Raw genomic sequence first — 144,179 nt, forward strand, 5'->3', positions numbered from 1 at the left:
TGTTCACCAGTTTTTTTCATGTTAAGAGTTTTAATGTGTAAATAGTCACTATAGATTATGCTGCAAAATTTAGACTTTTGTTAATTTGTTCTCTTACGTAAATTCAGTATTACTAGGTTAGTATTTCATAAAGTTGTTGTATTAAATGCTACTGGCATTTTTCTCTGTCTGTAAAGAGAGGTGAGAATGCTCCAGGGCTCCAGGTTAAATTTAACCAGAAATTTGGTCTTACAGTAAATCTTGGATATTTACTCGTAGCTAATTTTGCAATATCAAAATTTGTCTATCTTATTTTTGAGACTACTATTATTTACAGTTTTTGTGACATCTATACAGTGTGGAGTTTTTGCATCTAATGTATGTACTTGGCGTGCAGCCTGAATGATTGAAAGATGAAACAACAAATACTGCAATGGGGTGGAGTTGCAGAGATACCATTTTACCATTTAGAGTTGAAACTGTTAATAGTAGCACTTTCTTTATAGCGTATTTCATTTTTGTTTGCTAATAGCATGTCAGTATAAGCTGCATATATTCCAGGGGTTTGTGTTTTGAGAAGGTCTGTATTAAGGATGCAGCATAATTGCTGGGAAGAACTTCAGGGTTCCTTTTCCCATTTAGGGCAAATCAGTTATTCAGGCATCCATTATGAGCGATTTTGTCATCTTCCTTGTAAATACCTTGGGTTTTACTATATTTTTAAGAATGTTTCTGTACTTACATATTACTGTGTAAATAAGCACTACTATTTCCTTGTAGGAGAGAGTACCATCCGCTAACATTCAAAAAGAAGTCTAAGGGTTGATGGCATTGGTATGATAGACAGGAAAACTGATACAAGCTTCAGTAAACCATTTTTAAAATAATTATTTAAATATACACAATATTTAAATATAGCAAAAATACAAATGTTGCTTGCTTTCTTCTGTTTAGAGTTGATCTCTCCAGTGTCTTGGACCTGCATGCTTTTGACAGTTTATCTGGAGTAAGGTATGGTAATAATTTAGCTGTGCTGCCCTTTGTTAGAAATAATGTCTGTTGTTTATCTGGAGTAAGGTATGGTAATAATTTCGCTGTGCTGTCCTGTGTTGGAAATAATGTCTGTGGTATAAATACATGTATGAAATAGACACTCAAATCCTGGCTCAAATTTCCATCTGGGTTTCTTAGAAATTCTAGTTTTCTTGCTTGTTTAAAATTCTCCCTTTAAAAGTGGTAATCTGAGACTGAAGGTTTTTCCCACTTGTGTGCAAAAAGGCTTTTTGACCTTGTAAAGTTAGATGAGCCAGAGTGTGCGTGGGTGGTTGGCTTTTTCCCCAGTTAAAGTTTTGCTTTGATACTAGTATTAGAGTAGGTTTGTATGATCTCCACTGTTTCTCTTAAAGTACTTAAAAATTTTCTCAGTTCATGTCATGATGGACTTGAGGCCTCAGTAGTTTTTAGAGGAAAGAGTGAGGGACTGAGGTTCAACAGCAGACAAAGCCAGAACAAATTCTGGTTACTGTGTTCTACGTTCTTGTTTCTTTTTAATGCCTAATGTGTGCTTCAGCAATGCTAGAGGGAGGAAAAGTAAAATTGGAGGTGAGGGGAGAAGGGCTTTCTGTTTACTTTGTGTGCTGGAGTTGTTCAGCAAAGAGAGCAAGGATTACTGGAGAAGTCAATAAAGGAAGGAGGGAATATGCAACTGGGGGCAGCATCAGCTTTGGTTTTCTTCCGGGATGCACACTGTTCACTTCAGGTGAAGGAATGTAGCCATTTCCTTCTTCACAGAAGGAAGAAATTGCAGAAGATGCAAGCAATCTCTAGTAGATAGGGTGCGGTCATGAGATTTCCCAGTGAAGTGGTGCAGTACTATCCTTGCTCTCTGCTGCCCTTTCTGTTTGCTGGCACTGGCTTTTGAATGATTTGTGAAAAGTATTGTTTGAAGAAAGTTAAGGGAGGAGGAAGGCCAGTATATTCTTCATGGACAGTAGATAACTGTTAGGTCATAAACCAGATCATAAACGTCCTGAGTTCTTATGATGGATCAGCTAGCTAAACTGACTCATCCTGGAGCCACACAACATAGAGAAAGCGTTAAGAAGATGTGAACCAGAAAAGGATTATTCTTGATAATGGCAATTCACAGTTAGATGTGATTAGCTGTAATACTAGATGGCATTCTGCAAGGTTTACTAGAAGGTGCTATGCTATGCGAATCTCAGAAAGTCCTTAAAGAAAGGACATGGAGGAGGAGGGCAAGAAAGGCAAAAAGCCTGGAATAGTGTCTCCTTTCAAACGAGTCTTCCTGAAGGGTGAAAAAGGGTGAGATAACCAGAAAACACCACAACCTTTCTTGCTTTTCTCAGTCTATTCTTCTCACTTACCTCACTCATAGTTCCTTTAGAGGTTCTCAATATTTGGTATTAAAACAATGCAGCATTTAAAGACAAATTCTAAGAGCATCAAGAAGGTTGTGAACTGTTTAAGAGAAGTTCCATTTCTTTTGTTTTTATTGGACCTCTGTACAGTTAAATTGTTTACCCTGGTATTAGTTCATATACAGAAATCCCTACCTAAAATATTAAAGGTGTTTTCTGCCCTATCAAATGCAGCAGAAAAACTCTTTGAATCCAGCACCATTTGAGCACAAATAATATGCTAGTACGCTAACAAAATTGTCCTTTTAACTGCATGTTACAGTAAGGATTTCTGTCAGCTTAGCAGATACAATATCCTATTGGTGTGACTGTACTGGTAGAACCTAGTATATTGAACATGCCCTGAAGTCACAGGAAGCACATCAAGAGTTCTGGATTCTGTGGAATGTAGTATGAAAAGAAAGCAAAAAAAGCAAAGAAGATGCAAGAAGTAGGAGTGTGAAATGTTACTTCAGTAACAGTCATTACGTTTTCCACCATCACTGAAGGCTTCTTAAAATTTACAATCATCAAAGTAGGAAGAGATTTTTATGGGCAGTCTTTTCTGACAGCACCATAGTGACTTCTGCTGGGGTATTCTTTCTTCTGCATATTGGACGTAAGAGAGAAATGTTCTCCGGTACAGAAAACAGTATTTGAAGATATCTTGCACTGTCTTGCTTTAAAATAGATGTGGTTGTGCAATCTAAAGTTGCAGTAACTTTTTATGTTGTCACACAAAATGATACTGTAAGACCCTGGTTTACAAAAAAGTCCCCAGATTTGTTTATGAAGAGGACCAGTTTTATATTAGCAGGCACACTGCACAGTAGGAATGAGCTGTATGGCAAGAGCTGAAATGGAAGCTGATATACAGGATTCCCCTCACTGCTACAGCTTTGATATTTTTTTAGTTCTTTTCAGATCATTTTCCTAGAGTTGGTTATTTTCTTTTTGTGGTTTTTTTTTTTTTTTTTTAATCAACATCTAATAAATTGACAAATTCTTGCTTTCACGATATAGTTTGGCTGTTGTTCCTATACAAAGAAATATCGAGGCTGTTCTACTTCTGGAAGTGTATAAATTTAAAATCCCAAAGATACTGCAAGTTATTACTAAAAACTAATAGTATTTAAAAAAATAACATTTGAACACAAATAATCAACTACATCAAACCAATATAGCTAAACATCTATTTTGAGATTAAAATTGAATTAACAGTTGAGGCTTATTCTGAGTGTGCAGTCTAGCCTTGCTATTTTAGTTTTGCTTTTCAGTACTGCAGTGTTTAAATTTTGAAATGACATTTTGTCTATCTCACTCAAACACAACATTTAACTTCTTTTCAGTTTGCAGAAAAAGCTGGAGCATCTGAAGACAGCACATGCACATCTAGACAAGGTAATTAGCAAAAATACTGCTTCATCTTGTTGTTACAAAAACAAGTAATGGCAAGCATTGCATGCAAATCTTGTTACCATTTCAGAAGATTTCAGTTAGGAAGTAATGTGTTTTAAGATCTTCGGAAGGTTATACAGAATGCAGATAGGAATGTGCTTTGTTGTATATTTGTTTGCTTCTTTAATTTTGAAATCTGTTCCTACATACTCTATTTATAAAAAAGTTTTCTTGACATGAGTGGTGTCCCTCAGGGGTTGGTGTTGGGACTGGTCTTGTTTATCATCTTCGTCGCTGGCATGGACAATGGGATTGAGTGCACCCTCAGCAAGTCTGCCGATGACACCAAGCTGTGTGGTTTGGTTGATAACGCTGGAGGGAAGGGATGCCATCCAGAGGGACCTTGACACGCTTGTGAGGTGGGCTGATGCCAACCTTATGAAGTTCAACCACAACAAGTGCAAGGTCCTACACCTGGGTCGGAGCAATCCCAGGCACAGCTACAGGTTGGGCAGAGAAGAGATTCAGAGCAGCCCTGCAGAGAAAGACTTGAGGGTATTGGTCCATGAGAACCTTAACATGAGCCGGCTGCAGTGTGCTCTCACAGCCCAGAAAGCCAACCGTATCCTGGGCTGCATCAAAAGGAGCGTGACCAGCAGGTCGAAGGAGGTGATCCTGCCCCTCTACTCTGCTCTTGTGAGACCTCACCTGGAGTATTGTGTGCAGTTCTGGTGTCCTCAACATAAAAAGGACATGGAACTGCTGGAACAAGTCCAGAGGAGGGCCACGAGGATGATCAGGGGACTGGAGCACCTCCTGTATGAAGACAGGCTGAGAAAGTTGGGGCTGTTCAGCCTGGAGAAGAGAAGGCTGCGTGGAGACCTCATAGCAGCCTTCCAGTATCTGAAGGATGCTGGGGAGGGAATCTTCATCAGGGACTGTAGTGACAGGACAAGGGGTAATGGGTTAAAACTTAAACAGGGGAAATTTAGATTGGATATAAGGAGGAAATTCTTCCCAGTTAGGGTGGTAAGTCACTGGAATAGGTTGCCCGGGGAGATTGTGAATGCTTCATCCCCGGCAGTGTTCAAGGCCAGGCTGAAAGAAGTCTTGTGTGGCATGGTTTAGTGTGAGGTGTCCATGCAATGGCAGGGTGGTTGGAACTAGATGATCTGAAGGTCCTTTCCAACCCTAGCTATTCTATGATTCTATGATTCTATAGGCAAGTATGGATAGTAAAAAGGATGTGAATTATTTTCTGTCCGTTAGAATTGTGATGAAGATCAGAAATTGTGACAAAGATCAGTATCACAAGAAAATAAAATTCTTAAGCATATTTGAAAGACTGAACTTACTAGCTTATCAGAAATAAAATTCTTAGGCTTTCTTCGAGAACAAACATCAGCTACAGCAAAGAATTACATGATAAAAGCTAAAGGCATTAAACCATGCAAAGTAGTGTGTATGCCTCTTGAGTGCACACCCAAACAGAACCAGATAGTATTACATAATATAGCAATTTGGGGCAAGATGAAAGTGGATTGTTTTTTGGTTTTTTGTTTGTTTTTTTTTTTTAATTTCACATGAGCATATAGTTGCTTTTTTATTAGGCCAAGTTAGGAAATGTAATTAATTAATTAATGTAATGAAATATGTATTCAAGTTGGCAATAATAATCGGGCCTTTCCATTTGCAGGGTATAATTACAGTGACATTTGAAGTTCCAGGAAATATAAAAGAAGAAAACTTAAACCTCTTCATTCAGGTAAGTAATGCATCACTGTCAATGGAGAAATCATTGTGGCTGTTTATAAAAAATCATCCCATGCCATTCTGTTTATGAGAACATTTTTCCTTTTCATAGGATCTTCTGTGGGAGAAGAATATGAAAGATAAGACTGGGCACACCATGGACATCATAAGACTGAAGGTTAGTCAGAAATGGCCGATTTCTTTATGCTTTATCTCCGTTACACCTAAAAAAGTGTGGTGTGTTGTCAGTTACAGACTTATCAAAGGCATTACTGGATCACTGTAGTTGAGAAGATAAAATGGAGAACAGTAGTTTGTTGTTGTTACTTGTAGAAAGAGTTAGTTATCTGCTGGCTGGTAGAACAGCTCAAAAAGAGATAGCTGACAGGGAAGCAAACGTTGATCTTACTTGTTTCAAATTGAGAGGGAAGATACACAGTCCTAAACATCAGTGGCAGAGGTAATAATCAGGACATAGTTAAACTGGTTTTCTGTTTCCACCTGCATTGCTTTGAAAGGTTCCATCCATCTCACATAAATGTCTCCTTATCTAGGCATTAGATACTGTAGATTGGATGCCATATATTGCTATTCATAATTGTCATTGGCATAATATGCAGAAGTTGAATTTGGCATAACATAGCAGTGCAGTACTAGTTGCGGTCTACACTTACAACTTCTTGTAATTCAAGAAGTATTGTAATTCAGCGTATTGTCAGCCTGTAGTTCTAAAGGCGCAGCCTGTAAGTATTCATCTTCATGGGTGCTTCAAATGATTTTCAGTTGCATGGTTTTGAGAGGTGTACTTGTGACAGTTTAGGATATTTTTGTTTTCCCTACATCAAGTAGCCAAGTAAATCATAAAAAAAATAAGAATTGAGTTTGTCATTTAGTAGGCTGTAAGGAATCCAAGAAAATACACTCTGGTTTGTTTTCTGAGAACACGTGTGCATCATGGATAGTGACATAATTATTTTAATATCATTGGAAGAAAGGTTGTATTCTTGCTTTTTCACTACCAAAATGGGAATATCCTTGTCTTACCTTTCCTGACAAATAAAAGAAAATAGCCACTGATGAACTTAAGCCATCTGAAAACAGTACTGCTATGCATAATAACATTTTTTGTTATTTTATTGAGCATTGGAATCACAGTAATTCTTTAGGAGATCTGAAGCCTGTAATAATCAGTGTGCTTGCGCTCAGTCACATACAAATACACTAAAACAAATGAACCACACATAATTATGAGTGGGTTCCAAAGTTTTTTGCTTTTGTATTTATATCTTACCTGCAGTCATAATCCTTTTGGTGGTAATAGAAAATTTCAACTAATATGTCAAATGCAGACCTTTTTTTATGAAATATTTTGAACTTTTTTTTTTTAATTTTATAAGTATATGAGATACGTTTTATAGAATGTGTTCCGCTAAAATATTTTATGAAGTTGTACATGAAGTGATGAAAACTTTTTTTAATACAGCTTTTGGTATTTGGGTTAATGAGCTGACTCTTGACTGTATGCCTTTCTAATTCTGTTGCTAGTTGGTTTACTTCACAAATGTTTGTCCATTCTCCGATATTCAGGGATTCTGATACAGTATAGTGAATTTGCTGGCTATGACAGCTTATTCAGAATAATCTAAGTCAAACATTTTTGCTCATTTTATATCTTCTTTTGGCAGTCAATTTTTCAGGTACTCATATGTCAAACACCATATATATATATATATATATATATACACATATATAGATAGATATATATAGATAGATATATGCCAAATGGCACAGTAGCTGATAACATTTTATTTTTGCTCAGAAGTACAGGTACTGACCAAACAAGGAACAGGAGGCAGAGCATGGCAAAGAGTAATGATTAGTCTTTAACAAAATAAGGAGATGTGAGAATGGATGTTGCAGGTAGACATGATCATGCTACATGGTTATTTTGACTAACTGGTGCATAGTTGCCAGAAATAGTTTCCCCTGCTTGGCCTAGTTTCAAAGCTGGGCATTTTTTCCCCTCTTAAATATTTCCTTTTAAAGGTTTATTTATATATCCTAACAGTTATTTTTCTGATAAGGGACTGGTATCTATTCAAGGCAAATCTCATCAGGTGATAGTCCAAGGTGTCCATGAGCTCTATGATCTAGAAGAGACTGCAGTACCCTGGGAAGAAGGTGAAAAGAGAACAAATAGACTGGTCCTAATAGGTAGGAAGAAATTACATCTCTCTTCATTTGACTTTAAGAAGCTGTTCTTTTAGAAGGCAGTCCTGTGATTTGTCCAGTGAAAAGCAATTGGCCTAAACTGACCAGAATAATAGCAGTGAGTATGTTCAGCACAACCTCCAGTCAAAGTTTTATCCATCAAGACCTCCTGTTGTTTTGCATTGTAGCTGAGAGGAATCGACAGTATTCCATTTGGTGATATTAAAATAAAAATCCATCATCATATCTTTGGTGATGGGAATGGTTTGAATGTTTGATTGAATATTCAGTAGCTCTAAGGAAGGTGATTATAGCCATTAAAATGTATAAAATGTTGGTTTTGTTTTTTTTTTTCTGTGAAGCTTGTAATGCCAAGGCTGTACATTTCTATTTCCTGCTTACTACTCTATGCTTTGCAATGTGTTTTTATGACCAGAAAACTGCAGTTTTAACTCTTTTCCCTTACTTGCACAGCTTGAAGTCTGTTGTTGCCTGTAAAAGCTAAAGTTACCTTGTTACCTGCAGCTTAATTTTAATACTGCTGTTTTCACTCATTGGAATAATAAACATTTTGTTTGCTGAGAAGACTGGCAGATTGCTACTTGTATGCATTTTTTTTAATACATTTAACTTGTTTTAACTCTTTAACATTTAACTTTAATACATTTAACATTTAATTTTAATACAGTTAACATTAATACAAGTTAACTCATTTATTTCTCTTTACAGGCAGAAACTTGGATAAGGAGGCAATCAAAGAAGCTTTCATAGCCACTGTCATGGTTTAAGCCCAGTGGGTAATTCAGCACCCTGCAACCATTCGCTCTCCCCTCCTTCTCTCCCCTGCTCCGGGTGGGATGGGGAGGAGAATTGAAAGAATATAAACCCCACGGGTTGGGATAAGAACAAAATCTAGAGTATAATACAAAACCACTACTACTAGTAATAATGATAAGGGAAATTAACAAGGGGAGAGAATATAAAACTAAAAAAGGGAAAAAAAGGCAACCAACAGTAAACACAAGTGATGCACAATACAACTGCTTACCATCCACCAACCGATACCCAGCTCAACTCAAGCAGCAATCTTATCTTCCGAGTGACTCCCCACAGTTTGTATACTGGGCATGACATGCTGTGGTATGACATGCTGTGGTAGCATGCTGTGATACCTTTTTGGCTAGTTTGGGTCTCATGTCTCTCCTCCCTCCAGGCTTCTCATGCCCCTTCTCACTGGCAGAGCACGGGAGACTGAAAAGTCTCAGGTAACATCAGGGTTAAGCGTAGCTGAGCAGCAGCTAAAACATCAGTGTGTTATCAACACTGTTCTCAGACTAAAGCTGAAACTCAGCACTGCAGCAGCTACTAGGAAGGAAAAAACTGTTACAGCTGAACCCAGGACTGTCACAGTGAGAGAGAAACAAGGAAATGGTTGACATCAAATTACAAAAAAGATGAAATGTGTGTACTTAACCCTGCAAGCTTTTTATGACGAAAAGACCGAGTGAAATGCAATATAGTGGTTTCTTTTTCCTCTTTCGGTTTACCCAACAGTTAAACCCTGAAGTCCTTCTAAGAATCTCAGGTGACCTGCTGTAGGACCTCTTATAGTCTATGATCAAACACAATTCAACATTTTGGATCTGGCTTAAAGTTCATGGAATCACAGAATACTTGGGTTGGAAGCAACCTTCAAAGGTCATCTGGTTCAATCCCCAAGTTATATCAGTAGCATCACATACCTGTGCAGAAATGCAAATAGGAAAAAGGCTGTTGACTGTGCTGTGCATCAAATGTTACATAGAAATACGGTAAACATGTTTGAAGCCTAGTGCCTTCTTCCAGCTAACTCTCTTGCTGCTGGAAATGAAGCAAGAGTGGTTATTGCAAGTGATGTAATCACTGTAAAAAGTGTTTAGAGTTTACTATTAAACTGTCTTCCACCTCTTTTAACTTATTTTGTGATTTTTTTTTTTTTAATGTGTACATCCATCTCAGATACCGCTGAACCAGCAGAGTTACTATACCTGTTGTATAAATGAAACTAAAAATTCTTAATACCAGAGACAACATGGAATATGTACTGTCTGTATAATATCTGTGGGTGCAGTGTTCACTCCCGTAGCCAAGTGTTGAAAGATGTAGCTGAACTCATAGATCTTCTAGGCCATGACGCTGCCGGTTCTGGATTTTGGGGCCTGGCAGCACTACATTTTCACTGTGTTTAGGCTGCACTGTGTGATTTGTTAATGGGGTTCTCTGACACTGCTTCTGGATGCTGTTTTGAAAATTTAGTTTGAAGCTTCTATCTCTGCTCGTTACTTCTACAGTTTAGAGCTGAGCTTCCTGCCCTGTACCTTCTCTGACAGCCACTATTCACCTCTAAGCTTTAGAGAGATTTGTTGACTACAGCTGAGTTAATGCAAAGCGAGTGAATGTAAAAGGATAAAATGGAATAAAAAATATTTCAAAACAGTTCTAGGGCATGCAGCAGATTTAAAAATGGACTTTTAGCTACGGTGCCACGTGGATGCTGCTGTGTCTGGATAAGTAGGAATTTGTTTCAGTACTTGAGTTGTCACATACCTGACGTTTGCTTCAGTAAAAGAGGTGCATCAAACTGAAAAAAAAAAGGAGACAAAGGAGGGCCATTCCCTTATCAGCAGTCCTAAAAATCCTTTTTGCTCTTGCTATCATAAATGAGTTTGGAGTTTGTTTCCAAAGAGGAGAGGGAGGAAACGTTGCTAATCTTTCACTGCCGGTGTCTCATTTGATTAAGATGGGTGTATTGTTGAGCGATGTTGTGACTGTTCCCCTTAGCAATTGCATCTCTTCATTTTTTTTTTTGAAAGCTAGTACATGTTCTAATGATACATGTTTTGGATTGCATAAATGACATTTAGTCCTGCATGAAAATTAGTCAAGTAATTGCTTTCCGTGTTAGGGATTGAGTTACAAATGTTATGTAAATGCAAAATTATGGATAATACATTTTCATTTGTTGCTGCTTATATTTCCATTTGTCTTAGAGAAAGCAATCAAATACCTTCTATCTTATAAATGCCTCATATAATTGAAGAACTGTTTAGAAACACTAGTGTCTGAAGTGCCCAACTGATCATTCATTTTCCATTTGAAAAAGAAGTTCAAAGATTTAATAAGAGCTTCAGCCATGAGTCATGAGGCAGCAAGCCACAGATGGCTAAACATTCTCTGTTTGTCATAGCTTAGGTGCTTATTTTCTATATTTTCTCACCAACCGCATACTCCAAAATTCCCATGAGAACCACTGGTAGACTGGGGTTTCTTTGTTGCTGTAATGGGGCACCTGCAGCTGGGCATCGTCTATATAGCTCCTGTTGCTATTATTCTTCCTCTGTAGGACTTCCCCTACACTGCTCGCACCAGGAGCATCAGAGAAGCTTCAGTCAGTGTGCACAGCTGTTTCTTGTCTCCTGTAAACCGTGTATTTCCAGGGATCCCAGAGACAGAGTGCGAGCATTTCCGTCCTTGCTGGCTCTCAAGATATCTCCTTTGCCTTGTCTTCTTCCATTCTGTTTGCCAAACTGTTTTCAGGTACTTTATGGGCAGAAGGGTGGAAAACTGCCAGGAGCTATTACAGCAGGTACACAACACATTCTGGCTCTTTCAGATAAGAGAAAAAAGTGGTGTGGACTTTGCCTGGATCTATGTGGTTTAGACTCATGTGTACCGGGTGTTCATATTCCTGTGAGTGTGATTTGCTGAAGAAAAACATTGTGTGGAATTGGGAACAAGACTGCTGTGAAGCATCCAGTGTTTTAGAAGATGGAATTTATACTTGCCAGTCTACAGGCTGTCCTCTCTACACACCCCTTTATGGTACTGGGTATCAACAGAGATCATGGCAACTGGAAGGGCAAAATAAACAGGATTGCCCAACTATTCCTGGGTGTAAATCCTCACAAGGCTTCCTGTGGCAAAGTGCTGCTGGCAGTATGAGCGGGGGTGCTGTGCTGGGGCTGTTGCTCAGAGGGGATTCAAGCTCTTTACCCATTGCTGGTGATTTTAGCTGATGAAACATTATCCCTGAGGCAGCACAAAAACCTACAGTGCAGCTGTATGGGTGAAAACGTGGGCAGGATTTGTGCTACAGTGCAATATAGGAACATATCCATAGGGTATGTATGTGTCCACAGGGAGGAAAGGCAGGGGGAGGAGTATCTTGGAGGAAGGTGATATCAGATAATTGGCAGCTTGGGTAGGAAGGGGCTACCTGGATGCCAGTCTGCTGCTGCTTCTGCACCTCAAGAAACACCCTCTGTCATCAGGTCATAGTTTAAAGGAGTACAAGCCTGGTGTGACTGGGATGGAGTGCATGGATTTGCCACTTGTGGTGGAAGGGGGACAACAGTGGGAGGAACTCTAGACTCACTTCCCATTGGGGATCACACCATGGGAGTCATATGCCAACTAAACCCGTGACAAACCCCTGTGAGAAGTCCTATACAAGGGTTTCATGTCAGTAGGACTACGAATTCCTGTTAAAGCTGAGGTAAGACCCCAACTCTCCGGAGCCCTGGAGCTGAAGTGGTTGAATGCAACCTGGGGGCCACTGCGTGACCCACGTTTCACCGCAGCAAAGTGCAGGATTCTGCTGACATCAAAGGCAGTAAGTAGGTCAGCTATAACTTAGGCTTGCATTATGTGGAAGACGTCCAAGCCTTGTGTCTATCCATGTCATGCTGCAGTATGACACTGCCATGGGCAGTTTTGTACTGAGTGTGCAGGGCCTCAGGGCTGAGGTTTGACATGCCTGGTCTGGCTGATCTTTGGTTTGTGTTACTTGGTTTACCTGTGACAGCAGTTTCTCTAACTGATCAGGTGTCTATTGCTAATTTGTTTTACTTTTTTATCCTTGTATGTTACTACCATGTTTTTTTAGAGCTAGCAGCAACAAGCCACCATTCTGTGTAGAATGAGGTATTTATGGCTGTAATGTAACGATTCAGCATGGAGATGCTTGATACAACATATGTGGCCTTGAAAAGTGGAGACAACAAGGTGGTGTAAAGGAGTACAGGTGTAGGGTGATAAGAGATGGGGCACAGGCTTAGCACTGGGATCCCACTGCTATAAACAATTGACTCACGGTGAATTGAAACAATGCAGACCTGGATAAAACTGGGTTTAAGGGTAAAAAATGAGAACAGATTCCTGGTATCTAGGATTTGTAAATGTATATACTTCCTTATCTGGACCTCTAATTAATATATCAGCTGTATATTGAGGTGGGAGGATGGTAGATTCTGCCTGTTTAGCTAACATGGTAAAGGCAATGGTGGGGCTGTGTTTAACACGTTGGGACAGGCAGGTAAAGGTCTATTATATTGCACCATGGGTAAAAGCAAACTTTGGTTTGTCTTGCTCTTGTATCAGGAGCATGTGTTTTATAACTGGCACTCCCATACACAGAAAAGTACTTCAGTTTATCGTGCTGACTGTACCTATGATGCAACAGAGGCAGTGGAAAGGCTGGTGTTTTTATATCAACCCTGATAACCAGTGTTTTTCTAAACTATTTTTTATTAAATATTATTATATAACATTATTAACAATAATATATTATTATTAAATTGTTTTTAAACTATGGGCTGTTATACAGCAAATTTTTTTTTTTTCTTCTTCGCTAGTCCTTGAGGGTTCAAACTTCATTTCACTTACACCTTTCTGTATTTTCCTTTATAATATTTTCCAGGAAAGTCACATACATTATACAGTACCTTTTAAAGTTACCTACATGTTAATATGCGTAAGTTCCTTATTTTAGCTGTTGTCAGTCTGATTAGTTAACAGGGCTGAGGTGTGGCTAGCTTCATATATGACAGCAGACTTTGGGGAGGCGGGTGGAATCTGAATTTAAAGACTTTTAAAATACCCATTTTTATTTAAGTTTTATTAGGAAACTATTCTTCAGAAATCAAACTGTGGGGCAAACTTGCTTGGGTTAATTTGCTCTGCTTTCCTCAGAATGAACTTTCCTAGTTTCTAAATTGCCTCATGGGCTGCCTTCCCTCTGCTAGGGACATCATCTCCGTTTTTGCAGAAGGCAAGTAGAGAAGGCTGCATCTTTGTGTCTGGTTCTTCTGGTTGCCAGAACCGTGTCTACCTCACAAGAAGCTGCCCTTCCTTACACTGGTATGGCTACCATCAGTGTATCGGAGGCTATTGAAACAAAGGCCGCGTTGACATTACATTAAAACTGTATTTTCCAGGAGGACAGTTACAGAGTCATAGAATTATAGAATCATAGTTTGGGTTGGAAGGGACCCTTAAAGGTCGCCTGTAGCCCCCCTCCTCTCACTCTTCCCCCCCACCCCCGCACTGAGCACATATTCGACTATATCAGTGCTCATAAATAATAGACTGAATAAACAACGTTTCTTAATTGTAACATTTGTTTTGCTTCTGTATAAAAATTCTGCTACTTTTTCCTGAAAACATCCCTGTGGGATCAGCGTCTGCCCCAGATGAACTGAAGGAAGATGAGTAAAAACCAAGCCTCTCGGCTTCTGGGGTTCTGGTTTGCCGGCAAGAACATCAGAAAGCCTGATGTCACGAAGGACAGCTCTTCCAAGTTAGCACTATAAAGCAGCATTCTGCTTCGGCTGCAACAAAGAATTCACAACCCAGTAACTGAATTTCACTCCATGAAGAGCCCTGCTGTTGTCTCCAGAGGAGCAGAATTTGTCTCCGACTGGGGATTTATCCCAGCTCAGTCCTTAACGCGTGGTTTCTTTGCCTGCATCTGTTGGTAATTGAGCCTCTCATAGGAGAGCAAACGTCACAAAAACGGGTATTTGCTGTCATCTAGTGGTAACATTTATTTTAGCGACTATTAGCTCTGCAACATTGCGATTTTCGTTTTCTCCTAGGAAATTCTGTATCTGATCATGTTTTTACGCTCTTTTCTATGTAGTAAAGGAGAGGATTTAGGAATACTAAAAACCTATATTCTTTTTCTGTGGTTCAGTCTAAAATCATAGTCGGATTTTTTCCTGCTGTATGCTTTCCTCTTTCTTTTAAACTTAAGAGAATTCTGACACTAAGAAGAAATTGTGTGGGCTCCACAAAGACACACTTCCAAGTTTCTGTGCACCTCATTTTAACTATCATCTGTATTAGAACAATGTGCATTAAAAAGGAGAAAATTACATTGTCATATGTTTTCCAAGTATGCTTCCATCCCTTTCCATTTGACTGTGATCTTAGGAGGGCTGAAAGACGAGCTTGTAAGCTTTGAACCAAGATCACTCCAGAAGAATTACCTAAGTGTTAAGGCAGGCTTAGCTTCCACACTGGAGAAAAGCTAAAAATAAAGGTTCAGAAACATCAGGAAACCACCACTTTGGTGGGGTGTTTGCTGGCTAATAATAAGCCATGGGAGAGGCTGGAAGCGAAATAGCATCACTGACAAAAACTGATTCAAAGTAAAACCTGACAGGCAAAGGACCAATAACAGCCAGTCAAACCAGCACCCTCAGTAAAAGTGGTAGGCAGAAACAGCCCTCTGCTTCCGTGCAAGGGGAGCCATCTCTGATAAGGAACTTGTAATTCTAGAGTAAAGAAATAAAGTTGCACATTACTTCTCCACAAGCACTGTGGTCTAAAAGAGCCATTTTTCCAAGCCAGTGCCATGACAGAGTAATTTTTTAAAGCAAAGACCTCAACCAAGGCATAGAATAGAATAGTTAGGGTTGGAAACGACCTCAAGATCATCTAGTTCCAGCCCCCCTGCCATGGACAGGGACACCTCTCACTAAACCATCCCACACAAGGCTTCGACTGGAGGTATAAAAAGATCCATTAACTCAGTGTCTCTGAGTTGCCCTACTCAGGGGAAATGCCCCACTTAACGCCTGCAATTGATACTTCATTTTATTTTAGATGATTTTCTACGGCAACTGCCAAGTACAGCTACACTGGTTTTCCAGAGTGCCTCGAATCTTTGTTCCGCTTACACTTACACAGGATCTAGGGAGGAAATGCTGAAATTGCCCTGCATTTACCTCAGGCCAGAGAGGAAGGTCAGGCAACACCGCGAGCAGAAGGCACACCAAAGCTGAAAGGCAAGTGTGTCTAACTTACAAGTGCCCAGAGACATCCATCCAGGCTTATATCCCTAATTAAGCACCCTTTCCGGCTTGCAGGTCGTGCGAACAGGGAGCGAGGTTGTCAGAGATGAGCCAGAGGATACGGTAGGTCACAGAAGGGAAAAATAAACCAGACTTCTGCGGCCGGACGCTCGAAGGCCAGGCTTTAACACAGACCAGACGTGCAGCAGCAGGAGGCGCTGCTCGACCGCTTTCCGCACTGCGGGTGGCATCGGCCGCTGCCGGCGGTTCTGGCCGCAAATCAGGGCTCACGCACGGACGGCTGGAGGCATCCTGACATTACGCCTTCGACTCATTTTGTGTGATGTTTTCTGAACCTTAAAGTCAGTGGTTCTTTCCGGATTGCTTGTCTCAATTTGAAATACTGCTTTTCTGTCTATCGTCTGACCTCAGTGGTGGCCAAACAACCAGAGCCGCTTGAATATGGGTATGCTTTTCAGCAGACACAGTATATTTCTGTAAGATTTTTATGTCTTTTCCTCAGCTATAGTCGAAAGATAAAATGAGTTTCCTGGAACTCAAATTTTCAGCTAGAATTTGAAGTACGTGTGCTGAAAAATTACCTGACCCTTGAGATGAGGGGGGGACTCGAGCAAAATCGCAAGTGCTTTGCCCAGTAGTATTCCCCCAAATGGCAGGGCCAGAAACAGCAGGCAGAGAAGTGTGAAGTTAACGATGAGTTTTTCAATGGGAGCAAAAACTAACACAGGAAATCTTTAAGCAATTATGCAAAATGATCAAAACCATGATATTGACACTTAGAAAGGAATCACTGGAATTCTGTGTGGGACCCCTTCTAAAAACAGGGCTTTTTAATCCCAAGGTCTAAAAGGCCAGTGAACCTTTTCCATTGAAATGGTGGACTTCAATATATTGTGATTTCCCTAAAAACTCAGAGGGAAAACTGCTATTAAAATTCCCTCACCTTTGCTCTCCTCTCTCCTCTTCCCCCCCCCCCCCCCCCATTTGAAGGGGCTGTTTTTTCATGCCACTGCCTTCTTGTATTCTATTGTATTCCTGAATAGTTTTTGTCTTGGGTCCTTGTCAGAGACACTGTGACTCAAAGCAGGGGTGATGACATTTTGCTTTTTCCACCATGATATATTGTTGTAGAGGCCAGTATATATATAAGACAAGGAATCCCTGTACCACACAATCATTATGTTGAGCGTGGATCTTCATTCAGATGCGTTTATTACCAGAAGGGGCATCAGGGGAACATTTCCTGCTCTGTTTTTAAACTTTGTGTATGTTTTGACTTAATGTTAAAAAATCCCGGACTTTTTAAGTGAATGGTTGGTGGATCTGCACTATAAATTCAGCCTCTGCTTCATGTACCAATCTGTTGGTATGGCAGGAAGCCCATCATTCTCTGTTACTTTCACTACCTAGCATCTCTGGGTCTGGCAGATAGTTAGCCAGGGGACATTTGAGAGTGTATTACTTCTGTATTATCACTGCCAAGCTCCCAGGATCAAACCATCATGCTTCAGCTGAGATTTTCATTTTATTTAGTAATTCCACCACTGGAAAGCATGAACATACATAGAGAATGTTCTAGCCTGTAAGCAGTGGACTTTAGACCATGAGGTAATTTTTGTGCCAGGCTTCTGCAGTGAACTAGTGGGTGACCACACGGAAAAGGCCACTCGTTTGGCAGTATCTGTCAAAAGGCATATTTTGTCATGTTTATAGAACATGATGTCACTTGAGCATTACAGCCCAGAGGGCCTAGTTTTGTGTCACTCTCACTGGGTGCAGTAGTAGTACCTATTGCTAGCACCTCTCAAAATCAGACCTGAAATTTGCAGGTCTGTGGAAGTAGGACTGGTTTGTGTTTTATTCCTGCATATTACGTGCCAGCGTGTCAATCACATGGATAAAGCTTCCACTCTTAACCAGTGACATAACTGGTAAACAGCCATAAATGGAAATGTAAGGCTTCCACAGGGTATTTGGAGTAAGCTCCCACTAAATCAGGCCCTGATGACATGGTGCTTACTTGGCAGTACAAACAGCTTCTTGAACAGGATGTATCTATCTCCACCACACAGTCTAGCAAGTCTGTGCTGACTGCACACTTCATTTTACATATAGTAAGATAAATTAAATTACTTATTTGCAGTTACAAAAAAGTATGAAGCTCTTGACAGTGGGCAAAACTAAGGATGTGAAGCATCCTTCTATGTTCAGCACTTCCACGTGGAGTTTGTATAGGACTCAGAGGATCTGTCACTTCCTGAGCAGGAATTTAAGCAGCTAATTAAAAAATGTTATTATTTGATAATGTCAATATTTTAGATGGGTGGAAAATGCACACGGGATACATGTCAGACATCTTTGGGTTTTTGGGATTGCATCTCTCCTTCATTCATTCTGGGCATTAACTGTGTTGAAGCATATTTATGGGATAGTAGGAGGGACTTGTACTGCCGAGGGTCCTCTCCAACTGCCTTATCCTCCCACGAGAGAGAACTCTGTAGCTCTTTCCTGACCCTAGCCTTTCCCATTCATTCCCCTCGTAGCTCTTTTCCACCCCTGAATCATGTTACGTCCCCATCTGTACTTAATTAAATGACAGCAACAAACATTGCGTGTGCTGAGGTTTCATTGTTCTACCCTGAACTTTCTGGTATCAATTTATTTTTAATTCCCACTCAGAAAAAAAAAATAATACGAGAGATCACATCTGTATATAAATCCCAACGCGAACTCAAGTGAAAAATGCAGACTTCCTTACCAGAAGATGCCCCCTGCAGATGTCCTAACTCCTAATATTGGTTTCCAAAGAACTGTACAAATTTTACAGCTGATTTCAATGATTGAATCTAGCAGCTGGTTAACAAAGGTTACTGAACAATACTGACAAGAACTCAAATAATGTACTACTTTAGGCATTTTTATCAATGCAGCGTTTACTACACCCTGTGTTCCCCCTGTGCTAGTCTAGACAGGCTGCCTAATGAGAAGCTGTAATTCTTGCAGGAGCATATCCACTGTACTCTGGATTTCAGACATCCAGCAAAAGCTGCTGCATAGCAGTGCCCGTTTCAGTCTACATGGCCATTTAACAAACCTTGCATGCGGAGTAAGACTTTAAACAGCTGTTATTATTTCCCTTAATCTACAAGGAGTGCATAACAGGTGACATGTCTAAGAAAGCTGTGTGAATAAGAATGGTGCTCTTGGTAGTGAGGCAACATATTCAGAGGAGAAGCACTGCAATACCCCCTTACAGGACTGGAGAGAAGGCTGGCTTAGACTCCCAGGAATCGCATTTTGTTTGCTCTCCCGTGCTGGTGAGTCACATTCCAAGCTGCTGTTAAGGCGATAGGAGAATTAAAGTGTCAGCTGCTTCCTTCCCTTGCTCGTTCCAGTCCTGGCAGCAGAGGCTAAACCAGCAATGGAGCTGCTGAACTAAATGTGATGGGACTAGAGAGGGGACAAAGACGCTTGTGTCCATGTTCAGATTCTGCTTCCTCCCCACGCTGGCAAGAACCACCACATGAGGGACATGTTGTTCATACCATTGCTAACACCTCTTGGCCTAGCATTCAATGCACCTGCCTGAGTATTTGTAGGGAATTACTTGCCAAAAACAAGAACAATGGGACTGGTCTGCCAGTAATGGTGGAAAATGAAAAACTGCTATTAATTCTAAGCTATTCAAAGCACTAATCTGAGTAGATATATTGTTAGAGTTTTGAGACGGATAGTTATCTTGATTTCCACTGCTATGCACAGAACTGCATGAATAAACTTTTCACAACTGTGTCTGTGGGCATCTTGAGGAATGCTCTTTCTAAAAAGGTAGCTTTCTCTGCTAGGCTAAAGATTGGCAAACTTCCTTCCTCTCTTCCTCAGTCCCTTCCTTCCTTGTTTCTTCCTGATTTGCAGGTTGCAACAGGCAGTTTTGTCAGTCAGACCGAACTTACGCATCATGAGCTGCTGGCACAACAGTAAAGCAGTTGTCAAACATGAGAATTAGGTTTTCATGGAATTTTTCCTCTTTGGGCTTTGTAAATCAATTTGCATGTAAGTTTGTAGGAAAATATTTCTTAGAACAATTGCCCTGTTTCACAGTAATTGGAGACATACATATGTAGTGAAATATAATATTTTCTGGTGATTAATTTCCAGAACCTAACTGAATTGTGGTATCCACCAGGTCACAAATACTACTTCTCAATAAAGCTCTACTGCAAGGGAATTAATGTTTTTATAAGAGTATAAAATACACTTTCTCTCCCTTTTCTAAACATTATAGCAAGGCTTACAAAGAAAACCTTTCATTTGTGAACTGAAAGACAAGACAGCTCAAATCAGTCAAAATACTGAAAAAGGTTCAATTTCATTTTCTCTTTTCACTTTTTTTAACAACTCCCAAGTAATTTACATTTTGAAACAAAGTCATTGCAAGTCAAAGAAAACAAAATATTCACAAGTAGGAAATACCTCAAGCACTGAGTTTTAAAAACATTTTTGCTTTTATTAGCAAAACAATATATTAACTGAAATTAGCCATTTTATTCATGTGTTTTTGACAGGCCAACATTGTATTTTAGAGCTTGTCTGAAAAACTCTTTTTTTCAGCAGCTGAGGTAAACATTCCTCGTCTCATAATAACACTACTGGTATGCTGTTCTTCAACCGATAACTGCACTACAAGTAGTAATTGGAAGAGCAATTACAAGAGTAATTGGAAAATGCAGTTCAGTGTCAGAATGAGAGTTTGAACTGCAAAATATGGCACCATGGGGAATGGCTGAATTAATTCCGAGTACCCACATTTCTATCACAAACACATATTGGATGAAACAGATGTAAAAATGTGTTTCTGTCTAAAATTAGGGGTTTATACTAGCGCTGAATGGTGAACTTGGTAGTATGATAGTAAAGGAGCAATACTTGCTTAGGTAGTGGTGCTGGTATAGTTCTGCTGCAAAGTTTGCAAGACAATACAAAAGATTTTTCCTTAACAGAAAGTAAGTTTTGGGTCTACAGCAATTTCTTGCATATGAGCATTAAATCAGAGCTGGGATGAACTTCGATAATCTACCTTTTAGAAGATTCATTAGTAGTTCCTGCATCTTGCAGATGGGATACTTCTGGTCACCAGGTCAACTGAATTAGAGTAACTGTGGCTAGAGGGATTCTGTTGCTGTGGGACTAACATCTTCCCTTTGAGTCAACACAGACAACAACCCAGTGCCCAGCTCAGAGTATGAAAAAAATGACTGACAGGGACACAGAAAGGCACCAGTACAATGCTGGTAAAAAAAAATGCTGAGGAAACACAAAAAATTATAGCTCTTAATGTAATTAATATTGCTTCAGTCAACTGCATGAGACAAATTATGGTAAACACCTTAAGGCTCAGGAATTAAAAAGCTTTAAGAATCAAAGTAAGGGTTGAAAACGTTCCTGACCTAGATAGTGTATGTCAAACCCAGCTTGCAAAATTGGCAGTCAGACAGCTAATCGCTTTACTTGGAAATGGAACAACTTTAACATGTATCCTACCACTCCATTAAGCTGTTTTTTATTTCAACAGCCTTTCAAAATCTAACTCACAACACACTATAGTAATACTACAAATATATTTAGCTGTTGTTTTCCAAGAAGGCGTTCCAGGCTTTTAATATCATCCCATATTGATAGTTATTCCTTCGTCAGAGATACATAGCAGTAACCACTTGATGTACTACAGTGTTGGCCATTTGCAGGGACCTCTGCTTTCCAAAGAGACCTGCTGAAAGAAGAACTGTTTGTGGGACTTGCATTGCTATAAAAGAGAATTCGAAAACCTTCAGAAATTAGAAAACTGAAGCATTTATTTTAAAAAGTAAAAAATTGTCCTTTTCTTCAGCTTTTGCATTAGAATGTTCAGGCTCTCTACATTAACTTTTTCAGGCTTTGCACTGCTACTGTGAAGGCTGGTCGTTTTTGTTTTTTATATTGTTTTTTATTTGTAATAAAACGTGACATAGCATGGCTTTGGGAAAATGAGTTTTCCAATGTATTAGAGGAAAACAGGGGTCACATAAACTTTTGCTTGGATTTATGTCAAGCAGAGCCTAGAGTGAACTAGAAAATGTACAGTGCTCTTTACAACCCATTACATTCCTGGTAGGGTCAGTCAAGGTGATGCTCAAATGGACAGTGAAACTCTTTTTTTTGTGTTCTTCAGCACCGTTTGTGTAAAGGATACAGGTGAAGACAAACACTTCTGGAAAATTGCTGCTGCTTGTCCCTCTTAAATATGCGTTTTGGGAATGTCAGCGTTTGCAGAGTTTTTAAAACTGATTCAGACTTAGTATTTTCTTCCAAATGCTGAACACATTTTCCCTATCCAGTTCTCTATTCTGAATACCCTTACTTTGTTTCTTACTTTGGTCATTATGTTTTCCTTTATTTGGCACTTGGAACTTACCATCTGCTCTTCCTAATGCTTTTGACCTTTGTTGCTGTTTCCTTGTTGAGTACTTGCTGTGGTAGATAGCAGTTATCTGATTCCATTTCAGCTCTCACTAATGCAGACTATATGTTGTGGCTTCCTTACTGACAGTGCCCAAAACTAAGGCGTAACAACCTCATCTGCAGTTGCGCTTTGTTTACATTACAGATGTGAGAACTGGCATTTCCATACTGCAGAATTTTCCTTTTGCTGTTTAAAAAAAGCATTCTGAATCCGTACAGGAAGCCACAAATGTGGCTACAGACTAGGACATCTAACAAAAGAGAAAGCTGAGATTACTGATTCCCCGTATTTGCTCTGGCCCTCTTGTCAGAGTATATGGCAGCATACAGAGTATACAGAATTCCTGTATAGGCTTCAGTGGATTAGTCTATTTAGATTAAACTGTTGGGCCTTGCTTGCCACAGCATGTATAGCGTTCTACTGCGAAGGCAGCGGTCACTGCCAAAGGGATGTGTGAGTAGCTAACAGTCATGTTGCTCTATCTGCTACAAGCCACTAAAGAGTCTGTAGAGACAGGGCTCAAAACCATGACTGAGTTCCTCTGGTTACCATTCATCAGGTGACTTGCACTGGCTCTTAATGAACTCTTAGTCTATGAAACAAACAAAGCCATTTCACCCCATGTTTGCCTGGCCACCCGCTGTTACACAGCTGATGCGTCATCTTGTTGAGCCACGGCACTCCATCGTGCTGCTGAGCAGTTCATGAGCAGACTCCTTCACAGAGACTTGAAGAATGCCTTACAAAACTACTTCTGTCTGCTCAGGTGCAGGTCAACACCAGGGGTTTCTTAAGCACCATAATGATGTCTAGGTTACATGACTACTTTTTCCATCACTCCAGCCAGCGGAGTTGTCCTGGTAGAAAATACTGCTGTGTGGGCCCAGTGTGAAACAAGCATTTGGGTGGAAAATTTCAGCTGATGTTTGACAGCCATAAGCATCTGTAAACACAACCTTTATACTGGAAAATGTCAGGCATCCTCGCAATTGCCAGTGCCACCATCTCTGCATTTAATCTAAGCAGAGTGAATATGAACGTCAATGAACTTGGCCTCACCGCATCCATATTAAATACCTTACAGTTTTTTCAGAGGGAAAAACACCTTCACAGGGTTGCTCAGCCTGACCGCGCCTGACCCTTCCCGTAGTACTTGTAGTACTGATGTGAAAAAGCAAACCCACCCGTAAGTTTGCTCCCTACACAAAAAACTTGCTTTAGAGCGGTATAGTAAAAAATCATGAAGAAAGTTAAAAATCCCTAACCCTTGCATAAGGTTTAGTAGTGGAAGAGCTTGTTCACGCTTTTATTGCCTGCTGCGGGTTCTCACACGGGACGGTCCCAGCCCCGGCGCTGCCCAGCCTGGGGCCCGACCGACTGCGGCTGCGGCCGGCGCTGCCCCTGCCTTCACCCGGAGGCGGCAGCGCGGGGAGAGGCGGCGGGGTGCTCCGCGCTGCTCCCGAGCCCGGCGGGGGCCGGTGGGGTCGGCGCGGCGCTGACAGACCGTGATCCCGCCGAGCAAGTGTGCCGCGCCGGCTCGCCCTGCCCGCCCGCCGGCCGGGCTGCCTCCGGTTACAGCCCTGGCAGGGGACCGCGATTCCCGGCCTCGCTTTCCAGGGTTATTTTTGTCCGGGGCCGCCGCTGGCCGCGCGCTGCCGACACGCGGCCCTTCTCGCGGGCGGCGAGGCGCCGGCGGGGCCCCGCGGGGCGGTGCGGAGGCGGCGCGCACCCCGCACCCACCCCGCTCCCCCGCGGCGCCGGGGGCCCGCCGGCGGGCCCGCCTCCGGCAGCGAGCGCGGCCCCGCGCCGGGACGCTCCTGCCCGCAGCTTGCCTGAGGGCTGCCGCTGCCCAGCGGGGCCGCAGCGGGCGGGTGGCGCGCCGCCATGGAGCGGACCCCCATCCCCGTGCTCACCGTGCAGACGGCGCCCTACGAGGACCAGCGGCCGACGGGCGGCGGGGGGCTGCGGCGGCCCACAGCGCTCTTCGAGAGCCAGCGCAACTACCTGCCCAACTTCGTGCAGAGCCTCCTCTCCTCCGTCGACCTCCGCGACCGCCAGGGCTGCACCATGGTGGTGGGCAGCGACGGCAGGTACTTCAGCAAGACGGCCATCGAGATCGTCGTACAGATGGCCGCGGCCAACGGGGTAAGCCGGCCGCGCGCGCTCCCGCCGCCCCCTCGGGGCCGCCTGCCCTGCCCTGCTCGCGGTGGGGCAGCGCGGAGCCGTCCAGCGGGAGCGGGGCAGGAGGTTTTAATGTCGTAGCCCGGGCAGCGCGGAGCACGCAGATCGGGCCGATGCCACCGTCGGGGGTGTGCGCGCCCGCTGTGTCTGTGCGCATCGCCCCGGCGGGCTGCGGCACGCGCCGTGCCCGGCTGGTTTAGGCTGGGGCAGGAGCGGGAGTTGCAAACCCGGTTGGCTGTGCAGGAGCTGATGTAGCAGAATTAAAAATGCGGGAGGCGAAGGAATCAGATGTAAATACCTACTGCTCAGGGTCTTTAAAAAGTGCTCAGGGAAAACGGCGTTGTTGAAGCAACAGGAATTCAGCGTTTTGGCTGCATCTTAAGGACAAATTATGAAATGCAAGAAAACAACCGTGGCAAATACCTCTGCGATCAAACGGGCTATAGCTTTTCTTGTGCAGTATTGAAAATAGGAGCGAGCTCAGGAAGGAAAGGGACGTCTTTGGTAAATGCATGCACATTCAGGTGTCAGTGTGTATATATATACAGAAAGCTGGAAATGCCAGATGATGCAGACTTTAAGTCTCTCCTTCAAAGCAGAGTTGAAGCTGCTGTGTTTCGTGATGGCTAAATCGATTCTTCAGATCTGGTGATAGAAGTGATGCATACATACAAACACATATATACAGACATGTATATTTTGTTGGTTTTTTTTTTTTTTTAGTGAATTTACTTTTTCTTAATTGTTTTGAAAAGCTTAATTCTTTAAATGCAGGCCTGTTTTATAACCAGGAGCTCTTTGAAATGAATCTCTGTATGTGTCTAAATTTCCGCTACTTATTTATTGTCACCTACAAGCTGTGAGGATTAGCCAGTCTGGTATAAATAATGAGTATTTTAAATTTATTTCTAAAGCACGTTTTCACTGGTACAATCAAGCAGACACTGGGTGATACCCGAGATTTCAGAGAGGCTGGCGGTGTTACATACTGGGTAGCTTTTGCAAACTTGCTGCTCACATGGGGGTTTGGTATAGTCTGGGGCTTACGTGGCCTTGGGTGCGAGGAGGGCTGTTGGGGGGCACACTGGTGAAGGTGGGGACACTGGCCAGGGCAGCGTGGTGGTGGTGGTTTGTCCACAGTGGTGGGGAGCGAGCATGCAGGGGGGGAGTGCAAAGCAGGGGGACCCGACTGGTGTGAGGGGCATTGCGAGGGAGGTGGGGTGTGTCTGGAGAAGTGCTGCTCCCTACCCCCTTCCCTCGTGTAGCTCAGTCGAGCGGGTGGAATTGTACCTGTTGACCAGGTGGGATAAAGTGCAGCAACAGCTAAGTGAGGCCCTGCATCAAGAGCTGCGCTGCTGAGGCTGAGGTCCTTGCCTGCCCTTGCACACCGGTAGGAGCTGCGAAGTAGGTTACAGTCACAAGGTGACCACAAGGACTGAGGTGCTGTAGAGGACAAGAAGTTTAGGGTTTAGGAGACCAGGGACTTGTCAGCCAGGTTAGGTTGTATTCCAGACTCCTTTCTGATTAATTTTTCCTGTCACCTTGCCTCCTTATTGCTGCTTGTTCTGTTCCCTATTTTGCTCTGTTTCAGGTCTTAGCAGATCTGTAGTAGTGCTGTCATGGTGCTTCCCCTTTCTTAAGTTACTGCAAGTTTCTTGGAAACACAGTTTCTTTTTGGTATTTTCTGAAGCCGTGACCCAAGCTTTTCTGCGCGCAGTTCCCACAAATATCTGAATTCAAGCATAATACTCTTAAAAATGTCACAGTGCTCACAGTTTCAGCAGGCCAGCTGGTGGGGTGCTATTGACACTGCAAAGGCTTCCCACTTCCATATGATAGTGATCCATCCCCTCTTTACCATCCTTACCCTGCCCACTCTCACCCCTCTTTCAATCAAGCACACTGCAAATGCATAAGCCTCATGTTTACTTACTGAATACTGTTTGTATGTTTTATTCTTTGGCTGTTAAAATACATCTGCTGGGAAAATACCTAAACCTGTGTGAAGGCATTGTTTAGTGCTATGCTATGTAAGTGGAGGGAAAGGAGGGGAATACTCCTGAGGGCAAAGATCTCTCCGTTTGGATGAGGTTGATGTCATTAGAAGACATGTAGCCAGTATCACAAGGAAAGAAGTGAGCTGGTGTAGGCAGGATCTAGTGAAATGTGTGGAAGCTTTGAAGCTGCATTTAAAACCTATAGCCACCTCAGAGTGCCAGGATTTGGATAGCCACATAGTGCTGATAAAGTGAACTTGAATCTCCTTCCTGGAAAACACATACCAAGTGTTATGGTTAATTGTGCCTGCTGAGTACAAAAATAAAAGGGATTTTCTATTATCAACTGTAAATGTATTGCCCTTTAGAGTTGCTAGGTTCCCCTTGTTCTAATTTGGTGACTCACCCCACATTCCCCCTGTGTTAACAGCCTAGCACAGTTGGCATAGGCCCCGGTACAAGGAATGAGTTGAGGCCCCCTGCCCAGTCAGCTGATGGTGCTTGGGCTGCCTTCTTCTCATCTTCAGTCCTTCGGGCTTGTGCCCTGCAGTTTGGGGCTGCAGGTACACACCCCACAGCTATAGCCTGTATTGGCTTCCTCTGATGGCAACAGCTATGGGTTGGTCTGTGATGAGCAACCATAACCAGCACATGCTCCACCACATCTTTCTGTTCAGAGCTGGAGGTGGCTAACCAGGGTCACCCTCCAATGGGTCACACCGCTGGGGCTATAGCAAGCACATTTGGGCAAGTGATTGCCTGTCACGGGAGGATGCAGGAGCATGAGGAAAGCCAGACAGAGGTCCTGTACCATTCCTGGTTGCAACAAGCAGTTTGGCAAAGTGGGGTGTTAGGAGGGTATCTGAGGCTCTGTTTCCCTTTTCACCTGAGTCCTGTCATGAGTAGCGTGACCTTAATGTCTGGAAGAATTGGGTAAAAGGTTCCATGTTTATAACACAATTATGCTACAAATTAAATGCAAGTATTCCATTAGACCCATCAACTGGATGTGGTGTCTCATTCTTTGATACAAAGTTTAGGATAGGTTTAAATGAGAAGCTGTTGTGTTTGTGTCTCGGTGACGGATGGGAAGATGCTGATCATATTCTAAATATTGAAAGTCATAGCAACATACTAGAGAGATCACGGAGTATTGCTAGTAATGCTGTAAAAGCCTGAGATGGCAAAGAGTTTTCCAGTTGTCTTCTTTATAATAGCATGTTGGTTTTATTTCCATGTTCTTCCATGCAAATCTTGCCCTCCTTACCTGGACCTGTATGATAAATCTGTTTATTTCTGCACTGAGTGTGGCACTCAGTCATCTTTGGGTTACAACAGCAAAAGATGGGAAGGCACAGCCCTGTGCTGTCCAGGATATAATCTGCTTGCTTCACGTTCTTTCAAGTTTAATTGACTGAGGCATGTGAGAGATTACTGGGGAAAATAATTAAAAAAAGCATTAAGTGACTCCATGATAATCAACTGAATTGTCTGAAAATGCACAGCTGCAAGTGGTAATATTGCATAAAAATGTCCTTGTAAAGCACCAGTGAGGGTGACTATTCCTCCAGCTGTAACAGTTTGCTGGGGATCATAGTCTTTGTTTCTGCTTGTAGCTGCTAAAAGCAGAGTGATAAAATAGAACATGGCGTAGGGGCACAGTATTAGAAGAGATGTTACATGCCTGTGATCTCTTAGCCATGCAAGTTTTTGAATTCCAAAGATAATCTTTCCATGCTATGAGACTGTCCAAGATTTTCAGAAGGATATTACTGGAACTTTAATTGTGAGACAGTACATGGACTTACTCTTTTAGCCCAGATTGCTAGAAGTCTGTAAATCTGAGTGTTCCTTACTTACAATTAATTGTCAGTATAGTATTTGGTTCAGAGACAAAATGAACAGCTTCTGGGCCAAGAGAGAATGAGGTTGTGCGCTCTTGCCACTGAAATAAAGAGAGCAGAGAAAGACAGGTAACGTGTACGTTTCTAAGGTCTGCACAGCCCTCAGGGAGTTCTGGCACATAAGGTGAAGCTCTTTGCAGTGATCACTGCATGTGTATCATGCACGTAATTTCACTTTCAGCATCCTTAATATGCTAAATATCGCACTATTGCTATAGCATGGAAATTAGTATAATAACTGATAGTTGTAAGTAGTATAGAAATAATAGCCTGGTGAAAAATGCAGAAGGCAAAGCAGGTTACTCCTGTGCATATTAATATTGGCACTGAAAAAAATGGGAGACTGGTTTGTGCAACACATGTTGAACAGGAAAAAAAAAGAAAATGTGGTGAAGAGGTAGTGCCAGGTAATTTGTGCGTTCTGAATAATCTAAGTATTCTTGCTTTGAAAGAACATTTAGGTGTTCATGGGGGCAAAAGTCTAAACCTCACTAGTTTAGATTAAGAAGTACAGAGAACACGAGCTCATGATAAACCTGTATGCAAGTTTAAGGTGTTTATACTTGAGTACTTCTAGACAGATTCAGTGATGTTTTTGTGAGGCATTTTGCAAAATGTAATTCCTGTCATCTTCCTTTTGCTTACCCATATACAATACTGTTTTAAGAGCTGGCACCCGTTTCTGACAGCTGTATTTGGAAGATTGAGTCACTGCTCTAGCTTTCTGCATGCTTCATAGTTTAAAAAAGGGAGAGATAATATTCAAAACACATCTTTTCAGCAGTTATTTTCATCATGCTTTTCTTTCTATAATAAAGGTACATGAGTACTGTTGTACAGGCTGAAACTGAGTTTGTTAAAAGTCCATTTCCCAACATTCTATGTTTTTTCTAGTGCTTCAGAACAATTGGCAGTGGTTAAATCATAGCATAAACACAACGGTCTTACGAGCCATGGTATGAATAGGAAACAGAATTGTTTAATACCACTGATTTGAGCAGAAATCAGGTTCAGCTGTGTGGTATTACGTGTTAACTGTACATATGCTCCTCTCGCACCGACTGATACGTCAGTGGAAGCACTGCTTTAAAAGAGTATGTTGAAACAGACACGTGGATTTTGTGGAACAGAAAATGTGGATTTTGCTGATTTACTTTTTTTTTCTCCTGAAAAGGATATTGTTTTCCCTGGAAAATGTTTTCATTATAATAGAACAAAATTATTTGTTTCTTAACTTTTTTTTCTTTTTCTCCGTTCATTTTCTTTCATTTCCTTAAGAATTGCTCTAATCTGGGAGAAAAAAAGACAGTGAAACATAATGTTTTCCAGTCAGTAACAAGAGCAAGTAAAATGGACCTCGGAAGCTTTTCCATGAACTGTACTTCCAATTTTGATAGCTTTCCTGGTTTCTAGTAATACATAGGCTTCAAAATTATCTGCAAAAGCTGTGAAAAGTAAACAAGGTGGACAAACATTTGTCCTATCGTCAGATCTTGAGGTAGAAATCTCAGCTAATGGAGTATGTTGTTCTGTGCATTATTTTTAATTTCAAAGCAGAAAAGCAGATCTTGTAATTCTGAGTAAAAGAGAAATGTCTAATCTTAGTTTGTGCTTTGTGAGGGTTAGCAAGAAAGTAACTTGTGCTTACTTTAGAAATTGATAATTTCAATGTAGATTTTTTTTTTATTAAAATAGTTTTCGAAACCAGGCTAAATAAGTTATGTATTAATCCCTTGCTTTTCTGAAATTATTTGAAACATTTAAATAGTTTCATAGAAATAATAAATAATTTCATAGACCCAGAAGAAGTTAGTCTATGTATGAAGAAACAGCTTTTTATAGAAAATTGGCAGGTAGCAACACCTCCTGAACTGTTGCTTTGCCACACATACGATAGATCTATCAAATCTTTCTCAAACTAGATAAGGAAATCTGAGGTTGAATTCCAGTCTGCTTTTAGATGAGTGAGAAGGATTCAGTATTCTGCACCACCACCCTAAACTATTACTTAATTGTGTGTGCATGTTTGTTGTTGTTGTTTTTTTTTTTTAAGTGAGGATATAAATCCCCCTTCCCCCCAGCTTTGTCAGTATCCTTTTAAGCTCCGTATGCAGCTGCCTCAGTTCTGATCCATGACACTAACTTCCCCTTCTCCCTTCTTTTTTTTTTTTTTCGTATCTGCCTGTATCCCAGGATCTGGGACTCTTCTGTGTTTCTTTGTAAATACATTTCTGGCTGGCTCCTAGATTATTTATGTTGAGGTGAAACTGTAGTATCTGTGTAGGGGATGAAGGCAAGGTTTTGAAATTGGAACCTTGCAGCATAATGCCAAACGCATTGAGTCAGTGTTTAATAACGTCACCTGAAAACATTTGTTCCCTTTAAGAATGGTGGGAGCTTCCCCTGCTCAGTTGTGACCTGGGAAACACACCCTTTTCATCTGGAGTGGCCAAGCAGTCACTGGTGGCTAAAGGAGGAGCAGTAGTTTCCTTAGGGAAGGACATCCAAGGATGTCTTGGTAGTAGAGATGTAATTTACAGAGACTACAGGTTCTAGTATGTAGTGAAATTTGTGTTTGGACTGAAAGGCTGCTCCATGAAAGGCAATTTGTTTGGTGTTCTCTTTTATGCTAGTTAAAGCCCTGCAAACTGTAGCCACGCAGTCAGGCCTAAACTCTATTGGTATGTGAGGGGATTTCCCGTTTCGGGATTCCCCGTATGCGGGGATACATGAAAGGGTTGCATAGCAAGATCATAGCCCAGTGCTATGCCGGGGAGCTTTGCAAATCACTGCCATGGCTGTGCTCTTGCTTTACTGTACGCTAGTATACCATACTACACTAGTATACTATACTATATATATATACACTATACTATATATATACTATACTAGTATACTATGCTAGTGTACTATACTATGCTATTTACTGTGGCTATGCAAGTCACAGTCCACTGGAATTAAATGTGCCAGGATACAGTATTTTTTTGTCAGTGCTCCAGATTAGCATGAAACCAACTCATGTATGTGTATTTCTCTGCAAAAGAATAACTTCCATACTAGGACTTTACAATTTCTATCCTATTCATGTATACCTATGTATGTACGTGTCTGTGTTTACTTACTAGTTTTCAAAAGTCTAGTACCATTCACAGTCCTTTGACTTCCTTTTCCACCTAGATCGGCAGATTGGTTATTGGACAGAACGGTATCTTATCCACACCTGCTGTTTCATGTATCATCCGAAAGATCAAAGCAGCTGGTGGAATTATTTTAACAGCTAGCCACAGTCCTGGGGGACCCGGAGGAGAGTTTGGAGTCAAGTTCGAGGTTGCCAATGGAGGTAGGGTTGTTTGGTTTTTAATAACACATTGTTACACTGAATCTTGGTATGATGATGTCGTGGTTTAAACAAGGACAGATGAAAATATGCTGACAAGGATAACTGCTGACTTCAACTGTGTGTTTTTCATTTGTTCTGGTAAAACAATGAAGAATGTATGCATATAATTTTTTATATTCAGTAATAGGAGTGTATTTTTTTACATGGGTCTGTACAATAAGAATTCAATGTTCATTGGAATCCTCATGGTAGTTGTAAGATTTCTATAAACAAGAGGTTCACCATCCCATTTTTATAGCATTTCTTGTAGCGTGCCAGGTCATTGTAACAGCCTGATCCTTTTATAAAGATGCCTTTGAGGGAGCTCTTTTGCTAGTATTTCTGTGTTGCTTTTGTTGGCGTTTACTTTAAAGCTTGTGATTTCAGAAGTGCTGTAAGCAATATAACTCATTGTCTTGTATGGAAGAAAGCATTTCTCATGTTTACCCAGGAAATAACTGCTCTTATTGAGGGAGAAGGTTGTTCCATTTTAGCTATTGCAATTACACTGTTGAATAATGGGAGTTTATATACAGCTAATGTCTTGTTTTCCAAAACTGGCAAACTAACACATGTAGCTATGTTATACATTAAGCATGTTTTATGTTACAGATCTGTGTACACCCGTAAAACATCTTGTATACCTCATACATGTAGAGTGGTTTCCATCTCAAAAAACTGAAAGTGCTTCTAAAATAGTGCTTCCTTTCCCATTTTGAAGGTGGGAGAACTTGAGAAGGGGATGCTCTCTTGTGTTCCTTGTTTAATTGAAAAACATGCATGGTTAAACCAGTATGATTTTATAAACTGAATAGGCTTGAATCCCAGAGAGATTAAAGGGACTGTGTAAGGTCAGACAGTGAGAAAGCCAGGGTCACAGCACTGTCATACCAGAGCCAAACTGTTAGATGCATTAGCACTCTATAAACTTCAAAATACCATATACACCTAGAATCTCTTTGATTAATGGTTAACAGTTGGTGGGGCATTCTTTTTAGTGTGCTTTACCTTTTTAAAGAAAATTCAAACAGGCTAATAAGCTTTAAATATGAAACACTCCTCAAGCACAGGTTACAATGTTCAGTTATGTATGATAATCAGGAGGGATGTAATGAAAAGTAGTTGGTTTAAGTTGCAGCTGAGAAAAATGAAAGTTCATTATTAAGCAAGGTTTTTGAGAGAATGTTTAGGCATCATGACAAGCTCCTAAGCAGGGCTTTTTTGCTGTGCTCAGTCTATTTTGCAGATCTAGTCCAGGCAGAAGCAGTTTGTTTCTATAGATGTAGGAGATAATGTGGAGCAACGCTGTGGGATCTCTTTATCTGGCAGTATTAGTAGACAGTACATCTATCTATCAAGAATGATCTGGAACTAATGAAATCCACCACTTTCATGGGTTTGGATTAGAAGAGTAAGAAGTCATTTTCTAAGCCAAATGAAGAGCTGAGTGAGCTGTGGACCATCTGGTATAATGTATCCGAGATGAAACACACTAATAGACATAGCAAAACTGCATTGATTATAGTAGCACTATAGAGGAGTGGGAAGTTGACCCTGGAAAGACAGACAGAGGCTTTGGAATAGGGGAGAGATCATGTAAAAGATAAAGATATATTTCATTAAGTTATTGGAGGAAAGCTGCAATAGAACACCACTGTCAAAATGCTAAGACTTTTGAAAGTGATAATTATATCTAATGAAATAACATGAAACACAAAGCTGTCTCGCCTTCACAAGTGCGCATTTGGCATTTGCAGGAAGCCCTGTGAAACACCAGGAACTGCTGCTGAGGACAGGCTTTCCTTTAATAAGTATGCTGAGATCCCATGTAGAATAAAAAATGGTAGTCTTTGAGCAGTAAACCCAAAGAAGGATGGATGTGGGGTTTTTGGTTCCCTTACTGTCCTGCTCTGAATAGTTAAATACTCTTTGTGAATCAAAACGTTCCAAGTAACACACTGGATTTCCATGTTACGTTTTTCCAACGAATGTTTTAAACCTGTGTTACACTGAAAGAACAGACCTTTCTTTGGGTTTATTCCTGAAATATATTTCAGAATATATTTCTGAAATAACATTAAGAAATCTGTTTATTATAGCACTCACTTTTTGAGTAGGGAACCTTCGTTTAATAAAAATGACCCACCACATTTTTGGCTTCTTTTACAGGACCTGCTCCAGATATAGTCTCAGATAAAATCTATCAAATCAGCAAAACCTTGGAGGAATATGCCATTTGTCCTGATCTCAGAGTTGATTTATCACGCCTAGGAAGACAAGAATTTGATCTGGAGAACAAATTCAAACCTTTCCGAGGTATCAACACATGCTTTTATGCATGCTCTATGCATTGATTCTGATGCAAAATGATAATGGGTAATTACTTAAACATAACTTTACTTCTTCAAGATGCCTTACTACAAGTTATCAAAATATTAGGCACATGGGTAAGTGTTGCATTTGTTTTGCACATAAAGAAGCTGAGTTACAGACTTACAAGTGCCTGAGTCCTCATCATTTAACCAGTTCCCACCGTTCTTTTGCCATTCATTTTTGCCAAATAGTTGTGCTTAGGCTTGCTGGTAGTTAAACACCAAACACAAACATTTTTGGACTAGGAGTGGCTTGCTCATGGAAGTCTAATTGACAAAAGTGTTTGCGAGAGTCTCAGTTTATTCATTCTTTGCTCACACTTCCTGAAAAGTTGTGGGATGTGTAAGGTAATGTACATCTAATGACTCCAAGTGTAAAGGGAGTGCTTAAACATATGTTTCATTTTAAAGATGTGAATACTTTTATGCCTACACTTCAGTTGAAATGAGCTAACACAGCCATTTTTTCTGAAGGAGTCAAAAGCAAAGGAAGGGGTCCAGACAGTATTTCACATACTATAAATCTCCATGTGGTTTGAAGAACTCTTCTTCATTCCTGATATCCTGGAATTAAGGCTAGTTTGTTTTCCACCAAAACTTTATAGTTTGAGATGCAGTACATTCTAATAATTAATGTTTTTGATTAAAACCCCCTTAAATTATGATTTTTTTTCCCAATTGTTATTGCAAATAATATGATTGGCTTTTTAGGCAAACAAAAAGGAAAGAAAATTCAGCTCCAGCACCACTCTGAAACTGTATGATTGCCACGGTTTAAAATTTTGCTTTTCAACTTTTCAATCTCTGCAAATGATATTTTTCTAAATGAAACTGGAGTACACCCTCTAAAGTACTACCTCTTAAAGGTAGTATGAAAACAGACTTAAAACAATTGCAATTTGTGTGAACATTTTTCAAGGAAAAATCATTTCCCAATCATCTCTTCCCAGAATACATCATCCTGGCACAGTAGAGCTGCCAGGGATCCATACTGAAGCAGTGTGATAGGCTTATAAGTACATGAATGATTATACTTTACACAGGTCTGAATGCAGAACGGAAGTGCAGAAATAATGAAAATAATTTTGATGTATTTAAAACGTCTACTTTTTCAGTTGTATGAACTAACAATCAATTTTTCAGTTGTATGAATCAAGGCTACAGAAGTATTGAAGCAACTGAGACTAAACCAGTTGGGTATGGCAGGACCTAAAATAAGTTTCAGACTTTAATCTTACATGCAGTTTATCTTAACATGTGTGAGCAGCTTCACTGAAGTTGAGGCGCTTGTTCATATGTGTAAAGCTTATAGCCTACTTAAACATCGTTGGGAACAAGGCATAGAAGATATATAGTAGTGTAATTTTAGTGAATCCTTGACACTTCCAGCATATAACATACAATTAACTGATTTCCAAATAGGTTTTGCAGGTTGCTTTTCAGCCTTGAGAACCATTTTTTTGTTTGTTTATTTGTCCAGTCAAGTGTATCATTGTGATCTATTCTAAGTGTTCTTCTCAGGCCCAAAAAATGCCTGTGTCATTTTGTCCTGGGTTCAGCAGTAGCAGTTATTTTTCTCCTTCTTAGTAGCTAGTGCAGTGCTATGTTTTCATTTTTTGGCCTGGGAGCAGTGCTGATAACGCCAATGTTCTTAGTTGCTGCTCAAATGTTTGGTCTGACCAAGGACTTTCTGAGCCTCATGCTCTGCCAGGGAGGAGGGGAAGCTGGGAGGAAGCAAAGACAGGACACCTGACCCAAACTGTCCAAAGAGGTATTCCATACCACAGCATGTCATGCCCAGGATGTAATGGAGAGTTACCCGGAAGGGTTAGGACTGCAGGGTTGGACGAGGTATCAGTCGGTGCTCGGCTGGGGTTAGTGGGGCAAGTTATTGGTCGGCTGGTGTTGAGGTGTTGTATACTTTCCCCTTGTTATTTCCTTTATCATTACTATTATTGGTGGTAGCAGCAGTGATTTGTGTTATACCTTAGTTACTAGACTGTTTTTATGTCAACCCGTGGGAGTTGCATTCTTTTCGATCCTCCTCTCCATCCCTCCAGGAGCAGGGGGAGGGCAAGAAGGTGGGGAGTGAGGGGACGGGCTGTGTGGTTTATGGCTGACTTTGTTTAAACCACAACACATTTTCATGTTATCCTGAAGAACAGCATTAGCATGAAGTCACTGTTTCTGAGCAAAACTGGCTGATTTTCTAAGTTACAATTTAACTTGTAACTGTAATTTTTCAAGATACTTGTTTAACCAGATAAAAAGACAATTGTATAACATATGCTTTTTAATTTAATCAGGAAAAATCATACATTCCAAGGTGATTGAGGAGCATGGCTTTTAACAGTTATTTGTAATATTATGACAGACTTACTTTCATTTTAATATAAGGTTTTACATTCAAGACAACTGAAAAGATTGTAGCTCTCTGCTTTTATGAATTTAAAATTCAAATTATTAAGACCTTAGCAAAAACCAGATGTTGTATCTGAGCCTAACTTTTCTAAACCAATGACATATAAAATGCAGAAGTATAATGATAGATTGACAACAAACTGGAGACAGATATTCCTGCTGCCAGCACTGTAAGGAGTAGGCTGTATGTTTCTGCTGATGGATTAGTGCCGATACATACTGCTGTCAGGTGGAAGAATAGAACATATGGCTTCAACTTTGCATAGACATCTTTCATCCTTTGAGAATACTTTTTTTTAGCTTGAAAAGATGTTCAGTGACTTAATGAATGACAAATAGAGTTTACTTTGATATATTGTATTCTCATGAATGTTTTCAGTGAAATAGAAAGTGTCAACTTACATTATCGCTGCATTCCTTTAGCAGGCAAAACTGTTGATCGTTGCAAAGCTTAAAGTTTGATGGTAGTCACACTGAAACCAGTAAAAGTCTTTGACTTTGCCTCTATGGGCTCCATGTTATGTGAAGGTCACGTGCTCCAATTTTAATTGAGTTGCGTGGCTGGTAGAAGTGTGCTAAGAGGGGTATTTTCCCATGTGCAAACTGTACTGATTTTTTCCTATCTGATTTTTCTAGTGGAAATTGTGGATTCTGTGGATATCTACCTCAATCTCCTTCGAAATATCTTTGACTTCAATGCTATCAGAAATTTGCTGACCGGACCCAACCAGATCAAAATAAGGATTGACGCCATGAATGGAGGTATGAAGTTAAGCTGTTATCAGGACAGAATTGTAGGTACACTGCAATAGCTTCCCAATAAAGACTGTACACCATAATAGTTGCCCGATAAAAGTACAGGGTATTAAAGTCAGAGTTTTTAGTAAGGTTAAGAGTAATAAGAAAGGATTTGAACATATGCTAATAACAAGAGCAAACTTAACAACTGGTTAGGTCCCTTATTAGGCAAAGAGGTTTATCTTTCTTGGTAAAGAAGTGAAGGCCTATGGGTAACTGTGAATAACCACTGGAGCAATCTATCAAAGATAGCTGGGGCTTGTCCTTTGTTGTGGCATCATATCTAAAGGCTTTCTGGATGAGATGTAGTGAACACTAAAGAGGACCACCTGTATGTGGACAAACTGTCTTACAAAGTTGGTTTTAGCTCTGCATCTCTGGAATATGCTTATATGCCTGTAGGTGTTGATAGTTTAACACTGACATAGAAAAGAGTGATTTGTAAGAAGTGTACTTTTGGTAAGAACCTGACTTATTTTTTACTGTAATTTTACAGAATTAGCACCTACATTTTCTTGAACACATTTCTTGTATAGTTTTACCTCACATTATAGTTGCTCCAGTTAGCCAGATTTTGGAGTAAGGCAGGAGAAAGAGAGAACACCAGGGTGTGATTCTTTTTCCCTCTGAATGACCTGTTCACACCTGCCTCAGGGATGCAGAGAACTCAGTCAGTTGTTAACAGTCCCTTCAGCCACCAAATGCAAATCCTAGTTATGCTATATAACAGCATGAGCTGGGGTCTTGGTTGCCCATATCTTTAACAAAATAAAGAAGTTATTTTGAAGTTAGTCTTGAGGAAGTTTTTATTTAGTATCTACATGGTAGTAACTAAAATGTGGTGAAATTCTTTGGTGGACAAACCTGTTGCAATTTTAACATGAATTGGAATGTTGAGGTAAGTGTATTTCCCATTTGTATTTCCTTACTGTTTACTTTCCTTGCTATTATGTGTTAAACTGTGGTTTGCATTCTGGGGCACATAGAATAGCATCTTATTTTTATTCTAGTGAGAAAAACCCTCTATGTGTATGATAACATCTTTACTTAGTAATGGGTGAATAAAACTTGCATCTTTCACCACGCAGTGATTACTTTTTTTGCAGTTCCACTAGTGGGGAACTGGGTTTTCAATGCTGAATTGCCAATTGATGTTTACTGGGGGGACAATCACACACTCCTCTGTGAAATGGTAGTTTGGGTTTTGTCGCTAGGACAGATGTATAGAATTGCTCCAAGTACATTTCGTATCAAGTCTCCATGGTGCTGTGAAAAATTTGAGTGTCAAGCATACGCTTTCGTGACTGCATGGCAGATTTCTGATTTTGCAGTTATGGGACCTTATGTGAGAAGAATCCTGTGTGATGAACTGGGAGCCCCTGCAAATTCTGCCATAAACTGTATTCCTCTGGAGGACTTTGGTGGACAGCCTCCTGATCCCAATTTAACATATGCAACTGCCTTGCTAGAGGCTATGAGAGGTGGCGAGTATGGATTTGGAGCTGCTTTTGATGCTGATGGAGTAAGTATTTTGAGCTGTCTGGAGGTTTCACCGTAGCTGTTTTGTCTGGGGTCAGATGTGGGACATGTAGGTATAATTTATTTGCTTTTCAGTAAGCCCTTGAAGCTGAAAATGGTATTACTTTCAGGTACAGATGATAGTGTTTGCAACCCATAAATCAGACACATATGTTGTAATTTGTCTCTGCAGATGACTGCAAATCAAGCAGGATTTGAATGACGAATGATAATTCTTTAAATATTAGGCTGGTTTTATCTTGTACTGTTGTAATACTTTTATTTCCTGGTTAGGAAGAGACAGGATATATAAGTAATACAGACTTGTCGCAGTAAGTAATAACTAAGTTAAGTCCTTTCTGGTTGACATTATAAATTGAAGGATTTTTTAGCTAAATAAAGCACTGAATCATAATCACTGTTTGGCTTAGAGGTTTTGTTGTTTTTTTTTTTTTTTTGTATTATTAGCATTATAAATAGCAAAGTGTTACAGAAATAACTTTTTGTCCTGACAGGGTGGGAGAAAGATGAAAAGGTTCTGAAGAACAGAAGTGTTTTCTGTTGTCAGTAAACACAAAACACCCTCCTACTCCCTATATAGTGCTTGTCATTGGCAAAAATATTCTCCTACATAAGCATTCCCTGGCAGGAACAGACCTACTGAAGTGTCATGTAGGAGGCTGAAGCTAGGGACTGATCTGGAGCTTTGATTTGCAAGGCTGGAGGGAGTGGTGGTGTGACAGTGAGATTGTAAGCCTGCCAGGATGATGCCAGTAAATTAACCTGCTTGAAGAGGGATGCGAGTAACCCAAAGACTGTTCTTTATTCCGCTGCCTACAGTGGATCTAGTAAAAGAAATTACCACTCTACAAAACATGGAATTTAAGATGCTAATTTGAATTTGTTTTCTTCTCCAGGACCGCTACATGATCCTTGGCCAAAATGGTTTCTTTGTTAATGCGTCAGATTCATTGGCTATAATTGCTGCCCATCTGTCTTGCATTCCATACTTTTGTCATATGGGTGTCCGAGGATTTGGCAGGAGCATGCCTACCAGTACAGCCCTGGACAAGTAAGATGAAACCCTTATTTGTATCACCTTGGTCATTATATTAGATATCTCTCTGTTTTGTACTATGTAGCATTTCCAGAATTGTGAAGTCTTTTGATAAGAGCTTCTAATTTTCACATCTTTATGTGCTTTATTGTTTTAACAAGTTCTGACCATATTTTGGTCTTACCTAAACTAATTTTACCAACCTTTTCTTAGATGAAAATAGGTTACTACAGCCTGGAAAAGAAATAAATAGGATAAATCTTTCTGATCTTTCAAATACTTGACTTGAAATTCCTTTTCCAAATAACTTTACTCTTTTTCTTAGTAAATAATTGTTTACAGCCTGATGTAGCAGCTCTTGAAATTCATGGAAGTTTTAAACAGATAAAGTACTAATTCAGTACTAAACAAGCTTTAAAAAAACCAAACAAGCCAACACCAAAACAAAACCAAACAACCCTCTCTCCCCTTCCCCCTCCCTTTATTTTAAACCATTGAAATATGTCATCTATTATAATACAAAATGTCCCACAAGAGACTGCAGGCAGTCATAAAATCCATTCCCAGTTTCAGGGCAGGTTAAAAGTATCCCTAAAGCTATTTCCGACAAGTCCAATCTGCTCTTGAAAGATTTGCTGGATATACGTCTTGTGTTGGCAGATGAATTATGAGCAAGTCTCATCCAGGCCTCCATTTCCTCTAAAGATTGGCATAAGAGGATTAAGCTGAGTACTATTGTTGTACATATTCTGTGTGGAAGAACATTCACTGCGTCAGTTGTGTTCAAGTGTTGATCTGATTGCATAGCTTAACTAAAACAAGAATGACCTATTGCCCTGTTAAATGTGTTTAATCAGGAAACAGTAATTTCAAAGTGAAATTTAGCTTGTATGAAAAGGATGATTGCTCTTGGAAAACCAAGGTTATTAGGGTGCTTCCCTAATTAGGAAATTTCTGAAAGTTACTAAGTTCAGAGGTAGCAGCTTCCTTTAATACTGGACAGAGTATTCAGAGAACTATTACTTACTTGTAGGTAGATGGTCTAGTTTAAGATTAGGCCAGGGTTTCCAGTAATGTATTTATTCTGTTCAGAGATCCAAAAATCTCAGTTTTTAAGTGAGAGCTACCATTATACTGAAATACTGTATAAAAACGTAGAGGCTAATGTTTGGATATAAACTCTAGGATATCTGCATTCCTGTATGACTTGAAGAAACCATGACGTTGAATATATTTGCCTGTCTTTTTTTCTTAAAGTTCAGTAAGTATTTCTGAATGTATGAATGTTTTTCAATAACGCTGTGACTGAATTATGTTCTTGACAATGTTTGCTTGACCTTCTGAAGCACAGATCATCTCATGGTGACGACTGCCTTATTTAGTTCTGTGGAGCTAAGTCTGATTGTTAAATAAAACCAAGCAATTGATAATGACGGAAGGATATAAATATTTTCCCAGCCATTCTTACAAATATTTATTATTATGAACTTTGCAGACTGTATCCAGGACACTTAATTTTTTTTTTTCTTCTATTTCGTAGTTGTATTTTTTTTTCCTAAAGATTTAGAAGTTAGATGTTTTCAAAGTTGGTCACTTTTGTGACTCATTTACACACACAGCAGTCCAAAATACCCAAATTATGCTTTTCTGTAAAAATGCCATAATGTTGTCCAGCTGTTTTCAGGCTTTTGTGGCCAAAATCACATAATCTGCTTAATTTATAAGTGCCAGTGCTGAACTCACTCATCGAAGAGCCCATCTTAGTTCTGAAATCACAGTTAGTAGTTCTTAAGCAAGCGCTTTTAATCATCGAATAATAGAATGGTTTGGGTTGGGAAGGACCTTAGAGATCATCCAGTTCCAACCACCTGCCATGGGCAGGGACACCTTCCACTAGACCACATTGCTAAAAATCCCGTCCAGCCTGGCCTTGAACACTGCCAGGGAAGGGGCAACCACAGCTTCTCTGGGCAACCTGTGCCAGTGCCTCACCACCCTCTCAGTGAAGAATTTTTTCCTTATAGCTAATCTAAATCTCCCTTTTTTCAGTTAAAGCCACTCCCCCTTTGATACATACATATCAAAGTTAGAGGCTCTGTGGAGACCTCATAGCAGCCTTCCAGTATCTGAAGGGAGCCTGTAGGGATGCTGGGGAGGGACTCTTCATGAGGGACTGTAGTGACAGGACAAGGGGTAATGGGTTAAAACTTAAACAGGGGAAGTTTAGATTGGATATAAGGAAGAAGTTCTTTCCTGTTAGGGTGGTGAGGCACTGGAATGGGTTGCCCAGGGAAGCTGTGAATGCTCCATCCCTGGCAGTGTTCAAGGCCAGGTTGGAGAGAGCCCTGAGTGACATAGTTGACTGTGAGGTGTCCCTGCCCATGGCAGGGGGGGTTGGAACTGTATAATCTTAAGATCCTTTACAACTCAAACCGTTCTATGGTTCTCTAGATTTCTTGTAGGCCCCTTTAGGTACCGGGAAGCTGCTGTAAGGCCTCCCCTGAGCCTTCTCTTCTCCATGCTGAACAGGCCCAACTCTCTCAGCCTGTCTCCATAGCAGAGGTGCTCCAGCCCTCTGATCATCTTCTTGGCCTCCTCTGGACTTACTTGAACAGGTCCATGTCCCTCTCGTGTTGGGGGCCCCATAGCTGGCTGCAGAGCTGCAGGTGAGGTCTCACCAGGGGAGAGTAGAGGGGTAGGATCTCCTCCCTTGACCTGCTAGTCACGCTCCTTTTGATGCAGCCCAGGATATGGTTGGCTTTCTGGGCTGTGAGTGTACCCTGCTGGGTCATGTTGAGCTTTCCGTCAGTCAACACCCCCAAAGTGCTTCTCAGGGCTGCTCTCAACCCATTCTCCTCCCAGCCTGTAGCTGTGCTTGGGATTGCTCTGACCCAGGTGCTGTTGAGTGACAATATTCCTTATTTCTGTATTTTGTTGTTCTAACACTAGAACTAGAGAAATCATGTTAGAATAAAGATGACTGAAAAAGACGTGCAGACATTTGTAATAGTAGGTGCAGTAGGATAGCAAAAATAGTGCCTAGGAAAAGAAACTTAGGCTCTATTCATTAGTCTTCCTGAAGTCTAATGTCTCTGGAGGTCATGGGCCTCTCTCCTGAAGTCTGTGTTAGAGAGCAAATGAAAAACACCTCTTCTTATGGTCTGTCTGTATTGTGTGGCCACAGTTTAGCCTGAATCATTGAACCAGAGCTTTTCCTTAGCTGTATAAATAAACTCATACATAGTACTTGAGAGAAAGGATTTTAAAAATCTGATGCTTTTTCCTTTGAGTGCATGATGATGTGTTGTTTAATAGCTCTTCAGAGAGCATTACTGAATTTAAACAGGGGGAAACAATAATCCATAGGACTCTAAATGTTGCTTAGGAATACAGCACTAACAAACAGAGCAGTGGATTACAAGCGAATTTACTCAAGATCCTTAACATTTACACATGTTTGCTTGAAGTGGCTGGTGGAATATACTAGTATGTACTGTAGGGAGAGGTAACACTTGACAGGAAACATCTGCTTTAATACGCTCCAACATCAACAGGATTGTGGCAGTACGTCTCTAGATTTCAATTCTTTAGTGATATGTACTCTTAGGTTGGTGTTCTTTTTCTTTAGGGGAATGTGAAGCTATGTACCCTGTTCAACAAACTATTCTTTTTTTCATATCATTGTATTCTGATTTATCTGATGTCTGCATAACAGGAAAGGAAATTAAATGCTGAGATGTTAGCTAATGTTCTACAAAATGAGAATCACAAGGGTGAGCAGAATTTATTTCTGTAGGAATTACAAAGCTGGGTGGGTGTGGAAACAAGTAGTCAAGTTTGTATGGGAAGAGAGTTGTTGAGAGAATACCATGGTGTCTAGCGTTTTCTGGTACCTCGTTTCTGTGGCCAGGCCATTTCAACAGCATGTAGGTGCTTTGATTATACTCGAGAAAAATCTAAGAACCCTACCCTGCAGCACCCTGCCAATTTACTTCTGGTAGCCCATCTTTTTGTGCAACTTCAACACATCAGTGTTCTGTCTCTGTCCATTTACTATATGGTCAGCTAGACTCAGGTTTTAGGGAAGACTCCAGGGGCAGTGACTCTTCTGACTTAAAGAAGTGTCTTCATGCGGAAGGCCAGAGATGTGATGAGCTCTAAACAAGCTGCCTTGAGTGCAGGAAAGAGGCTGAACCTTGGAACAAGAAACTGATAAAATCATTGTGCTAGTTATAGTGGTGTCCATTTTGTTTGAAGCACAGCAAGAAGCTTTTCTTAAATTATAGAACCATAGAATCATTTAGGTTGGAAAAGACCCCTGAGATCATCGAGTACAACTACTTCTCCTAGTCTTCCTGTTCTTCTTCCACCTGTTCCTTCTGCTACTCCTTTTCCCCCTTTTTCTCCTCTTTTTCTTCCAGCTTTTATTTCTTCTATTCTATTGCTAAACACTTCCTCCTGATTTTGTTCATCTTCATTCTTTTGATCTATCACCTTCCTGTGTTCTTCCTTCTCTTCCTCTTTTCTAATCTCTCACCGATCCAGTTCCTGCTCCTTTTCTTCAAACTCTTCTTCCTCTTGCCTCCAGATGCCTTCTCATCTTGCTTGCCTCCTGTTGGCTTCTATTGCTGTCTTCTCCTCCTCCTTCCTTTTCCCTCCTGTTGCCTCCCCCTCTACTTTTGCTTCCCATTTTCTGCTGTCTCACCCTTCTCCCCCGCTGCCCCCCCCCCTTCTCCCCTGCTGCCCCCTCCCGGTTCCTTCCTTTTGCCTCCTCTTCAGCTTCCTGTCCATTCCTATTGCCTGCTCCTTCTTTACCTTCTATGTGCTTCTGTAAGCTTGTTTCTTTAATACAGGAGCCTCAAATATAACAAGAATCAATGAATGTCACAAAGACAGGCTGAAAAATATTAATTCAAGTAACTGTCTTCTTACAAGTGTTTTGTCCAAGGTACCTAACAAAGTTTGCCCAGTTATGGCAAAGGCAAAGGGTACAGTTCTGCTTACTCATTATTAGTAGGTGGGTTGCTCTCTCTTACTGCTTACAGAGGAGCAGCACTGCTCCAGTTTTTACTTCACTGTAAGAAATAGGAAATAAAGAGCTGGCTGTTTAGTAGAGATTGTCAGAAGAGGTCCTTTCTTCATCCTCAGCTTAGGTCAGTTTGCTTTTGTCTCTCACTCCTACCTGGAAGAACTAGAGAAGCAAATTAAGGAATTTTTCCAACATAAAAGCTTCTCCAAGTTATAAATACATCTTTCTACATGGAGGATACTGCATTCACTCTGTGACTGTGATTTGTTTCAAGTTATGCCAATTGTGACCTCAGTGTTTTTATCTTTCTTCAGTAAGATAAGTCAGTCTCACTTTCTCTTATCTGGAATAGGCTTGCTGTGGATTTTTTAAGACACCTCTGTCAAACTGAGTCCCTGTCACATACAAGCAGTTTTTAAATTAGATGGAGCCCGAAGGACAAGTGCTGTTCTGGAATGCTGCAGAAAGACAACTGCATAAAACCTTCATTAGTGTCATTTAAGATGTCTGAAGCATAATATAAGGTTTTTGAGAACTGCAATGGGAAATTTGGTCAGGATTTGTAACTTTAAAGATAACATTGCAATATTAAAAATAGCCATGTATGTCCTCCATGTACCTGTACATCTAATGAAGAACAGCTGTTTTTTACAGAGAGGTGTATTGAAAGCTCTCTTCATTCAAGAGTTGAAAACTATGCAGTGCTCCGTTTCTAGCTTAACTTTTGGCTGTGAGGGCAGTTTATCTATCAAAGTTAGAGAGCAAGATGTGGTGCTTTGTGGGACATAAATATATCCTGTAAACTTGATTGCTCTTGTTAAGAAACATGTTTAATCATAGTTCTCACAAACAGACTTTTGTCCAGGCTTAATATGCCAAACATGAAAAAACACCTGAGAAAAATAAACATTTTCAAAACATCGTGAGCAGGCCTTGCACTATGCAATAGATATTGGGTAACAGAAAGTCCACAGTTTTCTTAGTGTTGCATCTGTCTTATGTCTCAAAAAGTGTACAGCTATTAATAAACAACAACAGGAGTTCCTAGAATGTCCTGAAAAAAAAGCTAAAAAGCATTTTAATTCAATCAATCTGAGGATTCCCACGTGGATTAGTGTGTCTGAACGTGCTTGTATCGGCCCAAGAGCAACCTCTCCCATCACAGGATTTTATTTAAATGGGTGACCCTCCTGAAGAAGGCTTCCCACCGATTTCAAAGAAAACTTATGGCACAGAATTTCAAAACAGTGTGTTTAAAATTCTACTTCTTATGTGTATTAGAAGATAATCTTTGCTAAGTTACTGTGATTGTTTACAGATTAGGAAGACAGGAAATTCTGGGTGTTTGAAAATCTCTGTAAGCCTCTGACAGAGCCAGGGTCACATTGTTTGAAGATGTTTGAAAGTCAATCTTATTTGAAGTTCTAGTAATTTTCTCTGCTTCTATGAATATTATCATAAAGTTGTGAAGCTGCTTTCTTCCTTACCCTCCCCAGCCAAATATCACAACCACACATAGAGCTTGCCAGTTTTCACTCTCTAAAATCCACAGAACAGTTTGCAAAAGAGAAAAAGCAGAACTAGTGTAAGGAAGAAAATCTGAATCTAAATGACATTGTTAGGGAGCTGCTAGAATAAATCATGTTTAACCAACCTGATTGCCTGGGTGATAAAACAATTATCGATAAGGTTAGGGCAGGAGATGTCTTCTACTGCCATTTTAACAAAGGTTTTGATACTGTGTCCCACTTTATTCTTGTATCCAACACAGGAAATTATTTAGATGAGTGGACAACTAGATAGGTAAAAATCTATTTTGGTGATCAGGCTCAAGGACTGTTGATTAATGAGCTGGTAAAAAGTGGGGTATTGTAGGGGTCTGTTCTGTGACCTGTTCTGTTTAACATCTTTATCAGTGGTCTGGAGGAGCGGATGAAGGGCAGATGAAATTTGCAGATGACAACCCAGACTGGGAGGGGTACCAGCTGATATGCTGGAGGGCAGAGCTGGCAGTCCGGGGAACCTGGACAGCTGGATGGACTTCACAGATATACATGGCGGAAGGACAAGAGACAATGATAATAACTTGAAACAAGGAAGTTGTTCAGTGTCCAGGTGGATACAGTCGTATGCAACTTTGACTTACCTCATAGCTGACTCTTCTTTGATGAGGAGCTTGGACTAGAGGCCTGCCATGGCCACTTCCAATCTGAATTGGAATAATGCTGGAATAATGCTGTGGCCCTACAAAGAGACCTTTGTTGGGAAGTCCTTGTGGTACCAAGATTAAGACTGCCTGTATTCTTGCAGTTCAGTAGTCACCATGATTAACAGCAAGCTGATGTACAGAAAACCTTACCAGATGTTGCCTTAAATTTTTTACTTCATTTTCTTCTAAACCAAGGAATTATCCAACAGGAGAAATTACACTTCTGATATGTACCTAAAGCTATTTTTTCTCTAATATTGAGACAATTCAGAGTACTGAAACCCCAGTTTGAATCACAGTCAGTACAGTTTTGTACCACATGTTGTGGTTATATTCACGTCTGTTTTGCATCTTTGTCAATGAGCATAGGCACAGTACCTTCTGAACCAGCTGACCTCATTGTAATAAGCCTAAAAAGGCTAATGATTATGGGCCACCTGTACTCCTGAGTTAATGGAGGGTCTTTTCCTTGTGGTTAGTTCATGGGATTATTGAATTTCCTGTAACAGACCACAGGTCTTGCCAGTCATTAGTGATGACATTACTGACGATCATCACTTCAGTAAGTTGCTGTAGAGGGATGTAAGGATAATACCATTCCCTTTTCTCCATTTATGACATCCCTTCTATTTTTTGGTATAATTGCATCTTCCTGACATTTTCTGCAGAATAAAAGAACTTACTCTCTCTTGCGTTCACAGACCATTTTTACTGCTGGAAAACTCATTTTTTGTAAGCAGCAGTGATCATGCAAGACCTGGGACTAGATCAGAAAATGTCCCTGTTTGAGAGTGGGGAAGTGTGGAAGCTTTGAGTGTTGGTAGTTCCTGGTTCAAGCTTTGTTTTCTTTCCTCGTAGTTACAGAGGAACATGACCTTACAGACCTTTCTGACATTCCATTGTTGCACTAAATAGAAAGTTTTTTCTAAATCCTTAATGGGACAAAGCCTGCTACTGAAATTAATTTGTGTCATTTTGTGCTCAGTTGTGTGTTCTATTGGTGGGTGAATTTCCTCTTCCAGGGGTAGGCTTGCTTTAAGCAGTCTGAGTCTTTTTTTTTGTTTCTGTTCTTTCCATGCATTAAAAAGGTTGTCCTCACATCTGCATTACTCAGGAAGCCAGTAACAAGGCAGGCTGTTGACACGGCATACTGCAGCATAGCAGTGACAGCTGTTTTTATGGATGTATATACCAAAACCCCTGCCTTTGCTTGAAAAGCTTAACTAGTCACAGGCCATAGTCTTGGGAGTGGAACAGACACTCCTTATACAGCTGCCTTATACAGTCAGCTGCAGTCATAGAATGAAGTGGACAGTATCTTTCCTAGGACAAGGCATCATCTTTCTGCTATTGAGCCATGGCAGAATTTGGAGGCTAAAATAAGCTTGGGATCTTTAAAGGAATTACATTTGTTACACAAAAGTTAACTGAAAATGCTAGAAGTCAGCATACTGTATTGCCATCCATTCACTTCGTCCTTTACCAACAAGGAGGAGTTAACTTACTCTATAGGCATATGAATGCTGAAATAGTAATGAAAATTGATTCTTGTGTCTTAGGCAGGAAGGGCATGAATAACCTTGGGGATTACTGCAGTACATCTGGAGAGCGTGGCCACATGCTTGCCATATAGTTGGACTTTTCTTCATTAGTACTATGAACTCTGCAGTCAAACCTCAGGTTCTGTGTGGATCTACAGTACATGTGTGTGTAATCTGTCACTGTGACAAGATCGCCAGGGAAGTGGTCATGGAATCCCATCAGGATTCAAGGACTGCCTGGGTGATGTTCTTAGTCATACGGTTTAGTTTTAGGTAGTCGTGCGGGGAGCAGAGGGTGGGATGCGATGATCCTTTTGGGTCCCTTCCATCTTGAGGTATCCTATGATTCTAATTTCACCTCACAGGGACTCTGAGCATTGTAGCACCTGGTTTTATTACGTGAAAGACAAAATTCTTTTGGGGTATGTTGCTGCCAAAGGACATCTCTCCCTCATTGTATACTCATAGAAACACTTGTGTTTATTAGTTTTCTTTAGGAAAGCAGCTTTTGTCTCTTGCTTTTAGCACAGCCGTATCTAGATATTTTATATGTCAACAGCTGTTTCTAGTCATTCTATTAGAGCATGTGTGGAGGGGACAATGAAGTTTTCATAAGGCAGGGAGTTAGAGGGGCTCTGTCCTGAAGGTTATACTTCCTTTGAGAGCTGACTTTTGAAACATTTACAAAAGTGGGTGCAAGGTTATGCCTTTTGGATTTGAATCTCGAACTGCTGACTAAAGCAACAAGAGAACAGCATTTGGTGTGGAACATCATGATAAGTACACCTGTTAGCATCCCACACACTGAAGAGAACAATCCCATAATAAGAAAGAGTTAACATAGGCTGCATCTTGTGCAAGCTTTCCAATACATTTGTAACCAGGAGAAACAGTTGAAAACAACATCAGTTACTGTAATATTTTTTGTTGGAAGCTTTCAAACATGTGAGTTTGAGTTCCTGGAAATGCGCAGTTCAAAAGGCAGTGGTGGCATTTTCATAATCATGCATGTTACACGCAGGATGTGTCTGTGTTATTTATATTAAAAAGAACAGTAATTTCCCATATATATAGCTTGTGACTGTAATGCAGAAGTATTTTTTCATCCTAGCTGATTTGACTGGGAGACCTGTGAGAATTTTCATGGTTTTATCACTCATTTGAGTTTCTGAGAAGTATGGGCTTTGCTGTTCTTGAAACTCATTAGGGTTTTGCTGTTAAAGTATACTACTAAAATAACATCATGAGGTTGCCAAAATGTTACAGTGTGGACTTAGCCACAGCCTGTAAACTTCTTTAAAGGATTGTTCTTTTTCATTTATTTCATTTGGTAGTACAGATCTCATGTGTGATGTATGTAGGACTGCTACAACACCAGGGGAACCTGTGCTCTATGTTTTTATTTCCATCACTAACTACCAAGGTTCAGCAATACCATACATGAGTATGTCCTTTTATTTAAATCTCATAAACATTACTAATCATTATAGGTAGTATAGGTTAAAAGACATCCATAGTCATTGTAATTTGTATTGTTTAAGGGATTTTCAGTGGCCTGACTGTTGTTTGCTCCTTGTTGAGGCTTTTTAATTTTCTCCTTTAATTTTTACTGCGTACTTTCCATCTAGGAAAAGTGAAAGAGGAACGACACATTTGGCTATTTTCTACATCTAAACACCACAGTACTGTGGCAGAATTTGCTTTCCCCCTGCTTGAGGCTGACAGAACTCTATGGAAGAACTTGCAGGTGTCATGCTGAAGGTGCCTCTCCCTATCTCTTTTTCCACAGTCACTCTTACTGTTCTTCTGATGGGTAGACTCACAGCATTCTATGATTCTCCTGTAGTATGCTAGGGAGCTTTCTTAACTTAACGTCACTGTGCAGGCATTACAGGCGGTTTGACTGGCCTGCAGAATATTTCTGTGATTTCAGAGAGGTGTTGAAAATGTCTCTGTACACTGAATGCTTGGGTTGTTAGAAAATTAGCTTAGTCATAGATCTATTTGTAAATTGGAGAATTAAGTTCTTTAGCAGCTGCTCCTGAGTGGCTGATGTCTCAGTGCTGGGGTAGTCTGCTAGATTGTTTGACCTCTGCAGTCATCCAGTGTCATATTTTTCTTGGTATATTTCTGCCCCTGTGGAGATTGATTTCTCAGGGAAGGCCGGGCATGATGTGATTATAAGAAAAGCTCCTTTGTGGGCCAGGGAGAGCTGGTTGTCAGCCCTTCTGCAGTTGTCCAACCATCTCTTGGTTCTTGAATCTTCCAGAATCAACAGCTAATTTTACACCCCTCCTAGTTACCTGAATCTTGCTGAGATAGTTCTTCAGAAACATAAGAAATAGTTCTTCAGAAACTTCAGAAACTTTAGGTTCTTGTACCTCACTAGAACGAAGTGTTAGTTGAATGTCCTGCTGAGTTTATTGTAATAGTATGTAAGTACAGCTTAAACTAACCCATCAGACACTTGCTTTTCTATCATTATAGACACCCATCAAATGCAGAATGAATCAAGCTTCACATGCCATATGTTTTTAGAGCACTTTGTTATTTGTACCAGATAAGTATATTCTTTGTTTCACTAGAAAGCCTGGCAGTATCTTTTTGGAAATTCTTCAAACTGATCATTCAGCACATTAAAATTTGTTACTAATGAATGGATGAGAGTCTTGGCAATGCTTTAGCATGCCTGAAAGTACTTCCATACCTGAGATAAAATGGGCAAAGTGTCTACTGAGTTCCTCCTGCCTGTTGCTCATGCCCCAATTTAAGGAGAGCAGTTTTACATGCTCCTTACTTAACCAGCTATCTTTAGGATCTTTTAAACATCACTATGTGACTTGAGAGATAGCTGGGAAGTCACCATAAGTTACTTGAATACATATGGGCAGAGATTCAGAAAAGAAAAATACCTTTTTAACATGCAGTAAGTGTTCATTCTAGGTTTTCTTCTCCCATGTGCATCTGACAGACTGGCCTCCCTCCCACAAGCTTTGGAGTCCATCTCAGCTACAATTCATTGATTTGAATGATACCTGGCCAATCTATTTGATGAGCCTCAAGTACAAGGTTAAATAAAGTCATATAAGGGACAGAATTTTCCTACTGGTACTTCTGGTTAAAGGCAAATCAGGGGTCTGCAATAGCTAGGCAGGAGGAACCGATGCCATCTATAGTCTCAGCACAAGCATTTCATCAGTTCACTAAAGAATCATTGGACTTCCTTATGCTGTGCGTCTGCAGCATCCTGGTTTTCTGTATAGATATACACAATGAGGAGAAACCACAAGCAAGAGTATGAACATACTCATTTTTGCACATTGAAATTACTTCTTCCCTCCCTTTGAAACAATAAACCTTTCATCTTATCTATATTTACACAGACCTATCCACCTTGGCATCATTTTTTGTCTCTTCCTAAGGGCACTATTTCTGCTTGCAAGGTACTAGATTTGTTAGCAGATTTCTTAGAAACGGGTCTTAGAGTACACATAACCAGTCTTGCTTTATAATGGGGGTGCTTAATACAATAAAGCAAAGTAGTTGACTTTTGCTTCTTGGCACCAAGTCAGCAAAAAACTCAAGCACACTTAACTTTTAGGCTCATGAGAACCCCAGAGATTTGACTGGAAATATGAAAGCCTTTGTAGAAGTTTATTAAAAAAAAAAAAAAAAGAATGTTGAATGTAGAAAAGAGAAATTTAGCACAGTTTTTTTCCATGTTTTTCCATGACTTTGATGTTTTCTCTTTTCCCCCATTTTATTATGTACTATCCTCATTACTTTTTGGCAGTGATCCCTTGTATAAAACACTTGTCCTGTAAAGGAGAAATTGAAGTTGTGCTGTGACTGAGTCAGCATCCCTTAGCATGAACCTCCTAGGCTGCTTCTCTTCATAAATCTCAGCGTGGGTAGCATGCTGGAGCAGGGCTGAAAAGACATAAGAAGACATGGAAGTGGAAGGGGTAGGAAGAACACAACTCAGAAGACTGGTTTGCGTGTCCACAGACAGTGCTGCAGTTTGAATTTGTATAAAACTTGTGAACATTCTGAACACTGCTCTAGCTATGGAAAATACAGGGCAATAACACAGTAAAGCCTGCATCATGCCTGTTTCACTTGGTACAGTGTTTTTCATAGAAGCATGGATAAGCCCACATGTCTACGTGGTACAATGCACAGCAGTGCAGAGATAATATTTACAGTCCCACTGCCTGTGTGTTGGCAAAGCATCAAACCTGGCTTGTGAAAGAGACCAACTATGGGGAGCACAGTGCCACGCTGATGGGACCAGACTGCTTCCTGCTTAACAGATAGCTTTTTTTCTGTGAGGCTGTAGATGCCTGAACCGTACTCAGTTGCACAGTATTGATGAATGCTTTACTGTCATTTGGACCTTCAGAGCTGACGAAGGTTGGTGAGCATCCAGCAGGACTTATCCTAGTCGTTTCCTCACACAAAACTTTGGGATATGAATTTTGTGGAGCTGCACCTGAGAAGTCCTGCAGATTTGTGCCTGGTCTCTTATTGTTTCTTTTTATCCCATCATGTCTGTGTTTTTCCTCACACACAGCAGAAAAGGACACTAGTATAAATACTGTACTTAGAATAAAACCTTGCTCTTTGCAAACTCAGTCCAGATACAAGCATTCAGTTTGTCAATCTAGGTTAGTTTTGAACAGTGAATTAATTCTGATTTGTATCATTCAATGGGAGAGAAAAAGAAGGGACATCATGGCCATGTGAAGAGTTCAAAAGGGTAAAATTATTAATAGCTTGGAAACAGAATTTTACACGCAACTAATTCCTGGTGGAAAGAGCTGAGAATAATTTCTAGCAGTTAGTAGTGAATTCATGTAAGACCTGGTTCCACTGCCAGTAATAAAAGCACAATGTTTCTCGTGGAATTAAAGGTTTCTCATAATGATTAAATTAATTTTTAAAAAAGATGGGAAGAATTACTTTTCTCTTGAGCTAGTAATGTACTTTATTACAGGTGAATTCCCACACTGGAAGCAATTTCAAGACAGTATGTTAATACCCCTGCTCATAGCAAACACCAAGTCAGTGTTTCTTCAATTTAATTACTTTATTATTGTGCAAAAGTCTATCTTCTAGCTGTTGTGCCCATTTCTGATTCTTTTCTGAACATCTGCTCTATGCTAAACTCTATCAAAGTGCTGAGGTTTTTTAAAAGCTCACAGAGGGGATTTTCTTTTCTTTTGGTGGTGACTGCAAAGAATTTTGTGTTTTATAGTCTGAGCTACAGTGCTTTTCATGCTGACAGCACTGTCCATATCATAATAGTCTGGCTGAGCAGAAACAGATGTTGTAGGCTCAATGGCTGGTTTCCTGCCTAAAGCAGAGGCTTCTGATAAAGTCCAGTTTTCCATGGCAGGAATTCTTTAATGCTGTATTTCCTTGAAAAGAAAGAAAAATCTTAGTTTCCATGTGCACAAACTTCAATTAAATTGAGTTAAGCACTTAGCTCTTCAGAGAGCTTTTTTCTCCCATGGAATCTCATTACTAGGACTCTGTGTTATCATCCAGAATTCAGAGAGGAACTTACAAGCCACAGCTGTAGTCAAGGCCTTAAAACCTAAGCGTGTATATGAGGTTGCTTCCAATGCAAATTCTTAAAAGTAATTTAACTTCTTTAATGCCTCAAATTGGGGATGGTAACAATCTGACTGTGATAATACATATGTAACTTGCATGCTATTGATAGTTTTAACATTTGCAGTAATTTTATATCTTGGTCACTATGATGGTAACTTACTTGCAAATACGGGGTGAAGAATTCCAGCTTTGCATTGCCATCCACTTAAATGTGCATTTACTGTTGCTGTTAGCTGGTGAATTCTGCATCAGTGGCAGTTCACTCCACAGCAAATTAAGGAACTAGGCTAAAGCACGATATCCATAAAAAGTATCCTTGCACCTCCTTCCCATAGTGGACAGGATTATCACATTAGTTTTGAAGGCAAAGGCAGATTCAGCAAGGAGCTGTGCTGGCTATTTTTACTTTGACCGCTTAATCCCTGAAGAGCAACGAAGAGGCAGAGGGATTCTGCAGCCCTTTCTCAGAGATCTGAAGCAGAACGAGCAGCTGTTGGCCTAGTTACAAGTGCATTTCAGTTCTGTAGTGCTCCCATGGCTCCGTAGCTGGCAATGAAGTTAAGCATGTGAATTTACTTTTTTACCCCCTGGGACTGAATCAGAAAGTTGCCTGTTGGGACTAGGTCAGAAATTACCTTACCATTATTTTGTAAAGTGTCTCAAGTACTTTAAAAACTACTGTCTTTTTGGTGTGGTGCACAAGATGCTGTAACATTCGATTGAGGTATTACAGAGTCTGTGTGAAGGAAAGCTTAATGCTATGAAGGACTGAGCTGTGTGTTCACACCATGACCTATAGGTGGCAGCGAGGAGTGTAAATAACTGCTGGGCCCCAGTGTGTGCGTGTTTGAGTTCCCTGGTAAGTGTTTGCACCATCCTTGTGATTGTGTAGCCTTTTCGAGCCTACTCCACCCGGAGACAAAGTCCGGTGACCTTGAATGACCCAAAGGGAGATACTAAGTTTCGTTTAGAAAGTTAAAGGCCAGGCGCTCATCTTCCCCACAACAGTTCATGTCCTTGGAGTATTGTGGTTGTTCTGAACATTAATGTGTTCCGTGTAGCTCAAATAAGTTTCTAGTATGGTTGCTGTGTGTTGCAAGGCATGAGCAAGGTAGGTTGCATTTATAGGACCTTAGCTTTCTGCTGGGGTAATTTTCAAGTTTTGGTGTTGAAATCTTTTAAAGATGAGGGAAGGCTGATGTGAGACTGAGAGGCAGAAGAGAATATCAGAACAGTTACCTGGCACCACAGTTATGTAGCATTAATGCAGAGGAGGCTGCATTGATTGAAAGGGAATTAAAATTGTCCTGATTAGAATTGAACCAGGCGATGATTTCTGCAGTTGTTAGAATCTGTAACTGTCCTCAGAACTATAGTCAGACAAAAAAAAAAATCCACCTGAAGTTAGCAGTTTTCAAGACTAAAACTGCCCCTGAGCAGCAGACCTTGATTCATTGTACTTTTAGTCCCCTTGCAGAAGGATTTTAGACTTAAAAACTAGGGAGGAAGGAAAAAAAAAAAAAAAAAAATAAATGTTTTTTTGGGTTTAGGTCCTTTGCAGCTTAAAGTGTCTTCAGATGTTTTTTGTGTATTGATTTCTGTTACTATGGTATTTCTCAGTGAGATGTAGCATACTAGAAAACAGAAGGACAAGGAGCTTGCCTACTGTTCTTTTTTTGTGCCTCGTGCTCCTGATAGCCTGTCTGCCAGCCATGGCAGTTTACATCTTATCTTGGTGATATGTCCTAGTTATCTGTGTTGTGTATGAGGCCTTAGCATTCCACTGCATTTTGCTTAATAAATTGAAGACTGGGAAGAAGTAACACTGTTAATACTTGACCATATAAGGGGGGTGACTCTTGTTTTAGTTCTGCTGCTTGCACAACATGCAGTTGAAACCTTTTAAGGGAAGGCGGTGCAGAGAGAGTGAAAACATCCAGGAGCAGAACATCCATTTCACATAATGTTGCCAGTGCTGGTGCTGTCATTGCTACTGGTGTGAATTTCGCACAGGTTGTTGAAGCTGCATTGTTAAAAAGGAGAGACCTACAGGTGGGGCTGAAGAAAAAAGGTAAAACCATTTAGTTCATGGCTCCTGCAACTTGAGAGACAGTAAGAATGAAGAGGGAACTGTCCAAAGATGAGCTGAATTAGACTTCCAAAGTTGAGAAGTGGAGTAGCAAAGATGTCTTCAACATCAACAAGAAGACACCACAGGAAGAACAAGTGGAAACATCATACAGTGGGAATGGAATAGGGACCTTGTGACTTAAAAGGCAATGAATATTGTGCCTAAATTTTCAATGAAGTTTTTAAAATAATTTCTTTCAAATAAATTTGGTTGATGTAAAGGGAATGAGATAACTGTAAATTATTGGATGGAAAAGAAACTGTGGAAGCATGATAGGAGTTCAATCCTAGACCTCATCTTGCTACTCTGAAAGAAGGAACCCATGGAATCTTAGAATTGGCTGCAGGTATGCTGAAGTCAAGGCTGTCAAGGCAAAGACTGTACAATATGGTTAGGGAATGGCAAAGACAACATTTCTAATAAAGGGATGGAAAATGGATGTAGGCAAACACAATTCAGTTATTTTGATCTCAGAAGTGTTCAGAGTGTTATATCATTCAGTCCTTATGTACCTTTTTAAGTGGAGACCCAGTGTGAAACCTTTCTTCTTCTATAGCTAGTAACTCTGAAAGTTCAGGTTGATCTCTTGTGAAACTCTGGTACCACATGCAAGTCCTTCAGTGGCCCACATGTCTGTCCCACAGGTTGCCCCAGTTTTAATAAAGATTGGTTGGTCAGTACAGGTAGTGCGGGGTTAGCTTTTCAAAATAAAAACATGAGTGGAATTGTACAGTAGGAGGATAAGCTTAAGTATATAACATTACAAGAATTTATCTTCTTATTGTGACTCACTAATATCTCCCCATTTAAAAACAGCTGCTCTTGCTTTTTTTTTAAATTTATGGTATGTGGTTTTAAATAATGTGTGTGATTGCAAAAGGTACAGTCCACTCTTCTTTGATTTTTATTTTTTTTTCTCCTAAACTGGTGTTTTGGCATACTGGAAACAGAAATACTCTTAGCTCTGGTACGGACAGAATAACTAAGGTGATTGTCCTTCAGTTTAGGTCCAAGCGTAAATACTCCATTTCCCAGTCTAGCAAGAGCTTATTAGTGCTACACACAGACAGAAGAAACTTCATTGTGTAAGCTCATTGATGTAGTGAGCACTTACGCTGAAAGAAGGCAAGCAAGAATATTATTTGAAGTCAATCCCATTAAACGTCTGAGGTGACAAGAACCAGAATGTCCATGGTTTTGTTGTATTCCTTCTACGTAGTTCATACTCAGGGAACATATAAGCACTGGTATATCAGCTATGTGGTTAAACATAAATAGAATGCCTTTACTTCAAACAGACTAGCAAAATGAATGTATCATATGGCTTTTTTTTTTTTTTTTTTAATTTCCAATTTTTATTTTGAATTGTCCTGGAAGCATGTTCCATTCACCAAGTTGGGCCTTTTGACAACTAATACCTCCACCTAGAGAACTCAGAGACTGAAGTATTGCCCTGACAGGAACACTGCTGCATCAGTGTCTTGATGGTGATGTGGTTTTTGCATATATGTATATACGCACACACATAAAAATATAAATATATATAAATATACATATAGGACATATAAAATTTACTTTGATGAGACCTCTGCAAGATACAAACTGTTTGCATCACCAGTTCCAAAACACACTTTCTGAGAGAAGTAGTATCCTGTCTGACCAAAAGGTTTCATATAGATAACACAATCTTTATGGTAACCATTTTCCATTTTTACTGCTCCAAATGTAGGAACACCAGTGTAAACATACAGAGAGAAAAGAAACTTAAAGAGCTGTATATATATAGACTTGTTTGAACTGTCCTGTGAAGATACATTGCTAAACACATCATAGCTTGTAATTAATGAATCTGTGATTTGTTAGTGATAATAACCTTTACTGTGACCCACCAAGCAATTGTTCTGGCAGAATTACAAGTTCCAGAAACCCTGATCCCGAGCATTTAGTTGCCTAGCAAAATAAAATATTTCCTTAGCAACTTTCAGGCTTGTCACAAAGTCATATGCTGCATTGGGTAGTGCTGGAAATCTTCAGTGGTACATAGAAACTAATTTCCAAACTTTGGTCCATGAGGGATGCTACCCTTTTGTCTCAGATTTTTTTAAAATCTGGCTACTTAGTGTAGCAGTGGCTGAAAGCTCTGATTTTGTCATTTTGTCTGCAAGAAAGCAGATTGGTGAATGTAAAGTGAAAAGAAAAGAAGTTTTGTAAATGAAGTTTGGGGGGTTGTTTTTTACCAAAAACCTGTTGTTTAGAAAGATGTGAATGTAGAAGCATTGAAAGTCCCTCCCCCTTCCTGCATTTAATGTCTGTTTTCCCTGGCTTTGAAGACCTAGTAGTTTGCCAGTTACAGATTATTAGTTTCCTTCCTTTGCAGGTATTTTCCTGTAGTTTGCATTGTTATTTCTTTGATCTGTTGCAGCACATAATCTCTCTTATCCTGCAGCTTTGAGAATTTTTTCTCAAAGAGAAAGCATCTTCTTGTGGGAACCCCTGTCATGTTTCTGGGGATAATCATTTGCCTTAAATGTCTATAGGCTGCTGAAAGGCACATTGTGAATTTACTGAGTCTTCCAGTGATGATTCTTTATTTCGGTAAAATGGCAATTAAAAGGAGTATGATTGCTTTTCAGTTTTCTCCTATTTACTCTGTTAAAGTCTTAAGAATCAAGAACAAAAAAAAAAAAAAAAAAAAAGCAAGGAACAATCTGTCATATTTCACTGTAAACTTTGTATATATTTATATGTCTATGTTTATTTGTTTGAAAGGCTTAGTTTAAAGTAGGCCCAGTGCCAACAGAGTTAATACCTATATTTATATCTAGTATCTAGTGCTAGCCTAGTGCATAGAAATCTTTGGAAACCATTACAGACCCTGAAAGCATTTGGTGCTGGTCACAGCAGATCCCTCCAAGGCTGTTTGTCCCCAGACCAGAGTATTACAGGAAAGTGAAAGGGAAAGGATTTCCTTCTCCAAAACCAGTACCAGGATATAGGAACATTTCTGCAAGCAGATATATTCCTGCTGTGTTGTTAGGCTATCTCAAGAGAATTGGTTTTGCTCTCCCAGCATGTTAGCCATTGTTTTTCTGGTTGATTGTTTTCTACTTTTTGGCAGTAGGGTTGTGTTCCCAGCCTGTAGCTACTGTCACACAGAGATTAAGTCCTTTTATGTTCTTGACTTTTGCAGAGCCAGGCAGAAACCTCTTCAGCTGTGCACTGCATAACCTCCCTTACGCAGCAACATTTCTGAGGGCCAGTAATATAGCTAGCACTAGCTAACACTAAGAGGTATACACTTGCCTCTACCTCTAACTAGAGACATGAAAACAAAGTTCAGGATTAAGCATTTTGATATTTTTTTCTCCGTGTACCTCTTTAGCATTTTTTAAATAACAATCAGCAATTTTTACTCTGTCATTTACATCCCACTCTTTTTAGATGTAACATATAAGTACAAAAATGAAGACCTAACCTGAATAAGAGCAATGAATTATATAGCAATGAAAATCTATCACATAAAAAAGGGGGGCTTTGGAGCCTTAATGCCAATGCTGATTAACAATTTGAGGATTTCATAGAGAATACTTAAGGGCTAAATTGTCATTTAGGTTCGTTTATGTACCAGATTTTGAAAGGTTCAGTATGTGAATACTTGCCCAGTTTGTCCCCTACGCCTTATGCACCTTTTAAGACAGAGGGGTGGACCATCTGAAAACAGATGTCTGTCTGCTAATCAGGAAGGTGACTGGTTTCACCGTAATGAGTAACTTCTAGGTTGTTTGTGCTAAACATGTTGAATCCCATGTTAATTGGTCTGCTTTGCCTGGGCTTGGCTGCAGTTAAAATTATGTAAATCATCTCACACCAGGTATTCTTCTGTAGAGGTGGAATTTAGGAAATGTTTATTAGTTGTGATTGTTGCAGCAGTCCTAGGTAGATTATAAGACCCTTTTTACTCAGTCATATTGCTGGACGGTATCTCAAGTCTTATTTTTCATATTAAAAATAAACAGCTGGCTCCAAAAATCCTAGGCACACAATGAAAAGAAGCAAATGGAATTAGAAACAAGAATGGTAATGTTCCTTCTGTGTAAACCCCAACTCAGTAGTGGGTTCCTTTGAGGATTTTTTCTGTCTTCTTTCTCATTTTTTAGTCTGAGAAAGGATTTTTACACTATGGCGTATAACAGGAATAATTACCAGTTCACAACCTGGGAAAGAAAAAGCACATCTGGCTTATACAGCAGTTTATTTTGCTTCTTGCAAATACTGACAGGTCAGCTAGTGGGAGCATGTCATCTAGGTGCATCAGAGGAGACAGGAAAACTAAGTCCAGACTCAGGCTGAGACCGGGAAAGCTTTTTTAGAGGAGATGTCGCATCTTGGAAACATTCCTGTCTTGTCTTGCCTTTGAACACATGAACATAAGCCAAAGTGTCTTTCAAGCATATCAGAGTTGGCCACCCTGTATTTTGTAAAGGAAGGTACTTCAACATGATGCTTTGTCACTAGAATATTAGTATAACAGAACTGTGTATCTCTAGATAGAACTGTTTCTTGCTCACTAAGAAGGGAAAGATACTGGTAAAGCCTATTGAGCTGACTACTTTCCAAAATACTAGTTAATATATAAACTACCTGGGTTCCTGTTGAAGTCAGGTGCTGAGACAAGGATCAGGTACTGTTGATCTGTTCTGTTTTTTTATTTTTGTGTATTTTATTTCTAGCCCAGCTGTAAGGAGATGCAGAAGACCTCGAATATTCCTCAACTGATCTCAGGCCGTATTTTAAAAACAGCACCATCTTAATCGTGTGATGTTTTGTTGCATATTTTCCAGAGTGGCAAAAGTAATGAAGGTTCCTGTGTATGAGACACCAACAGGATGGAGATATTTTTCCAATCTCATGGACTCTGGACGTTGCTCGCTTTGTGGTGAGGAAAGCTTTGGCACTGGTGAGTGATGCATAATCAAAAACTTCCACAGACTTTTAATGACAATTTTTAATTTTCCTGGGTGCTCAAGTCAAAGCCAAAAGAATCAGCAAAGTAACTGCCCTGTGCTGCAACAGTGAACTGTTAATTGTTCACACCTTGACAGTCTTCTTGCAGGTGCGGTCCAGTACCTTGAGGTATGAAAAATGTGGAGGATGAACATTCAGAAGCCATAGGCAATCCTGTGACTGTACAGACAGTTTTTGGAGTTGCCTGGCACTCTTTTTTGCTTTGAACATAATCCAGAAAGGTCTCACTAGTTCCACTGTAATAGTCTTTTCACAGTCTGCAACTGCATTTGGAGGGATTTTTGCCTGTATGGAAAAAACACATGGTTTTTCCTAAGGGGGTGCAGTGTACAAAGTATCAGGATTGTTATGTCTAATTATATGTCTAATCAAACTCAGATAAAATAATCATTATAAGAAATCCAATTGCATGTCAGCGTCTGTGGTTTCCCTATGCATTCTTTTCTTGCCTATCCCAAGAACCAGTCAAACAATAGAATGCAGAATGAAAGACACATCTGAGCTCTCATGAATTCAGTACTGACAGGAAGCATTAGAGCAAACAATTGAAGTATGTAGTCTATTTATCTGCACAAGTGTGGTCTTGCTTCATGAGAAAAACTGAATAAATTTCACAGTGTTTCTTTTTTTTTTGTTTCCTGCATTTTGGCACAGAAATTAGTTCTTCTTTGTATTTCTTAGTAGGATTATATTACAAGTATTTTTGAATTAGCACATATCAGAATAACTTAAGCATTTGCCTGGCTAATAGTTTACTCTATATTTTAGTGTGTGTTCTATGGAATTCTTTATTTTGGTGTAGAGTTCTTTAGCTACAGCTTTTCATAGAAAATAAGATATCATGCATTGAAACTTGGTTATAAATTTCATTTTGCTTTGGTTGAGTTAAGTCTAGTATTAAGTTTGCTGGTTGAGGTAAATTAGAGCAGAATACTGTTTATTTTAAAATGGGGATATCTTTAAGCCATAGACATGCCACTTTATTTGTTAGCCTGTCATTGCCTGAATGGACTAAGAAGGAAGAGCCAAAATTGTGTTAGATTTCTTCAGATATCTATCTGTATAAAGTAGGAGAATTTAAATTAATAAGGAAAGTTTATTTTCTCTTTGTTGTGAATGGGAACCAGTGTCCCATGATTAGCATGCCTTCGCTTAATTATGACTGGCACAGATTTGTATTGCCTTGAATGTATATTTTAAATATGTATTTTCAAAGCTTATTGTAAGGTTATTGAGCGAGTTGTAACTTGGAGAGAGGGACAGGAACATCTTGTACCTTTCAGAATGCCCTGATATTTATTGTGGTGTGTTAGACAGCATCTCCATTTGCCCATAAGAGGTCTGGAACAGGGAGTTTCCAGCTTTAACGGCTTTTTACTGCTTTTTCACCAGGCCAGTTCCTTAACCCTTCACTCTGAATATTGCAGCTCCTGCTCATCTAAATGCAGATATTTCCATGAAACTTGGGTGGTCTTGGGACATCAGTATGACCTCATTAGCTCCCAAATTATTTGGAAAAATCTCCTACCTTTATTGTCATGCTGAAGAAAGGGAAGTGTGGGTTTTGACTGGAAGGACCTTGTAAAAGGTCGATGGTGAGTTCCTATTGGCTGAAGTACATCTGGGCACCTTAGCCCACAGAGTGCAGCATCACCTGCTGCATGCAGTTTTATCTGTTGAGGTATGTAAAGTGAGGAGAGGTGTCCTCTATTTGCCACTTCCTCAGGCCTGTTTCTGCTTGGGAAGAAGCAAGTAAGGCTTCTAGACCATATTGCTCTGGTAATATGAATACAACTCTTCCAGATGCTTTCTGTCTCAGAGAGAAGGGAGTAATCTTTGGTTGCTTAATAGAAGCCTTGTCTCCTTTGAGGAGACTTGCTATTAAAACTTTACGGTTCAGTTATAAAAAAAGCCAAATATCAAATTTCACGTGCACAAATTCCCATGCACAGTGAAAAGGCATATTCAGGTCTTGCTAAGCAGGTTGTCCCAAGCATTGGTGAACTTTAGCCCTGCAGATCAGGAATCAAAAGAGGTGGTTTCAGGGACTGATCTACTGAAACACTTAGAACATTGTGGTCTGCGTTGGCCTAACTTTATTACCCTGAGTATTGATCGGGTGGTTGCTGAAGTTGGAAAAGAGGGACAAGTGTCTCATAAACTTCAAGCAAAGGACTCTGGAGTTTATCTGTTCTTCTAGGTAGGTACGATAATTTCCCTAATGTTCATTATTTCTTTCTTTTGCTGGTGTCCTTCTGTAGGGCCCTAAAACAATTGCATTTTGTACTATAGCATCTGTTCTGATTTTTTGAGGTCTCCTGACCTCAGACAAGTCTCTGCATTCTTAGCGATCTCTGTGTTTCTGTCTTAATCTGGTTCTCCTAGCCTATCATTAATTCTCCAGAGTCCTAATAAATGCTAAGGGTGCTTGAACAACATATTGCTGGCCAGCATGGAGAGCAGCTCTACACCAATACCTGATCTGTGCATCCTGGTACTTTCTGGTCAGATAGCTTTGTTGCATGCACTTAAGTGAAGAAAGCCTCCTGACCTCCCATTTAAACTAGTGCCATTTAAAGGCTAATCTGAGCCCTAAAGATTCGATACCATGGCATCCAGACAACTTGAACACTTCTTTAAACTGGATCCTCAGTGCATGTGTAGTTGCTATGTAGATGAATCATGACGGTGCCTACAGGGCAGTTATGTAACCATTATGATGCCTAAAGTTTGCTTCTCTTCCTGCCTTAGTTTCCTTATCATCTTTCAATTCAATGCAGCTGTCTGAAAATATCTCATATACCAGGAGGTTTATTTGTAAAATGCAGTCTGGTCTGTAAATGACCAATACTTTAGCAATGTGAGCTGGTTTTAGCAATAAATATCTACCGTATTGCAAATCTTTTAGTAATGTCCTCAGCTGTGTGACACCTCACAAGTTTCTGCCAGTATTGGGCATTTGAATCAATTTTACAGCTTTACCCTTACTAATATCTATTTAGGGAACTGAAACTTGGCAATTCTTTATATTTCAGCATGGAATATTTAAATAAATGTACTACATAGCTGATCAGAGTTGGAAACCTGCTGTTCTGTGCAAGAGGAGAGGGCTTTACAGATCCATAGTCTATCATCAAACTAACGAAACAGCACTGCAGACCAATTGCCTGTGTACCCAGGTAATCCAGGCCAGCTGGAATTTCCAAATAATACATAGCCCTGGTTTTGTAGCATAAGGGATTTTGCTCTAGCAAGTAAATAAATCAAATTTTCTGCTATAAAAGGACAAAAGATTTTGAAAACATCCCGTACGGCTGTGTTTCCCAGACTTGTTTTCTGGCAGCTGATCTTGGAGCTCAACCAATACTTTAAAAACTTCTTCCATTTTTGTAGCAGTGTGGGGAGCTTGTCAGATGAGGTTAGTAGCTTTCTGATTCTATGACTAATGTCCAGGACACAGTTCAGGGAAGGGCGTCAGCAACAGCAGTTAGTTTTTAAATTTCATCAGCAAACTATTAATCAGGATTAGGAGAGTTGTGTGGCTGATTTATCTTTCTGCAGTTTAAGCCACTTCAGTAATTGCTACATATTTCATAATTTGCATGCTTCATCTCCAAATTTCCTGATTCTATTAACATTAGATGCCTTCTCCTGCAAGATTATGTGAAAGAAGGATCAGTGGAGACTACAGAAATGTGCTGCTGCTGAAATGAATGTAAGCCTTAAAAGAGCTGTTTGCTGCTATCTATTACAGTAACACAAATCTAAAATAATGTCATTAACTTGAATAAAGGGACAAAGCAGATTGCCTGTAAATCTCCATTTGCCTCAAGTATCATCAAGTTTTAGATTGCTGGATGATAATTTTGTAAGACTCAAATTGCATGCAAACAAAATGATTTACCATGAGTTTATATCTTCTTTTCAGTAAGGTTTTTATTCTAAAATAACACTTACAAAATGCAGTATGCTAGACAGAGATGACTAATGTAGGTAAAAACGATTACCTTTTCTTCATGCATATGAACCTTAGGGTTCATTGTCTCTATCAGGATTGGAAATATCAGATACAGAAGAAGTGAGACATATAAAAACCAGCCTGCATGTCCAACATCTTTCCAGTATTAGAAAAACCATAATAAGAACATTTTTTGCATGATCTTACTTTGTTTCTCAGGCTACTGCCTCACAAGACTTCAAGCCTGTTTAAGCTGAGTACTTCTTTATGAACAGGAACATACTCAGAGTTTTTCCCAGATTGTTATTCTGAGTCTGGCCATAGCAATTGACTATCACAGTATTAAAATGTAACTTTTGCTACTGTTATATGGAAGAGTGTGTGACAGTTAACTTAAAAATAAGTTGTTGAAGAAGTTGCATTTACTATAATTTTCCTTACTGATGGCAAACTAAATATAATGGAATAATTGGAAAAATATTTGTTGACTTCTGCTCTGTTGTCTCTTCTAGCTTCAGCTGCTTAAACAGAGTCCAGAATTCATTATTGCCTTGGGTGGTTCAATTAAATGTATCACAGAATTATCCTGAGATTGCTGAGAGCCCTAAGAAAGCTGGGAGGACTCTTAGTATTGCAGTCTTAGGAATACATAGTTTCAAGGCATGTTTACTTGATCCCTCTGCACAAGAGAGCTCCGCCTTTGCAGATCCACAGCAGCAGATGCTGGATCAGCTGGGAAGAAGCATCCCTCAGGAGAAGGACTTTGGGGGTGTTGGTTGATGAGAAGCTCAGCATGACCCAGCAGTGTGCACTCAGCCCAGAAAGCCAACCGTATCCTGGGCTGCATCGAAAGGAGCCTGACCAGCAGGTCCAAGGAGGTGATCCTGCCCCTCTGCTCTGCTCTCACGAGACCCCACCTACAGTGCTGTATCCAGCTCTGGGGCCCCAACACAAGAGGGACATGGATGTGCTTGAAGGACTCCAGAGGAGGTGACAAATATGATCTGAGTGCTGGAGCACCTCTGCTCCGGAGACAGGCTGAGAGAGTTGGGCCTGTTCAGCATGGAGACAAGAAGGCTTCAGGGTTACCTTCTAACAGTCTTCCAATACCTAAGGGAGGCCTACAAGAAATCTGGAGAGGGACTTTTTACAAAGACTTGCAGTGACAGGACAAGAGGGAATGGATTTAAACTGGAAGAGGGGACATTTAGGTTTGACATTAGGAAAAATTCTTTTCTGTGAGGGTGGTGAAACGCTGGCACAGGTTGCCCAGAGAAGCTGTGGCTGCCTGATCCCTGGAAGTATCCAAGGCCAGACCGGGCTTTGGGCAGCCTGGTCTAGTGAGAGAAATCCCTGCCCATGGCAAGGGTTGGAACTGGATGATCTTTAAGGTCCCTTCCAACCCAAACCATTCTATGATTCTATGATTCTGTGATCTATAAAGCAAAGCAGAATGGTGTTAGTGAGGCAGCAAAATGAGCTCCTTCCCTCATGTGTGAGCTGGGCAGTAGGAGTGAGAGAGAGAGCAAAGACATCTACAGATGACAGTACATGAGGTGAAAACAAGAGCTGACTAACAGAGTTCCAGTTACAGACTTTAATTTTCCAAAAGAAAGATGGGCAATAAAGAGAACAACTTATGTGCGTGCAGTAACCCAGTTGACCAGTGTGCTGTTGGAATAGAAGAGGGTGAATAAACAATTTTTGAGAAATCCCAGTTGTCAATTTTCCTCCTCCTAAGAATAAGGAACTGAGACACTTCTTAGGCACACATGATTATTGTTCTGTACTCACATCAGACGAGTGTTTTTAATCTGTGACTTTTGATTCTGGAACAGTTATGTTGTTTCCAGCTTTTCCGTACAGATTTTTAACTCTGAATTGGTTTCTTCCAATGCTTTCTCTTTTCAAAGAAGCAGCAATCTGTATGTCCTCCTGAAAGACACACAAGGACACAGCACATGCCAAAGCTGCTAAATGGATCAGAAGAATGATACGTGTATGCAGTTATCCCTCTTCATACAGGTTTATGAGCTTAAGCCATGCCAGAACAAGGCTCAGTGCACAACAAAAAGCTTTACAAAAAAATTTTCCTTCCATGTTTCGCTGCACCATTTTGGTTCAATAAAACATGCTCAAAGTGCTTGCTAAAACACATCTCTTCTTTGCTGTTCAGTTCAGACCATCCTACAGTTGTCATGATGTATAGACCATTTTGCTGAATGAATGTTGTGCTTTTCACTGCATAATTTGTTGGCCTGCAGTCTGCAGAGTGTTACACAACAGGAGAATAAACAATCATTTTACACTGGCACAAATTGTCCCACATCCTGGCCTGGCCTCCGCCCATCCCTGTCCCCAGGGAGGTGCCCAGTGCCCAGGGCTGGGCTGCCCTTGGGCTGCCCGCTGCCCTGCTCCTGGCTGGAGCAGTGGGGTGGGCCTGGCTGCTGGACAATGCCCTGCCACCCCAGGTGAGCCCCAGTGCTACCAGTCCCAGGGGCTCCACAGATGCTGTGGTGACCTGGGAACTTTTCCTGCTGCTACCAGGGGAACGATGAACACTGGTTGGAAGGGACAGCTCTATTCTAGGTCTCTCTTTTGGCGACAGTGGCAGAAACCTGCATCATTATCTGGGAACAGAATCTTGGCTGCAGTAAAAATTACTGTGACCATGCTGTCTGCTTTGCCTATGAGTAAGCTGACTTTATTATCTGTATGACATACTGCTGGTGTTTCTGTAGAAGACATCCTTCAGTTCATTTAACATGTTATCACAATGAGGGAGCAGAAAAGGTGAAGGCCTGATTGTTCAAAGGACTGACTTCCTGTGGAGGGGCATTTGTTTTCCTTCCTTATCTGAAGCTATTAAGAAAGCTATGAGAGCTCATAAATAACGCTGCCCTTTTTCCTCTGATTAGTTGGCACTTCATGCTTCTACAGCTCCCAGGGCTCTGGAGCAGGGAATAGAGTGAGCTGTTGCTCTTCCTACAGCAGCCCCTTACAGACCAGCCCATAGCTGTAGCAGTTGTAGTAGGAGACTGCCCTTGTTGCAGAAAGCTCAGAGATCAAGGCAGATAAAAAGGGGCAGAAAGTCCCTCCAAGAAGAGGGACTGCTAAGTCCAAGGTAGCAGCAGTGACCGGAGGGTGGACATCAAGACTGAACTTCAAGAGTCACCGTGTCTCTCTGCATATCTTGCAGTTTTCCTTATATGTCTTTAGTTTTCTGTTGACAGTTTTTCACATGATTAACAGCTTCAGTGCATCAATTTTATTATGAGAACTGTGTCTTCTGCCAGTAGCAAAACACAGGTGACTGTAGACCGTGCAGGCTATTATGTAAACTCACAGCACTGTGAAGCAGTCTTGCTGCCACAAGAGTTTTGTGTTTGAGGAAGGAGGGTATTTTGTAAGACAGGTTTTCAAACAAAGACTTTTCAGATTCCTCTGAGTATCTTCTAACAGCACGGGCAGTTCTATTACCTGATCAGTACGTAATTCATGGAGGAAACAGAACTTCTGAGTTACTGCACTTCCTTTGTACTCAGGGTTTTAATAACATGTGACTAGACAGAAAATTGTAAGGTTGCAGCTAACTTTAAAAAAATCTAGTGTTATTATGCCAGAGCAATGACCACATATTTATTGTCTCTTCAAGTCTTTTGACTCTATTAGCTCATGTAGTCATCATCGGTATCAGAGTGTCAGGTTTCTTGCATTTTACTTTATGTTAATTCTCATGTGTGCTTCCTCTTGATTTTTTGGTAATCTGTTTTAGATATATATTGCCACAAAGCTTGTTCAAAATTACCCCAAAACAGAGGGCACTTGCTGAGCTGACCAGGAGCCTTTCCATGAAGGTCTTCTGTTAGAGGATACTGATTTTATTGAAAGTTTTTGCTGATTAATACATTTCAGTTTTAACATGCACAGCTTAGCTTCATAGAAATATATCTGGTTAAAATACGTTACATGCCTATTTCAGAACAGCCTATTATTCTGAGTTGAGATTTTGGCTTTGGGCATGGAAAGTGCAAGATCACGTCTGTGCCCCTTTGAATTCAGATAGTAGACCTGACTTTGTGCCTCCCATATCTTAGACTATGTGCTAAATAAATCCTGTGGGGTATTCCAAAATTGTTTCTAGTCTCCATTTTTGGATCAGTTTCTCTCTTCCTAAATATAAACCCAGGAAGGTATTTATATCTGAGCATGCAAACAACAAACAGAAAAGTATGGAGAAATATAGAAAGGAGAAAAATGTGGTTTGGTTTTGTTTTTTGTTGTGTTTTTGTTTGGGTTTTTTTGTGTTTTTTTGTTGTTGTTGTTTGGTTTGTTTTGTTTTTTTGTTTGTTTGTTTTGGGGGTAGGTGGGGGGGTTGTTGCTTGGGGTTTTTTTGGTGTGTGTTTTGTGTTGAGGATTTGTTCCTGTGTCTGCTCCCTCCCTCCCTCCCCCCCCACCAAAACCACTTTTTCAGGCTCTTGTTTTTTCTTCTGATGGGAGACCATCAACATTCTGGAAATGTTCATTTTTAATGAAATGGGAAAATTCTTTCTGTGCAGCTTGACAGATGAACATCTGCGGAGATAGGAAGATGCTGTTGAACTTGACTCACATAATTCAGAACATTCTGGTTCATGGGCAGGGGTTTTCATATCTAGCCCAGTTCTGGGAAACAGTACTAGAGGTGTGAAAACACACTGTATGTCAATGAATGGGAATCATGACTGAAAATGTTCTCCTACTAATGCCATTTCTATTCAAGCACTTGTACATTTTTTATTTAACTTTAGGAGCATGGACTTTGTCATATACAAATAAATTACATTTCAAACATTAGTTCTGATTTTCCATCTGGAAGGTATCAGAGTTCCTGATACGGTACTGCTGATTATTATTATATGACATAAAAAGTTAAATGAGACATTTTCCCTTACCTTTTGTTCCATCTTGCAGTGATACCAAATAACATGCTTTGTGTGTGTCTCTTTAGGGTCTGATCACCTTCGAGAGAAAGATGGACTATGGGCTGTGCTAGTTTGGCTTTCAATCCTAGCAGCTCGAAAGCAGAGTGTGGAGGAGATTGTCAGGGATCACTGGGCAAAATTTGGCCGACACTACTACTGCAGGTGAGCAAAGTGAGGAAAAGGCACAGGAACTTACATGCTCGATAGGACAATTCTGCTACAACTGTGACTTGTTTAGCTGTGGTTAGCTGCATTTAGGTGTGTGTTTGATGTATGCACAGAATGAAAATCTGACACAGATTACCACTCTTCTCTAGGCAGGTTGTTTCTGATGAGTAAGTGTCAGCAGAAGGTATTCACTTACATATACATCACTCTTACTATATGAGTAATAGAATTTTCTGATATCAAATGGCAGAAAGATTTGAAGAATTTACTTGTGCAATCTGTAGACATAGTTTATTACATGGTGTTGAAAAAAATCAAAATCTCAGGAAGATTTAATTCTGCATTTGTTTCTGTATGTGCTTCTGTGTGACAGTGGTTTAGTGAGAACTGGAAATATGCCTACTTCTAATTCAGAAGAACTCCTCCAAAGATCTGAATATTTACTCATTTTTATTAAGTTCTCAAAAGGGTGAATTCTAACTGTAATTTATATCTTATGCATCTCCCTTTCTCTCAGAATAAATTTAATCCAGAGGAGTTTACATATCTGTAAGGTCTTTTTGACACAGCTGTTCCTCAAACTTGTAATAACGTTTTCTTTATTTGCCTTGGCTGTTGAGTACTGTACTGATTGTGTCCTTAATCTTTGAGAGCTTCTTGTGTATCATTTTCTATTCTACTTTAGAAACTGTGGATTTTCTAAATTTGTGTTGACTGAGAGTCAGGTGCCCAGTGTAGAGCTGTAGTACACATGCATGATGGTCAGGTTGCACAGGACGTGCATGTGTTGCTTGTTTAATTTGCAATCAGTACTTCAATGGTCCACATCTGATTTTTGAAGCAGTAACTTGCTGATTGTGAGTATATTGAGTTCTCAGTTTTCTCAGCTGTAGGGGACTTACTTCTTGGTTCTACTTTTTTTATTTACATGCAAGGTTTGATTATGAAGCACTGGAACCCAGAACAGCATATTTCATAATGAGAGACCTGGAAGCTTTAATCACTGACAAATCATTCAGCCATCAGCAGTTTGCTGTGGGTAACAATATCTACAGTGTGGAAAGAACGGACAGCTTTGAGTATGTAGATCCTGTGGATGGCACTGTGACCAAAAGACAGGTATGGCTGTACTGATGGAGTAGCAAAGTTTTGCAACTGTCATTTTCTGTAACAGTGTTGTTTCTAACATTCAGCTGACAGGCCTCATATTTATAGGATAATGTTTCCTTTGCTTTGATAAATACCATGTTTCCTACTTAAGATTAACTCAGTCTGGGTATGATAATTCACCTCTGGTTTAGCTCGCTCTTGCTGTGCGTAACTGGAGGCAGTAGTGCCACAGAGAGTATAGAAGGGGACATCAATGTACATATATGGAGGGTTCCCTTTCCTGAACAATGCAAAATGTCATGTAGAAAGATGGTCTTCTATTTTCTGTCTGAAATCTCTTCTTGCTACAAAAGAAATCTCTTCTTACTGTTGGTGACCTACAGGATATTTAAGGCACAATGTCTGTTGCAGCTAATAGCATGCAGAAGGCTTTAGTAGATTGTACCATATGTGGGCACATTTGACTTCTCTAGCTCAAACGACCAATTCTTCCTTCCTATTGCTCCTTCTGGGCTATGTCCATGATGAGTCAGTTATCAAGAACTGCAGTTCAGACTGAGCCTTCAGTGTTCTGAAATTCACAATGTGCTCAAAACTAACTATGTATTTTTTTTGCCATGTATAAGTATATATCCAGACATCTTTAGTAAGAGCTAAAACTCATTGTGTTCTGATTTTATGCTGTTTATTTTTACTGTCCTAGTTTCCCTGGTTTGTGAATTACTTGACCTGACCAGACTTTAGCAAGTGATATTACAAGACATTAAAACTGCCGTCATGCCATTCTGGTCAGAGTCTTTATAGTTTCCATTCATCATTGCATCCAGAAAATATAAGCAGCCGGCCTGACACTGAACTATTCTCTTAGTGCATATTAGTGCTGGAACAAAATACAAGGGTATTACAGGCACGGCAGACTTGTGGCTCTTTTATAAAACAGCTTGTGAATTTTCAGTGCACTTTTGCTTCCTTAATTTTCATCCAAAGTCCTTGCCCTAAATTGGAATATAATTGCTAATCATATCACCGCTTAACACAAACGGAGAAACATGACTTGGACTGTTTTCAGGTGGACTCTGAAGGTGAATCCAGAAAACCAGAAACCATGTCTTTTTATAGGGACAAGCACATATTTATTGAGTACAGTTCAACCAGTTTGTCTTTCAGCAACCAGTTTGTCTTTCAGCAACAATAACTCCATGTCTCTACAGCCCTAGTAGGATTCTGTAAACACAATAAAATAAGAGAGGACATTGATCCATGCAAATGAAACAACAGTTCATTGCTGCCATTTTCCTCAGCTAGCTTGCTCTTTATTTAAACGGAGATGCCTCTTTCTGTCATGAGCTTCATGCATATTTTCCAGCTATGTTTTAGGAACCTGTTCAAGGTTTTTCTCCCCAGCAGGTAGTGGGGAGTGAGCTTTATATTCAGGGTAGCTGCACTGTATGTCATGAATGAGAAGCTGGCTACATGAAAATTAACCATCAGGTTCAGAAAACAGACACAACATCAGCAAAATAGGCAGCAAACAATACACCCAGACTGTAGCTTCCAATTAATTCTGAGTATTGAAACCCATGAATATTGTTTATCATAGTGCAATAATAAGGCATAAAATTAAATGAAATGTTCTGCTCTTCATGAAGACTGTTTTCATTTTTGAAGCCCTATTGTGCTAGCCTTTGCGCACATGAGTATGTAACAATGCTGCTCCTGAGGATCCTCCAAGACAGGAATGGGACCAGTTGCATTTTTGTGTGAAATTTGAAGTGGAAGGATGAGAAGTACAAGTTGCCCATTATAGTGGTTAACTTCGATCTCTTTAATGAAGCATTCTTACATTCCGAGATTCACAGAATAAATCTCTGGAGCTTTTTTATTAGAAGTTAATTAATATTTTCTCATTCCTTTGATAGATTTGGGATGCAAAGGGCTCTGCATGTGGTCTTAGTGTGGTTTTTTTTTTTTTATTTCAGTTTGAGCAATGGTCAGGAAACAGGCATTGGAGAAGTTGGAAAAAAGTTATTTCAGATAGTATCTCCAGAGATAAGGCAAAATTCTTCTGTTTAGAATATTCCAATTGTGTATTAGCAATAAGGTATTTCCTGTCATAGTAGTGACTGGGGCCTGCAATGCCTAGGGGGACCCTCAAGAGCCCGTAGAGAGCCAAATAAAAATTGTGATAATCACTATATTTTGAGGTGAAAGTATAGCCATTTGATGTGCTCCTAATTTATATATACGTTTCTGTGTCTGATATATTGCTGCTAGGTTAGATTTTCTACTGGTGTTGCTCCCTGGCATTATATTTCAAAAATGTCTTTCAGAATCCTAAGGTATTTTGCTTGAAGTTTGCTGCTTGGTCTTGTTCATTCTAACATGTTATATGAATTGAATATTATATATTTAATAATGAAATTGGTAATTAAAAAAATAAACCAAAGCAAACTACTGGAAAACAAACCATATTGTACCATACAGTACAATATGCAGTAGGTTTAGTTTTCTGAGTGCTTCATAGATACATCAGTAGGCTGTTTAACTTAATTGTAATGTGAAAGAGAAATCCCTGTGAAGCTCATCTTCATCATCAGCTTCAAAGTCAGTGGGTTAATCATGGAACATAACTTTGGTTCAGAGTTTCCATGATTACTCATTCGCAGGCCCAGTTTGCCTAAAATCATAGAATCATAGGATAGTTAGGGTCGGAAAGGACCTAAAGATCAGATCATCTAGTTCCAACCCCCTGCCATGGGCAGGGACACCTCCCACTAAGCCCCTAAACCATGTCACCCAAGGCCCTGTCCAACCTGGCCTTGAACACCACCAGGGATGGAGCATTCACAACTACCTTGGGCAACCCATTCCAGTGCCTCACCACCGTTACAGTAAAGAACTTCTTCCTTATATCCAATCTAAACTTCCCCTGTTTAAGTTTTAACCCGTTACTCCTTGTCTTATCACTGCAGTCCCTAATGAATAGTCCCTCCCCAGTAAATATCTGCAGATGTTCAGAGCTGTACTGAGCCTTTCGATTTGCTTCCTCCCAGGAAAAAAAAAAAGTCTGTTCCCATGAGAAAACAATATTCTTGTTAGTGACAAATAGTGTGTCCTGTTTTATTAAAACTGGAAATTATTCTATCCGGTAGGCTTTTCAGTGTTTTACTCTTCTTTTCTTTCCTCTTGTTTTGTTTGCAAGTTCTGCATATAAAATTTTATGTTTCATGGAGCTAACGTCTTCGATACAGCAAATAGCAAATATATGACTTTAAATTAGTGGAACTTATGTCAGGTGAAAAAATACTGTCATGACAAACAGTAAGTAGGCTGCTTGCAATTTTGACAGCGTGCTTTGACCTTGATGATGTCAAAACCTCAAAAGTGTTAAAAAGGGAAGTGTCTGTATGTTAGAGTTTTTGCAGCAAGCAGGCAAAACCTGTTTGCTTTAGTCTTCGCACAAGAGCTGAGTCACAGGTTATTCTCCAGGCAGTGCTTTCTCATATTTATTTGGTGACAGTGGGTATTTTTGGCTGGGTTTTTGACTTTAAAAATGTTTGCAACTCACAGTTTTTAGATACAGTCTCCAGAAAACAGTGAGGAATAAAAAAAATTAATAACTCTTATTACTTTCTGTGATGTTCTTGAGTGAAAAGCTTTGCTAGTGCTTAAATGCTGTTTCCAAGGAAGAGTTGAAAGTCAGCTTTTTTGCTGTATGCTCTCTTAAAAATGAGTTAAATCTCTAAGTGAAATATCATGATTTTAAAAGTTGACTTTCACAGTCCATCTCTAAAGGCCATTGTTTTCCTAGCATATGATTTCTTCCTGGCACATAGGATTGTTTTTTTTAATATAATATATTATTATGTATTTTAAGGAGTACAGCCACTGTGTCTCTGTAATTCCTTTTTACAGAGTATTTTCAGCTGTATGTCAGGAATTCTAGTCTGAGACAAACATTAATTGTCATCATGCATGTGTAAAAATAGGTACTGTCAGTTGTATGTCCCTGAGAAATGCAAAATGAATAAAATAATAAGGTCAGAAATAGTAGAGTGAACTGTCTGAATACTGGTCATGTGTATGTATACATTACATAAACATTCCAAGCGAAAATAACTGTGACATCAAACTGGCTACAGATTCTTGTGGTTTCATGGAGCATTTTGTGACAAGTTATGGGAGAGTTATGGGGAGTGTTTGTAAATTCTTTTTATTTTGAAGCCTGTAATTTAATGGGTGGTGGAACTTCAGGTGTGCTAAACCAAGTAACAATGTCTTATTGTTATTATTGACAGATAAACATTGAGTATGTGAAAGGATATTCGAGTGGTCTTGCTATTCATGTCATTGTGGGAATTGCTAGGCCTGGCAGGAGCATTTTAAATGGCAGTGTAGTCTTTGGAGAGGAAGATACTCACATGCTCTGATGTTCATGCTTTCATTTTGTGCAGCCTCCCTTCTGTCTTAAAGCTGATTGACATTAGTGTTCTGTACTTTGACCGGCTGGTCCTGGTTTTGACAACCATTTGAAACAAACTGTACCCAGAACTACGAAACTCTTCAGTTTATCTTTTTCCATTTCACTGTCATAAAATGTAATGAGCAATCAGCAGTAGACAGCCCCTTGCTCACTAGATCAGATCTTAGTAAACTGCCTGTAAAACTGTAGTCATCAAAGATGAAATCCTGATTCCAATGAAATCAGTGGCAAAGCTCCCATCAGCATCAATTGAACCATCTCATTATAAAGTTGGTTTAATAGAAAATATTAGAAAAACAGGCTCTACAGCTCAGTCTTCTGAATGTAAACTATTTCTGTTTGTCACTTTTGCTGTACGTGTTGAGTTTACTAGATAAATTTATTTATCTAGTGGCATACATATCTAGTGGCAACATCGATAAATATGTGCATGTTAAAATTATACTAGCAGCTTAAAAAAGTTTCATGATATCACCAAAATTAGAGATGGAAAATACCTCTTAGGCCATCTAATCCAGCCCTTTGTCCATGTGGGATATTTTCTTGGTTTATACTTTCTAGTGTTAATTGACATTACACGGGAAAGACATGGACCTGTTGGAGTGGGTGCAGAAGGGGGCCACAAAAATTATCAGAAGGCTGAAGCACCTCTCTTGTGGGGAAAGATAGAGAGTTTCAGTTCAGCCTGTACAAGAGAGGACCCCAGGGAGACCTTTCTGTGGCCTTTCAATACTTAAAGGGGGGGGTTGATAAGAAAGATGAGTACAGATTTTGTAGTAGGACCTGTTGTGATAGGACAAGTAATAATGGTTTTAAACTAAAAAAGGGTAGATTCTGACTAGATGCAAGGAAGAAATTTTTTACAATTAGGGTGGTGAAACACTAGAACAGGTTGCCCAGAGAGGTCATAGATGGAAATATTCAAGGTCAGGTTGGACTGGGCTTTGAGCAACCTGATCTGGTTGAAGTAGAATGTCCCTTCTCATCAATAGATGACCTTTAAAGGTCCCCTCCAACCCGAACTATTTTATGATTCTGTGATTACCAAGCAAACAATGCTTTACATGGTGCTGGAGATGTTTTGGTATATAGCAGAGGAAACAGAGTTTTCTACTTATTAGAATATTGGGGCACTGTGTTGCTAACAGCAGTGTCTTCTTCAGCAGCTGATAAAAATGGAAGAAAATCATAGAATCATAGAATCATAAAATAGTTAGGATTGGAAAGGACCTCAAGATCATCTAGTTCCAACCCCCCTGCCATGGGCAGGGACACCTCACACTAAACCATCCACACAGGCTTCATCCAACCTGGCCTTGAACACTGCCAGGGATGGAGCACTCACAACCTCCCTGGGCAACCGATTCCAGTGTCTCACCACCCTAACAGGAAAGAATTTCCTCCTTATATCCAATTTAAACTTCCCCTGTTTAAGTTTTAACCCATTACCCCTTGTCTTGTCACTACAGTCCCTGACGAAGAGCCCCTCCCCAGCACCCCTATAGGCCCCCTTCAGGTACTGGAAGGCTGCTATGAGGTCCCCACGCAGCCTTCTCTTCTCCAGGCTGAACAGACCCAACTTCCTCAGCCTGTCTTCATACGGGAGGTGCTCCAGTCCCCTGATCATCCTCGTGGCCCTCCTCTGGACTTGTTCCAGCAGTTCCATGTCCTTTTTATGTTGAGGACACCAGAACTGCACACGATACTCCAGGTGAGGTCTCACAAGAGCAGAGTAGAGGGGCAGGATCACCTCCTTCAACCTGCTGGTCACGCTCCTTTTGATAAAGCTTCTCTTTTAATTCTCTTCTCTTATTTTTTCATGGTCCCTTAAAAGCAGCAAGGACTTCAGTTTATGCGCTAGGCATTTAACAACAGCATGTCTAAAAGGGGAAATAAGGTTCAGTGGCATGTGAGAGGTGGCGCCTAGTCTAAGGGTACTTATTACAGAAAGGGAACTAGTCTGCGTGTTAGTGCAGAATTGGCAAAGTATTAAAATACTGCAACTATTTAATAGTGCAATATAGTCGTTTGGACTTAATGGCCTTCCTGAACAGAAAGTCTGTTGACTGTGGATCCAAGTATATTGTCTGTGGTCTTTAGAAGAGTGTGTTCATATATACAGTATAAAAGCGGAGAGGAGGAAAGAAAATAAGAGGAGAAAAGGGGAGCAAAGAGCAACTTCACAGTTAATAATATAATTTTTTTTTTATTCTACACACAGTTAACGTGCATTAATTAGTGTACTTGAAATTAATTAACAGTTCATGTTAAGTTTCCCAAGTTTACTACAAGCTGTTGTTGAAACTCTTTGTAATCTGATATTGATGCATGATCTTTGAGGGGTAGCAACTGATCCTGTCTTTTTTATTCACTATTGACAACTGATTTTTGATCCTGAGATTCTGTAGCTGTGTTTTAGTCCACTGAGCCTTGCTGATCTTATTAGAGTTTCTCAGGCCATTAATTTTTTGCTCTGCCATACAGAACAAGAACAAAGCAGCTGAAGAAAAAAAAACCAACAAAAAAAAAAACAGCACTAAGAGAGTTCTTGTTATGAGGAGCAGGAGGAAATACACAAGATCATTTCTAGACTTCAGAGGGGGGAAAAAATATAATGAGTGAGTTGTCCAAAGTTACAGGGAAAGAGGAATTGTATCCAAATGACTCTTCCTTTTGTTCTTTATTTTAAATGGTGAACTGTGATTTGTAAAGGTATACTGCTACCTTATGTACATGCTGCTCCTTCTTCTCCCGTAGGGGCTGAGGATTATTTTTTCAGATGCTTCCAGGCTTATCTTCAGAATGAGTGCTTCCAGCCATGTGAGAGCTACTCTCCGGATCTATGCAGAGAGTTATGAGAAGGATCCTAGCCAGCACAATAAGGAACCACAGGTAATGCAGTAGTATTATGAGTCAATAAGTAATGCACTTCCTCTGTATTAGCAATGGCTACAGGTTTTCCCCTTTAATCAGAAGGAACACTCAGCACCTTGACCCCTGTTTGTTGTGTTTGTAGATGATTTTCCTAATCATGTGACTGTACATGTTTTGAAGCAGGACCAACAGTTTCAATATATGTGTAGTATCTAGCACAACAGGAATGTCAGGGGCTGAGATGCCTGGTGATAAATGCTGAGCAATGACTTTTAGTCTAGTAAGAGAAACCATGCTCATTTTATTTTTTTCACTCATTATTTTGGAAGTGTTATAGAACAAATCAGAGTTATTGAACAATATAAAAAAAAATATTTTTCAAGCAGGTTATCTGGGGATCACTTAATTATTGCACCCCAGGAATGCCTCATGATGAAAGTACACTTAGGAAATGTGGCTGCCAGAGTCTAAATGATGTAGGGATTCCTTATTAAGGGAAAGACTTGTAGCTGTCTAAAGAATTATCTCATAGCATAACCAGACTCTTTTCTAGGAAGAGTGAATGTTGAGAGCAAGTTGCAGCGTAATCCATCAGATGCCTAAAATAATTCATAATATAAACCACATTTTGAGCTCTCAGATTTTTCTTAGTAAAACAATTTCATGCTGTGATATACAACGAGAGGACTAAGGATGTTTCATGGGAGAGGATAAGCAGTTACTTTGTAGTAAATCAAAACCCTATAGTTTGAAGTCCCATGTAGTTGCTTATTCATGTGAGGTGCAAATGCATAAAAGATGTCAAATGATGGGTAAAAACCACTGTGCAGCAGTAGCAGAGAGGGCAGGGTGAGAATATGTGGGAGAAACAGACACCAAGGTCAGTGAGGAATGAAGGAAGTGATAGAGCAGCATGGTGGGCACCTGGTGGGCAGCCAAGGTCAATGCAACACAGCCATGTAAAATTTTATTACAGCACGAATTGTTTATCAGTTGGAGTTAAGATGATAATTTCAAATGTGGTTCTTTGTGCTATACAGGCAAGGCATAGATGAAATGATAACAAGTAATGGAAAGAGACTAAGAGTTCATTTTAGAGGTTTGCAGTGGACTTACAGTAACATTATATCTGACACAAAATGTGTGATCTGAACATGTTTCCTGCCTAACAAATCCCAACAAAAAATTATAGAAAACAATAAAGCATATACTTGTAGCATTCATCTAGCTAAACTTTTGACTATTTAATTACAAATGAGAACATGCCTTTTGAAATTGAATCCTTTTTGGGTCAGCAGACTGCTCTATTTTACTTTTTACAAGGTATGCAATGTGAGAGAAGTAACATGCTGGCAGAGCGTAGGCTTCTATGTCTCCTAAAGTAAGCTACAATCAGTGCGCAGGATTTAACATTTGTGTTGTTTTGTATATTAATGAGTGGAAAATAGCAAATGTTCCCAGTAAATTTTCCACTTGTAAAGAGACTAGATTGAGGGAACAGAGTTATCTTCAGAAAATGAGGAATATCCTGCATATGCTTTTCATCTCTGTTCTGCATGGATGTGCTTGAGAGAGGTGCGTAACGTCCTCTAGAAGGTCTAGTCATGTCACCAGCAACACAGAGTGTGCCTGGGGAGCAGCAAAAATGGGACTGCTGCAAAAGGTGGTAGGAGCACCAAGCTATTCTTCAGGGAGAGAAGCTAGCTATAGCACAGGTCTGAGGTTCACCCATGCAGCAGAGCCAGAGATGAGTCTGGAGACACACACTCCTATGACATAGCTCAGAGAGAGACTAACACCCCTAGGATGGGTTGAAATGAGCTGTGGTGAACCCGTGGACAGGGTGCAGTGAGGGCGAGTCCTCATGGGAGACTTGGCAGGACCAGTAGGGCTTATCACTGCTCTCAGAGCTTTCATAGTCTGGTCTCATACTCCTAGGGTCAGAAAAATGACTGGAAGGGTTTAGGGTTCTTTTTCTATTTATGTACTGTGCCTGTCAGATTATGACACTTTTGGCTGTTTATTCAGGATATTCACTAGTGAACAGATAATTCCAAGGGCAGAAATATCATTCATTGCCTTGAAACTTGTTGCAGGGACTTTCCTGCATTTATGCCGTGCAGGCAGATATTTTAACATCCAGACTGACTCAGGAAACACATGACAAACAGCAGTTTCATTTCATTTAATGCAGTAAATTCTTTCTCTGATTTCTTGTTGTATAGCATTGTACAGTCCTACTGCTCTTCTTTCCTTGCCCTGGCTGGATACATTGCCAACAGCATGAGAGCATGTTGTATCCAACAGGAAGATAGTGGATTTCAAGGCAGTGCATAAAACCGATTTCAGGAGATCCTCATGTTAGTACAAAAATAACTAAAAATTTGTCAGGAAATCATTTGATAATCTTCAGTGGAATATGTGGAACAGAGTGAATAGCAAAGAGCATAAACAGCATTGCTGGGGAGGGGTGGCATAGTTTTCCTGATAATTGTAATTCCTTTATTGTTTAGTTTGCTTTGAGATTCATACTGACATGTAGGTACCTAGACAAGTGATAGATTTGAAGTTTTAAGTACTTTGTTTCCTATTTGCCTTCAGTAATAGAGGCATAGCCAACATATTCCTAAGTGACAAGTTACTCAAAGAACACTGATGTAAAGGGTATGTAAAGTATATACCTTATATGTAGTACTTACAGAAGTTACTACATTTGTGATAAATGCTTGTTTTTCTTCAAGTGTAGTTGATGTTTGCAGTTCGGTAGGTAACTACACGTGGTTTCTGTATCATTGCACTCTGCCTGGAACATCTGATTGTGAAAAAGTCTCTTCCATTCTTTTTATATCATAAACCAAGACATAAAATTATTTGATGATCGTCTGCTTAAGTAAATACTTGGTTGCTTCTCCTTACTGGACCACCTCCTTCCAGTACCTTCTTTCCACTGGTTATATAGACAAGTTGAAGATGAATGCTTTGCATTGGTGACAGTTCCAGTCAATACCAGCACTGAAAGGCAAAAATGCCTTTTTGGCTCTTTTTCACAAGAAATAAATTACTGTCTCAATAGGCAACTCAATTATATTGGAAGTTACATGCCATTTTGTGGAAACATTGTGGTTACTGGCTTGAGTTTGCTTCATGTCAGCATCCTGTTTTTCCACCTTCCTTTCAAACAAAGTCATATCTAAAACTGGTGAACCAACTTTTTGGTAGTTTTCAGGTTTTTCTAGTTTGCTTCTGTTGTCTTTGACAGTGTAACTGCTGATAGAGAATTTTCTACAGATAAGCAGAAATCTAAACCACTCCTTCCAGTATGCATGCTGAGACATGCATATTGTCCTGAAACACCAGTATGAAATCACAGCACTTTCTGAGTGAAGTGTTAACTAAGACATATTGTAAAGGTAATATATACAAATATATTTCTTTCAAACCAACAGTTCAATTGAGGGGGACAGAATTAATCATTCACATTAGAGGTGCTGTATGTCTCTGGATGGCCATAACTCCTTTCCCACAACAGGCTGGACCTGATGATCTTTCAAGGTCCTTTCAACCTGAGTTCCTTCTATGATGAAGTCTTGCCCAGAATGAAATTTGGACAAGTATCTGTAACAGTGCTCAATATCACTCAGGTTCAACTGACTGTCAGTGCTAGCTGCTGGCCCTACTTTGGTTCAATACCCAACAGAAAGCCTAGCATTCTTTGAAATGTGACTGGGGCGGCTCAAACCTGTGCCTTCTGATTTTCGTCTCAGGGAGCCATGCAAGTGAGTGGTCCTCGAGTAAAGCTCTCTTCATGCTTTGTTGTGCCTCAGTACTGTGTAACTCTCTACGAGTCTCACAGAAGAGCTGATTTTCAGGCTGTATTGCCTTTAAGTGTATCTTTTCCTTTAGAAAAATTAGAGGTTCCATAACAGCATTCTTGTAACCATAGCAAAGCAAGGCTCATAGGGACCTCTTGTTCCAATTTATATGTAGGCTAAACAGTAGCCATTAATGATTGTAAGGGTCACCCAAATCTTCTTTTAGTAACATCTTTCATACAATTAATTGTTAATACTTTCCACATAGAATTAAGCATAGCCATCTGCCTGATTAACAAAGTAAGAGTCCAAGGTAAAGCAGTAAAATATGCTAAAGCAGTAAAACATGCTAATAATTACAAGTCTGAGGTCACAGATAAATGTGAATAGGAGAGGCTTCTGGCTGTTGAACAACCCGTTAAAGGAATTGAAGGGTATCGGTCGGCGGGTGGTGAGCGGTTGTGTTCTCTTCCCTTGTTATTTCCCTTGTCATTATTGTTATTGGTGGAAGCAGTAGTGGTTTGTGTTATACCTTAGTTACTGGACTGTTCTCGTCTCAACCCATGGGTTCTTTCGATTCTCCTCCCCATCCTTCCAGGAGTAGAGGGAGGAAGGGGCGGGGGGAGTGAGCTAACGGCTGCGTGGTTCTGTGTTGCCAGCTGGGCTTAAACCATGACAAATGTCCAAAGCTTTTCTAAAATGTTCCCCTAGAATGGAAGAGCACTCTGTTGATGCTCCTTGTCACTGGTCATGCCCCTCATTGCTGCACATTACTGAGAAAGTTGCTTTCCAGCTACCTGGAAGATTTCCTTAAAAAGATGATTTCTTGGGTTTAACTAGTCAAATAGGCATACGAATAGCAATTTCAGGAAGTTCAGTTCATTATAACGAACAACAGCTCTGTCTGAAGCATTGAACCTTTATGCATTGGCATTTATCTTTTTCTAAAGTTAAGAGAGTTATTAGCTGTGCTAAGTTTAATGCAGATGGAAAATCTAGAGATACATTCAATGGGCATGAAATATTGAAGCAAGGGTTTATTGACCTTTAGGCTCATTTATAGCTTTATTTTATGGATCAACTCATTATTCATTATTTGCAGATCCTAACACATGGTTAATATCTTCTTGTCCTTTGTCTAGCCACCTGGATATATTATTGAATTGGGATAAGATTCAAACAGGAAGTTTCATATACGAAGACCAAGAAAGGAATGACCCATTATGCAGAGTTGTTTTGAGTTGTTTGCCCTGGGAACAGTGTAGTGAATAATCTGAGTTGTTCTGAATATGGATTAACCAGCTCTGTTTGCAGTATTTTATTATTCATTATGTGAATTGCAACAGCAGTAAATAAGTGTTGTCACAGACCTATGCAGACTGTATCAGTTACTCTTTAAACAGGGCGCAGTAAATAACAAATGCTGCAGTTACTTTTGCCAAAAACTAGTGAAATATGTGCTAATTAGCTTCAGAATCATTAGATTAGCAGCAGCCAAGAAAAGGTTTTCGGGCAGGAGTTGTTTCTTTGAATTTTTCTCCAAAGAGGCAAGCCAAGTAAAAGAAAGATAATTGGGATGAAAAGTGTCTCAATCAAAAGACTGTCATCAAAGACTGAATTTTTGAGACAATTTTTTAATGGCAAGTAACACAGGAAAAACCAAACTGATACTCAGGTCAGCATGTGAAAGGATTATGATTTATATATGATTGTATATATATATGATATATATATATGATTATATATGTATATATATATATGATTGTCTGTGTGTGTGTATATATATATATATAATGATTATATAAAGCAGTTGTTTATGGTGTGAAGTTTGTCCAGGAGCAGGGCAAACTTCAGAAATCAGTAACCTAGAAGTCCTTGCATCCAGTATCTTATCCCTAATTTTATTAGGGATAAAATGAAAGGTGTCTGCATGGTTCTGTCATGACACTCTTGCAACCCTAAGCACAAGTGTAGTTTGCTAGAGAATTATTACCTCTTTTAATCATTGGGTCTTTTAGCATGGTTCTGGTTGACTGTTAAAACATACAGTACTGTCCAGAGAAACCATATGAAGTTTTGCCTTACTATTAAAATTTGTAACATTTTCTTTGAGGGGGACATAGGATATGGAGATTTCCATCTGTTTGATCACACTCAAGTTACACAGCATGTTTGTGTGATTCAGGTAATTCAGCTTCTGATTCTGCCAAAAGCCATACAGTGGACAAATTTAACGTCAGCTGGAAATGGAAAGGAATGTAAGAAAAATTAATTTATGTGACAGTGATTATAAAATACCTCATGAATCAAGGAAATTAATCAATTAAACCTAATCTTCACTTAAAGCTCATTGGGTATACTAGAAAAGAACTAATCTGTTACAAACAGAGATGTTTCTGTGCAGCACAGCGTTTACATTTTCCTTCTGTTTCAGATCTCATGCCTGCCCTCCTCTGTTGTGAGGTGCAGAACAGCTGGCCTCCTGACCTTTATTGTAATTTGATTTGAGTTAGCAGGCAGACTATGCGCAAGAGTAGAGAGGTCAGTTCCCTTTGGTGAGTGTGCTGCTTCATCATAATAAACACCACCAGTGCCGTAGATGTTACAGAGCTGGTCCAGTTTGTTCCATGATGAACCAAGGCTATCCACATTGCATAGAACTTGTAGGGTGGATGGCTGTAGCACAAACCTTTCTAAAGACATCTGTTCCTTGGAATACAAAACCTAGTATTTTTAAATCTTAAAGATCTCTTTGAGATACAGAAGTATTTCTAGAGTCATGTAAATTATAAATGATTGCTGGCTGGGATTTATCGTTTGCAGTGAAAATATAAGCGCTGTATGTAAGCTCTGTAAATGTAAACCATTGCAGAGATAAAGGAGTTTTTAAAAGGCATATACAGCTCTAGTTCCTTGTTGTTCTGACCCACTCTTACCATTCTGAAGAGAATCCACTTTTGGTTTTTTTTTTTCATCTGAGGGAGCAAGAAAGTGTATTATGAAAGATAAATTGAAGTGTGAGAAGACAGAACTAAAACAGGACTTTCTGTGTTGAGAAGTGTGATTGTAAGCAGCAGAGTATTTAGTAGTAATTGGAATGACTTGGTGAAAGAGCAGCAGCTAAGTTGTTTATGTAAATGGGTGTCATATAAGCTCGTTTGATTTTGTGTCATATTCAGAGCATTGTGTAGAGTTTTATTTGGTTTTGGGTTTATTTGCTACTTTCTTTTTTTTAGAGTGCATTCTTTCTGAAGAAAGTAGGGTCCAGTAAAGCTGGTCAGTAGGGTGGCTTTTTAGATTTGCCTGTACTTTTTAGATTGCATAAGGAAGAGGTTTCTTATGGGAGTGCTGGAGAGACTTCAGAAGCTTTGGTCTTCTTTCAGTTCTCCTTAATCCATTTTGCTGGAGGGGACAAGTGATATGGTCCAGACCTATTAAATTGGCACATTTCAATATTTACTTTTGCAGTATTTGCCCACAGATGCGAATTTGTGCTTCATACATTAATCTTCTCTAAGCATGTTTGACTTTAATGGACTTGTATTCTGCTTCAGTGATTATTCAGTAGATAAATATCTGCAGATATGGAGGGTTTTGAACAAAACAGCATGTCAGACTGCTCACACTTGTGCATAACCAAGTTTGATCATAAACTCATTCAGCACCAGTGGCATTCATGGTGTTATTCCTTGACTCTGCTTGCTCAGTTAGTCTCCTCACTCTTGTTTTAACTGTCTGACCATTTGTATATATAAATCAAACACCTCATACTGTCAGAAATTCTTAGGTGGCTGAAACAGATTCAAAGTATTCATTAAGCTTATAAAAAAGATTCCTGTAAATTTAAGCTCTCCAGAATTACTAGTTTGTTTGATTTTATTTTTAAACCTGACAGGCTTAAAGTCAGGATGTAGTTCATTGGAAAGAGGCCGCAGTGGGAAACCTTTGAGGGAATTACCTAGTTTAGTAATCAATACGCGATTCTTGGAAAGTAAGGTTTTCATTGAAAGCTCAGCTCTGCATATTTATCTTTGCATATCATTTAATTAACTAAGAGAAGATTCAGTTGACATATGAAAAAATGCATTTCACTTGGTTTTCATATACTATTATAGTCATTATATGCACTCACCTATCTGGGCAGTCTTATACCTATGGCCAGTAACTAAGTCTGTAGCCTGAAACTTGAGAGTTCATGATGCTAATAATTGTATTATTTAATACAATTACAGATATTACTCAGCACACACTTTTATGATTTCTGTTAAGGTAATTGTTATATTACCTTCTGACTCTAAACTTCACAGAAAAAAAAATCTCATCTACATTGCTTCCACTCATCAGAATAGAAATAATACTACTTTTTTGATTTCTAGGTTGCTTTGTACAGCAGATTTCAAAAGAGCTACACAGTTCTTGTTACATAGAGAATTTATCAATGTAGTGTATTTACTGTTTTTTCTGCATAGCTTAGGTATACTCAGTATAACATTTCATAAAACACATGGTCAGCATGATACTCATTGTATCAAGTATGACAATACAGACACTCTGGCTGTGTTAGTGCTGCTTGTTACTAAATTATTTTTAAATTATTTATAATACTACAACTAAACAGAGAATTTATAAATATGTCTGTTGATATTTCTGTTTTATCTAATTCAATGTATTTGTTTTCTTTAGGCTGTGCTGAGTCCTCTTATAGCAATCGCACTGAAAATATCTCAGATTCATGAGAGGACAGGGCGAAAGGGACCCACTGTCATCACCTGAAGCCACAGAAGATTGTTAAACCAGGGCCAAAAGAGAAGCAGCAAGGAAGAGAGAGACAGGATCTTGCTGAAACATGTTAGCCATTTGTGCCTTGTATGATTATAAGTTTTCTTGGGGATTGAGGTAGGGAGGGAAGAAAAATTCAATATAATATTGAGCATATTCATTTGCATTGATCTCCAAATACAGTAGTGTATTGATTTTGTTTTACCTGCAATATCTTAATTTCAGATAACAATATAACCAAAGAAAGAGGCCTTAACCTTCAGCTGTTCTCAGCAATGTGACAGAAAAGGAAAACTGCTTGATTTTGAATGCTGTGATAAAAGTTGGGGAGATTTCAGTTAGGAAGAGGGGGGAGAAGTTACAAAACAAAGACATGCTTGGTAAATATTGTTTGGGATCCTTGTCAACTTGTTGCTGGTTTACAAATTGGTATACAGAGCATGTCGGAGGCATAAGGGCTGTATACTACGCTTTGCAAAAGGTGTATTTCCTCACCTGACACCACTCTTCCTCTCCTGTCTCTCCCATTGCTCACACATGCACGCTGGCAGCAGTGTTGTATACACACTTACACAGGCTCCCAAAGAAGGGGGTATCCCACACTTTTTTTTACCCCCACTTTTAAAGCGTATCAATGCGACTTATGTATTTAGATTTTCCTGATTTTTTGACTGCATTTTTTTTTTTTCTCCAAAGAAAGGCATTTGTGCTATAGAAGCTGATTGTGACCTTCCAGTAATATGTCGGGTGTGGAATCTGGCTGGCTTTTGCATATTCTCCATGTCAGGAGGTGATATTGGTGCTTACTGTGTTTGAGAGGTAATCACTGCAAGTTCAGCAATTTTTCATGGAAGAGTTACTATGAAAGTTCTGTAAGTCTTTGGAATACTTATGCTCCACTTACCTCAAAGTGGTAAGTGAAGTGTGTAGTGAAGAGGAAATGAAAACAAATGGTGATGAATTAAATAGAGATACTTGTCTGATTCACCAGCTGGACACAGTTTGTGTTAGATTCTTCTTAACAGTGGATCATGGAAAAAAATCTGGGGAGTGCAAAGGGAGAATAGACATCCTGGCATAGATCTGAGGGGGATAATGGGGATATGGACATCAGCATTTTTCTGCTTGTGAAATGATACTTCAGTTCTAGCTACAATACTGTGCTCTGAAGAAGAAACACTTTATGCATGTGACTTGTTTGAAAGCTTTGCTTCCTTGGGAACTGTGTGGTCACTTGTATCATTCATCAAGGTGGCAAGGTACAACTTGCCTCTTTGCAGTGTGTTTCGATCCATTGTGGTTGTCAAAGTTTAGTGCAATTTATATAATATTTCAGCAAAACAATGTTTTGATTCAACACTTCTGTCAAAAAATTGCTACGGCACTTAGTACACAATAAAGAGTAATGCTGTATTTCTGTCTTAATACATAATTGTGGACAAGACACTGCACTTTCAAACATCCTAATAAAAATGCCTTTAATACAATTACATTATGTACTTAACTGACTCTAAACAAATCAGGTACAAATGTTGTCACATAGTATTCTACCTTACCACTGGTAGTCACATAAAGCAAAGGAGATTTGAAGTTGTTTGGTTTTTATAAAGATTTTTGTGGAGACCTCCAGGGCATTCTTACACAGCCTGGACATCTACTTTTGACTGTAAAAATACTCATCTTTATAGAAATCTTGTTTAACTAATCTTTCATTTTTCTTATGGATCAACTTCCTCTAGGTGCAGGATAGTAAGGTATTCACTACTGGATCAGGCATGGTCAAACATACTCTGGATTATGACACTAAGTTCAAATTACTGGGCCACAGGAAAGAACATTCTGAAAGGCAGTCCAAGAACTTCTAAAATCTTTTACACATTCTCTGACAATGAAATAATTTCTGATCACATGATGAACTAGCTATACTGGAAAGTGTCCCATTTGCCAAACTTCTGGGACTACAACTTGCACTTTGAAAAGGAAGATACTGAAGCCAGGTGTCTTTCAAGATGCAGTGGGGAGACTCATGAGGAATAAATCAGGACTGTGAAGAAGCATACTGGTATTTTTTATCAGAAAGTCACTAGAGCACCAGCTGCAGTAGGTGGCAGTTTGCTTACATGAAGACAGTCTTTGTGAACAAAGGATGTTTTAAGATCTCAGTACTGACCTTCGTCCTGGGCTTCAGAAACAATAGTTGTGCCTCTGCACTGAAATGTAAAAAATGGCTGTTTGTGTGCAGTTTTGAATAGCTGTCAAACAGAACTAGCCTAACCCCGCATCCATTCACCATCCCTTTTTAATGAATGGATATTGATAATATGTAACAACTCGTATTTTGCACCAGTTGATTGCTTTTCTATACGAGAAGACAAATAAAACTTTGTAAGGCTGAAGCACAGTGTATATCTTTATATCTGGTATATTTGGGGATGGACTGTAGCCATAATCTCATAAAGCATACAGCTTTTCCTGAGGTCTTTTACTTATTAACATGAGAAATGAATGCTTGGGAAAGAGCAACACAGGTAAGCTTATGCAAAGATGCAAGGCTCCTAAAACCAGATGATACATCTAGCAAAGCGAAAACCATTACTAATACTGTTTGTATTAATATCACAGTATCTGGGTGCTATGACAGAAACCCAGACCCTTCTGTGGCTATTGTTGTGTTAGCAGTTTCATGAAGTCTGGAAATTGCAAGATGGATGCATTGTTCAGCTATGATTGCACTAACATTTATTTGGACAGTATTTCTGTTTCCCAAAACCTCAGCTTTTTCTGTACCCAGCGATACAAAGATACACTCCCAGCATGCTGGAGGAAGAGGAAAAAAGGAATTCAGAAATACTAGTGAGAGTGAGAGCTATCTCAAGGTACATTAGTAGAGGGCTGACCCAGGACAGATAAAGAGGCAGCAAGTGGTGAAGAGGATTAGGAGAGGGCAAATTGCTGGATTCAGCTGGAAAGAGATAGATTTGATAAAAGAATACTAATAACACAACAATGGGATTTAGAGAGTGGAACAGGGAAAAAGGAAGTAAAGGTGAGAAGGGAACATAGTCTAAAAATTGTTTTATAATATTCAATATCACCATCATGGCTTACATTTCTAATGTGTATGTAGCCATAATTCTAAAGTTGTTGCCTTGGTGTATGTAGGCATCTGGAAACCATAGTAATTTTTATGTCTCACTCATTCTGCAACAAAGACAGGAAGAGGTGGCCCAGAGAGGTAGTATGTGTTCTGTTCCTGGAAACATTCAAGGTCAGCCTGGACAGGCCTCTGAGCAACCTGCTCCAGTTGAAGATGTCCCTGCTCATTTCAGGGGGATTGGACTAGATGACCTTTAAAAGTCCCTTCCGACCCAAACCATGATAGGGTTCTAAGAAAAAACAAAACAACTATAGTCAGTGTTGTAGGTCCAAATCTGAATGAACTTCCATCAAATTTTTATTGTCATCTGCAATTATAGATGCCAGTGACCTGGATGCAAATTTGGCTCAGTGATTTTGTGGAAGAAAGGAAGGAAACCTGTAACAGAAAAAGGCTGAGTCTAAGCCTGTCCTCTTTTTAGTACTTGCTGTCTAACCACAATGCCACTTGTGTCAGAAACGGGACACAGGAGCCCTTTTCTAGTTCCCAAAATCTCCAATAGGCTGCAGTGGAAACAAGTGACAGCTTGTTGAGCTCAGACACAGCTCAGAGGACTCAGAGAAGGTTTTTCCTCCTGCAGTTAGTAATTCCCTCCTAGGAGCTATAAGTATGACAAGGGTTGTCTCTTTGGTAGCCAGGAAACGTACTAAATATGTTGTATTGTGTGCTTATAATGAATCATGGACACATCGTCTCATACAAGCAAAAGCAAGGCATGTTTTAAGTACAAAATTTATTCATGAATTCAGTGGTAAAATACCGGCTATTATTACTCCAAAATAAAGCAGGTAACTTGGAAGGCATATGATACAAAAATAATCAGTGAAAAAATATAATTTACAATTTCCAAAGAAAAGCTGAGTTAATAGGTTTCCCAATTCAGCTAATGTTACAAAACCACAAAGATTTTCAGACAAAACTCCATTTGAGGCACAAAGACATTGAAGATCAATTACAGCATGATGCTTTTATCTTGCAGCATAGGAAATTCCTATTGCCAGTGATGTTGACTGTTACAAGATGCAGCCTGATCATTTCTATCTTTATGGAGATTCATTCTGCTTGGAAATACTGAACACATTTATATATATCCCCTCCACCTCCGCTCAAACACACAAATAGTCAATGGTTTTCCTGCGCAATTTTAGCCTATGTGGTGCACTGTTTGGGGATCACTGACACATCTTCTTCCAGTTTTCTTTGCTTCACAACTGCAGGACTTTGACCGCTGCCTGTCTCAAGTGTTTTGACAGGCATTGCTCTTTCTGAGGTCAGCTGTCTGTCTGCATCCTGTTGGTGACTGTTTTCTTGTGTGAATGGATGAGTATTTGACTCCCCTTTGCTGTTTGGCTTTTGGTCAGCTGTTTGCTGCTGCTGTAGCTGCTGCGCAAGCAATTCATATGATGGTGGCTGTTCGTGCTCATTGGTTTCACTGATGAACTCCGCTCTGCTTTCACTATACAGAGGCGGAGGGATACTGAAGACTCCTTGCTGTTTTAATGCAGAGGCAACTGGCAATGGGCTGGTCTGTTTTTCAGGATCTGTGCTGTATTCATAGGAGGGTGGATAGAAGTCAGGCCTGAGAAAAAACGAACCAAAAAGCAGCACATGGTGAAATGTGATTTATCTCAGAGAGCTAGGTTGGATGCTTTGTCTGTTATGTTTCCAAAGTTTCAGTGAGTCTTAAACTGTAAATAAAAACCTAAGTAGGTTTAGATCAATGGAATAAATTACTATAAAACAGCGGCATAGTTGTGTCTTTCCAGAAAATGTGGTATTAAACCGCAGAATTCTAAAAAAGCCACCCTTCCCCACAAACAGCTCCCACCCATGGCATACAGACATTCATGTTTGTGTGTATTTCAACAAGTGGCCAAGAAAAGTTTGATTTGAAGAAGAAAGAGATCATTGTCCAAAGCAGGTTAAATTAGTGATTTTTCGATTGTTACAATAATCATGGTTTTCCAGTTTCAAAATTCATATTGCATGTTTCTGCTTATCTAACCAAAATTTGCTGGATGCCATTTCTGTAGTGTTTTTAGAGCACCCGTTGTCAGTATTTCTGGTGCAAATTCCACAGCAGTCCAGGAAAAATTATGCATCCAGTGAGCATGTTAAAGACTTTTGTCAGGTCTAGCGCCAACCAGTTTAAGAAACTCTTTCTCAAAGTATCCGTCTTTTCACAAGAGCACTTTGGTAAAAAGCATGTAGAGAGCTGAAGCTCCCTGCATACCTCATTGTTCATATGTAATATGAGCACCTATCCCACAGCAGCACATCTGGGATTGTCTGCTGAGATGGAGCTAAGGATGCTCCTGCAGAAGCCCAGTCAAGTCAGCGTAGCTGCACCTGCTGCCTCTACGCATGGCTTTGGACCATGCTGTGCAACCTGCTAGGTTTCCTGTAGAATACCTTACCTTATGTCTTGCTTGCACAAATTGCTGTTTGTTCACATTGCTGCTTTCTATAGCAAATCAAATTTCAGACTACAGCTGTCTCTAGAGAAATATGATAAAATGGCTATTCATTATTTAATAAACACCTTGTATTGCTTCATCCACCTCACAGTATGTTTACAAAACAGCATATCTTCCAGTTCAGCAGCAGCAGTTTGCAACACATACCTGTCTATGGTGCTGACACGTAGCTCTCTAGGGCTGGTATTTAGTATGAAGATGCTGCTGAGGCCCCTGTATTTCAAGACTTCATGGAAGGTGCTCCAGAAAATGCCAGCCACAAGGAGAAAGAGCCCCAAAGCCAACAGGCAATAAAACACCAGCTCATTATTTCCACATCTGCAGGTAGAGGAACTCGTTGAAATGCACAAGACCCCCAGACACATAGTGGAGAAACTGAGTAAGAACACTAAAAGACGAACAAAGGTAAAAGCAACTTTTGGCATCTTTCCCAGCAGACACAGCATTTGATTCCTGCCTGCTGTTTGCTTGCTGGCTGTCTCAGCTGTGCTTCTCATCTTCATGCGTTGGTATTTTATACGCTTCAGGATCAACTGGCCTTTGGACTATTAAGAGAAGCATGAGTATCTTTTAAGATACTCATTAACTCTTTGAGGTACTCATAAGCTCTTTGAGATTCATTTGCAATCTTAAACCTACTTTAAGGAAGGAAACAGAAACATCTTGCACCATCCCTTTGCTTCTGTGAATTTCTGGAGTGCATACTGAGCGGCTGCATTCATTGCATGTAACAATTTGCAATGGTGTACACACATAGCTGGTTTATGAATGAGACCTATATTTATTTTGAACAATCCCCCTTCTCCAAAAAACCCCGACAACAAAGGCAGTGTTCATAATTCCCTGTTTAAAGTTGGAAGGGAAAATATACTCTTTTCTTAATCACGTTTTCATCTACTGAAGCGAATTTTGGTCTCTGTCTTTAACACATTATTCAACTGCCTTGATGCTTTTAACTGTTCTTTGAAAAAGGATAAATTCTACCTTACAATGTGATATAATCAATGACTTTAGTAAATAAAACGAAAGAAATCAGCATTGCATAATGTCAAAAAAAGTTTACAGGCATACAAGACAGACATCTTCTTGTATGCAGGTTCAATTGTACCCCAATTCCTTTAGCATCGTTCTCTTTTCTCTTCCAGCAACTTGTATTGAGTGATTTTCAAAAGGATCAGAGCTCAAAGCTACACAGGAACACCTATACCGCGTTTCCAGTTTTTCTTACTTCTGGTTTACTTTTGATGTTTCAGGTCATACAGATTGCACACACACATAAATAGAAATACAGAGTTATTCATGACTGGTATCCAGAGTTCAAGGAGTTACTGTAATTCACATCTTCTTTAGTACTTGTCCTTCTGCTACCACATAGTACGTACTGAAATAATTGTTTTAATGGAAACATATTTTTGTTCCTCTTTTCTGTTTATTGTGCTCTACTCTTCTGCATGCTTTGATTTTATAGCTGGAACATGGCAGCATCATGTCTATGGTGATGTAGGCTAAGTAAATTGTCACTGAAAAAAATAGGCAGGAAGTTATATCATGGCTATGTGAAAACATTTAAGAATTCAGATACATTCCCTTTCTATTCTAGGAAAAGAGATAAAAAGAAATATTAGGAAAAATCATTAATGAAGAAGTTACAAAAATAAAATGACTCTTAGAAGAATCAAAAGCTAATGAGGCTACGTGTCACATGGTGGGAAGAATGGTTTGTATTATAAACTTCAGCTTCAGAAAAACAAATTAATTTTCTATCCAGCCAGTTCCCTTTAACTCTACAAAATTCAAGAGAAGAAAGCGAGACCTGTCAGTGGCAGCTGCTGGCTCCGCAGCATTGTGAAGGCAGAATCAGCCCACCACAGGAGGACTGGTCTTGCAGTGCAATTGCAAGGTGCAGTGAACTGGGGACTGCTCAACAGTGACCCCAGCTGTAGATGGAGGGGTGGCCAGGGAATGAGGTAGTCCCTTGTGGTGCTCTGGGACAAGAAGAAATAAAGGGCCTTCTTTTACGGGGAGGCTGTATGTCTGCCAGTTGTTTCACATTTGCACATCTTCCTATTTTTGCAAGCTGCTGAAGATCAATACTCTCTGCAAGAGGCCAGTTAAGTCCGTGACAACAGCCTATGGGTATCTTGTCCTTGAAGAAAACACTTGATTTCAAATTACTGAATCTCACACAGGATGTATTTGATAAAAAGGATGACAAACTGAGGAGCTGAAATAGCCCCATAATGCTGTTTAATTTTCAGTATTCCATTATTTTTCCTATTTTCTGTCAGTTAAGATTTTCTGTAATGTTGTTCTTGGCCTTTTTCAACTACCCTAACATTTTGCAGCTTGACAATTTTACTGGCGGCGAGTGCCTCGGACTGCATCAGGCTGGATGAGCAGGTTTCCAATTTCTCATAGAAAACAGGAAGAAAGTTGCGTCTAATAAGGGTCAGGTGGGAAAAGGGAATGTCTAACATGGTGTAAAGATTGCTGAGTAGAACTGGCTGCAGACCAAGGTCAAAAGGTAGCTGTCCAGACGCACAAAAAGCACTTCTTAGGAAGTGTGATTGAAAATTAACTTAACGGATGTTCCACTGGACGATTTGACAACTGCGACTGTTTTGCAATTTGTATGTCACTTGGAAAGGTCATTGCTTATCCTGTATCCTGTTGAAACCTGTAAGGCAGTTTTCTCACAAACCAGTTGCTGGAGTTATCAAACTCAAAAAGAAATTAGTGATATCAGACACATTTTAATGAAATTTTCCAAACAAATACACATTTTTAAAAATGCTAATAAAATGGGAAACATTAAACTCCGAAAATGTAAAAATAGATAAAAGAGATATTTTAATGGAAATACGTGGGATATAGCAGTACCAGCTGCATATCATATTATAGCACATGATACAAGATAATATAGTATTACAGGTCCCTTTTGCTACTGCCATTAAAAGATTGTATTTTACCAGAAATTTCAAGATTATATGTTTTGCTCTAGTCTGGAATGTATTCTTTTTAATGAGCTGAAAACCAGTCTTCTTTTTCTCTTCTGTTTGCACCCTAAATGATTCAAAGGGTATTTTACATTCCTGTCAATAATTCAGTGCAGTTTTACCAATGGGTCTCTCTTTAGTAGTTCTAGGATTCGTTAAAAATTTGCACTTGAGAGCATGTAAAATGATTTTAAGCTCTGCAGACATAGTCTTTTCTCTGTATCATACCTGAATTAATCACAATGATTTTGAAAGCATTGTAGTCTTTGGGAATGAGTAAGAGTAGAAGCAATGCAAGCATCAAAACTATATTTCACAGGCTAGTTCTTTGGCAAATGAGTAAGAGTAGAATCAATGCAAGTTGGGAATGAGTAAGAGTAGAAGCAATGAAAGCATCAAAACTGTATTTCACAGACTTGTTCCCTGCTTATGAATTTGCTGATATCTATGGAAATCTAGATGTGTGAACACAGCCAAGGACAGTCTTTGTCTTTGGAGATGCTTTGGTGTTATGAGGTCTGGATGCTATTTGTGAATGAACGATTGAACTGTATAAAGAAAACAGTTCAGTTTATTATATAAATACTTCAAAGGAGGAGGGCTAAAATAGTTTGTAAAGAGTAAGCTATAACATTTTTTACTGAGAAATGTCCCCAATTAGTTGAGAATGGTCTACCCCAGAAGTGGGTAGAACAAATAAGCATAAATACTAATATTTACAGTAAGGAAAAGATAGATACTCATCTTTAAAGTCACTGAGAAATTTGAGTTTTAACAACTAATATTGAGATGAAGGTGAGTGGTTCTCAGCAGATGCTATGGTTTCTGTTCTAATTTCTTATTGTCAAAAAGAGAATGCTAGCTTCCTGTGTCAAAAAAGATACCAGTAGACATCATTCTGTCTGCAAGAATTTATAAAGGAATCATCTACCAGTGAAAATACAAGCATGCTGTATTCCTCTTATACTCACATCTTTTAAAATATCACAACTTACATGATATCCAAGAACCTAGGAAAGTTCTGAATAGCATATGCATTCCTATCAACTTACAGGTAAAATACTGTTTTGTGCAAGAAATCAAAGCAGGACATATAGCTTCTATGCATACTTCTAAACAGGGCTCAGATAAGCATGCAAACATATGACATATGGCATTGACCATATGAACTGTGCTGCCCTCCTCTAGGAAAGGTGAGAACTACGCTTGGCACTTGTTTGATCTATCTTTAGTTTTACACTGAGGAAGGCACTGAAGCGCGGTCCTGTTGGCACTGATGCCTATTTACCATTGGCAGAAGGAGCGAAGTCAGGTCTTCAGGTACGGCTGTAAGACTTCATCAGTTTTGTCAAAAGCAGATTAAAAGTGAACTTTGAAGGAACTGCTGATAGCTCTTGTTCTAACAGAGCACAAAAACCTTACAGCTAGCTCTTTGGTGGTACTGGAAGGTTAAATATTAAAGCAGGAGTTCGTATTTGCTTTCAAATTTGGTTAAATATTATAACGTAATTAGATTGAACCTCCCGAAACTCTTCTTATTTGACCTCCATCATTCCAGGAGGTTGGCTAAGCTCTACAATCACGTATTGGATGCTAACAGATAGTTAGAGTTTAATTGTTATAGGTGTAACTTTTCAGAGTTTCAAGTAGGAAAGACGCAAAAGCTCTGCTATAGTTTCAAGGAAATACCCTGTAACACAGTTTTACATGAAACCAACAAGTAGTCCCAGGTGACAAAGCCTTGACATAACTTTTAGCAATTATTTTCAAGAGTGAATCTGCTGTCAGAAATTACATATAGCTGTATTTTTTTTTTCCTTTAACTGCAGTGCAGTCTTTGCTATGTGCTTTTGTTTGCAATGGTTTACCCACCTCTGATTTGGACCAAGCAAGTTGTTCAGAGCTCAATGGAGCCTCAACAGTCCATCATTCATGCAGTCAGGTTTATGAAGAATCAGGTTTTCAGCACTTCTTACAGTATATCTGATTTGCCCAAGCAAATGAGGGGCTTGGAAATCACAAGAAAATGCAAAATCAAAATAAATTAAATAAAAAAATGAAGGGGTCAGTGCAGCGGCCTAGGCAGTAGTTAGCGCAATTGCGCAATAGCTGATGAAACACATGGATGAAATCTATAGTTGCTAGCATGTATAAAGGTTTCACTGTGTAAATTTATCAGTTTTGTGCAAAGGAACAGCCATGGTTGAGGGAGAATGGGTCAGCCATACTCATAAAAAAAAAAAAAAACAAAAAAACAGAGGGCAGAGTAATACGGAAATTCCTAGTAGAAGGCGGAGGTCAGAGATGAAGGTCTGCATTTTGGTGAGTGGACCTAGGAACATCAGCAGAGCACCAGCAGACTGCTAGTGCTCTTCAGTTTTCAGTTCAGAAACCTAATACTGGCAGGAAGTATGTACACAACACTGATCATTAATGCATGAAGCAAGGAGACTTATGTCTAGATGGCTGCTGTAAGTGAAAATGGAGTGCAGGATACTGATACCTCCCTGGTGATTCAAAGAGGAACATGTTAGGACTGAGGATCTGAATTGCACCACCAGCAGTCGTCAATCCAGTTGCAAAAGCTCACTAATTTCACATCTCAGAGATGATCTCTGTTCTCCTTGCAGGCTGATACAGAATACTGTACTGGCATTGCTTGTCATGATTTGAAGATCCCTCCTATATATGGTATAGGAACATGTCATGCTTTACAGAATACACATGCCAATTCTGCCTCCTTTGTATTCACCAGCCTTATCCTAGGGCTAATGGGCACTTCCCACCTCAGAAGATGCACTGGTTAGGATGGACACCAATGCTCTGCAGGAAAGGAGTGGGCCTCTTTTGAAGTCATCGGCTGAGCTCTTCCATCAGCTGTGGAGAAGCAGAGTGAACACTGTTTCTGGTCAAGGAAGTGATACAGACTGATCTATACATACCTAAGATACAACCTGGTCTGCAACAGCATGGAAGTCCAAATGCATCAACAACTCCAGCTGCGTTATAGAGGAGGTAAAAGCTGTGCTCCTGGTCCAGCACCCTACTGCTCACCCCTTGCTGGGATATATGGCCACATTGGGAAAAAGTAGGAAACCCACCTTTATTCTTTGGGGTATAAAGTTTAGGAAGATTTTAAGCAATACAACTGATGTGGTTGGAACTAGAAAACCTAACTAGAAATAGAGCTGGTGGTGATGCTGGAGGCAGAGTCAACATTAGTGAGACTATACTGCATAACATAGATTTTTGTTTTGGATAGATCCTTAAGGTATTTGCTGCTGAACTGGTGGATGATATGATGACACTCAAAACGAAGCTAAGAATACCACTGCTTTTGATTGAAAACCCAAGGAAGGGAAGGCACATGAAAAAAAGTATAAAGGTAGCAGAAAAGTGGAAAAAAAAGGGGGGAATAAGAGGAAAGGAATGTATTCTGTACCAGGCTGACTCAAGTTCCTAGGAACCAACAGAGCAATGCAGAAAAAGATAAACACTTTACAGAGAGGTAGCCTCACAAGAGGCGTAAAAATTAAATCTGCAGTACTGCTAATGACACTCATGTCTTGATGACACAACTGTAACACAGGCAGATACGACGGTAGGAGGCATCAAGAAAGATCTCATCTGCAGGAATCTAGAAGCTTTAATATCCCTACTCAAAAACAATGCTGCCATGCATGACTTAGGTTACGTTGGTCAAGGTTCCACTAAGCCTGCAGCAGATGCAAAGAAGCATTATAAAGTAAACAAGTGAATCAGGAGCCTGTTGTACAGGAAGCAACTGAAAGTGCTGGACATGTTTTACTTGGCAAAGTGAAAGTTGAGAGGCAATATGGTTATTGTCTACAAAGACATCAATGTGAACACCAAGAGGGGAAGAAAAAGAACTATTAAAATTATTACTGAGAGAAGCACAAAGAAAAAAAATATTCAAAATAGCCAGGAAGAAACTTAGCCTGGAAATGAGTAGGCTTAGAAGAGGGGAATTCTTGGTTCACTTCACAATCAGGAGGAAAAAATATAAGATATATTAAAATAGCTTAATAGCAATGGACTAAATGCTAGTGAGCTCACAACACAGTGACTAGTTTCCTTGTCGTGTATTCCCGAGACACTTCACTTAATCAGGCTTCAGTAAAAGGAGGTTATAAACCCTGTAAGAATTATAAAGTTCACTTACTGATACTAACAGATGAACCTGAATGACAGTTTATTGTCTTGTGAATCAATATAACATACTCTAATTAAAACAACACTGTTGTCACTGAGAGAAATAATGTCTGTTCTCCTGGAAGGCATGCTAAGGCACATGAAAAACAACAAGGTGCTTGGTGACAGCCAGCATGGCTTCACTAAGGGGAAATCCTGCCTGAACAATTTGGTGGCCTTCTATGATGGGGCTACAGAACTGATGGACAAGGGTAAAGCAGCTGATGTCATCTACTTGGACTTGTGCAAAGCGTTTGACACTGTCCCACACCACATCCTTCTCTCTACATTGAAGAGATATCAATTTGATGGATGGACCACTCGGTGGATAAAGAACTGGCTGGATGGCTGCACACAAAGAGTTGTGGTCAATGGCTCAATGTCTGGCTGGAGAACAGTAACGAGTGGTGTCCCTCAGGGATCGGTGTTGGGACCAGTCTTGCTCAACATCTTCATCGCTGACATGGACAGTGGGATTGAGTGTGCCCTCAGCAAGTTTGCTGATGACACCAAGCTGTGTGGTTCAGTTGATATGCTGGAGGGAAGGGATGCCATCCAGAGGGACCTTGACATGCTTGTGAGGTGGGCTGATGCCAACCTTATGAAGTTCAACCACGACAAGTGCAAGGTCCTACACCTGGGTCGGAGCAATCCCAGGCACAGCTACAGGTTGGGCAGAGAAGAGACTCAGAGCGGCCCTGCAGAGAAGGACCTGAGGGTGCTGGTCGATGAGAAAATGAACATGAGCCGGCTGCAGTGTGCGCTCGCAGCCGAGAAAGCCAACCGTATCCTGGGCTGCAGCAAAAGGAGCGTGACCAGCAGGTGGAAGGAGGTGATCCTGCCCCTCTGCTCTGCTCTTGTGAGACCTCACTTGGAGTATTGTGTGCAGTTCTGGTGTCCTCAACATAAAAAGGACATGGAACTGCTGGAACAAGTCCAGAGGAGGGCCACGAGGATGATCAGGGCACTGGAGCACCTCCTGTGTGAAGATAGGCTGAGAAAGTTGGGGCTGTTCAGCCTGGAGAAGAGAAGGCTGCATGGAGACCTCATAGCAGCCTTCCAGTACCTGAAGGGGGCCTATAGGGATGCTGGGGAGGGACTCTTCATCAGGGACTGTAGTGACAGGACAAGGGGTAACGGGTTAAAACTTAAACAGGGGAAGTTTAGACTGGATATAAGGAGGAAATTCTTTCCTGTTAGGGTGGTGAGGCACTGGAATGGGTTGCTCAGGGGGGTTGCGAGTGCTCCATCCCTGGCAGTGTTCAAGGCCAGGTTGGATGAAGCCTTGTGTGGGATGGTTTAATGTGAGGTGTCCCCTCAGGCAAGGGGGTTGGAACTAGATGATCTTGAGGTCCTTTCCAATCCTAACTATTCTATGATTCTATGATTCCTCTTTCCTTCCTAGCATACTGCCTCCAAAGCAGGAAAGCATAAAATGTATTTTACCTGCAAAGTTTAAGGTGAACCTTGTCTCCAATTCATTGTGTCAACAATTTAATATACTTCTGCTGTTGATCGTTTGTTTTCTGGAGGAAGAAGAAGTGTGAGCCTGCAGCCATACACCTGCAGGATACCTCACACTAGCTTGATGGCTAATGCTTTATTTTCCCAGGTAATTTGTTAGAAGCTGCCTCCCCATCTCCCTCGTCCCAGAAGACAATCCCTGAAAGCATGCATGTCCACCACTGATACCTGTTTCTGTCCACCTGATCCACACTAGATCTCATAAGTAGGATGTCCCACAGTCCTGATATCTCTTTTATTATCCTAGTTATCTTTATTACCCTTTACTACCCTAACCATTGAATCCATTTGTCTGAAGAACAGAAAAAAACTGGTAAAAGTACAACTTCAGAGGTTTCTCCTCCAAAAATGCAGCTGCTGAGCACTGTCTTTATATTTTTGTTACTGCACATAGCCAGAACTACATTTCCACCCAGGCTCAGCCCCTGGATTTCACAGGTATATGTATCCTTCAAAACCTTCAATAATCTGACCTTGAAGATAAGCAGAATCCAAGCCCTGTGCATTTACTACTCAGCTCCTATTAAACATTGTGCTGAGTAGTTTAGCTTCTGGAATAGTGCTTTTCAGTCAGCATAAACCACTACCCAAGGGAATATGTGCCTACCTCCCAGCTCACAGTGACTGCCGTGTGTCCTTTCCAGCCCCCTTTTCTCCCCCTTCTCATTCAGTTCAGCACTCAAATTCAAACGGCCACAGTGTGAATAGAGAAGGGAACTATTTTTTTTCTCCTTTTCCTGCTGATCTGGTTCACCTTGCAGCTGCTCAGCTCCTGGACCAAAGGGAGGAGGAGGTAGAAATGGGCAGCTGGGGTAGGGAAAAGGCAGAAATTCACCTTTTGGCATCTGTGTACTTACTGATTGCACACCCACAGGAGAAATAGTTAATAGCTGCATTCTCTGTAAGGTTTTTTATTTCTCAGACAGAAGTGCTGCTCTCTAGCTGTCATTCACACTCACTTTCTCTTTCCCCGCTGTTCTTGTTTCCTTCTTCTCCCAGCTTTATATATTACCCAATTGCCTTTGCAAAGCCGAATTTCTTTATTACTGCTGCATTGTCATTTGAAACCAGCAAAGTTTCAAGTTTAACAGTAATAAAGTGTTGAAGTTTAGCTCTCCGTTATAAAACGGGTGTCAGTAATTTGAATGAGTCTAGGTAAGAGAAACTCAAATAGCTGTAGCTGGAGCACATGGTGTATGAGAAAAAGCTAGTGGAGGAGCGCTTGTTCAGCCCCATGGGAGCAGGGAGGGAGCTTACTGAGAGGAGAAAGCCAGAATTTTCTCTGAAGTGAAACACTAGAAGTTGAAAAGCAGACAGGTGAAAGCTGCAATAAGGAAGCAGGGAGCGGTGCAGTTCCAGCACAGAAACTGCAGTCTCAACCCTTTCCGATTTTCAGAATTGGGCAACTTGACCTAGCTTTACAGTTAGCCCTGCCTGGAGCAGAAGCCTGGATTAGGGGACTTCCATAGGTGCTTTCTGATCTAAGTTTTGCCTTCGTTTGGCATTACCTAAAAGGCAGCAATCTAGTAGCTAGTATTGTGAACATAATTGCCATTATTTATCATGACAACCATGATGTACAAAAAGGCAATTAATTCATATTCCTTTCTAGCAGCAAGCTCTTCTTTAACAGCACACTACTTTTTAAGCATAAAAATTTTGTCATGAGGTCTGATGATTATTGGTGCAGAAAGGTAGCTGGCAATATTGTTCCATAAAATTGAAATGAAATAATGTAAAAGACTGCTGTCCACCTTCATTAGCTGAATCATTTAAACAAATCCTAAACATATTGCTATATATAGTGTAACCTTTCCATTATTATTAAGCAGTATGTGCAAGTAGGTTTATTATTTTTAAGCTGAACAGCTAATTTATTGTAAGACACCTCGCTTTGTAAACATTGCAGACTATCTCTTCTTTATATTATGTTATTTGCTTAATGAAGATAGATACATTTTAGATGGGGGAGTATCCAGTACTTGGGTTTTTTTCAACATTTTTCACTATTTTCCATTTTTCTAGTTGACTCCATCCTGTCTGCTTGCAGTCCACTGTCCTGAACCTTACAGATCCTGTTCTTGCTTACTGAAAAAGGAAATCCTGCTTCCCTTTATCTCTAAGCATTGACCCTGAATATTGCCAAAAGTTGATATAGTCTCCCGTTCTTGACTTATTCTTCAGTACCTCCTTACTTTGCAATTTGCCTTGCCTTCAAACATTATAGCATGTCTCTCAAAATGATCATCTAATCTCTGTGAAAGACTAGTTTAAGAGATGGTTCTTCCAAAATCATCACAATCCACCTGCTGAAAAACAGAGCTTTGAATTAGTTTTTTAAACATGGAGAAAGCACATTGGTTTCTATGTTACTCTCTACAGAATTACAGAGGGGGTTGTGCTACGCATATGGGATGATTAATGAGTGAGTAACTTTCAAACATACGCCGAACAGGGGCTGGATTTGGATCCTCTAAGTCATCTCGCAAAGGCTATTTGCTCATTTGGTTAGGAAAACAGATTAACTTCTGATTCTCTGAGAGATATCTGGGAATATTACTTTCATTAAAACCCAGCCTTGCACTCAGAATGGTTTGAAATGCTGTTCAAGTTTGCACTAACATGATTTTCTCTGGATGCTTCTCTTTGTAAGGCAACTCCTTGAATCAAAGTATTCAAAAAATTTTGCGAGTGCAAATCCCAGAAGCCACAGAAGTGAGCAGGTGAGCTACATCAGTAAGAGAAAGGAATTCACCATGAATACAGTATTACGTGCTGCCAATAACTCCCTCTCTTTAAATGTTTATGGTTATCATAACTCCTGTAAGTCCAATATTAACTAAGAGTAAGAAAAACTGTGGTATCAGCACATTGCCTTGGGTTTGGCAGCATTTCTAGTGAGTAATAAAAGTGCAGGGCTGGCAAGATAAACATACCAGGTGTCCTGAGCTAACCTGCAGGAATTCACTGCTGCAGTCAGCACTGATGTGCATCCACCCTGTGGCTTTCTGATGCCTTCACTTCAAACTGCTCTGCAGGCATGTCGGACACCCCAACTCAAAGGAAAAGGCCCTAGACTGCAAGCCAGTTGGTGTGTGCTTCATTGAAGGCTGTAAAGATCTTCTGTAAAAAAGTATTACTTGTATGTGTTGGGACTGTTTCCTGCATATTTTGTGAGACAGAGGCATGAATGAGATGCCTTTCTCCTTACCTGTTTTGCTGATTCAGGCCCCTCGTCCTTTCATTTTGCCTCTTACCTCCCTCCCCCTCCTTAACACTCATACAGGCCTTCCTTTGTTCACTTTCTTCTCACTTTTCTGTGAGTTTCGTCTGCTCTTCCTCACACAGCAGTGACCCTTTATGGAGACAGCTGTGCTTCTGCCTCCTTGTTTCCACTGGTTCAAAGGGCTTAGGGACAGCTGCCACACCAGACCTGCCTTACTCTCACAATAAAACAGCCCTAATGCATCTGAAAGGTGTGTTTCTGAACAGAGACCAGAGCTGGGAACTGTCCAGCTTTTTGCAACTCTGACAAGCCTATCACTTCCCCACATCTCAGAACTGCTTACAGGAGGAAGGTTGTATTTCTGTACCCCTCCGAGTTGATTATGTATCAACCAAGTGACAGGGACGGAGCCGTTTCAGTACAGACACACTCACCATGGGTACCCAGATCCAATAAGTTTTCATTTTCACACCTCAGTTTTAATTCTGCTATATCCTGTGATTCACACATTACTGCTGAATGAAACATATTCTGTTTAAAGAACATTTGTTGCTATTCAGTTCTTTTTCACTGGGAGAGATTCAGTCTAGAAGAGATATAATGAAACTTTTTGTTGTTACTTGCCTGTAATGCAACTTTAATGATTTTCCCCCACCTCCCCAACTGTGCAATAACAAAGCCAAGCTTTGGACTAAGCAACGCATAATCTCACTGTGGGAGCTATTTCCTTTGGTGTAACTCAAAACATGTTGAACTGTTAGTGACAACTTTAATGTTAAGGCTCCGTCTGCATATTTCCCTGTTGAAAGTAAGGCATCTTGCACTAGTAAAGACATAAAAGCAAACCATCATATTTAGTAGTATAATTACCCATCTGTATGGAGAATACAGTCTTGTAAACCAAGCCCCTCCCCCCAGCAGATTTCTCAATTAATTAGTCTTACCAAGATGGAAATTAAAAGCTCCAGGTCAAAAAAAAAAAGAAAAAAAAAAAAAAAAAAGACTGTTTTAGTGTGCCTTAATCCATGGCTTTGGAAAAACATCAACATGGGAATGCTTTATCTCCTGCAGTGAGTGAAATAAATTGAGAGTTAAATTGTTTCATAATGTTCCATAAATGTGAGAGTTAAATTGTTTCATAATGTTCCATAAATGGAAGTTTATATCTGGTTTAAGGGTTTCAGTTCACAGTCCTAGTCCTCACCTTTAACTAGCAACCTGAAAAGATGTTATTATTCTTAACAAAAAAAAAAAAAAGCTGATAAATTTTCCATCTATACATCTTTCCCACTAACCTGAAGTCCTCATTTCTCAGCCCATAGTTTGAGACAGTGCTGGCACCATTTCACCCCATGCAGTTTTGCACTTGGTAACTCTGACCTCACATGAATAATGTGAGGCACTGCACAAACATGAGGTGAAAAAACATCCTTGAACAGAAGAGATGACAGACCAAATACAGGGTAAAAGACCTTAGCTGCATCTACCACATGACTGAGAGTATATGATCACAGTGAGAGAGTTGTGCTTATAACCAATAGTCCAAAATACAGGTTATCTAAGTTGGAGTTCTCTTCCACCCTCTAACTATGACTGCAGAAAAGCACATGCCATGCACAGAAAGCAAACCTGACACTGTTACCTTCTGCTGTCCAAGAAAGAGTTTCTTTAACCTGAGACTAAACCTTTGGTACTGTGTTATTTGCATAAAAAATACATCCATGTTCATTAGCTTGAAGGAGAATGTATACTTAAGTCTCATAGAGCAAGCAGGTAGGAAGGAAGGAAAATGAAAACAAATAGCCTTAAGAATGATTTCTAAAGCAAGAAATAAAGAAGCCCCAAGAAAAGGACTAAAAGAGAAATTTTATGTGCTATTAAAATAAAATGGAAAACTGGAGGATACAAAAGGTCTGAATTTTGTTTTCCCTTTATTTCACAATAATCAAGCAGATGATGTCTGGAACATTTAAATTGTATGTAGTTGGTCGAGAAATCTTAGTAGATGACTACTACAAAGTGTGTCCATGTCCAAGCTTTTGGGCTGAATAGTAGAGTTACATTCTACTCTACTCTACTCTACTCTATTCTATTCTGTTCTATCTCACTTACTTCTTACAGTCTGAATCTGAAACAGGATTCCGGAGAAACCTGTGATCTGGGTTATGCAACTCAACCCTGCTTGCTTGGCTGGGGACCCAGTAGTGAACTATTTGTTCCAAATAAGAAAAACACTCTGAGGTATTCCCAAAACAGGACTACATGAACCAGAAGAATCAGCCAGTGAAGAATTACAAACTATATCTTAAGGAAAGTGTCAAATGGAGAGGCCAGGTGGTAGTGCAGGAGCTGCCTTTGCCCATTGACTGAAAGTTGCCCATTGATTGAAAGGGTGGGCATGAAACCATTCACCACAGCATCAGCAGCTGTGTCAGCAGCCGGCAAAATTTGCTTCTATAACAACAGTTTTAGCCATCATTACACTAAGAACCCTTTTAACTTCATGATACATATTTTGTGGCCCTGTATGTTGGCCACATGATGAGGAGCAAACTCCAGCAAAACTGTACTACCCAACTGTACTGCCCAACAGCCTTCCGCAGTGGATAGGGCGCTGCAGGCTGCACCATCTTGGAATCACAGCACCGATCAATCATAAAGTAGTTTGGATTGGAAGGGACATTTAGAGGCCATCAAGTCCAATCCATCTGCAGTGACCAGGGACATCTTTAACTATATCACGTTTCTCAGAGTTCTGTCTAGCCTGACCTCAAATGTCTCCAGAGAGGGGGCATCCACCACCTCTCTGGGCAACCTGTTCCAGATTTTCACCACCCGCACTGTAAAAAATTCCATCTTTATATCTGGTCTGAATCTACCTTTCTTCAGTTTAAAACCATTACCTCTTGTCTTATTACAACAGTCTATTACAACCACTAAAAAGTTTGTCCCCATAGGCCACCTTTAAGTACTGAAAGGCCACAATAAGGTGTCCCCAGTCTCCAACCCCCAGCTATCTCAGCCTACGTCCTTAGGAATAGCTACAGGACACTTTCAGAAGAAAGAGATGAACACGTTAGTGAGTTCCTATGAACAAACATCTCCACTAATAAACTGGCAACAGTAATTGTTACTGCTATTTCAGTACCATGAAGTATTATGCTTTCAGAGTTCTGAAATGTACTGCCATTGCTTTCAAAACCAACAAAAAGCCTCCATCTGGTACATAAATGCCAGACACTTTGCATATTTCCAGGAGGGGGTAATAATCATTATTGCATTTACAGAAGACTGCTAAAGGAAGCATCTGAGCAGTACTACCGTAGCAAATTAATCTCTGTGCTTTCATCTCTGAGCATGCATATCAGCACTGGTGTGCAGCAGCTCAGTGCAAACCCATTGTGTATGATCTCTTCTGACAGCCATCCACAGATGTACATCAATAAAACTATTGCCTTCAAATAACTGTATCATTTGGAAAAAAGAAGCGCCAGAAGCTGAGCGCAGCAGAAAGTTACTTGAACTTGGTTTCTTTTGCACCCCAGAGCATATGTACATAAAATGTGGAATGTAGCTGACATGCACGTATTAACAATTTTCCAAGACATTAATGCAAAATAAATGATACCATATTTTCACAAACTAATTTATTTTGCTCATATGCCTCCTGTCTACACAGAGGTGACACTTGCCTGCTGTGGGAGTGGCTTATATTCATGGTTGCAAATGGCAGCAGTCGCTGACAGATATTCCACTGTTTCTTTCTCCTGTGTACAGACAACCCAAAAACCATAACTCAGTCCTTACTTCAAAAGAAACCTTATCTGATTAAGTGCAGAGTCCAGAGACACCTTGAAGTAAAACATAAAAACACTGTCATCCTCTCAACAAGTGAGGCTGCACAGTATTTACCAGCTCCTGCAGAACTCAGGGTAGCTTTCTCTTCAAGATTGGCTGTACAGGAAGCTTGCTAAACCAACAAAATTATCCAGTTATAACTTCTTAAATACTTATCACTTAGTTAAAGCAAGTAATAAGTTGCTCAGATACCAGCAAGCACAGCAGCTGCGAAGGCAATCTGCAGCAGAAGCAGTACTGACTGTACTTTCCAAGGCCCCCTGCCCCACATGAACACTAGTAAAGCTTTTTACTCCTCCCAGAGGTAGGAGATCAGAAATAGTGCCTTGTCGTCTCTCTCTTGTAAGCTTCTCCCACCCCAGATTTTGCTGCTTGGCTGCCAAGGATGCAAGTCCCAGTTCTGGTACGAGACAGCTGCACAGCTTTGGCTCAGCCAGCCAATAAAACTATTGCCTTGTGCTTCTTCATTGTGTGCAGTTGCCTGTGGAGTCTCCTTGTACCTGACAAACCAAGCCATAAGAGGAGCTGTAGCATCTCCTGCCATAACATCTCTGACATAAAACTTTGCCAGTAAAATGGCTGGAGCAGCCACGGAGCTGCCTCCCAGCTTGATCTGTGGCTCTGTTCTGACAAGGGAGGGTGATTCAGCACCACAGCATGTTCCCTGTCAGACAGGATTTTACACAGGGAAGCTGTGATGAGAACTGCATGCACACCACTTAGGAAGGGGTGCATGACATGAGGTTTTTTTTTGCGCAGATGAATAATCAGTAGATGTTTGCTCATATAACTGGGCTGATACAGAGCAGTGATCTCCTTGGGAAAGACTGTTTTTCTTTTTATCCCTCGCAGGGGGGAGTTGCTTTACAGCTGTAGCTGCTGTGTAGGAGTTGTGTATCAGGATACAGCTGTATCTCCAAATGGCCCCACGTATTTCCTGTGAGGGGATGCTTTATCCTGCATCTGTTTCTAGGGGAGCACCCTGCCTGGATGAAGATCACAAAGATCCAAATGCCGCAACACTATGCACAGGCAGACCCCATGGAGAGAGCAGCAGTTCAGCTGATGGCATGTCCTGAGGACAGCTGCAAGCATGACCCCATCTCTGCTGCAAACAGTCGTCCTTAAGATCTGCCTTGTCTTGGTGCCACCAAGGGGCAAGTGTGTGCTGCGAGCAGGGAGTGTGAAACACCCACATCTAAGGCGCTTATCATCTCATACATGAGCTCCCCTCTCCCTCACCTTTTCAGTAGCTCTCAGAAAAGCAATAACAGTTTGGACGGCCTTAATTAGAAGTTCTGCTGAAGGTGCTTTGTATCTTTTTAATTGAGTAGAAGCTTTATGGTTTTGGTTTGGAAAACCAAAAATGAGGCAGAAGTTATCCGGTGCTGACAGAAGTTGAGTTTGGACCTGTGGCGTCCAGTGGAGGGAAGGGACAATGCACTCGGAATTTATCTTGTGACGGGACTCACAGGATGGGGAAGCTGGAGGTGTCTGGCCCGAGGAGTAAAAAGAGATCAGGCAGGGTTTCATTGCACAAAGGAAAGGCTTAAGTTGCTGTGGAAGGGACCTGCCCTGCTCGTTTGTTCATCTGTCCTCATTTCAGGAATTGTCTTTCCTGAGCTTACCGGAAACCGTGTTTTTTTAAAACCTTTTTTCAATTGCTTTCCAGGCGATAGGCTGAAGCTGTGGAGTTCAGCTGTGTTAAAACTTCCGTCTCTCAATCCAACGCTGCGGTTTGGTGGGGTTTTTCTGGGGCCAGAAAACTCCGAAGTGGTGGTCTTTTACTGACACCTGTGGATACAAGGGAGAATTGCACGCAGGTTCTCGGCTTGGAAAGTCAGGAATTTTAGCTCCCAAAGTAGGTGGATGACAGCATCCTGCCTCTCAAAGACTTTTGCCTGAGAAGGGCTCAGTTCTCTGCAAGGTTCATGACGCTGCAGTGATGAAGTCAATTGTGGCACATGTCGACCTGTAAGATTAATGTTTGTCTCTCACTGAAGACTGAGAAGGGGAGAATTCTCTGTGCAAAGTGACTCTGGGATTTTTTTCTTTTTCCAGGTGCACACCTAGCAGTGTGTTTTACAAGAGCAAAAGCAGGACGAAGCAGTGTGCCTTCTAGTTGGAGCAGAAAAGCATAAGACACTGCTGCCCATAAACAAGCTGTCTTTGGCCTACCTGTGGCTTTGACTGCTGAGCAGGACAGAGGGATGGGATGGGGAGACAGTTTGTCAGTTGCTAGTTGATTTATTAGTACATGGATGGTGTCTTCATGTTCCCACACCCGCAGAGAGAAACCCAGAGCCCGACTGCAGTGTCTTCACTCCACTCTCCATTCAGGTCATCACAGCAGATAGATACAAAGGTCCTAAGGTTGCCTGAGGAACTGTCATAACATTGCTTCTGTACATGTTATCTGCATTCCATCGCAGGAGTAGCAGCTGCACTTTTCTGTAAAACTTCTTTAATATTGTAACATAACTTTGAGGATTTGGGGTGCTGGTGGTGGTCTCCAGGTTCCCCCCTGACTCCACCGTAGCATAACATAATCATAAACAAGTTAAAATAAAAGAAAGAAAAGAGCCAGCTGTCATGTCCTGTCTCTCCCACCAATGAGGGCCACTCCTGGCCATGGACTTCCTGGAATTAAGTGAATGAGTGAGCAGGTGCATTAGTCATCAATGTGAGGTATCACCACTTACAGTTTACTGTGTTTCAATATAGAGCATATGTTTATTAGGAAAAACTTCTCATTTCCTTCCTGTGTCATCTGCAGTTATCTTGATTGTCTTGATAAAACAACAGCTCTAAGACCGGTTTTGCCCCCGACACAAAGATCTGCTCCAACGTTAGCTCCAGCTGAAGGCAAACCTAGGAAGAGGCTCATTTGGCAATCATTTGGGGTCGAATTGGGTAGCTGCAGTAATACCTTTCCCTGTCTCAGAAGTACGTTCTTCCTGCCCTTCTTGCAGAGTGATCTGTGTGCTTTGTTGAAGGTTTGATTTGTAGTCTCTTTATTGCAGATTTGCATAGTGCAGTGGGGTTGGAATGAGCTGGTTGCTATCCCTATGGCATATGGTGGGTGTTCTGGTACATGGCTGGACAAACAAGCTTTTCTAAACCATTTTCTAAGTGTTGAAGCAACCTCTGCGGTCTTTTGGAAGCAAGTAGTGCCTGACATACTAGGGATAAGAGGAACAGAAAGCCACAGTTCTTTTGCATTGCTGTGGGATCTTCTTGGGACCACAAAATTTTGAACAAAAAGGTTTGCTTAATGATGCAGCCCCACTACTGTACCAGTAGAAAGCCATGCACCCTCATGGCTTTCAATAGAATCAGGTTTGTGAGACAGCTCATGTTTCCTGTGTCAGGGAGAGCTTGGGAGAGGGAAAATCTCTTGGTGGTAGGACTCTCTTTGCTTGTAGTAGACCCTGATCATACGCTTACTTAGTTGTTAGTTTTTTTCTTTTAAACTTTCTTTGAGATTCTAAACCAGGCACAGATTTCTCTCACAGGAACTCTTCCTACCTGGCAGTGTTGGCACCCTTTTCTACATGCTATTTCAGTGCTATATCAGCAACTCCCACTGAAGGGCAGCAGTAGCCTGCTCATACAATTTTGCCATGCCTACTTAAAATGTCAGGTACTAAGTGTTCAGAATAAAGTTCTTCAAATGTTGCCCTGCTCTGAACTGATTTGGACACCTCCCCAGTACTTTATAAATACATGCTGTGTTTACAGTTCTGTGATTACATTGTAGTAACCTATTATCATAATGACAGTAATCACTCTGAGTTCTGAATACATTAGAAACAACAATAAAAGGCACAGTCAGAGCGAAAAGGGACATCTTTCTCCATAAATAAAGGCTCTTACCTGTGGGTTCACAAGGCTATGCTGTGGAGACTGGAATAAATCTTTCCCAGTACCTGTGATTTATATATAAGATGTTTGTACATGGATGGTGTAGTCCTAATACACATTTCTTACATTTCTTCTGGAGTGCAAAGGGTAATCCATAATGAGAGGCACAGCAAATGCAGTGGTAATACTCTTTGACTAAGGATTCAAAAGAATGTCAATAGACATATGGGTTGATGGTTTACATCTTAAAAGGAAGGCATTCCCCTGTCCTTTGTGTGCTCTGTATGCACACATTGCTGATTGAACCAAAATTTAACATTTTGTGCTCCTATGGTCAATTGTGCTCAATACGGAAAAATGCCTCTGTCTTTCCAACATTTCTTTATGGGAAGTGGTCCGCAGAAATTAAAGGCCGGAGTTTACCACCTCTGGTTATCATAGAGTCATAGAATGGCTTGGGTTGGAAGGGGTCTTAAAGATCAATTAGTTACCATCCCCCTGCTGTGTGCAGGGACACCTTCTACTAGACCAGGTTTCTCAAAGCCTTGCTCATCCTGGTCTGGTTATACTAAAGAATTTTTGAGCAACACTCTCTGATATCACTGGTACCTTTCTATACCATACAACTTTCTCATTTAGCTTGAATAATACTGTGAGGTTGGATAGCTTTCCACAGAGATAACTGCTCAGACTGCAGTACTGAGATACACTTTTATGCCCTTTATGTAACAGAGGTGCCACATTCAGCATCTCAGGAGCCTTATTTGGGCTCTGCTACACATTTAGGGTCATAAACCAATATGGAATTGATTTTGTGTCTGACAAATTTTGACACTGAAGTTACACAACTAAATTCAAAGGAAACCTGAAGTCTGGTTTGTCTGGAATCACACTGAAACTGCAGCTTATCACTGCAAGAATATGCCCAAATAAGCAGTGCTACCATTTTATAAGTAGCTGGCTTGCATGTTAGCTGTTGGTAAAGGGATAGCTAGAGCAGCACACAGTCCTATTGAACATAAGAGTTCATTGTATATAAAAATGTAACATAAGTGTTGCCTCTTTTAAGCCACTTCAGAATGCTTCCTTGATATTGTGACTACCTGAATATGTTTTCTGAAGTAGCAATTGCAAACTATGTAATTGCTAGAAGCATATGATGCATAGAAGACTTACTGATATGCAGTTGATACACATTAGGACAAAATGAGGTTGCAGGTATTTCTGTTGCCACTAAATTAACAACAAATGTTTCTGGAGCTGCTTAGGCTCCTTTGCAAAATTTGATGGTTTGGGTATCCTTTTTTTTTTTTTTTTTTCTTTCTCTCTTTTAGCTTTTAAATCTTAGCAAAGTTAAGCAATGCAGTTTTAATGAGGATCGTTCAATAAAGCCTGCAGAAGAAAGGAACTGGGTATTTCAAAGCAAGCTGATTTTTCCTCTTTTCCAGGACTTGACTGATAGTTACAAGAACTAAGCAAATGTCATGATAAGCCCCAATTACTTTAATCCACAAAGAGCTGTCACCGTTAATTACTATGCATGTTTCATACAGCTGGAAAGTAATTACAGTTTTCTGACCCAAGCATCATCGTGGGTAGCTCACTGAAACATCTGCTCTGTGACTTTTAGTTGTCCAAAGCGTGCAGGAGATGGTAAGGTGATGTTTTTTTTCCCCTGAAGATCACTGTTCAGAAGACATTAGTTCTGGAAGAGGATTAGGTGGCACAACTTCAGGTCAAGCACTATTTGCACTTCTCATGGTGACTTTGTGGAAGGAGTGGAGACTGTGGAAAATAAAGACCAATAGGAATAACCAGAGATACTGGCACATGAGGCTAAAAAGAAAAGTTCCTTGAGCTTTACAGGGTTAAAACACAGCATGTAGCGGTATCCTAGGAGACAGGGGCTGAGGTAGGTCATGGAATAGGGTGAAATGTGGGAGTCATGGTGGAGAGCGTTATTAAAGGAGGGCTTGAAAGAAGAAATGTGAGATTGGTTGGGCAGGAAAGCAGTGTTTGTTGACTTGAACAGTTTCAGCAATGTGCATGCAAGAGCACCTGAAACTGAACAAGGGTAAAAAAAGGAGAAGCACAGCCAGAAAGCCTTGGAGATGGGGGAGCTTTCTGCCCTCAGCCCCAGACTAAGCTCTGACTACGAAGACAGCAAGAAGCAAGTTTAGCTCTTGCATTGTTATAGCTTGAAGATGGTATTTTTCTCCCTTGGAATCTAGTAGCTGACAAATTCAGTTAGAAAGACAGAATTTTTTTCTTAAAAAACAAACAACCACTCCTAAACTAAAAAAAAAAAAACAAACAAACAAACAACAAAAACCCAACAAAAACCAAAAACCAAAACCCCAAAAAAGTGTTGTCTTACCCCTGCCCACCAGCCCTGTACTTTGTCCTGTGGATGTTGACCAAGGAGCTGGCAACAGAGAAACCCTGCCATCTCCAGATGCTGCTGACGTCCCTTTGCCACAAAGAAGTTGGCCATGTGTTGATGGGACATCACACCAAAGCACAGGCAATGCGTGTCAGGGGATACTACAGAAGGTGGCTTTGGAATCAAGTCAGAAAAATGGCCTGGAGCAATGTGGGCAACAGGAAGGTGGTGCTGCAGCCGCAGCAGATTCGGGGTGAAGGACACCAGATGTCTGTGATCAAACCCCTGCTCAAGGCACCTCTTTGTGTTGCTCCAGACCTCCTCACAGGTGGACATTTCACAGCATCTTGAGGCAACCTGTTCTGGTGTTTGACCAAATTGCTGTAATAACAGACAGCCGGAGGAGAAGCAGAAATTTCAGCTGCTGCAGAGCTTAGGTTATGGACCAAGTTCAAGTGCAAACTGAGGCCAAATCCCAAAGTGACTTAATTCTGCAGGTTTCTGAGACCAGTGTTTTGAATTTGGACTAATTCTTGTTTTGACTTTTCTCAAGATATCTGCAGGCCTTAAGAAAAAAACAAAACAAAACCCTGACCCACTGCATCTCTGTGTGTTACTTAACTGGGCATGTGCGCTACAATGATTAGGTGGCAACACTGGAAAGTGAAAGGTTACCTACTATATTGCTTGTGCTGCACTGATGTGTAGTGGGCATCGCTGATACCCACCTGTGCTTTTGATGAAGCTAAAGTAGAAGAAAGGGCTACATTTTGAGAAGCTTGCTGGGACTTAGTATTTCCTATAATGTGCCAACGAGGGCATTGGTGTGTATTACCATCATTCCAAGGCACTACATCCTTCACAAAGGAAAATTAATTATTCAGAATGTGAGGGTAGGAAGTCCCTGATGTAGGAATGTGGCTGTTCCTCATGTCTCCCAGGAGTGTGCTGGCCCACGAAGGCAGCCTGGCTCCATGTAAATGGGAGCAGGAGGCAAGGGCTCCCTGTACCTGGTGATTCCCAAAGTGCTCACCCACTTGTGTGATCAGCAAAGGGCACAGAGAATGCCAACAGAAAGGCTCTGGGTCAGATCTGTCCCAGAAGTGGTTTAGTCAGCTTTTTCATCTCTTGAAAATGGTGACCACTCGTAATACTGGTAGGTAACTTTTTTACCTTTTTTTTTCTTCAAGGAATCATGATGGTGACATCTGGAAGAAGGATCTGATCCCCACAGCATTTACAACACAGGCAGCAGCATGCAGAGCTCATGCAAAGAAGGCTTATCTGTTCTAAGTTGAACACGGGAAAAGGCCCATGTTCATAACCTAGTGTTAAAATTACTGGGATTTCTTTTGAGAGGGGTGCTGAACCATTAAGGGCCCTGAGTGAAAGAAGGGGTTCATTTTTTTCATGTGGTGTTTTTTTATATGTGTCTCGTAATACCACTACCTCTTTCTGAATCCTGTCTGAATCAGGTGTGACAGCTTGCTTGGTACTGCATGGAAGCACAAGAAAGGCAGTTCTTTCTCCACAAGGTTTATAAATTAAGGGACAAGTTTTTTTTCTTTGTGTGTTTTCCCACTGAGGAAAGCAAAAGCAGGACTAGGGCAGTACTTGTGTAGAAAATCACAAGCTGCGCTGAAAAAACACAGGGTACGGAAGAGTCTGTTTTTCCATCCGCAGCCACATCTCCTTGGCCTGGCAGCCTCATGGGTGGCCTAGTCCCTAGAGAAACTCACTGCTTCCTCGGTTTTGCTGAGCTGGAAGCAGCTCAAATCATGGTGTTTTGTGCTCTGCCTGTGTTGTTGCTCCTGATGTGGATCCTGAGTAGGAATTGTGGCTAGAGAGGAAAATAGTTCACTTGAAAATCAAACTTCCTGAAAGTGATTAGAAATTGGGGTTGAAAATTCGGGTTTAAATGAACGAAACATACATGAATTTCAAAGTCCCAGAGATGATCTTACTTTTTAGAGGTGAAAAGAAACTGGTCAGGTATTATAGAAAATGGAAAGTATGTCTGATCAGACTCCTCTCAGTAAAGGCTTAAGGGAATCATGTTTTATCACTAGCACATCCCCTCCTAATATTCTTCTTAAGTCAAATTCTTGTAAATAAAGCAGTATGCATATTTGTGAGGTGACCACTCTGACTCTGTATATGTTTAATGGCATACAATATACCATGATACATTGTAATTACCTATCCTAAACAAATACAGGTGAGGTCCGTAGTAAGAATTGATGGTGAATATATTGCTTGATAGTATACATTTTTATATGAAGATACACATCATAGAATCATAGACTAGTTAGGGTTGGAAAGGACCTCAAGATCATCTAGTTCCAACCCCCCTGCCATGGGCAGGGACACCTCACACTAAACCATCTCACACAAGGCTCTGTCCAGCCTGGCCTTGAACACTGCCAGGGATGGAGCACTCACAACCTCCATGGGCAACCCATTCCAGTGCCTCACCACCCTCACAGGAAAGAATTTCCTCCTTATATCCAATCTAAACTTCCCCTGTTTAAGTTTTAACCCATTACTCCTTGTCCTGTCACTACAGTCCCTGACAAAGAGTCCCTCCCCAGAATCCTTGTAGGCCCCCTTCAGATACTGGAAGGCTGCTATTAGGTCTCCGCGCAGCCTTCTCTTCTCCAGGCTGAATAGCCTCATCTTTCTCAGCCTATCTTCATATGGGAGGTGCTCCAGTCCCCTGATCATCCTCGTGGCCCTCCTCTGGACTTGTTCCAGCAGTTCCATGTCCTTTTTATGTTGAGGACACCAGAACTGCACACAATACTCCAGGTGAGGTCTCACAAGAGCAGAGTAGAGGGGCAGGATCACCTCCCTCGACCTGCTGGTCACGCTCCTTTTGCTGCAGCCCAGGATATGGTTGGCTTTCTGGGCTGCAAGCACACACTGCAGCTGGCTTGTGTTCATTTTCTCATCGACCAGCACCCCCAAGTCCTTCTCTGCAGGGCCGCTCTGAATCTCTTCTCTGCCCAACCTGTAGCTGTGCCTGGGATTGCTCCGACGCAGGTGTAGGACCTTGCACTTGTCATGGTTGAACTTCATAAGGCTGGCATCAGCCCACCTCACAAGCATGTGAAGGTTCCTCTGGATGGCATCCCTTCCCTCCAGCGTATTAACTGAACCACACAGCTTGGTGTCATCGGCAAACTTGCTGAGGGCGCACTCAATCCCATTCTTCATAAGTTCATCAAGAAACCAAGAAATCTTGCATTTGATATTATCTCCTATGGACAAAACCCTTGCTACTGTGCTTCCATGCCACTTCTGAAAGCACCTATGATATTGGAGGTGGTTTGACAGCAGTAGACCCTTCCTAATGGGGCTGTCAGTGGCACTTTAGCATCTTGTTTCAATGGTCACCTGTTAGGCTCCTTTTCTCATTTGGATTTCATTCTATGTGCCAGATGAAGCTGTAATCACAGTGTATGCTTCTGCCAGTAATGCAGTGATCTAGCATAACTATGTATGTATTGCAGTCCCTAAGGGCTCGGAATCAGTATTCATTTTCCTTTCAGGCTGTGGTAAACCTGCAGGAATATGACTCCCTTCATGTTAGTCATGGCTGGTGCTTTTTGTCTGAGCAAGATGAGCAGGGCTTGTCACTAAGGCTATGTAACAGCAGCCCCAAGCACCCCAGGACTAGGCACGTAAGAAGCGAAAGAAGTGAAGGTGTTGGCCTCCCCTGTTAATGCCTCTCCAGGGACAACTCATGTGGGCTTACATGATTGAAGATCATCTCCTTATGGCGAAATGGTGAGGCTTGGGAAAGCCATTGTTGCATAACAGACAGCTGTGTCACTTGGTAGGCACAGGCAGCAATGTAAACAAGGGGTCAGGCTAAGTGCATTGACTTAGAATCTTAACTTCAACATGTAATTAACATTTCCAAAGTTTCTTGGATCCTTGCAAGACTTTTCCCTTTCTGTTGAGCATCAGCCAGTATTGTTACTGGGCAGATGCCAGTGTCCCTGTCTTTAAAGTTTGTAAGTCTGACCCACATTAGCTTTTCCTTAAGTTTTATGTCTTGCTCTCTGATAACAAATATCCTATTCACTTCTGAGATGGAAATAGCAAGCCTTTACACAACTCCTCAGAGTTTATCCATGCAAGCGTGTGTGTACATAATCTGCAGCCAATCTCAACTCCAAGAACTGCATCATGATTTGAAATCAGTGCCTCCAATACTTTCTAACATTTTTTATTTAAAAAAAGAAGAAATATTTGTCAGAGGAGTTTAAATAAATCATCTATGGCTGATTGCTGGGAAGGGTGGCTTACAGCTACAGCAAGTGTGACAAATGTGAAAACGAAAATGATGGTGTGAGTGTAAGTAGAATAAAGGAATAAAAAAGAAAACTAGCAAAGAGGAGTTTGGCACTAAGCACTAAGACTTTAGAAAAGCTTGGGGCGAACGCCACTAGAAATCTCCCTAATGAACACAACATGTGGGTCTGGATAGAAAAGGCTACAGGGCAGAAAGCCAAATAGAGTGCTTGGAAGGGCTACCCCAGTGGCTTACTGGTACATCTGACATCAGGCAAGATGGAGTCTTGCACTGCTGGTTAGAGGAGTGAGAAACAACAGGGAGATAATACGCATGCTTAGAGATCCTTGCTTAAAGTATACTGCTTAATGGAAAAGTCACAGGTATTCTGTATTGCCATACTGGCATATTCTGTATGCCAAATATGGCACATTTCTTTTGGTAAGACAAGTACAGTTTCACTGCCTCCTTTGATTTCTCTTGGGAGACAATATTTGTTGATTTGTTGATCGCGTTTTCTAAAGCATGATTTAGAAAAGACAAGTGCCTAAAAGAACAATGAAATGCAGATACTTTGTGAAGTTCATTTTATGGTATAAATTTAATTTTGCTATTATTCCTCTTATTCCTGTTCTGTTTTTTAATTCAGACACTGAAACCCTGTATATGGACCAACTCACACATGCAGCAGTGCATGGTCTTGTCTGTTCCTGCTTTCTCAAGCTACTGCTTGTCTTGTCTCAGGTGCATGGACACCAGAGGAGGGTGGACAAATGGCCCTGCTCTTCTCACGCTCATCGCAGGAGGGAATATTACTGGGAAGTGATCAGGAAAACTTTATTCAGGTTTGTGCATTCCTGCCCAGCCTTTGTCAGGAGATGTCTGTTATGGGCTTACTTTAAAAGCATCATGAAAAAGAAACCAACCAACCAAAGAAAACCAACCCTTTCCCAAGTAAGAATGCACCTTACTAAAGCAGTGATGCTGCAGCTAGCAGCAACATCTTGGTGAAGTGTTTCACCTGCATCAACAGAGGGCAAGATTCCTACAAATATCACCCTACTTAAATGGGGCCCAGGCCTGCTAGTGCTCTGAGCCTTCAGGTCCAGAAACAGAAAAGAACAGAACTGTTTCTTTAGGAACACAAAAGCATCTGCTGCTTCTGCTCCCCAACCCAGGTGGTGTTTTGGTGTCCAGGTGGTTTTGGGTGGGCATTCTGAATTTCGAAAGGGGATTTGTGCATGTATTAGCATAAATGACCATTATCCAGCTTAATTTTCCACAAGCTGGAAGTAATAGGTCAGGTTTTTTAACTGGTTGTTGGAACCTGGCACCAAAAATCTGTTTAAATGCAGCCCATGGAAACTACCCAGCCACCTCTTTCTTTCCTGATGATTGCTTGGCCTGTGTTCCTCATGGAAACACTGCTTTTATAAACTTCACCCTTAGTGAGCATGTTGCTTAATTTTAGACAGATCATTCTGTTTCAGTAGTTATTCTATAGGAGTCTGGGCTCGTGGTTCGTTGTTACACCCTCATGGTTATCTCCCACCCCAGCAGATCTCACCATCTGCTTTAGCTCTGCTGCCTGGAGCACTGAAATTCCTTCTCTCTCTTTCTCTCTTTTTAAAACCTGCATTGTCTTCTTCATTTCTCCAGTCAAGGAGGAGAAGCTAGCTGATTTCGGAAGGAGGATGGTCCTTGCCAGCCTTTGTAGCTTCAGCTTGCAGCAGAGAACCTTCAGCCTTGCTGTCACCATGGGAGAAAGCCCCAGGCCAGTGGGCTCTATGGTCTGTGGGGGATCCAGCTCTGGCTTTGAGCTCTTTGATTTGGGTCTGTCTCCCATTGAAGGACAGCAGTCATGCTGTGGGCAGACCAAGAAGTAGCTGAATGCCACCCAGCTGTTACTGAGCTTGAGGCAGGTATGGACCTACTGCAGAGATGGGGAGGAGGACAGGTTTCTTTTCCCTCTCCCCATCCAATTGCTCAGGGTGGATGCTGAACATAGAGGGATGTAGGGGCAGCTGTGCCCTGCTGCCTGTGTTCTGGAGAAGATACAGAGAAACTCCTGGCACTGGTCGGCAGCTGGAAATATGCAAGATGCTACAAGAAAAGTATCATTGCCTGTACCAGCTCTTGGCAAAGAGTATGCTTTATAAGAGGATCATTGGAGCAGAGTCCTTGTTTAATGCTTCTGAGCATGATCCAAAAGGACACGGTGGTTCTGCGTATGGGCAGTGGCAAAGCACAACAGACTGGCAAACTCTGAAGAGCAGTTAGCCAAAGGGAGTCAGCTGGGCAATAAGTACTGGAGCTCAACTGTGTCTTTCAGCAATTGCTGTTGGCTTGTGTATCTGGTGATGGCCACTGATGATGCAAAACTGAGATCAGTGGAAGCTATATGTCACCAAGATGTGGCATGAAGGAGGTCTGAGAGAAGATTCTCCTTCTGAAATGTACGTCAAAAACTAAAGGAACAATCCTGTAAATGCTTCCCTCATGTTTTACTTTCTTTGGTTCTTTTTGGACAGCGTAGAGGGGTTCTCACATCTTTGAGTTCATGACTCAAAACTGTAAGTGAAACATAATAGCTCAAAAGACAGCCATCAAATACAAGAACTGTGCGTCCACTGTTACAGACTGCTCTGTACCTGGGTGGGAAACAGCTGTGTCTCACAGTGGGCTCCCAGTTCCTGGCTTATGAACTGCTAAAATAGAAATATCCTGAAACAGAATGTTTATACACTGAAGAACTCAATGTTTTAAACCTTGCGCTTACTTCCCCTTCCAGCCCTTACACTGCAGCTCTCTTTGAACAGGCAGATGTGATGGAGAATGTCACATTCGGATCTAATTAATGTCCCCTTGAGAGGCTTTAGAAGGCAGACACTCAGCTGGCATAGGTCAGCATGGCTTGCAGGAGCTGACATTTTGAGATTCACTGTCCGCTGAGGCTAATTAGAGAGTGTGTGGGAGTAAGTTCCTATGTTTTGCTGTATGAGGTGAGCTGTGCTGCTTTCAGTAAGTGGAAGCTGGGGAAGAAGCTGATGGCAGGAACAGCAGGCTGTTCCCAGTGAGCGTGGAAGCCCTTTTGGTTTCTTCAGGGTCTTCAGAAATGAAGCTCCCCAGGTAATGCAAACCAGCCTATGAGAGGAAGGATAAACCACATGCTCTGCACAAGTCCCCTCTCTCCTTGGTCTCTCCCGCTTTGCCAAGATAGCCGGAGATGGGGAGGGTTAAAATTCTCTTGCTCCCTGGAAGCCATCTGAAATCAGGAAGGAGCTGAAACCTCTGAGCTGGAGATTTCAGGAGGTAGTTGACAGGCTGACCCAACCCAGGCTCAGCTGAAGCCTGCACATTAAGAAACTTTCAGAGAGAGAAATCTTGGGCTAACAGGAATTATACATTGTGAAAATCAAACACTAATACAGTTATGTATTTTAATCTTATTGTTTGTGGGAAGAAAGAAATAGTAGCATCTGAGATAATAACATGTTCATAGCTGTTTTTATTTTAGCTGCTGTAACAGCTGGTGATGGATGATGCCATTTTAACGAAGAATATCTTTCTGCAGAAAAGTGGTCGTTTTCTTTGATGTTTATTGTCCTTTGGGCTTTAAGTTACTTGAGGTTTACTCTGTGTTGCATATGATATTCTTTTCTGGTCTGATTGTCGTTTTGCTGAGTCACAGCTCGGCTTTTAATTTCCCAGTGACTCAGAAGCTGGCAGCAGTTGTGTGGGCATATGCACTGCAGTGTCGGGCAGTAATGCAGCTCAAAATACAGGGGGCACAGCAGCAACAAAAGAACAGCTTGTGCTTGGCTGCAGTGTTTGAATTTGGCTATGACAAGCTTCTCATTACTGAATTGTAGGGAATAAAAACAGAAGAGAAAAGCCCCAACATCAAAGTTCCTCCTTCCCTTGCTCCAGAAAGAGATATTTTATCTGTAAAAATTCAATTTTGAATTATGTGCAACAGAAACCTCAGGGGAAAACAAATGGATCTATTGATATACTGCCAGGGAAGGAACATCTTTTCTAAAATGTCACTGCATCTAAAGCAGGAAAGGAAGGTCTGAATTTCTGATTTAGCTTTAAAGAAAGCACATAAGGCAACTGCTACATCAGCTGCGGTCTTTGCCAAGCTGTTTGCTGATAAGTGAGGGGAGATGTTCTAATGTCATGATTAAGTAACTCTCTCAAACATCACACTGTCCATGACTTGGCTTTAAGTGAAGAAGTTGGTAGGAACACGGTCATTACAGACTTGCTGACTCAAGTCCTCTATGTTCTAGGGTCAAAAGTGAGTTGCTGCATTCAGTTCTGACTAAGCTGTTCAAAGATGTCCCCTTCAGGGACACGTTTTGAAAATTCAGTCTGGGAAAATGATGAGTGACTGTGGCTGTGATCGCTGTGGCAGTGAGCATCACTGCCGGCCACTGGAAGCAGTCTCATGGAGGGTGGGGGGAAAAGCCTGTCATAGTAAACTCTGCATAGGAAAATGTCCCTATGTCTATCAAATTCATAAATGAGTGAACTATGTCTACTGGGAACAAGCAGTGTTGTATCAGAAAGAACTTTGTGACCTGCACATCTGCTGTGCAATTCTCTTGCAAGCTTCTGCCTGATTTTGATCATGAGTGCACCAGCTTTGCACTTGGAAAGATTACAGTTAAAGCAAAATCTGTGGAAACACTTAAGTGATGTTTGCAGATGGTAAAATCTTATAGATTCTCCCATCTGGGAGAAAGATTGAGGTGCTGGCTGACCCAAAGCCCGCAGGCCAGATCCTCAGCTGTAATTTAAAGTCAATTGAGCTTTCTCTGAGGTAAGCACAAGGCAATATTTACTACCAGTTCTAGTTTTCAGGAGTCAGTAATTGCCTGGTAGAGTGCCTTCAGCTGCTGCTGAAGTGTGCTAGTGCAGTGTCCTCTGTTTCAAAGAGAGGTATTTGTTCCACAGGGTTTAGAAGGAAATGTGAAACATGCCACCTGAGCATAACTGATGCAGTAAAGGTCTGTATGGACTTGGAGATGCTCCAAGACAACAGTCTGCAGTTATCTCACCTATCCCAGCCTTACAGCAGGGTGTTAATGGAAGAAGAGAAATGGGAAACATTCATGGCTGAAGGAGCATATTGTTGGTGGAGCCGGTGGGTTGCAGTCTGCCTTGGGGAGGAAAGGCTGTGTCCCCCAGCTATAGAAAAGGGGTACCTAATGCATCTGGGTGAAGGAATCGCAACCTTACTCCTTTTCTTTGGAGAGCAGATTTCAAGAGTCTGCTGTGGACTGATCGAATTTGGACTATGTCTGCCCTGAGTGGCCATAAGGTGGGTGATACAGGATCAGTGAAAAAGATAGTTTGTCAGATACCCATCCCATGTTGAATGTGATGGGATGAATGAATGTATTTTATATGTCATTGGTTCTAAGGTGAATTTTAATTCTTGCTTGCTGTCTGTTCCAAGTCACATCTTACCAACGTAACTTTCTGCTGTTCAAAATGAAAGTTCAGTGATTGTAATTTTCAGGTTATTATTTAAAATAGTACTTCAATGGAATAAAAATGGTACAAAGATCTTAAAAGCTGCATGCACAAACACTGGTATGTTTCTCAACCTACAACATCATTGATATTGAAAAAATGTTATCTGGACTGCCAGTCAAATTGAGACTTCGAATTGCTAACATAATTTTCTGCAAAATAAAGAATTAGAGAAAATAGAGCAAGATTAGCCTGTTTCAATTGCTAATTCAATCTTGTAATCTGCAATCAGGCCTGAGATCAAATATATGATGGAATGGAATCACTTTCTAATTCCCTGCTTGAGCATAAAGTTTCCAGACAAATATTTCCTTGACTATAGAACAAATCATATCATATGCTGGAGTAAATGCATTTTTTGTATATATTAGCGCATGTAAGATCAGATGTTTCTAACTGACCTGATGTTAAGAAGTAAATTATAATACCTGGTAAATGCATTTTGCCTTTCAGCTGCAGGCTGTAGACCTAACTGTCTTGTGAGAGGACGCTTTGGTATTTGTGCATGTTTATATTTGACAAAATCCATTTTTTGTAATTTTGAAGCGCTTTTGTTAAAATGATTAAGAATTCGTTATAGTCTTTAGCATCAAATTACTATTATCTATGGTGTATTTTGCTGCATAATTTAGTATATGAACTGAACAGTTATATAGAAGCAAATTTCACCCCACTTTGCTATTAATCTGTAATGGAAAGTGTTTCTTCATGCTGTGTTCCAAAATCATCTGCATGTTGTCAAAGTTCAAACTGTTTGGCTGTTCAAACTGTGTAGCTGCAGCATTCTTTCTGCAGATACAAAATTCATAATGCAGTTCTCCTGTCTCAAAAAAAAAACCCAAACCCTTGGACTGCCTGAATTTTAATTCTGTAATAAGAAACACATAGGGACAAAACTTGGCTACTTCCAGAGTTTCAGACAACTGTGACCACAGAGATGATTATGTGCACCTGAGCCATGTCTCTAGTTTTATGCTCAGTTGAAAGCGGGAGTACTAAATTACAGGCAATATGTAAATAACCTTACATTATCCAAATGTATCATACAGCTATGTGCAACTCTTGGAAAAAATATATTTAATTGACCACCACAGTGATGACTGAATAGAATTATAATCCACTCTTTCTGCTTTAGTCACATTGCCATCTTCTGCATTTTCACATTTCTTAGCAGGAACCCATTCACAAGCTTTGCTAAAAGCTAGGCTGGAACGTGTTTTATAACCTGCCCCATTTTCATAGTGCTTTGTAGTTGAGAATTTACAGTAAAGCCTCGTGGCGGTTATTGTTATCTTCATAGATCTGTGCAGAATCACTTTTCTGCTCCTTCCAGAAAAAGTGGTATCTCCTTTAAAGGTGTTAGTTTAAACTGCTATGGCATATTAATGACTGCCACATTCAAGATGTACACACAGATTGACTTAGTCACTTGATAATATATAAATAGAGCTTTTATTTAACCCTAGGTCATTCTCACTCTGTTTGATCTCTATGTCCAGCATACTGAGCTACTACTGGCTTAATGCAAGCAGTATTTAAGTTCAGGATAAAGTACGGGATAAAACTAGCCTGAGATGTCAAAAGGTGAAATTATATAGGTTAGTCCTCAAGGATTTATTTTAGGCAGGCAGGCAACTATTTGGAAAATCCTTTTCAAATGTTGGGTGTTTTTTGGAGACTGAAGTTATTCTTGTGCAAAGTATAGCCACAGTTGCTTGTGACCCCAGCAACATCCTTGGCTGAACCTCACCAGAGACCTCTGCACAAACTGGAAGCTCACCCCTCCTCCGCCAGTTTGTCTTTGCAGCCCAGCACTATGACAGCGGTGTAACAGGATGACGGTAAGTGCCCGTGGCTCCAGCTTTCCTCCGCTCCTGGGCTCCTGCTCCTGGACAAACATTTGCACCAACCTCTGGAAAGGCCTCTCTCCAGAAGCTTGCAAGCCTGCTGGAAGCAGCTGGCTTCAGCAGAGTTCACAGTCCTTCCTGGCACCCTTCTCTCTGAGTCATTTCAATAGTGTGCCCATATCCACAAGGCCCTAGTGCTCACATTGCCACTAGTGACCCATCCCAGAAGTCTTCTTTGCTGCATACCTTTTCATTATGAGCATCACATGTGCAAAAGCAGTTTTTATAGCCAAAATCTGAAACATGAAGTTTTCATTTCGCATGTGCAATTTAGTTCTGCTCTGGGAATTAATTTCTTATCACTGAAGATTTTTCATCCTAAGAAACAAATCCAAGAAGTAGGAGACAATTGCTCAAGACAAAGGGACTACTTATTTGCCAATTGAAGCCTTGGGTTTGCCACCAGCATACTTTAAACTGACCCTTTTAAAGTTGACGGCAAATATATCCCTGTTTCTAAACTTTCCAAACACTGTTGTTAGTGCTGCTGTAGAAAACAATCTGCCTGTCGGTCTCCAGTATGTTGATATCACATAAAACTTGTAATGAAGTTATAACCATATGCAAGCAGAACGAAGGTTTAAACTTCTGGTGACCAAGTTGTAAAGACAGTTACAACTTACACACAGCAAATAATAAGACGCAGTGCACCCCAGAAATCCCTGTTGCTGTGTTTTCCCAATAGTACAGCATGATGGAAGTCGGAACTTTCTCAGGCAGGTGACAGCTAAGCTCTCATGTATCCCAACACCAAGAGGGACAGCACTGCAGCTCGATACTGCTCAGTATTACAATAGTGCATGGCTCATTGTTCAAACCAGCACAACTTCTGCACCACAGCATTAATTGGGGAAAAAATGGCTGCTGTGGAGGAGTAGCCTTCAGGAATGAAGAGGAGCTGAATTGCTTGAAATGTGTGAAATCCGTGTAACACAAGTTCAAGAATGGAATTTGAAAATAAAGGTTCATTTTTTTTTTTTTTTTTTAAACTATCTAAAATTACTTCAGGTCAAGAAGAGTATAAACTGAGAGAAATTATAATTTTGAATATAATATTATTGTACTTAAACGGCTCTTGGAGTGTTTTATTTTATGAAATTTAAAAGCAGCTGTCCTAAGCATGTAGTAAAATTAGAAGTATATTCTGTGATAATTATGTCTGTACAGAAATAGCACTCTACAAAAGCTAACAGGTCTTCTAAATATTTGACATATGCTAGAACACTAATTAAATGTTTTTTGTAGAAGTAATGAATGAAACACTAGGAATTGTTTATGAAGGATTTACACAGAGGCTTTATACAGAGGACTAAATATTCAGCTTAAGCATTTCTGTGTGATTGGATACATTAATAAAGGCGTTCTGTTCTGGGTGAATTAATCTGATCATTATCCATTTTTGCCAGTAGGATTTCATGGGTTCAGTGTTAAATTCTCAAGTATCAAAGAAAGTGTGATTTTTATTATTACACATTTTTCAAATTCCTGCAGAACTGAAGATTGAAGCAAAATGAAAGCTCTCACACATTCCCTGTCATTCACATGACCAAGGCAAGCATATTGTAACAACTACATCAATAACAACATGAGCTACCATACAATTAGCTAGTTAAGCTAAACAGATGTTTCAGTGTTGACTAGTATCTTGAAAGTAATCTTCTTGTTAGGGAACCACATGTTGGGATGGTCAAACTATCAGGACAAAGGAAGGTGAATTTATTGGCTATGATTCTATGATTCTATATAGTTACTATTACGAAACAGTTAAATAAATCAAGCAAAATCAGTTTCTTTAAGAAGAATCTTGGTTGGATTTACATTCCTTTTTAATGTAGAATCATAGAATTATATAATAGTTAGGGTTGGAAAGGACCTCAAGATCATCTAGTTCCACCCCCTCTACCATAGGCAGGGACATCTCACACTAAACCATGTCACCCAAGGCTCTGTCTAACCCGGTCTGGAACACCGCCAGGGATGGAGCATTCAAAACTTCCCTGGGCAACCCATTCCAGTGCCTCACCACTGTCATAGTGAAGAACTTCCTCCTCATATCCAATCTAATCTTCCCCTGTTTAAGTTTGAACCCGTTACCCCTTGTCCTGTCACTACACTCCCTAATGAAGAGACCCTCCCCAGCATCCTTGTAGGCCCCCTTCAGATACTGGAAGGCTGCTATGAGGTCTTCACACAGCCTTCTCTTCTCCAGCTCCAACTTTCCCAACCTGTCTCCATACGGGAGGTGCTCCAGTCTCCTGATCATCCTCGTGGCCCTCCTCTGGACTTGTTCCAGCAGTTCCATGTCCTTTTTATGTTGAGGACACCAGAACTGCACACAGTACTCCAGGTGAGGTCTCACAAGAGCAGAGGGGCAGGATCACCTCCTTCGACCTGCTGGTCACGCTCCTTTTGATGCAGCCCAGGATACGGTTGGCTTTCTGGGCTGTGAGCGCACACTGCAGCCGGCTCATGTTCATTTTCTCATCAACCAACACCCCTAAGTTCTTCTCTGCTGGGCTGTTCTGGATCTCTTCTCCTCTCAACCTGTGGCTGTGTTGGGAATTACCCTGGCCCTGGTGTAGTTGCTTGGAATGGGTGCTTGGGTGTTGCCATATTGGATGAGCTGTTTATTGAATCCAGTATTCAGCAGTGATTGGAGAAGCTTTGAGACACAGATGAAAAGGTCCTTGAATGGGCAGTAAATCAGCTAGAAAAGAAGTTTCTCTATAATCCTGTTTGATGGGAAGTTCTCATGTGCCCGCAATAGTAAGGCTTACAGTATTGCCAAATCCTGTGGCTCCTGGAATTACATGTTCCACTGTAAGTGTGGTTTTATCTTTTTTCACAGCGTTACTGTTTTGGATCCTGCCAATCTCTGTCCTTCAGTGGTGGAGAAACGCGTAACTCCTCTATATGTCCTTTTCCAGTAATTTTCAAAGCAGTTTCAAAGAAGGTTGTTTTAATTAAAATATTCTCCTTTAAAAATTTTAGTTTTAAAATTATGCTTCTTAAGCATTAAAGCTGCATAATGAGCTTCATGACTGAAACTGTGCTTAGGAAATGGTTTCACAATTTAATGTATGCCATTCTTCATATAAGCATATGTGGGAATAAGCAGAAAATCTTATTCTGCCTTCTTTTGAGTCTTCCTTTGGTTCTTTCTTGTAACCGATCACTTGTTTTCAGTTATTTTTCTTGAGCTTTTCATTGTGATCATCTATAAAACGTAGAGAGTGAAATTACTGCCAGAGGCACCTGTAAAGTATTAGAGTTCATGTGTTACCGCCGTGTTTGGGTCTCTCTTGTGGATGATGCTGCTTTCTGTTCGGTCGTCTAAGGCCAGGCAGGTGGAGCAGTGTCTCACTGTTTCTCACTCTTGTCCTGAGACACCCTACAGCCCTAAACCATGAGTATGACATGTGTCCCCTGAGCTGAGCTTTGGGCTTTCCTTCTTGTTTGGTGACAGCTGGATGACCCATGGCAATGCCATCTTCCCTCTACTCTGCTGCAGCAGTCTTGCTGGTCCACTAAGTGGAGGTCCCCAAGGTGGGGGGAAGTGACGGCCAGACTGGGTGGCTTTGAGATGGGCTGCCATGGCTTCTCCCTGGTGGTCACAGTAGCACTGTTTGACTCTGAAAACAGAGGTTATGCTCTGCATTGCAGTGTGCAGGGATTATGTCACTCTATTGCAACAGCGCTGGGAAACCTGTTTTGACATTAGGTGGATGAGTTTGCTCCAGCAATCTGAGTCTAAACCTTGCTATGACCAAAGCACTGATTTGGGCTCATTAGCCAGGTGAAACAGGGCAAAAACTATTTTGAATTCCCAGTAGTTGATACAAACTCTGTGAGAACACGGATCATTTGCAGAGATTACTTCATGAGTTTTTTCTGAATAACACGTATTTTAGACGAGATCTGCTCTTCTTGTTGACAGCATTAAAAAAAGGTGGTATTTGTGTAGACAAAGACATCATGCCTGATTATGCAGGGATAGGTGTTCTTTCTTTTCCCTACCAGTGTCTTGAATGAGGAGTGCAAGTCTGTGCACCAAAATAACAGTAATGAGAGCATGAGACTGTTTTCCCATTGATAATAGTTGTGAATTAGCCTATGAAGCAAAGAGGCAATGCTGCAGAGAGAAATCTTGTGAGGAATCAGTGCTCTGCCATTATAGCAATCAGATGGTTAACTTCTATTATATTTCACTGTGAGACAACTCTGCTCCAGCACTGTAATTCTGATTTAACGTCTGGTATCTGATGCTTTCTTCACTTTGAGTTTTTTCACTTGCTTCAGTGTAAATGGCCAGCTATCACTTGGGAAACAGAGAAAATTCTTTCTGTTGCCTCACACATTTCATTAACCTTCCCTCTGCCCTTTGACACTTCTGCCTTCAGAAAATTTCTTTCTGAGGTTTCGTTGCCATGTCAGGCAATTTTTTATTTATTTTTCTCCTTTTCTGTAGACAATGGCGTACTTAAAATCTGGCACTTCCAAAGTGCGTGTGCTCAAGCATGTCCAGCCAACAGATGCTAGGCACCGCAGCCCCACAGCACAACAGTTTGTGAAATCATTTAGACATAGTAGTCAGGCCTGAATCAAGCAATTATATGCAACATAGCCTTGTGTGTGGGTACCAGAAATTCCTTCTGTATGTGAGCTTCAACACAGAAACTCTGCAATGGGCCAGATTTGGGAAAGACAGTCTTTTCCTCTTTTCCTTTTTCTTTATCCTTGGGAAAGGCAATTCTTAAGAACAGAGATAAAGGGAAGAAAAGTGGGCCAGGTACAATAGTGCCCTCTGAGGTGAAGGCCTAGTCATATTGTTTCTGTCTAACTGTCCTCATTATCAATCTGTTGTTGAAGGCAGCACACACAGAGGGAAATAAGTAGTTGACTGATTTGCATGAAGGTTAATATGGGTCACTGCACTTTGACAGGACAAAAATACAGTAACTTTGGATCAGTGGAAGCATCAATGGAAGTAATAACACAGCACAGCAAACTTGTTGGTGAAAAGTCCTGTCCCTGCCTGAGCTGGGAAGCCGGTGTGTTGCTGCTCTGGGAAGTTTGTCCAAAACACAGTGGAGTGCATCAACAGCTGATGGTCCTGGGGAAGAGGCCCGTGGGGGAGGCTAGGTATCTGGCTTCCTTGTTGGCCCAGGATGAAGAGATTTTTTGTGTGGCAGTGTGGAACTGCAAAGTTGTGAAAACAAGCTTTGATTTGGGAAAATAATAATATATTTTTTCATATAGCCAATGCGTAAACTGCTCCCCGTGGTTTTGCAGTGATGAGCTAACTTCATTCCCCAGCTGCTGGTTGAACATCCTTGAGATAAGAGCCTCTTGTGTCATTCCCTGCTCCCTTCATGTACCAGCCCCAACATTATGCCTGGCGAGAGCACTTGGACCATCACCGTCCCAGACCTGCTGCTGCCGCCAGTGCTCCAGCAAGGGTCCTTAAATAGGCAGAGAAGCTGTGAGAATAGAGCAGGACCAGAGAGAGCCTTTGATTTTTCAGCAAAAGTGCTGCTAAAAGCTAATGGAAATAAGGGTGGAAATGCTATTTTTGCAGATGATAAAGAAAGAACATTCCTCTGCCCTGAAGCGTCTACCCACAGTCCTGGGCAGTCTTTGGCCTCATAGGTGTGCATGAGTGGACAACAGATCTCTTTTGGGTTTGCTCTTATCTCATGGTGAATTCTCTGGTCCTCCATTTCAGTTAGCACAGGCCAAAGATGGGAAATCCTATGCTTGGGCACCACCCTTGGCACCACCACGGTCCACCCAAAACTCAGTGTTCTTTCTAAGTGAAGCAGATATTAAAATTTCATGGGGGAAAGAGAAAAGAACACTTGTTTTGAGATGTCTGAGGCAATGAGTAACACTCTCTTCCTCCCAGTAGTAACCTACAGAAAGGCAGCTCTTATCCTCTGCTCTCTGTCCTTTCTCAGCAACCTCCAAGTCTACTTCTGACCACCCTCTTTATGTCATCCAGGTGTCAATACTCTTTTAATTTCACTTCCTAGTGAGGAGCGATGCCAAGCATTACAAACTTTTTCTGGAGCTGTGTATAGATGTGAGGGTATGATGGACGTTTATGGGAGTAGGAGATTATATAGCCTAATAGCAATGACATATTAGTCTCCAATACCAAGCTGAGGGTGCCTTTATCTGTTTGTACATAATTCATCTTGGCTGCTGTTAACGAAAGAGATGCAAATTTTACTTTCTCAGCTGTCACTGAGCATGAGACATCACTGCTCCTGTGCCACAGGGTAAGACATTGCTATCCTGTCTCATGGGAAATACTGAATCATAATGCAGGGACATGAAATCTGAAATTGTAAGTACCTTGATTTCCCCGGATGCTTCTGTACTGTTTTTGTCCACTGCTATTTTCTTCCTCAGAAAAGCAACCTGTGTAACACAGGTTGCAACATGGCTCTAAAAGAAGAGTCACTGATGACATTTCCCTATGAAATGTCCATAGGGAAAGGGATGTCTACAGCCTTGAGTTCCCTCCTTCACCCTAATGTGATCCAAATGCACAGTGCCATCTTGATCAAGTGTTATGTCTGGAGCAGGGAAGATCTTTCATTTTGATTAAACCAGTCTTACAAGAGATTGCTGCTTACTGTGTTGTCTTCACTGATTAGTTCATGTTTTGTGCTGCTCAGTTACACAATCCCAATCTCATCAGTCGCTGACCCTTTTAGCTTCTGGAGGGGAAAGGCTTTAGCACGAATGGAAAGACCCCAGTGCCTCTTGTGAGTTGAATTCTGAATATTTTGGAGCAGCTGGAACATTTGACCTCTTTGGGGTTACAGGTATTGCATGGTGTCTGGGGATCGGGTAGGGAAGGCAGTATTGGAAGCTTGTACATGCGAGTTACATTGAGGGGTTATTAACTTTGTGGGAAGCAAACTGTAATATAGCTGAGCTATATGAATATTTGATTTCTTGACTAGGGAAGGGCTTTCTGTCTTCCAGTAATTCACTGTTTCAGCAGAGGAACCTGCTTTCAAGTATTAAGCATGAAAGTGAAGGTGTGTGGTGATGTAGGGTTACAACTGAGGCACCCTCAGGTTTATTTCTGAACACATTGACTCTGAGCCTTTTTAGAAGGTTTGAGCTGGGTTTGTTTCAGTGCAAACTGACTTTTACAGGATTTCTCTCCTGGGGCTGAGCATCCAAGCAAGCAGGAAGCGCTCATGGGCTGGGACCTGCTTGCCCAGAAACGCTCCTGCGCTTCAGCTGCTCTGTGGTCTGTGCTCCCTTCAAGTGTAGCACTTGGCACAACAAGCCCCTGGTGAAGCCTGGTGGTGGAAAAGCACACTGTACAGTGTGTTTGCTTTGGGAACTTGTGGGGGGTTGCACATGGGCCCACAGTTAAAAGCACAGGCCAGGGTGAGAGGCTTCGCCAGTAACTAGCGGGGAGCTGTGGAAGCTCCAGTCTCCTGGCATGTCTTCCAGTCCAGCTTTATTTGGCTGCAGCATGAATTTGAATTCTGCTTCTCTGACATTCCTTATGTGGGTAATAGGTGCACACACAGGCTGGACTCGTGCAGCAGAGATGATGTGGAGCTAATTTACAAGCACTTGTGAAACTCCAAGGTGAGTGGTTTTGTTGAAAAATGGAGCCCCAAACTGCTGTGTATAGTTTGCTTTGATTATTGCTGAGATTTACCCACCTTATCACAAGCTGGTTTTTACCTTCTTCTTCAACATATATCTTTCTGTAAGTGAAATACTGCCATAGCATTTTTTAGACGTGTCTTGTATTTCAGGTTTTAACCTTCTCTGTCCTATAATGGTCTTTTAAGTCTTTGGGTTTATTTTCCCCATGGCAGCATATCTGTTTTATTTTGTTTTGGTTTTGTTTTGTTTTGCTTTGTTTAGTTTTATTCCAGCAGCTAGGCTCTTTGTGCTTCTGTTTTTAATTGCAAAATTCAATACAGTAGGCCAAATCCAGCTTTGGTGTAACTTTATTGAATTAAATGCATTTATTTATGTGCAGCGTTGCTACATTTTTTTACTGCTTTTCAATATTAAATATTAATGCATGTACCCAGCATATTGATTTAAAGGGCCCTGCAGCAGCTGAATGCTCATCTGTAAGATTAAAACCATTACTGGCTACACTGGGTGGCATTGCAGAAGCATTATTGCAGCTCTTACCAGAATCCTTGGCAATTGCAATACTGTTTGTCAAACACTGGGACAAAAAACCTGCAGAACAAACAAACCAAACTCAGCAAACAGCAGTGTGAATAAACGCAGCTTTCCACAAGCTCTGGCTCTTGTTATATATGTGTAATCACCAATAGCAATGGGGCAAGAAATCAAAACCACGAGACACATATGGACAGAAATTTATGCTTTCACACATAGAATGCCATTCTTCATCATACCTTTTAAATTTGGTTGTAGTTCTCACTGTCCCTACCTGATTTTTATCATCTTCAGAAAAGGGACTGCATAGATGGCCTTCTACAATTTGGAGAGCCATGTGTGAGAATCCTTCATCGGAAGGTTTTTCCCCCACTGTGTGTTTCATGAAGAGCTACATGTGAGATGCTTGGGCCCATCCCCTTTCTTTACTGCATCTTTACTGGGTGCTCAGCAAGACCCACTCCCCCAGGGAGCACATGTGTCTGAGTCTAGCCTTTCCGAGAGCTGTTCTGCAAGGCCTTGTATTCGTTCTCTCTGTCTGGGTGGCAGACACTGAGAGCTGATGATTGCATTGCCTGAAAGGGAAAAAGGCGTTAATTCCTCAGTGAAACACTGCAGCAGTGTTGGCAGCTCTTGGCACAGCCACTGTGGGGGAGCAATATACCCATCTCCTGTGCCAGCTCTGAGCTCCTGAAATATTTCCTCTAACAGGCTGTGGCAATGAGAGCAAATTGTCATCAGCATGAATTATTTCTGAGATGCTGAGCGACTTTCTGATGCTGGCACTTGTATTAGTGACAGCGAAGTCATTAGCATTAGAAATCAATATTATTGTGGGCTGATTATGTTTATCAGTAAAGTGTCTGGGTATGTCTCAAGTACTAAGGCTTAGCCCAGCAGTATCAACACAGTGCTTCTCAGGGGTTGCTGGACTGAGGCTGTATGCTACCAACACAATGAAATTGCAGGTGTATTTTTCTGTTTCTAGGCCTAGCTAGCCAGTGGAATAAATAGCTGGTTTAAAGCAGTCCTTTAACAGCGTTGTCAAAACATCATTTAGCACTTTACTGATACCTATTCTGGAAAAAAAAAACAAACTACATTTGTCAGAAAAAGCCGATTTTTCTCCTTAGTTGCCCAAATTATAGAGCTCCTTTACATAGCTCTGCTGTATGGGAGTGAGCTACCAGGGCAGGGCTCTGCAGCCTGTATTGTAACATGTGCAGAGCCCAATCCTGTTCTCACAAGTGGCAACAGCTGGGTCTTGGGCCATTAAATCTGCATCTGATATCTTGTGATGAGCGATATTGGAAAAGTCACTTCGGCAGACCAGAAAGCCAAGTGGTAAGCTGGTGTATAACTCTGTGGAGTTTCTCTCTAGTAATTTCTCCCCAGGGTTTTGTATGTGAAATGTATTTGTGCTGTTGAGAGAATATAAAGATGTGAAACGGCCTCTGGTTGTGTGCTGCATGAGATGGTAGGAGGTTTTTTCCTCCCTCACTCATGCTTAGTGCTAATGCTGTGCTTTTCCCTTCTTTGCATTGCCTTGTTTTGTCCCTATCCAGTTTTCAAAAAGAAAAGGTATATTTGTATTTTCTTCCCTGATTAATAAAAAGAAAAAAAGGGACAAAATTTCCCTTCACATAGTCTCTAATTTGTACCAGATGGATAGATTTACAGGAAGACAGGAGGTTTACTCTGCATAAAATATGGCACTGTCACAGCTTGTGCTTCATCAGAAAGGAACTGGTCTACAGATGACATGCTAGTTAAAGAACAGAAAGTGTTTTTAAAGTTTTGTGCAGGTGGTGACCAATTAAACCAGTTCTGTTGCTCTCTGAAATGCTGCCCGGAAGACCACAGCACGTTTTACTGGCCAAACAGCTCAGGGTTCTTTAATGCTTTTTCCCTTTTCCTTATATACCTGTATATTGTGTGTAAAATTTGGTATCTGACCTGTTCTGAATGCTGTGCGTGTGTTTGCCTTGTTGCACCCATGTGCTTTTGTGTTCAGATAGATACATAAATAACACACATGTACACACATGTACATTTCTCTGTGTAGATATTGGGCAATGTTCACTTTATACTGTCACTATAGCCTCAATGCATTGATTAATTAATCAGAGCAAGGTATAAATTGAATAAACTTTCAGTTATGCTTTCTGAACAGGAGTGTACAAAAAGAAAGCATAGTCAGACTGGTAGGTAGGTCTTCGCTGTTTATAGCATTACTTTTGTTTCAGCGATTTTTAGAATGGCAATAACAGCTTTGCTTGCTGTTAGTGGCTTCATCCAAGAGGCTCCGAGCTCTTTAAAATCGATAACATTTATAAGCAATGCATCAATTACAATACTTGCACTTCAATACAGGGCGCAAAACAGCTTGAAGAGGTCAGGCTCTTGTCCGCAGTCTCAGATCAATGCAGTGACCAAGGGCTGAACCGAGCTGGATTTTTCTGACCCTCAGGCTATTTTTTCAGCCATTAAATCTCTTGGCCACCATGAACTGGGATTTAAGCAAATGCTATCAGCTGGAAAACTGAGGCACTTTGAAAAGAACAGAAAAAGTGGTATCCTGTACCTTCAGACACCTGCAGGTGTCATGAATGACTTTCTGCATCACTGTGAGCTAGGCACTGACGGCATCATTTTGAAAAAGCATCCATTTTCCAAAGAGCCGGCTTCCAGTGAGGCAAAGGCCAGTTTATAAAGGAAGTAACTGTGTATTTTAATTTGCTGTCTAAAGTTGAAGCTTGATATTCCCTTGTAACTGAGGGTTTTCAATACCTTAGTCCCTCTGGTTGTAGAAGAGCGCTAAGCAATGGCAGTATTATTGGAAGTGTTGTCAGATGACATAGTGATGGTGATTGTGCACGCATCTTAGGCAGGTAGAAGAACATGGTGTGGTCTTTAGGAGACAGGTAGTTCACACTGTTCTTTATATTATATTGGCTGAGATGAACCTTCTTGATGAGAATTCATATTCTTTTGATCTAAAGATGGTACAAAGTGAATTGGTATGGTTTGAGCAAAATAGTTTCCCACATAGTAGCCTAACAGGCTGCAGAGTCACCAAAGCACTAGCATTATCCAAAGGAACAACCCCCTCAAATATGCTTACTCTGGTAAATGTGCAGTTTGATTTCTCACGTTCCCATATATGACAGGCAACAACTACTGAAGAAGCCCCTGCTTTGGCCCTCATCTTCACCTTGGAGAGATAAGGTTGCAATCTGCCCATACCTTGGTCTGCTTTACTGGTTTAGTAGTACAGTGACTGTTACACCTCAGCCCTTCCTGAACCACTCCAAAATCAATGTGACCTTAATGCCCTTTGCGGCTGCTGCACTGCACAGTATGTCTTCTTCAGGACATAGCAAGTTTTGAATGATCATAGAATCATAGAACTGCAGAATAGTTAGGGTTGGAAAGGACCTTAAGATCATACAGTTCCAACCCCTCTGCCATGGGCAGGGACACCTCACACTAAACCATCTCACCCAAGGCTCTGTACAACCCAGCCTTGAACACCGCCAGGGATGGAGCATTCACAACTTCCCTGGGCAACCCATTCCAGTGCCTCACCACCCTTACAGTAAATTTCTTCCTTACATCCAATCTAAACTTCCCCTGTTTAAGTTTTAACCCATTACCCCTTGTCCTGTCACTACAGTCCCTCATGAAGAGTCCATCCCCAGCATCCCTATAGGCCCCCTTCAGATACTGGAAGGCTGCTATGAGGTCCCCATGCAGCCTTCTCTTCTCCAGGCTGAACAGCCCCAACTTCCTCAGCCTGTCTTCATACGGGAGGTGCTCCAGTCCCCTGATCATCCTCGTGGCCCTCCTCTGGACTTGTTCCAGCAGTTCCATGTCCTTTTTATGTTGAGGACACCAGAACTGCACACAATACTCCAGGTGAGGTCTCACAAGAGCAGAGTAGAGGGGCAGGATCACCTCCTTCGACCTGCTGGTCACGCTCCTTTTGATGCAGCCCAGGATACGGTTGGCTTTCTGGGCTGCGAGCGCACACTGCAGCCGACTCATGTTATGTTTCTGATCGACAAACACCCCCAAGTCCTTCTTTTATACGATCAACATATAACACCAAGTTATTCACAACATATTGTATTTCTAAAGCATGTGAATGAAATGGCCTTCCAGTGTAGGATTTCACATGTATTTAGGATGGGAGAGTCTTGCGTGTCCAGAAAGACCTAATAGCTCACTGCTCAGCTCCCAGCTGTTCCATGGATTTTCTGGGTGACCTGGGAAAGCTTGTTCGGCAATCTTCTGTGAGCTTGAGTCTCACAAAGAACATGAAAATCTGTGCTTAACTGCACTGGTGAGTGCTTGAAGTTAGGCATGGTTGAGCATTAACCTCATGCAGTTTCTCTCTTCCAAGAGAAAATATTAACAGCCAATCCCCTCATGCAAAACTTTCTTCACCCTTGCAGAAAAGCAGCACAAAAATAATTGGGTCTATATCTTTGTGATCCGTACTGGAAAGATAAACAAGGAACTGTACAGTCACCTTTGCAAGATAATATTCACATTGAACCTGTATGTGAATTGCCATGAATAGGAATTGGGAGCTCAGCTGCCCCCAGGCTTGGCCCAAGAGCCTGCTCAACAGAGCTGCAAAGAGTCAATTCCTACAACATTGGATAAATGTCCTTAATGTGTGCTTTGCCTCAGCATGCAACCTTTGGGTTTCTGTTGTTATTTGACACATGCTCTGATGTCTCACATGGCAGTGCTGTCTACACCTCCCGTAGCAGCTCACCATATTTTCCTGGAAGTCATGTAACAGCACAACCGTGGGCATCTGCTGAACCAGGCTGTCTTTTCTGGTACAGCAGTTTTGAAGCTTTGCCGCTGGTGAGGAAGATGTTCAAAGCAGAGCCTGTACCTGTTTGTCTTCCAGAGCTTCCCACTGTGAGTTTGGCAGTTTCCTGATCAGATACTTAAGAAAAAATGTAGTCTTTGGATTTCACTCATTTTCAAAAGCTCAGTGTCCTTTATTACATTGTCTGAGTCTCTGTGGACTGATAAAATGGTAGCAATTGATTTCAAAGTCTGTAAGGTGAATTTGACTTCTGCATCCTGTCTTTGGATGCATTGTTTCAATGTCAGGAAAGCCAGACAGCCATCTTGAAGAGTTAAAACGGAGGGACGGAGTTCATGCTGCAGTTTCTCACTGTAAATAATTCACAGTATGTCAGCTGGTGTCAAGAAATGGAAACCTTTTGAACACAACTGAGATGATCAGTCATGTATTTGCTTCCAAAGCAAGGTTGGAATTAAGCAGGAACAATGCAAGGTACATTAAATATGCAGACATTATATACTGCTTGTTCTCAGACATAAAATTAAAGAACACTGCCTCCCTCCTTTTGCCTTCAAGCAAGTCCTCTGGCAGAAGGTCCTACTTTGGTATCACACACTGTTGTCAAGACTGTGGTGCTCTAAAATCTGATAATGAAGGAAAAAGAAAAATCAAAGGGCTTAAAACCACATACTAGTCACCGCTTAAACCTTCTCTCTGTTTTTCAGAGCAACACTGCCAGGCACCGGCTCCCATCTCTGCTTTTCACACAATCTTTTCACCCAACGTTTTTCCTTATTTTTTATTTCACCTGGAAAAAGAAATAACTCCCTGCTGTCAGGCCTGTGCTTTTTTGGGTGCTCCAGATGACTTGGGATTGCAGCAGTGAGAGTCAGTGCAGTGTGCTTTCCCACAGCCAGGGTTCAGTGGCTGAAAACCGTGGGGAATGATTCTGCAATTAGCATAAAAGCAGAACTGATCTGTATCATAATATGGCCATTTAGATTTTCAGCATATTTTATTAACCATTTTCACACCAATCACTAATTCTTAAACTTCATCTTCCCTGCACTTCTCTGCCCCTGGAAACAGTCAGCCATCCAAATGGCTGGTACTGTAGAGGCTGGGCAGCCGATTTTATTCTGCCTCTTAATAATCTTTAGATGCCAAAGTAAAAATGCATTTAAAAATATGTATTATTTTCTCCCTTTCAATATCAGCAAGGACTGTAATGTAAGGCAATTTTGAAATACTGGAGGAAGAAGAAATGCTTTTAGTGAAACCCCAGCAATCCCAGTGCAGAGGTGGGTTTTGACAGATCTTTATGATGTGTCTGCCACCTGCTAGGATAATCTACTGCTGTACATTACTTATTTATTTAATTTCTGGAAATTCTTCAAAAGGCTTTCTTATAACCAGTGCTGAGTGCTTACTGCCCATAAGGACAAATCTTGAACCTGCTCCTCAGCCAAGCTCTGTCTCTGCTTCTGCAACATGCTCCATGCCAGCTGCTGTGAGACAAGCCCAGGGCCGCACCAGTGTTGTCTGGTACCTAATTTCACCCGGAACAGAGCACTGCCATTGTCCTCCTCCCCTCAAAGCACAGGCATGTGGGGACTTCATGGCCAGGTAGCGAGCCTTTGCCTCATTTTGGCTCTTGCATTGTAAATGAGTAACTGTAAATTAGCTACTAGGGAGGAAAGAGAATAACTGACTTGCTGACCCTCTCATATGGTGTTAGCAAACACTTGCCACACAGATGATGATGCACGGAGTAATGTTTTGTCCTGAGAAAATGGGCCAATTCTGCTTGTCTGAAAAATAGAAAATACATTTGATGAGAGGATCCTCTATATAAACTGTGCCATTAGCACTCAGGAAGCTGTTGCAGCCTGAAGAGGCTGTGTTTCCCTCATCCTAGTGGGGTGGAGAGGGTGCAGGAAGTACCCGCAATGTAAGGAGCTGGCTCTTCAGCCTTGGCCACAGGCTCTGAGTGAATGGAGAGCAACCGAGGCGGAAACAAAATTCTTCTGATGGCTTCTAATGTGACTTGAAAGGTGTTATTTCTCAGAAGGAGCTGATTCCTAATACTCCCTGAAAGACGGGTAACACCCTTGTGCTGAAAGAGGGTGAGGATGGTGGCATTGGCAGCCTCAGGAGAAGCCAAGAGGCCGAAGAGTGTACCTAGGGCTTGTAGCATCACTGTCTGCCCCAAATGGGGAGCAGAAGCCACGCTGCCCCTATGTGCCCTCACAGCTGTTTAAGAAAGCCTTGCCTGGCATGAGTGTGTGTACTGCATCTGCAGCAGCAGCTGCGGGGCTAATAGAGTTACTGTACCAGAAGATGTTGCTCAATAATACACAGTATTGTTTACAGGGCTTTTGTAAAGCCTGATACCACTCTGATCAATGGGTATCAAGCGAGATTGCAGAAATTCCTTAAGGGAAAAGAGAGAAGGATCTGTATATAAGTGTATAAGTGAGAATGGTTCACCTGGCAGTAATTTCAGTGGAATTTCTGAGAAATTAAATGTTATTGGATTAAAGTCTTATGTCTGATAGGAACTGCCAGAACCAAAGCTGATTTTGGAAGAAACTTGTAATGGTAAATTTATGTAAGGTTTAATACTAAAGAAGAAGTAGGGAGACAGGTTTTTATTGTGACTTTTGTTTCTAGTTAGAAAGGTACCAAATCTCTAACAGCTACAGTCTGCGTAAAATCAGCTGCATTTCTGTATCTGTATGATACATAATTGGCCATCTGGAAGAAAAATTGCCGGCTATATAAATGCTGTCAAGGTAACTGAAAAGAAATTGGCCACGTAGTTGTTCTCTATTTTTTTTTGCAAATGACCTTTTGATTTCATTTGAAAATTTGGCTCATTATGTTTAAAATGGAAAATATGGAATGATATTAGTTTTGTATTTTTGGTTTAATAGAACAAAATAATAGGTACAAGACAATATCTTTTATGGCCTCTCACTGGGAAAAGTTTCCTCAGTGTTTCAGAAATGTATCAGAAAATTTGCTCAAAACCCTGAATTTGACACGTTGTTACTTTCTTTTATTCAGGGCATGATAATCTTCCATTCGCAAAGATGTGTTAGATCAAAGCAGCATTTAGATCACATTCCAATTTTTTGAGGTTTGGGAGGCCAAATAGATTTTGTGATTTTGTATTTGCTTCTAAAATTATTTGCTCTAGTATGCTTTTACCTCAAACTCTGCCTGTTTTTTCATAAACTAGCAAATGATCTGCAATCTCTAGGCATTGTACATCCATTACACATCACCAAGCCTTTTCCACTTTTTATATGAGCATTTGCTAATAAATACTGGTTGTAGGCTAAAAGAAGGGTGCTTCACAGTGAATGCAGTAATCAACAAGTTGGCACCAAAAGAAGCACTGGCGTGTTCTTCAGTGCTGTACACTGTCTCACACTTGCGCAGGTAGAGGAAAAGCCCTGGAGACCACACTACCACCTCATGAGTGGCTTAGTGCTGGGCAGTTAACTACTTAGTGCTTAATCTTTACTAGAGAATGAGCTTTTAATAATCCCACTTGTCCCGAAGGCTGAAAACACAAAAATGAGGGAAATTTTTGCTGAAATTTGTCTATTTATTCTAACCTAATTATGTGTGTTAGGTTTATTGGCAAGAGCAGCAACAATAATAAACACTGACCTTCAAGCTAACTTTTTTCTCCCAGCTTTTCATAGGCTTCTGCCTGATACCCTGCTTTGTTGCTCTCCCTTTCCATAACTGGTGCCTGTCTGCTCTGCAACCCAATGGAGAAAACAAGTCATGGATTATCAAGCAGAATGGGGCTTATTCATGATCAACACCTACCACCAGCAACATGGGCGAGGGACAAGATCTGCCTCCATTTGAATGGTCATAGGATCATTCTGCAAGAATCAGCCTGTCAGAGTTCTGGCTTCCAAAGAGTGATGATGGCAAGGCAGAGTGTTATGGGCTTCATAAAACCAGGTAGCCAGTTTA

The 144,179-nt window shown here is 40.7% G+C and overlaps 3 protein-coding genes across 8 annotated transcripts in view; 2 read left to right on the forward strand and 1 right to left on the reverse strand.

The window, feature by feature from the left end:
- The window catches only part of LOC136004985 (zinc-regulated GTPase metalloprotein activator 1A-like), a 24,641-nt gene extending 14,928 nt beyond the window's left edge, over positions 1-9,713 (forward strand). For 3 of the 6 annotated variants that reach the window (XM_065662029.1, XM_065662034.1, XM_065662035.1), the window contains 6 exons: positions 934-990; positions 3,749-3,800; positions 5,494-5,562; positions 5,662-5,727; positions 7,634-7,763; positions 8,490-9,713. In XM_065662029.1, the coding sequence (XP_065518101.1) occupies positions 934-990; positions 3,749-3,800; positions 5,494-5,562; positions 5,662-5,727; positions 7,634-7,763; positions 8,490-8,548 (433 nt within the window). In that variant the 3' untranslated portion in view covers positions 8,549-9,713. The other 3 variants (XM_065662031.1, XM_065662032.1, XM_065662033.1) reach the window with 3 other exon arrangements.
- Positions 9,714-24,217: 14,504 nt separating this feature from the next.
- PGM5 (phosphoglucomutase 5) lies at positions 24,218-89,210 on the forward strand. Its single transcript, XM_065663036.1, has 11 exons — positions 24,218-24,539; positions 31,654-31,816; positions 34,025-34,171; positions 37,285-37,410; positions 38,778-38,968; positions 39,882-40,036; positions 61,392-61,507; positions 70,524-70,659; positions 71,601-71,784; positions 79,016-79,150; positions 87,628-89,210. The coding sequence occupies exons 1-11, from the start codon at positions 24,279-24,281 to the stop codon at positions 87,715-87,717; spliced, it is 1,704 nt and encodes a 567-aa protein (XP_065519108.1). The 5' UTR covers positions 24,218-24,278; the 3' UTR covers positions 87,718-89,210.
- Positions 89,211-91,596: 2,386 nt separating this feature from the next.
- Positions 91,597-93,854, reverse strand: TMEM252 (transmembrane protein 252). The gene is made up of 2 exons (XM_065662244.1): positions 93,505-93,854; positions 91,597-92,459 (listed from the first exon to the last, which is right to left on the reverse strand). Exons 1-2 carry the CDS (start codon positions 93,852-93,854, stop codon positions 92,030-92,032), a joined length of 780 nt encoding a protein of 259 aa, XP_065518316.1. The 3' UTR covers positions 91,597-92,029.
- Between the last annotated feature and the right edge of the window lie 50,325 nt (positions 93,855-144,179).

The sequence above is a fragment of the Lathamus discolor genome, chromosome Z (genome assembly GCF_037157495.1).
Source record: "Lathamus discolor isolate bLatDis1 chromosome Z, bLatDis1.hap1, whole genome shotgun sequence".
In the NCBI taxonomy this organism is placed as follows: Eukaryota; Metazoa; Chordata; class Aves; order Psittaciformes; family Psittacidae; genus Lathamus; species Lathamus discolor.

Bases quoted from the DNA above. Each gene is read 5' to 3' on its own strand.
- TMEM252 (XM_065662244.1), bottom strand. From the start codon at position 93,854: ATGAGAAGCACAGCTGAGACAGCCAGCAAGCAAACAGCAGGCAGGAAT. The intron at 92,460-93,504 runs GTATGTGTTGCA...GTTTTTTCTCAG, and splicing joins CGTGTCAGCACCATAGACAG to GCCTGACTTCTATCCACCCT.
- PGM5 (XM_065663036.1), top strand. From the start codon at position 24,279: ATGGAGCGGACCCCCATCCCCGTGCTCACCGTGCAGACGGCGCCCTAC. The intron at 61,508-70,523 runs GTGAGTGATGCA...GTGTCTCTTTAG, and splicing joins TGAGGAAAGCTTTGGCACTG to GGTCTGATCACCTTCGAGAG. The intron at 70,660-71,600 runs GTGAGCAAAGTG...TTTACATGCAAG, and splicing joins GGCCGACACTACTACTGCAG to GTTTGATTATGAAGCACTGG.